This window comes from Serinus canaria, chromosome 17 (assembly GCF_022539315.1).
Source record: "Serinus canaria isolate serCan28SL12 chromosome 17, serCan2020, whole genome shotgun sequence".
NCBI classification, from domain to species: Eukaryota; Metazoa; Chordata; class Aves; order Passeriformes; family Fringillidae; genus Serinus; species Serinus canaria.
The window spans coordinates 4,184,398-4,327,312 of record NC_066330.1 but is presented as its reverse complement, the minus strand read 5'-3'; the positions used below and the strand labels follow the sequence as shown (position 1 = coordinate 4,327,312).

General features: G+C 43.4%; 1 protein-coding gene across 1 annotated transcript; it reads right to left on the bottom strand.

Annotated features, from left to right (window-relative positions):
- Nucleotides 1–33,978: 33,978 nt before the first annotated feature.
- MED27 (mediator complex subunit 27) lies at nt 33,979–118,059 on the bottom strand. Its single transcript, XM_009093404.4, has 8 exons — nt 117,832–118,059; nt 115,253–115,397; nt 85,538–85,668; nt 61,578–61,671; nt 51,409–51,516; nt 44,007–44,048; nt 36,856–36,933; nt 33,979–34,426 (listed from the first exon to the last, which is right to left on the bottom strand). Exons 1-8 carry the CDS (start codon nt 118,035–118,037, stop codon nt 34,292–34,294), a joined length of 939 nt encoding a protein of 312 aa, XP_009091652.1. The 5' UTR covers nt 118,038–118,059; the 3' UTR covers nt 33,979–34,291.
- Between the last annotated feature and the right edge of the window lie 24,856 nt (nt 118,060–142,915).

Sequence of the window (142,915 nt, the reverse complement as noted above, 5' to 3'; positions counted from 1 at the left end):
GGTGGGCATCGGGATCCTGGGATGGGCATTGGGATCCTGGGATAGAATCTCGGGATGGGCATCGGGATCCTGGGATAGAATCCCGGGGTGGGCATCGGGATCCTGGGACGAGCATCAGGATCGAGGGGTGGACATCGGGATCCTGGGATGAGGATCAGAATTCTGGGATGGGCATCAGCATCTCAGAATGGGACCAGAATACCGGGATTGGCATCAGAATCCCGGGATGGACATCAGGATCCAAGGATGAGGATCAGAATCGAGGGATAGGATTGGAATCCCGGGATGGGATTGGAATCCCAGGATGGGCATCAGGATCCAGGGACGTGTCTGGCTGGGAGTGACTGCAGCGGGTCCAACCTCCTGCTCGAGGAGGGTCCTGTCAGCACACGGCACAGGGCTGTGACCAGACGGGTCTGGGATATCTCTGGTGAGGGACACTCCAGAGCCTTTCTTGTCTCTGTTCCAGTGTGTGGGCATTGCATGGGAAGGAAGTCCTTCCTTGTGTCCAGGTGGAACCTGTGTGCATCAGTTTCTGCCTGTTTCCTTGTGTCCGAGTGGTTGGCACCACCAGGAAGAGCCTGGCTGTATCTTCTTGGCATCTCCTTTTAAATACTTACACACATTAATGTGGTCTCTTCTCGAAGCTGAACAGCCCCAACTCACTCAGACTTTTCCTAGGAACCCAGGTGGTTTGGAGCCCAAAATGCAATCCTTGGGATGCACGGCTGGAAGGAGCAGGGACCCCCATCCTGAGCTGTCCAGGAATGTCCTGCTGATGCTCCTGACCCTTCAGCATCTCCTCAGGCCTCACAGGTTCTGCCTTTTTTCAAATTCACTGCCATGGCAGAACCTTTCTTTTGGAGCAGTCAGCAGCAAAATTAAAATTAATCAATTACAATTTACTCTCTACAATTGCCCAAAGAAGGTTGTGGCAAGGTGAGGGTCAGCCTCTTCTTCCAGCAACAGAACAAGGGGAAACAGCTTGAAGTTATGCCAGAAGGTTCAGATTATTGGATATTTCCTTGGATATTAGGAAAAATTTCTTCATTGGAAAGAGTGGTTAAGCATTGGAACTGCCCAGGGCAGTGGTGGTGTCATTGTCCCTGGAAGTGTTCAAAAAAAGAATAGAAATGGTTTAGTGGGCATGGTAGTACTCACTAGAATGTTGGACTTGATGATACTGGAGGTTTTTTCCAACCTTAATGATTCTGAAATCCTATGAAAAGGGAGCAAAGGTGGGATTTGTGCAAAGCTGACTGCAACAGGCCATCAGTGCTACTGCCTGGGAGCATCCTCCCAGCATCCACAGACACCCCAAACCCAGGCTCAGGGCAGGCAAACGTGAGCCCAGGTTGCCCAGCAGGGCTGCTGGAAGCCCCAGAGCAGCCCCAGCCAGCTCTGTGATCCTGCTCCTGCTCCCTGTCACCCCCTGCTCCGTGTCTGCCACCCCAGCCTGCACTCTGGCTTCAGTCTGAGCCCAGAGCAGTGGCAGCTCCCTGGGGACAAGTGACTTCACTCCACAGGGAGGTGACAGCAGAGCCTGGGGAGAGAGCTCCGGGCAATAATAAAACAATCACGGTCCTGTTTGAAAATGAACTCATTTCTACAACTTAATTAGGGACAAACATCTCAACAATGACTTACAGGTAGCCCTGTGCTAGGGGCCAATAAATCTGAAGCCTGGTGAGTTGTCAGAGGCTGTTTACTTCCCTTATCAAATAAATCATTCACGAGGCTGCTATTTCTGTAAGCTTTCCACACAACTTTGAAAGTGACTTCATGAGCCTGTTTAAAGATCTCACACACCCAGGGCTAGGCAGAAGGTATAGCAGGAAATGTCTAAGAGGCAGAGCATGCATTTTTCTCTCATTAATTTCTTTTCGTTGAGAGGCTTGTGGAGAGCTCCTGAGTGCATTTGCTTAATAAATCCAATCAAAAAGAGAAAGATTTCGGTGGAGGTTTTCCTCTGGCTCACACAGATGTAAATGGTGGCTGTTGCAGCCACGCTGAGCCATGCTGACTCACTGGTATTAGCGAGCAGTAGTAACAGGGAGCTGCAGAGGGTGATGCTAATGAGAGCAGACCCGACTGGGAGTACACACAGGAAGCAGACAGATGAAGTAACAAGCTGCTATTCTTACACCCTCCCGTTTTCAGGCTTGGGCAAGGGAGAAGGAGCTTGTGTGCAATAATGTGAGATATGAACAGAACAGCTACTAAATTGGAAGGTCTTTTCATAGTCTCTGATATAAAAAGCCCCGTTGTGCCCATGATGTGTCGCCTTCCGGGGGATGCTGGAGTTTCTCTTGTGGTTTCTGCATTAAGATGTAACTCACAACGCTGGGAAAACCTGATGCTTCTAAATATCCCCTGGAGTCAGCTGGGGAAAACCAGCTCAGAGCTGAGCGTGTTGAGGGCAGAGCTGTGGCTGGAGAGCAGGAGGAGATGTGTGAAGAGAGATGTCACTTTTCAGGCTGTTACAGAGCAGTGTGAGACCCACAGGGATGGCTCTGGCAGCACATTTGGGTACAGGGAAAGGGATGGCAGGAGTGGTTACCTTCAAGAGGGAGCAATGCTGGAACACCCCACAAAGAGCCAAATTTTCAGGTGCTGATGCTACATCAGGAAGAAGAAATGAAGAATACGTTGGCTACCTGCTTTGTTATCAGAGGAGAGCACAGTGCTAAAGTTCACCTTACAGCCAGAGACGAGCCAGATGTGGGGGCAACATCTGGAGCCTCCTTCCCCAAATATTTCTTCGCTGGGAGAAGCTCCCTGGCAGCAAAACCTGCAGATGGTGGAAGCTCTCTCTGGAGGCAGCCCCAGACGGGCTGGCAGCACCTAGGGAAAGGCACAGCCACAAACTGCAGCCCCACAAGGTCATTTCCTGCCCTGAGTCACTGAGCTGTTCAACTGACCCACTGAACGGGGGAAATTGTGCAAGAAGAAATGCCAGGGAGGCTGGAGATGCACAGTTAAAGAGCGCTCCTGCCCTCTAGTGAGGGCTCAGCCCAAATCCCGGCTGGTCCCATCCCAGCCCTGCTCTCCTGTTCCCCTCCAGTTTGTGGCATCAGGGCTCAGGTCCTGCTGGGTCTGTCCCTGCAGAAACCCCAGGGGGCAGCGGCCATTCACCCCAAAATAACCTGCCAGAGTGGGCTTTAGTAGCATGAAATAACTGGGAAATTATTTAAAGGGAAAATAAAAAATTATTATTATTATTATTATTATTATTATTATTATTATTATTATTATTATTATTATTATTATTATTATTATTATTATTATTATTATTAATTATTATTACTATATTACTATTATACTATTACTAATATTACTATTATTACTATTGCAACTATTAGGATTATTAGTATTGTTTTTGTTGTTATTATTATTGTTATTATTATTGTTATTATTGTTATATTAAAGGAAATTATTTAGGGAAATGCAGTTTAGCCAAATGCCCTCTTGCACAATGCCTTCTGCACCAGCTCTGGCCTTGATAACATCGCTGCTCAGGATAGTTGCAGTTTGATTAAGACTCCAAAAGCTCACTGAGAAACCTCATCCAGTGTGACAAACACTCATCCCAAGTGACAAACACACCACAGCGACCCGATGGGCCCCACCCCTGCTCGGCCAGAGGGGTGGGAAGTTTTGCCACTGGGAAATGGTGAAAAAAAAAATTATTGGAAGCAACTAAAGCTGAAGGGCAAGATTATAATCTCCTATTAATGGCTGCTACTCCTCTGAGGTACTCAGGGGTGGGAAAAATAGGAGTGGGATGCCAGTATGTGGTGGAGGAGAGGAATTATTTGGGGAAGGAGAAGCACAGTCATGGGGGGGACACTGTGGGTGAGAGACTCAGAGGAGTGATCTGCTCTGACTGTGCTCCTCTCCTGAGGAAACTCTGGGTGGGAGATCAGAAAGGAACAGAGCTCTGTCTCAGTCCCCTGGAATATACACCTGATGCAATCTGCATCAAAGTTCATATAAGAAAAAGAAAAAAAAAAAGGCAAATGGGAGAGACTGGCTTTGGGCAAATCCCTGCTTTCACCTCCTGGAGGAAGGGTCAGTGTTCAGGTTTTTTTGGGCACAGCAGCTGATGGTACCTGGCTGGTGCTTCCAGCTGTGTGCCAGACCCTGGTGCTCTGAGTGCTGGGGTGAGAGACAAATTACTATTATTATTATTATTATTATTATTATTATTATTATTATTATTATTATTATTATTATTAATAATAATAATAATAATAATAATAATAATAATAATAATAATAATTTATTATCATTGTTGTTGCTATTGCTATTATTATTGTTGTTTTGTTGTTATCGTCGTTATTTTAATTTTACTGTTTTTATTTTTATTATGAGAGCTGCTGGTCCAGGCTCCCCTGAGCATCCCCCGTGGGCTGCTCCCCCCGAGGGCTCTCACCCCGCGGGCAGTTTACCCTGGTTCTCCCATTCCGACTGTCAGCATGGTCAGGACTCGCTTTCTCGCATCTTTTTCCTTGCAAAAAGGCGAGATTTGGGTGCGGGCTCTAGAGGGCAGCATCTGCCGGCACATGGGGCTGGGGGCTCCCCCCGCCCGCGCCCCGCGCAGCCCCGGCCGGAGAAGGCTCGGGCGAGGAAGAGGAGGGAGCCCGGCAGTGAGGGTCCCTTGGGGCTCGCTGTGCTCTGCCTGCAGGCGGGACCAGGAGCGATGGAATCGCGGAATGGGCAGGGCTGGAAGGGAACCTTAAAGGGCGTTTAGTTGCAATACCCCTGAAAGGAGCAGGGGACACCTCCCACTGTCCCAGGGTGTTCCAACCCTGTCCAGCCTGGCCTTGGGCACTGCCAGGGATCCAGGGGCAGCCACAGCTGCTCTGGGTACCTGTGCCAGGGCCTGCCCACCCTCGTTGGAAAGAATTCCTTCCTTACATGTAATTTAATTGTCCTTCTTTCAGTTTAAAGCCATTACCCCTTGTCCTATTGCAACATCCCAAGCTTGGAACACCTTGGTCCCTTCCCTGCTTGGTGACTGACCTTTGGTTTGTTGTTTTGTTTTGTTTTGTGCCCCCAGACGAATCTCCAGTCCAAGACCAACAAATCCATTGGATGTCTGGGGTGGGTCACTCAATGTTTCAGGGCTCCCCACCTGTAAAACACCAACAGCCAGGTGGGCACAGACTCAGGGCACTGGCACTGGGGGATCAATCAAAAAATAAATAAATTGCACTTACACATATATCTGTTAAAGTGGCAGCTTAAAGCTTTTTGTGTGTTCTTCTTAGTCTTTGTGAAAAGAAGTAAATAATAAAAAAAAAAATTGGCCTCATGCTGCCACAGGAGGATGAGGTGGATCTGAGGAGGGACGCTGAGAAGAACCCCAGGCCCTGGGATTATTAAAAAGAAAAACAGAGAGAGAGATTAAACAGCTTATGACAAACCCTTTGTACATTTAAAGTAATTAGGAAGGTGAGGGTGGAGGGAGAAAAGGCTGTGAAGGTTCTTTCTCTGGTTTAATCTTTTCCCTCTACTGGGGACTGTATTTCAGAGTGGAAACAGAAGCCTGTGAATCACCAGCCCAAGACTCACTGGCTAACGAGGTGTCTGGCACTCCCAGGTGTTTCTGTCAGCACTTCTCAGTGGTCAGACGTCTGGCTGTCCTTTCAGCCCCACACCTGGAGGTTCACATCGATGGCTCACCCTCCTGGGGTTATTGGCATCGTGGCAGATAATTGAATAAAGATCTTTGCTGTGCATGGCTGGAGCTCAGCTGCTGACTTTGCTGACCACATCATGGCCCATCTGTGCTGTCCCTGAAGAGTAAAAGCAGCTCTGAGCAGGGTCTCTGAAGCCTGGCCTGACCCTTCTGGCTCTGGAGTTTGTGTTGCTGAGGGCAGAACTGGAGGGAAGAGCCTGCTCCTTCCAGAGGAAGGGAACAGGTTATCTGGGGCAGTGAGGGTGTCTGCCCAGAGACACAGATGGTCCCAAGCCCTTTGGATGGCTTGGACATCCCCTGGTGCCACACTGCATCACAGACCTTTGGGCACTGAGCAGAAGGACAAACTTGTCACTTTGTCATCTCGTGGCACGGGCTGCTGGACACACCAGGACTGTGGGAAATGTACTTTAAATGTACTTTAGACTCTGCCTGCTGCAATCCTTCCTTCATCTGAACCATCATTACTGGTCACTGCTGAAGATGGAGCACAAGGAGATGGACACATTTCTGTGGAAAAGCAGAAGGTGCTCCTGCTGCTCCTGCTGCCAGCAAAGGCTGGAGGAGCTCCTCATCCAGAGCTGCTCCATTGCAATGCAGTTCCCATCCACCTCTGGATGAGGGAGACAACTCACCATAAAGCCAAGGGGTGTTCAGGAAGGACAGGATGGAGGGGCCCAATTTAGAGCACCAGAAGCAAGCCCAGCACATCCACAAGCCCTCTTTAAAACCTTGCTTTTCTTCCAGGTCATTTTCCATGGACAAGTGACCCTTCCTGCCTCACACCACAGAGCAAGCAGATGCTGAAGGTGAACCAAGTCACTCCCTGCAGGAAAGAGTGAAAGGAAAATGAATCAGAAAAGGAAATCAAAATCAATATTACAAAGTCAAATAATAAAAATTGTGTTATGGAAACAAAGGTCACCCAGGGAAAAATGTAATTGGACGTGACAGCCTAGATTTCCCCAATCCCAGGTGGGGAGACCTTGTGCCCAAGCCAAAGTGTCACCTGGCCATGCTGCTGGAGCTCCACACGGTCTGCACAGCTGTCAGCAGCTGCAGGGAGGATGGAGGAGAGAAACCAGGGGGAGCTGCAGGCAGCCTGGTCTGAAATAGCAGAGGTCCTGCAGGGCAGGAATGAGCTGTGCTGGCAAATCCACCTGGGGAGCCCAGCAGGGAATAAAGGAGCCTGTGGCAGGTCAGGAGGGAGATGTGCTGGACCCTGAGGGCTGAGGAGATTCAGCCTGACTCTGCACAGAGGGGCACCAGCACAGGGATGTGCACAGAGGAATGGGTTTGCTTTCAGTGCAAAAAGGTAACTTGGGCAAGGCCAGCCTCTGTGTGCCTCAGTTTCCCCTTTTGTGAAATGGCTCTTTCACCTCTGCAATTAGACAGGAGAGGCACAGACACCTCTGGACCTCATTAATGAGCACAGGTAGGAACATGAGCCAGAGATTTCTCCCCCAGCCCCTCCAAGGTCTCTCTCCTGCAGGGTGACAAGCTGCAATGCCTCATGCAAATCTTCATTTTGGCCCTCCTGGTCCTGAAGGAGGGGCTGACCGACCCCCACGTGTCTCCCATGAAGCTGCACAAGCCCTGATCCATTTCAGAGAGCACTGGAAATGTGGGGCACGTCCCTCTGATAAGGATGCAAACTTCAAACCTTTATTCCTCAGCCCACAGCACTTCTCTTCATCCTCAGGCTGGTGCTGATGGGTTGTTTGGCAGGTTTTTTATTCCTTCCTTCATTTTATTTTATTTTTAAACTTAACCTCCTGATTCCTCCCGGGAATTTATGTTGGATTCTTTTCATTATTACTTCTTTCTTTCTTTTTCATTTTTTTTTTGTTTTGTTTTGCACAAAGTCAGCAGCAGGGAGATAAACTTCCCACCAAGTCTGTTTGCCAACAAAGCTTTCTTTAGCACAGCAGACAATAGGAGAGCAAAACAAATGCTCTGGCTGGACATGACATTTCCAGCACCATGGTGACCACGGTGGCTGCTCTCTGTCCCCCCACAGCTGGCCCAAGGGTGACCTTCAGCTCCATGAAATGCTGATTTCCTTGTCAGCTGAGAGCCTGCCTACCTGGGCTGGGGGTGTCCCACTGCAGGAGCTGCAGCTTCTCAATTCTTTGGCAGCCCCAGCTCAGCAATCTCCTCTCCAACTGCTCTCAGCAGCTTTGTTCCCTTGTTCTGGCCTTCAGAGCTTCCCTGCAGGCTCTGCTATTTGGGGATGGTTCCTGCATGCTCAGGGGGCAGCTGGAGTTAACCAAGGAATAAGAAGAGAGTGAAAACGTCATTCAGCCTTCAGTACAATTAGCATGGGACCAAATCTTGTGTTCTCCCCAGCTTAAAGGTGCTCAGCTTCTGATAAAATTGACACTGCTGTGGCCAGGATGGCAGAAAACCCAGCTTGCAGCACATTTCAGATGGACATCAAGACTCATTTCCTTCTGGCTGAAACTGGAGTGAGATAACCCCTCAGCAGGCTGGAAAAGCAGTAAAAGCCAAACTTGAAGGAAACCCAAGGGATAAAATCAGGGAATCAGCCTGTTTGCCTTCCAATAACAAAAAAATAAACAACCCCCCCCCCAAAAAAAAAAACCCCAAAAACCCCAAAAAACTGATTTAACTAATAATACTATTAAACTAATAAGTATCCAGGTGAGCTGGATGAGTGGGGAGAATCCTTTGGCAAAGGGGATTTCTCCCCCCAAGAGCAGGACACAAAGAGAAGGCAATGGGGAGCCCTGCCTGCCAGCCCTTGGCCACAAATAATTCTGTATAACTTGGGCCACCTCTCCAGGTAAACAGGAGCCTGTGCAGTGCCTGCATCAGCCCCTGGTGGGTTTGCATCTGCAAAGGAGCTGCTGGAGGGGCCCAATTTAGAGCACCAGAAGCAAGCCCAGCTCATACCCAAGCCCTCTTTAAAACCTTGCTTTTCTTCCAGGTCATTTTCCATGGACAAGTGACCCTTCCCAAAGTTTGGACAGAGCAGGGAGAGGCAGCAGAGCTGCTGTGACTTTATAAACTTCACCTTCAGCAGAGTCTGCTCATCACCCCATCAGCCCTGCCAGCACAGAGCAGAAATGGAAAAGGTCCAAAGAATTGCAACAAATAGTATCAATAATCCATGAGAAGAGATTAAAAAGACTTGAGGCTATTTAGTTTTAGAAGAAGAGGGGATGGGATAGAGGTGAAGACAAGGGAGGCAGAGGCATACAAAGCACTGACTGAGGTAGGGGAGGTGGCTGGGAGCACAAACTGGCCCCTGCAGCACCAAAACAGGAGATTTTCAATGCAGTCAGAGCAGGGTACCTTCCAAACCAAGAGCAGGCAGAGCTGCAGGGTGCCCTGCCATGAAGATCCACAGGAATGTGGAGCTCAGCAGGATCTCACAAACTGGAATAACAGTGGTGTTGGCCAGGATTAAATTTAATAAGCTACAAACTGTCTTGCCCAGGATTTTGTACCTCTGGGGTCTCTGGCATGGACTCTGCTGAAGACAGGACAGTGGGGTGGGGATCCAAACCCCTGGGGGTCATTCCTGTACCTTCCATGTTAAATAGCCCAAGGACAGGCCTGGAGCTACAGGAGCTGCATCTCAGCATCTGCCTGGAACAGATCCCATAACCATCCTGGAGGGATTGGGCTGTGAGATGAGAGAAACCCTTTAGAGGACCTATAAAAACAGCAACAGTGAATAATTACTGTCACCTACAAGGTGTCCTTCATCTTGGAGCTCAGAGTGAGAGCCTGTGCCTGGGGAAACTGAGGCAGGATGACACAGGTGGGAGCCCAGAGCTCCTGCCCACAGTGCAGCAGCAGCTCTCCCTCCCAGAGCTGCACACCTCCTTGGCAGCAGGGGCACAGCAGAGGAAGAAAGCAGGTTGTAAATTCAGGGTGGGTGCTCAAGGAGGGTCAGGGGGATGGAGGGAAGGATCTGGGGGGCTCCTGCAGCATCAGCTGGGTTGGTTTGTCCCCCTGCCCTGCAGCTGGCAGCATCCCCAGGGTGGGTGGCACAGGGGGGTCTGCAGCCAGCACAGCCCAGCTGTGCCCTGTGTGGCACTGCTGGGATGGTGGCACCAGCAGGAGGAGGGACAGGTCACCTCTGGCAGCTGAGATCAGCTGCTCCTCATGGCTGATTTGGAGGTTTTTGCTGGTTTGCTGTAGGAGGCCAAAGCAGAGGAGCTGTCAGCAGGCCAGTGACATTTATTAAGTATTAATCCCTGCAGTGTGTCACTCGCCAGCCTGTTTGATAGTGCCTCTGTGCTGGCTACCATGGTTTCTCACCTCTCTGCTGCTCAGGACAGGGTTTGCTATGCTTCAGGGACTTGCTGGCTATTTTTCCCCCCCGTCACTTTTTCCACCTTCTCTTCCTCCTGTCCCACAGCTGCTCTCTCCTCCTGGATTTACCACAGGTTTGCTTTGATCATCTTCTCCTTCCCTCTTACCCCAAGCCCCCAGCATCTCCCCAGCCACAATCCCCAGTGCTCTCTGCCAGTTCATCCCTATTTCATCTCTAAATGAGGCTTAAAAGATTCTTTACAGGGGAAGAAACAAATATTCCTCCTCCCTCTTCACCCTGTGGATTCCCTGCCAGCCCAGCCCAGCCCGGAGGCTCCCGGCCATGCCGGGGCTCAGGGAGCATCACCACGGTGACACCACTTCTGTTCCTCAGCCGCCCTCGGGGAACAGAAAATGAGCAACTGTAGCTTTAAAACAAAGATTAGATGCAATTTTTTCCCCCCCTCTCTCCCTGCCTTTCTCTCTCCTTTTTTAAAGGGAACTTGTCAAGGTTTCCATCAATAATAGATAATGGTGCATCACTCTGGCAGGTTACACCCTCCGGCTGTTTTGATATTTTCCAGAGAATTTGTCAGCAATCTTACAGCAAAGGAGGGCTGGGGGAAGGGTGCTGGGGGGGGAGAGGCCTCATTAATTTTTTGTCATTTGCATTCCTGCTGCTAAATAATGTATTGATTGCTCTTTCTCTCTTCCTCTTTAATTCTCTCCCTTCTGCAGTGTCTCGCAGCCCGTGGCCCTCACTCGGTGACAGATGAGTTTGTCACAGGCACCAGACAGCTCCTGCTCCCCAGCACTGGGCTGGGAGAGCTCAATGTGACCCAGCCCCAGGCCTGGTGACACCAGCTCCTGGCAGGGGGACACCGAGGTCTCTCCCAGAGCAGATGCTGAGACACCCCAGGCTGTGCCTTGGTGATCCACTCCACACCCAGCTCCTGCAGCCCAGCAGGGCAAGGACAGCAGCACAGGGGTCCTGGCACATGGGGTGTCACCAGAGGAGGGGGGCAGCCATGCCCAGCCAGGGAAAGCAGCCCTGGAGCCCTCTGCCAGCCCAGGGGAGCTCTGGGCATCCTCAGGAAGGAGCCCCTGGAAAAGCCAACACGGGCAGCTCTTACCTTGGGACAGCAGGAAAATGGAAATTTTGGTCTTCTAACTTCAGGAATCTTCTCCCTTCCACAGACCTGAGCCCTGGCAGACACAGCCAAGGTCCATTGAGTTGGCAGCTGAGCTAAACAAGAACTTGCACATGATTTGGGCCTTGCTCAGCTTAACGTGGCTTGGCTTCTCTTTTAATTAATAAATACTTAATTGCATAGTTAATATTTTAATATTTCCTTTTAAAAAATCTGATTTAATGGAGTTCCTGCCAGCTATTTGTTTTGTATTACTTTTATGTTTATTTTCCCTCTTTCATTTCTCATTTCCCCCTCCAACCCACTGCTCTAATCCCTGAAGCTCCCAGCTGATCTTTGCTACTGGAAATTAGGAGGAAATTTGCTAGAAATTGCTACTGGAAATTTCCAGGCTTTCAGCTGAAATGCAATCTGGCCCTTGGTGCTGGCATCCACCAGCCCGAGGTGTTAATGTGGATTATTAGCACTGGATACCTCTGCCAATGTCCCAGCCCCTGGGGAGGGGAGGTGGGACAATGGGATTGTTAAAAATTGGTTAGAAACTGTACCGGGAGTGTGATCCCGTTTTTAACAGGGTGACCCCAAGATGGGGAGAACCCCGAGGCTGTGTTTGCCTCTCAAATCTTACCTGGCTGCACAGCCTGTGCCAGGAGCAGCTCACCTGCACCCAGGCCAGCATGGGAAGGGCTCCAGCTGTGGGGATGTGACCTGCAGCAGTGACAGCTCCTCTCTTCCTCTCCTCAGCCCTGGGCTCCTTGCTGCAGCTCCTCTGGCTCCAGGGTACTGCACACGGTGGGGGGATGCACTCAGAGAGTCACTGAATGAAAGCAGTGACTTCATCCTGCATCCCCTTCCCTTCCCTTCCCTTCCCTTCCCTTCCCTTCCCTTCCCTTCCCTTCCCTTCCCTTCCCTTCCCTTCCCTTCCCTTCCCTTCCCTTCCCTTCCCTTCCCTTCCCTTCCCTTCCCTTCCCTTCCCTTCCCTTCCCTTCCCTCCCATCCCAGGCAGCCCTCAGCTCACAAACAGCACACCTGATCCCCCAAGCACAGCTCCAGAACCACATTTCCCCAGCCCAGGTGAGCTGAGCCCAGGTGAGCTGAGCCCAGGTGAGCTGAGCCTCACCTGGGCTGGGACATCTCCCCCAGCCTCTCTGGGAGCCGGTGCTGAGGACAGTGGGTGTTCCCACAGCCATCCCCACGGGCAGCCTGCTGGGATAATAAAACAAATAAACAGAAGAGTTACAGCCAAGGCACTGGGGGCACCATAAAACAGGCGAAAAGCAAATACAGCCCCGTTAATCCATCCTAAAAGAACAGCTCCTCACGGTCCTGAATGCAGCACAAAGGAACGGGAGATGGGCAGGGCCACAGCTCAGCCGGGGCTCTGTGGGATGGGAAGCAGGGCTGGAAACAAAGCCCAGCCTGCTGGGCACTGGCTGAATCCGGGCTCCAGGAACTCCAGCCTCCCTGCCCAGTTGTGTTTAACACCAGTGACCCCAGTCCAGGACGGGAAGAGAGGTGTGCTGGTGAGAGATGTGCTCCTGCTGCTGGGGAAGCTGGAGGTGACAGGGAGTCGGTGGCAGGAAAGGAGGGGATGAAACAAATCTGGGTGGAAACTGAACGGGACTCTTTAGTGCTCCATCTTCCCACTAATGAGGGTTCTGCATGTGAGGGCAGGAGAAAAAAAAGCCACCAGGCACTAATAAAGCCCTGTGACTTTGCTGACTGCAGGCACTGGTGCTAATGAAGTCACCAGAGAGATGGGATTCCTCTGGCAGCTCTGACATTGCTCTGTAGAACTGTTATTTTAATTCAGTCTGAGGAAACAACAAATAAAAAATAGAAAAAAATAAAAGCCACAGACTGGTGTGGCATGCCCAGGCAGCAGCTGATGCCTCTGGTTTGCTCAGCAGCTGAGGAGGCTGGGTGGGAGGAGGGTGGGAACAGGGGTGTTAGGGACCCTTCGAGGGGGGGGATGCTCTGCTCTCCTCAGAGCTGGGCTGTGAGCTCCTCCTGATGATCCAGGTCTGTGCCAGGAGCCCTGGGGCACACAGGCAGTGTGAGATCAGATCCTGCAGAGGAAGGCAGGACAGAGAGATGGACACTTCCCACACTGGATTTCCAATCATTCCTTAAGTGCCACATTCACCCTCCAGAGCCATCCTTGGAGCAAACACCCAGCAAGGGCCAGTCCATAGCCCTGGAGGTGGAAGATTTCCTGGAGGCAATGGCTTTATACATACAGACACATATTTAAATATTTTTTCTTACATATTAATATATTAACATGTTTATATCTAACATATCAATATATTAAATAAAATCCCTAAATGTTCCCCCCATATACATGTGTGTGTACATACATACAAAAGCTCAGTCTGGCACTGACAGGCTTTAGCAGAGGCTGATTTTGGAAGCCTCACAATGTCCCCTGAAATCCCCACTTCATCAATTTGAGCTCCATGGAAGTAAAGGAGGAGTTGTTTCACCCTCTGGAGCCGGCAGTGCCCGGTGTCCTCGTTGTCACCTCGTGGAGCAGGGAGGAGCAGACAGATCCCCCCCGGGGTTCTCCAATGCCTCTTTTTAATTAGAACCTCGTCTCTGAGTTTTACATGCCCTTCCACAGGGTTAGTTGCTCTCACCTGCTTAATCCTGGGAGATTATTTTCTGGTCTCTTTTAAGAAAATAACCCAACCACCCCAAACTCTTTGGTCTCTTTCAATTCTTTTCATTTCACCTCATTTAATTCCTTGCCAGCTTAATGACTTGGTAGTAATGAATAAGATGAAAATTAGGGCTTAATAAGTGTTAGGAAAAGACAGTTTTCTTGCTGATGAAGGGAGCCTGGTGGTGGGAAAGTGGAGCCTGGGGAGAGCACAGAGATAACCCCAAAGCTCCTCCCGACCTTCAGAGAGGTGATGCCAACTCCGGCTGCAGCTGGTGACAATGACAAGCTGCAGAGAGATCAGGGACGTGCCAGTCCCAGGAGAAGGATGCTGGAGGGAAGCAGGAGGGGATGGACATGAGGAGGGCACAGGGAGTGCTGCAGGGGAGGTGGCTGTGCCCAGCTCAGCATCCCAAACACCCCATTGCTCTGTGCAGAGCTCAGTGCCCGCAGTGCCCCCGTGTCTGGGGACCCCCTGCCCCACCCGGGGGTGGCTTTGGCCTGAGCAGCCCTGCAGCTGCTGCTGGGGTGGCACCCACTCGGTCTGGCAGGGAACTCAGAGCCCAGCACGGTAAATCAGTCCTGGGGTGACTGTGGGACCAACACTGCCCCAACCTCACCTGTCACATCACCTGTCACGAGTGCCTGCAGGGCCACATCCCCGTCTGCCCCCCTCTGTGCTGGTGCTGGGGTCACCGTGTGGCCACAGGTGACATCGGGCCGACAGAACCATCTCCCTGCTGCCACCGCTCCGTGTGCCAGGGCTCGTTGGTGGCACCGCCCCTGCTTTTGCTGACTCAGCAGGAGCGAGCATCCTGCTGACTCAGCAGCGCTGGCAGGAGCTGTGTGTCACACGGGCAGGGCCGGCGGCTCCCCGAGCACCGCTGGCACCGGGATGTGGGGCTGGGTCAGCCGGGATGGCACAGGGCACAGCCCACGGCTCAGAGCTCACGCTGCACCAGCTGACTCCGGACGTGTCTGCTAATTAATGGTAATATTGGAACTGACAGGTGGATCAGGGGAGAAAAGGTGCAGAATTAACTGACCTGCCAGCAGATGTGTCCAACAAGAGTCACCTCCCATAACACCAACCTGTCCCTGCCCATCTGCCCCAGCCAGGGCAAATGCTCCTGGTGAGCCCCACACTGGTCCTGTGACTTCCCAGGGCACCCTGAGAGCTGCCTTCACCTCTGGCACCCACCACGTTACTCCTCCATGGTTGCTTTAATTTTTTTAAGATTTTCTCAGCCTTCTGATATTTACATTTTTGTAATGAACTTTCTCACACGCTTTCTGTAAATAACTTATTGTTTACCATTCTTTTAAAGAAGAGGAGAAATTTGATAGACTGTCAGTTTGTCCAGTGTCATTGGAGAGGTGGCACTTTCACCCTCCAACCCACTGTCACTTTTAGAAAACTATAAATGTTAAAGTTAGAAAATAAAACTTTTCTTTTTTCTTCACTTTAAGAGCAGCAGTGTGTGCACTCGTGTTGTTTCGTGTCCTGCAGTGACATTCCATCACCTCTGAGGACCTCTGGCCATCCCCTGCTCCCAGCTCTCTTTGGTGGTGCCAGAGCTTTTCCCTCCCAGGGATTGCTTTGCTCCTCCTGCTCCCACCTGCTGTCACTTCAGAGTCAGGTTTGAAGTGGAATTTTGCTGTTTGGATCTTTATTTTATTTCCCTGTGAGTAACTGGGCATGCCAGAGGGGAAACACAGGATCCCAGCCCCAGTGAAAGCATCTCTGAGGATCCATGGAGGGCTCTGGGTGTCACCCAGCTAAATTCAGGGCAGGGCTGTTTTGGAGAGAGGGTTTTGCCCCATGCAAAAGCATAATGAACCCCTGTAATGAACCCAGTGAGTGGCAGTGCTGCAGCTCCTGCTGGGCTGAGGAACAGGGCCAGCCCTGGTGCCATCCTGGCTGAGCAGGGCTGTGCCAGGAGCTGAGCATCACCACGAGTCCAGGGAGGAGCTCTCTGGGTTTGGTGGGAGTGTTTCCCATAAAACCCACCCTCTGCAGGCCTGGGGTGGATGCACATCCCTACTCCCACATGGGACTGTCTGTGTGACATTAGGCACTGCAACTTGAGTTCCAACCTTCCCAGCAGCAGTGAGACACTGAAACCCAAGGAGGGTGCAGCCTTGGCAGAGCTGCCCTCCCCAGCACCTCCTCCTTTTCCAGGTGCACAGGTCACCAGGGCATTTTAATTCCCCTGTCCTAGTGCAAGGACTAGAGGTGGTTAAATGGCTTTCCCCATATCATCTGAACTGCTGAAATTCTTATTCCAGGGTGGGAAAAAACCTGAATGAGGAGCTCAGTGAGCTGGGGCAAACAACACCAGGCTCAGGAAATTCCCTCAGCTAAAAATAGTTGACACTAAAATCTATTAGAGGGCTCAAACATATTACAGGGGATCAAAAATCCTGTTCCTGCTCCCTCCTGTGCATTGCTTGTGGCTACTACAGCAGACAGGAGACCAAAACCCTACTAAAATCCCACTATTTTGTAGCAGACACCTCCAGCAAAACAGCTCTTGGATTCAAAAGGATGCTCCAGCCCCCAAACCTTCTTTGTAGTTTTTTGAATTATTGTTTTTATTATAAGTCTCCTCCAAGTCTGTTTCTGCTGTGGCAGACAGCATGAAAGAACCCCTCAATAATAAAACCAGATGCTGCTCCTGCACAGCCCAAGATCAGATGCACCTGCAGCAGGGATCGATTGCCTGATTAGGGGCATTGATTGCCCCAGCCTCATTAGCATATCGTTAGTACTGACCCCATGGCTGGCCCCACTCAAGCAGGCCACGACCTGGATGGATTAAAAAACACAGAGCACTGGGGAGGGATGGGAAATGAGCAAACAGGAGAGGGGGAGGCAGAGATCCTGGTCGATAACATCCACATCATTGCCCTGCTGAGGCCTCCAGTGCTCAACACCCCCTGGAGCATCCCAGGGGGATGCAGCTCCATGGAACAGGGCCCTGCCCAGTGGAGCATCCCCCTGGGGACCATGGAGGGTTGCTTCAGGAGCTCCAGCCCTTTTGAACGTTGACTAACAGGGTTTTTTTTAGTGCTGTGAGTCAGTAGCCCCAGATAGGATTTCCATCTGTGCCATGCCAGTCTGTGCTTTGGGCCTCCATCCAAATAAAGCTGAAGAACTGGTTGGGTTTGATTTGGTTTTATGGTTGGGGATTGATTATTTTTTTTCCTTATCAGTTTTGCACACAAAAGAAGGGGAGAGGAGCCTGGGCTGCTCCAGAGGCCCTGTCCAGCCTGAACTTCCCCTTGTGAGTGACTTTACCTGAGGTCAGGGGACAGGCTGGTATCCCACAGGGATGGAGAGCCCAATCCAGCTGTGCAGAGTGGCCTGGGTTTGTCCTGCACACCTGGGCTCTGTCCCAGCTCTGCTCAGCTTTTCACTGTTGGACCAAACTGATCAAGGGAGCAAGGAGGAGCCTCTGGCAGTGGGTGCAAGGAGCAGCTGCTCCCATTCAGCAGGGAGAGCTGCTGCCCACTGCCCCAAGGTGACATTCACCCCAAACCCAGCTCCAGTCCCATCCCTGGGAGCACCCAGGTCCCTTTCTCTGGACTGATTCACACAGGGGCTCCTGAGCATCCTCTGCTTCTGGGTAGAGAAGCAATTCCCAGGCCCAGGGAGGGCAGCAGCACTACAAATGCAGTCAGACAAGCAGCAGCAGCCCATGGTTGGGCTGTGAGCTAATGAGATCCTGGCTCCAGGCAGGAGCACACTGGGCACTTGTCCAAAGCCCTGAGCCGTGCAGGAGTCAGAGCCAGCAGCCAGGACAGGAGCCCCAGAGAGGTCATGGCCAGGCATGCAAGTGCAGTTTGGCTGCTCCCAAACATCCTTTGAGCATCCAGAATCAGATCTACCCTTTTTTGCTTATTTTTTTAAATTTTAATTACCTGATGCAACAGCTGCAGGATGCTGGAGGACCACAGGTGCAGCACAGGTGACCTTACACAGCTCAGGTGACATTCAGGCATGGACACCCTGTGCCCATCTCTGCTGACCACATCAGAAACATCACATGGCATGGCCTGGACACCCCACAGGCCCCTGCCCTGGTGGGATGTGGGGATGCCACCTGCAGCACCATTCCTGCCCACCTGCAGGGTGGTCCCTGTCTGATTGACAGCTGTGCTGGGCATGTTGTTGAACTTTATAAGGCATTTTTAAAGTAAATGGTGCTAACAGCAAATAAATTCCGGTTTCCCAAATAATCAGCGCAGATTTGGCTAAAATAAAGGGATTTCCTTCCTTCCACCCTGGCGTCTGGGGCAGTGGAGAGCTCCAGGAGCGCAGCGCTATTCCCGCACGGGATAAGTCCCGCCTGCTGAAGCTGTCCATCAGCTCTCATTACGCTTCATTTTCTCTGTCGGGTGAATTATTGCCGGAGACTCGGAGCCGGCAGCCCTTTGCCAGCTCCTGGAACACAGCGAATTAATTAGCAGCGATGTGCTAACTACCGCCAATCTCATCACCCTAATTGCACCGCGAGCATCTGATCTCCTATCGACGAAGGGGCTTTCCCTCCCACACCAGGCCTCCTTTCCCACTTTTCCCCTACTCCTTTCCCATTTTTTGGTGCCATTTCTGAAGAGGAACAACTTGTCCGAGGAGGAGCCGGTGCCCGGGGATGGCAGCGGGATGGATGCGGCAGCCGGAGAGAGGAGCACATCCAGGGCTGTGGGCATCCTGCAGCATCCCTCAGCCCCTGCAGGAGCCCTGGAGATGTGGGACAGAGCCTGCTCCCCGCTGCGTTTTGGCTGCTGAGGCTCTCTGAGCCATCCCAGTCACAGCCAGCTTCGGGGTGATGCTGCCCTCCCTCAAGGACCCAGCTCCAAGGTGCTCCCTTCCCCACTCTGCACTGGGACAGAGCTGCTCTTCAGCAGGAACCACGTTTCAAGCAGTGTTTCCCAACCAAAAAAAAAAAAAAAACCCTCCCGAGCTTTCCCTGTGTTTTTCCAACTGCGAGAAATGTGAGTGTCCCACTCCCCCTCTTCCACTCAGTGCTGGGCTGCGCCACCCCCAGATGGAAAATGAGAAAAACCCTGTGAGCAGGACCCACCTGAGGGACAGTGACCCTCCCCAGCCCAGCTCTTCACAGGATGATTACACATTATGCCATGAATAAGTGATGTCTCACTGCAGATTTCCACCTGTTCCCAGCGTCTCCCTGTGACCCCTGTGGCTTTCAGGGAGGGAGCTGGAAACACAAACCAATTTTGCAGGCAGCAGAGATGTTTGAAGCCTCCTTCATCCCACATTTCAAGTGTTTATCTCCTCTGCTTGGCACAGCTGTGCCTCCTCGGGTGGGAATGGGCAGATCAAGCTCTTGGGGTCAAGTTTTTGCTGCTGCAGGTCCACAGCCTGGTCCAAAGGAAAAGGTGGTGTGAGCATCATTAAGCCACCAAAAAGAAACAAAACCCAGTAAAAACTGTGCTGGCAGCTGGATCCCAGAGACTGATTAATTAATTGGCTGATTAACCATCTATGTGTCCAACCCAAGGGGCTCCTCTGCTGCTTTTCTCAGCAGTGGAGGGAACCTGGGTCTGCAGGAAGCTGCTGGGGTGGCAGAGGTGCTCACTGAGGTGCAGAGGACAAGGAGAAGAGCCCCTGTGTGCCTGGCATGGTGGAGATAACTTACTGTGGCTGAAGTATCTTCCTCCTCCTCTCTGTAACCAGCCAAAAATTAAAAAACAAATATTGCTTTACTGTTCCCAAATGCCTCCACCCACCCAGCAAAAGGCAGGGATAGAAAAACCCTTCAGGAAAAAAAACAACAAACCTCAAACCAAATCCCCCCAAGCTTCCTCTTTCCTTCCCTTGTCAAAATAAGCAAATGAAAAAAAAAATATGGAGAATTTTTTGCCACCAAACCTAATGCTTCACGCTGTGTAGGTGTTCTCCTTCTTTATGAAATTAGTGTTGGCCAAATTTAGTTATTTTCACATCATTTCAAAACAAAGAGTCCAGATACTCCATCTTTTAAGGATTATGAAGAAACATTTTGACACAAAACCCAACCCCCCCATTCGTCAAGTCCTCATCTAATTCAGCACAAGCTCATGAATAATTTTTATCAGCCTGAAGCTGCTCATGGCTGATGAGACTGAGCCCAAAGTGCCCATCAGGGTGGGATCCTCTCCCCAGCAGTGAGTTGCCCACCAGCTCCTGGGAGCCCAGCACCTGCTGGGATTGGTGACCCCAAAGTCCCTGAAATTTCCTCCCAGGTCCAATATTTGCTACAGCAAACAAATGAGATCCTGGAGGAGTCAGGAGATGGGGTGAGAACCCTCCCACACACCTTCCTCCCCTCCTTGGGGCAGGGCCACCTCCTCACCAACTTTCTGCACCACTTCTGCTGCTCGGGCCAACAGGAGCTGTTTGGAGGGGAAAAGAAAAGCCCATAAAAGAAAAGCCCATAAAAGAAAAGCCCATGCTGGAGTCACAGCCATAAACCTGGGCCTGTGGGACCACCGAGGTGGCCTGTCCCAGGGCAGGGTGAGGGTCTGTCCCTGTGCCCTGGAGAACACCTTGGCAGTGCAGAGCAGGAGGGACACGTGTCCAGTCTCAGTTTTTCTCCCCCCCAGGGGCTGCAGAAGCCCCCCAGCAGCTCATCTGCAAACCCTGCCCCCCAGGAAGGCATTCTGGGCTCAGACAGCAGCTCTTGGGCTGGTTTGGGGGGCAGGAAGGCAAAGAGCTCCTGCTGCTCCTCCCTTCTCCCTCCGTGCCAGGCTGATGGCAGCAGCAGTGCCTGCTGCTCTCAGGGGCTCCCAGGCAGCTTCACAGAGCTCTCAGCACTGCAGGGGCTGCCTCTTGTTCTTCTTTTCCTAAATAAACTTCTCTACAGCCAAGGTTTTTCCACACTGACTTGTGCTGGCATTAGCAGATCCCCCCAGATGTGGCTGCAGCTGCCTCCCTGCACTGCTGCCTCTGCTGGGAACGCAGCTATAAAACTTCTGGCTGACTTGCAAGAGAATATTTGTATCATTAATTTTGCCTCGTGAAATCTTTTGAACCCCATTCTCCCTTCCTGGGATCTCTTGGAGCCAGCCCGTGGGTGGAATCAGGGGGTTAAGCTGGAAATTCTCCTCCCAACATTCACATCTTTGCACAGTTGGTTTTAAGCTGATGGCAGAGGTTTAGGAGGGTTCTCAGCTAACAAATGCTACCAGATAACCTGGGAAACATTAAATACCATTGAACCACCTGTCTGTTGTCACAGAGGTTTCACCCAGGCCTGGGGGCAGTTTGGGCAGATGCTGTTTTGCCAACCAGCTTTTCTAGCCCTGTGCCCAAACAGCCCCAGAGAAAGTCCCTCAGCCCCTCTCCCCCCTCCAGGCTCTGCTCCCACTCCCATTTCCCCAGGGGACCCCTGATAGAGAGACAGGAACCAAGGCATCACCCAGCCCCCTGAACTCCAGGGCTGGGAGGAGCACAGCTCCAGAGGGGATCTGAGGTGCACCTGTGAGCAGGGAACACCCTGGGGCAGCATCTCCCTGCAGATCCACCCAGTGCCTTGGGCTGGTGGAGCCATCCCCTCACTCTGGGACCTGCCTCTGCCACAGCTGCCTGCTGAGAGCCTGAGAGCCTTATTTTCTTCCCCCCACACCAGCCTCCTGTGTGGGGGAAGAAAATAATGAACCAAAAAAATTAAAAAAAAAAATAAAGGAGGAAAAGAGAAAGGAGATTAAAAATTATAAACGGCAACAGAAAACAACAACAACAAAAATATACAGCTTTCTCCTCAAACTGTGCTTTTAGTCCCAACAGCGTCTGCTGTGCAGAGCTCACGTCTCAGAATTCACAGCTGCTCAAAAAAACCCCAAAAAGCTCATGAATTATTTATCCCCGCTCAGATCAATCCTTCAGCAGGCTGTCAGTGAGGAATCAAAGCCCAACAAGGCAGGCAGGTGAGGAAGCAGCTCCCAAATTCCCTGAGTGACCAGCAGGTCCCTCAGCTCTCCTGCTGCCCCCCACCTGCCCCATCCCTGTCCCCCCTGCTGCCCATCACACACAAATGACAAATCGAAATAATTTAAATCATAAACCGAACATTTAAATTTAAATGATAAACTGAAATGAAATTGATGGCAAAGGTTTATTCCAAGGAGCACAGGGAGGTTTCTCCCCCTCGCCCCCAGGTGCTGCCATTTCTCACAGCACAGCTCAAAGTGCTTCATCCCCAGCTCTGCCTCCCCCTCTGAAAATCCTGGGTCTCTCCCCCACAGCCTCTTTCCCCTTGTAAAACTGGCAGGGAAGTTAAAAAAGAGCATTTGCAGCAGCTGAGGGAAGGAACCATCCGTGTCCTTGTCCCCATCCCCACTGTCCTGTCTCTCCAGGGTCTGTCTGTCTGTCAGGAGCTGCACATGCAGAGGAGAGCAAAGGACAGGGACACAGGGGCTGGAAAAACTCTTGTTTGTCCACCCTGTCTGGTGTGGAGCAGCAAAGAAGGTGGGTTGGAAACAGAGGGAACATTTCAGCTCCTTTTCCTCTTTGCTCTTCAGGTGAAAAATCCGCCCTGCAAAGAGAGGTGGCAATGTCCCACCAATGTCCCCAGGGCTGCTCCAGGCTCTGAGCTGGGACTGGGGGTGTTGCCAGGCTCTTTCCCATCACACCAGTGAGAGCAGCAGGAATGACCCTGGAATGGGGCACTTAAAGGGTGACACTGGAATGGGGATCTGAAGGGTGACCCTGGAATGGGGAATCTGAAGGGTGACACTGGAATGGGGAATCTGAAGGGTGACCCTGGAATGGGGATCTGAAGGGTGACCCTGGAATGGGGAATCTGAAGGGTGACCCAGGAATGGGGAATCTGAAGGGTGACCCAGGAATGGGAATCTGAAGGGTGACCCAGGAATGGGGAATCTGAAGGGTGACACTGGAATGGGAATCTGAAGGGTGACCCAGGAATGGGGAATCTGAAGCGCTGCCCTTCCAGGCTGAGGATCTCTCCGTGGGCTCTCACTGAGTTTGGGCTCTGGTTTTCCCTCATCCCGAGTTTCCTGCTGTCCGCTCCGGTTCCTGTATCACTCCTGGAGCATCTCCTTTCCCTGGGTGAATGCAGCTCTGCTTAATTAGCGCCGGCTCCTCATTAACCCGCGGCTGCTCCGCTCCGGAGCTCCCTCCTGCTGCAGCTCCGCTCCCGCCCGGCGCAGCCCGGCTCGGGGCAGGGCAGGAACACACCCGGGACACCAAATCCCCATCCCTGCCCTGCCCGCAGAGCTTTGCTTCTGCTCAGGCAAAATGGGCACTGCCTGCCAAAAAACCAGGGCAGGGCTGGTGGGCACAGGGGGCTCAGCTCTGCTGCTCTCCCTGTCCCCATCCCACCCTCCCTGGTGCTCCGGGAGAGCCTCCAGCATCCTGAATTCCCGCAGCACCTCCCCTGGTGCACAGCCATTCATCAAGGCACACAAACAGCCCGGCCGCTAAAGGCCACGCCGTGACAAAATGCCAATAGCTGTATTTACATTCGATATGTGCCGCTAATCTCGCCTTCAGAAAGCTGAACCTGCCTGCTCCTTGCCGGGCATCACCTCTTTAATCAGTCTCTCGTTACTGATCACAGATTGATTTCAGTTCCAGTAGCCAATAGGTTTTCCTTTTAATTTTCAGCATCATGTTTAATTAAAGCAGGGTGGGTCCGACCCCATCAGATCATATCAAAGTCTGTCTAAGCCCCAGGTGAGTGAAAACACCAGCATAAATTATTGATCAATCTTTGTTCAGATTAATCTATCACTGCCTCTCCCGGGCAGTGCAGGATGGGGCTGGTGAGGGGTTTGTCTCATGGCAGCTCAGGACACTGTGCTGGCCCAGCCAGAGAGATCAAAACTTGCTCCTCAAAAGCATCACATCTCCCCACCCTTTCCTCCCAGAAAATCCCAGCCCAGAGGCACAGCAGGTGCTGGGAGATGCTGCTAAACTTCCAGAGCTCGTTATCCACTGGGAGGAGGATGCAAACCACAGCGAGAAGCCAAGATTAAAGAAATCCCCATTGCTGCACAAATACCAGTCTAAAAGCCCTGGAAGAACAAGTGTTTTTGCCAATGCTCAGGACAGGAAAACCTTTCTCCCCTGCCCTGCTGCAGAATTCCAAGTGATCCATGGAAGTGCAGCTGGTACCTGGAGGCAGCTCTGTGTCAGCATGCAGAAGAGATGAGGAGCACAGGAGGTGGCTGGGATGGGCACAGAAAACCAGGCAGACAAGGTGGGAGGTGCTGCTGCCCCTCAGCCCAAGCACTTCCCCCTGTGAGCTCTCCCAGCCCCAAGCCAGGAGGGATTTCTGCTCCTCTGGGGCTGGGTGAGGGCCTGAGCTCAGAAATGATCCAGAAATGCTGGAAACCAGCAGAGCCTTGGAGCACCAGCAGAGCCTTGGAGCACCTGAGAGGTCCTGCGGGGTTCAGGCAGAGCTGGCTGCTCCAGCACTGCAGCAGCCCCAGCCCGGAGAGCAAACACGCCTTTGGATGATGAATAAAGATGGAGAAGAGGCATTCCTGCTGCTCCCAAGGCTCTCCTGCCTGAATACTAATTGCTGGTCTGAGCTGAGACTGCTTAAAAGCATGTTTGGGGCCAGGGTCTGGAAGAGACTGCAGTGCATTTGCATCATTCCTGGGAAAAACAGGTGGTTTTGCTGGATTCAGAAAACTTCTGTTCCTGGAGTAAACTTTGGATGCTGCCAAAGCCCGAGAGGGGTGAAGGGCTGCATAGCAATAGCTGGAGAGTGGGGAAGCATTGCCAAGAGCATCAGCTCAGCTCGTGAGTCAGCAGCATTAGCTCTCACCTCAACAAGCAATCTGCAAATTGTGCAAATCTGCTTTTCACAGTTCACCTAACCTGCGAAATGGCCTCAGATTTACAGCCCCGGTGTTCACTTAAAAACAACTGAGTTAATGAAGAGCTGGGAGGGAGGGGGGGAATTGCACCAAGACAGAGCTTGGGTTTCACCTGGAGCCCTGGCTGGTGCCATCCCCCACAAGGGTTTCTGTCCCATCCCCACAAACACCTGGGGCTGGTTTGTCACAGCCACATTTCCTGAAAAATCCCTTTTTGCCAGGATTTCTTCTCCTGGGAAGCTGAGAAGCCTCAGAGAAAAATGAAAACAATAATGACCTGATTTGCTTCTCCTGTGTTTTGCTGCTTTGGAATGTGGTTTGGACATTCTTTATTATAATAAAATAATAAATTAGCCTTCTAAGAACATGGAGTCAGATTCAATCATTCCTCCCAACGACGGGGGACTCAGAAAATACCACACTGGTTCCTGAGCCAAGCATCCCCTTGGCTTCCCTCTTTTTCCACTTGCTGAGCTGCAGCCCCCATCTGAGGCTGAGCAGGGGGATTCTTTGATAAGGCAAAGATTTCCAATCCTTTTGGATTAAACCCCTCCCATCACCAGACGCAGGGCGGACACGGAGATCAGTCTGTGCAAGGAGAGGATGAAAGGGGCCGTGTTTGCCCTCCCTTTGTAAAGTGGTGAGATCAATACCCCCTTTCCACTGGGATAAAAGGGCCAGCTCAGCTGTGGGGAAATTGCTGGGGAAGGAGGAGGCAGGAGCAGAGTGGAAGGAGCCACCCCAGGGTTTACCTTTAAAGTATTTTTAGCACCGAGCTCAGAAGAAAAAGCTGCAGCTGAATAGTTCAGAGCAGGATGAGGGGAGGACGTGGAGGAGTTACCTTTGTGCTCAGCTCCTGGAGCAGAGGAGAGGGGGCAAGGTTGTGTCTGCTCCTTGCACTGAGCTTCTGGAACACGTGTGACAGGAGGGTGGTGCCTTTGAAGCCTCTCTCTGGGCCTCATCCCTTGGATTTTAGATCCCTGAAAGAAAATCCATCAGTTCTTCGTGCAGGGCTGGGTGTGAGAAGGTACCTGCTAGTCCCATGTGTGTGAAATCCTGGGGTTCAGTAACCCTTGGGTGATGCTCTGGATAATTTCCAGCATTTTGTGGAGCTGTGCCACTGTTTGGCTCCTTCAACCCCATCCTGGCCCTGAGGCTGAGCCACCCTGGGCAAAACTTTGCCCACACTCTGCTGCCAACCTGTGCTGATGGGAACAGTCACTCAGCTTTTCCCACAGAAACTGGGACTGTCAATCCCACTCCAGCCCTAATTTCAGATGGTGTTTGCTCTCCTTCCAGATAATGCCATCCTAATGTTCTCCAAGGGGCTGCTGGTAATCTTGTGCTGCAGATGGATGGGTCATCATGGATGGGGGCAGAGGGGGCTCTGCAGCACAGATTGATCAAGCCTGTCACAAAAAGTGATGAGATTTCTGTCCACATCACACCCCACCCATGGATATTCCTATAGGCAAACCCCAGCACCCCCACAGGAGCTGTGTGTCACAGCCTGGAGGCATTTCAGGGGAAATCTGTGAGCAGATCCTGGTGGGAGAAACAGCTTCCTACAAAGAGTGGCTGGAGAAGAGGATGGGCCTGAGAGCAGAGCTCCTCCAGCCTGCACTGGGGGCTTAGCACAGAGCATCTCCTCTTGTTCTGCAGCATCACCCCGTGAGGTTTAACAGCTGCTGCATCCCCCTTGCATTGCTGCACCCTGGGGCCTGCCCAAGATCCATGGAAGCCAGTGGAAACTTCCATTGGCATCAATCAATCCATGATTAAACAGAGGCTGTATAGCCTGTGATACCTGAGGGATGAAAGATATAAATGTAACTCCTTTTCAAAATTTACATTTTAAAGAAATGCTGTTTTCCATGATCAGTAAAAACCCAGCACTGCTTGTTGTGGTGAAACTCAGGAGTTGTTCTCCTGATTTCAGGAGACACTGAGCACAGGGGGAAAGCTGCTGAAATCTGAGTACAAACCTGGAGGACAGAGAGGAGCACAAGTGCCAAAAGCACCTCAGAGCTCAGGCTGAAGGATGCTTCAAGCCAGGAGACTCTCCAGCCCCAGTGGCCTTGGAGTGCAATAAAGAAACACAAGGAACTCTTATTTTTGCAGCTTCCTGGAAATAGCAGGGGAAGAGGACAAAATGCCAGGGATCCCAGAGTTATTTCTTTGAAACAGGAGCATTAAAAGGACCAGTTTTATCTAAAGTGATAAAACAACAGAACTCAACTGGCATCCAAGAAGACCAAAAGCACATTGCTCAGTGCTAGGAGCCTTACAGGAGAAAAGTTCTGCTTGGCAGCACCAATTCAAAGTGCAGCTTAAAAACCAGGGACTTCAAGGTGGGTTTTTTGTTTCTGTTCTGTTTCATTTCTAAGAAATTTAATTACTTTGTCTTTTGAATGCTCTTCAAAAGCTTTGCATTCTCTATCCAGCAATTCTCACACCGTGCCCATGCAGAGCCCTGGTGGCACCAGACTTGGGAAAAAGAAAGTAAATCCACTTTTAATCTCAAGGGCTGAAGGTGTTAGGTTTTGTTTATCTCACCACTATTTAATGTTGAATATTTGCAGCCCTTCTGATAACCAGGGTGAGGGTGTATTGATTTCTCCACCTCGTGCTATAAGGTGGCTTGTATTAAAAAAGAGATAACTCAGCTCTTTTCTAGTTCAGAGCCTGCCCATGTTGGACTGTTTTCTGAGCAGCACTCTTTCTCCCCCAAGAAAATCCTTAAAAATATTCACAGATGAAAACTAAATACCAGCCTTTCTACTGAGTTTTGTAGCAGTCCATGAACAGTAAAACAATCAAAAGGATTTTTAACAGAAGCAAATAAACCAGTTTAACTGATTAAACAGGAAACTGAGGTGCCAGATGTGGGATGATACCTAAAGATTTGTGAGGAAATGCATGGTTTTAAAGCTTCTTGAAGAAGTTTGGGAATTTCTGCCTTGCAGAGGGCAGCAGCCCCGGCACACCTGCAAAAACTCTCTGGGGTCCAGCAGTGCAGGTATTGGAGAGCTCACCTGTATTTTCCCAGCACAATCAACACGGTTGTCAGGTGAGTTTGGCAGGACTTCCTTCCTGATCCCCCACTGCTGCTTTAAGGCTGGAAGAATGTCCTGTCACAGCAATTTAAATGTTTCCCAGCCCGGCCTTTCCACTCTCCTGCCTCAGCAATTTGCAGTTTTAATTTCACGGATGTTTGTAATTACAGCGAGGGGCTCAGTGAAAACAAAAAGCAAACCAGGAGAGCTTGGCAGCTTTGCTTCTTGGCTTGTTTTGTTGAATACTCTGGGATTAATTTCCTCATGTTTTTCTGGAGGAGAAAAGTACTTAATACAATGAATCTAATTTGGCTATAACCTTCCAGGGCCTCAGACCCAGGTGGCACCCGGGCTGAGGCCAGGAGCACATCCTGCAGCAGCATCAGTTCCTTCATCCCCAGATCCAGGGGAGAAAAAACACCCAAAAGCTCAGGGAACCACAGGGGCCCTGAGCAGAGCAGACCTTGATGTGAAGGAGCAGCACAGTTTCTCTCCCTCCCCTTAGCTGGGAGCACAACTCTGTCAGAAACCCGAGGTTTGGGAAGCTCAGGATGAAGGGGTTTGGAAGCATTTCATCAGAGTCACCTCCTAGCTCAGGAAGAATTCATCACCAGAGCAGGATTTATAGGAGAGCTGGGTAAAACCTCTGAGAAAGAAAACAAAATTTAATTAAGCCTCCTGTTAAGGTCATGGTTTAGCAATTTTTGCTCCAATTCAGCATCTCGGGACATCACCCGGCTGTGCCTGCCCTGCCCGGGCGGGATGCTCCGTCCCCGGCACCGCCTTTATCCCCTGCCAGCTCCCATTCTCCTCTGACATTTCCCTTCCCCTCAGGTCCCCCAGCAGGTTCCAGCCTCGCCAGCTCCAGGAACCGACGGCTGGCAGAGTTTTTCATCCAGCAGAAAATGAGCAGTGCCCACGGGTCACCTCTGCTGGGGCTGCTCTCTGGATTGCTCCCAACCCAGGGGAGCCCAGAGCCCATTGTCACCCCCGAGCCCCGGCTGGTGACACTGTAAAAAAGCACTCCTTTCATTGCAGCATTCAAAAGAGGGATTGTTAACAGTAAAGAAAGAAAAAGGGCTAAAAATACCATAAAAAACCCAAAATGCAGGGAGGAATTGCAGATGGTGAGGGACAAGGGCACGGTGGCACTGCCTGGGCACAGGCTGCTGCTCCCCTCCATCAGCTTCATTTTTATACCAAGGCTACACCGAAATTTCCTGCTAATTCTTCACCTGCAGGTGCCAAAGGAGCAGCTTGTTGTGCAACTCAGTAGCTGAGACGTTGGTAGCACGGGTTAATTGCAATTGGGTACATAAACCCCAGCCTGCTTTCCTGTCCCTTAGAATCACGTTCTCCACGCAAATATTTGTCCTCATGAATTCGAAATGATCTCACCATTAATATTTTTCACATATTTGTTGTTTTCTGGCAATACTCCTCAGCTGATTTGCAGGACTGTTGGGGATGTTGAAGACCAGAGTGGGGCACCTTTAAACCCAAAATGCTCAGTCTCAGCACCTGAATAACAAAACTTCTCTGTCCTTGATCCTGGTCCTCTGGTTTTCAGAGCAACTTTTTAATCAGCACAATCCTGGCTATTACAAGGACTCCCATTTTAAATTAGCCTCCTTATTAAGATAAAACAGTAAATAAAATGAGAAATGCTCAGCTGTCCCTGGGTTCTCCCAACTCAAAAGACAATAAAAGCCCATTCACATTCCTATGCCATTCTTCATTTTTTTTTTTAATCCCCCTTTCATTTTTATGACACAAACCCAGCAATCAGGTATTAGTGCTGCAGCTGAACTTTACAGAGGATAAAATGCCAGCTGATAAAAAATCCTGGTTGCTGCAGGGACCCACCCCTGCCCTTCCAGAGGGTCACTCCTCTCCTTGTGTTAACAAGGAGCAAGTCTGGAGACGTCTCTTGTTTTGATCATTTGCTTTTAAAAGGGAAGAAGAAAGACAACCTCACAATTTCCAACAAGTTCATGACACACACATGTCTTTATAGGAACTAATTATCTGATATTGCAGTCACTGTCCCTCAGAGGAAGAGAGGAGACACAAAGCAACCAATTCCCTCCTTACCCCGCTGCTTCCAACCAGGGATTACCCATGGGAAAAACAGTTGCTGTCTGATGTGAACAAACCCAGCTGAAGCCCCCCCTTCCTGTGCTCACCTGCAGCAAATCTCTTCTCCTGAAGGACACCAGGAGAGTTTGGAGCAGAAGCTCTGACTCCCAGTGCAGCGTGTGATGATCCAGGGCATAGGAGACCTTGGCTCAGGCTGTGGGATTCAGTGACAGCTCCTGCTCAGGGCTGGGGGAGGAGGGCCAGGAAGGGCCTGAAGGGCCAAACTCTCTGAGGGAACCTGAGTTCAGTCAGCTTGAGGCTGATCTGCCCCTCCTGCATGGATGTGAACTGAACCCATGCAGGGATCCGTGCTGGGGTCACACCAGCTGGGGTCAGGGTGGCAGGAGGAACTTCTGAGGTTTCCCTGCAGTTTTGGGTGACAGCTGGAAGGGGACCCTGAGCCTCCTGCCAGACCTCCTCCCTGCCAGCCTCTGCCACCTCCAGGGCTCAGCTGGGGTGTCCTGGCACAGAGCAAGGAGCGATGGATTCCCAGGGAGATGCTGATGGGGAGTCCAGGCACAGGGCTGGGAAGGGGCCCAGTCCTGCACTGCCCTCGTGCAAACCCTCCACAACAGGGGACTTTTGGAAGGTTTTGCCAGATCTTTAGAACTCACAGCTCTGGAGACACCAGAACAAGCTGTGGAGACACTCAGGATGGGGATCCTGCCACACACCAGAACCCCCAGTCCTGCTCACCCCAGCCAGGGCTGCAGCAACACAGCACAACACTGAGCCCAGAGGCTGCCACTGAGAGACAAATATCCTCCTATTTAAGCTGCATTTCTACCTTGAAAAGCAATTTGCAACCCACAGAGCGATTCTGACAAGCCTCCCTGAAACCACGTTCTGAGTTTGCATGAAGGACCTGCCAGCCCTGGGATTCATCATCATCAGGGCTTCAAAGTGCTACAAGGCAACCCAGCTCTCACATTTGCAGAATCCCAGCAGCTTTCGGAGCGTGGGGTGGGTGAAACCTGGGAGCCTTCAAGGGCTTTAGCCAAGGATGTCACCTTGGGGTTGGAGAAGCTGCAGGAGCCCTGCCAGGTACCCAGAGCCCAAGAGCTGTTGGGGTGGCCAGGGCTGCTGCACTGCTGGGATGGGATTCCACTTCTCTCAAAATTAAAAGCTGTTGGAGAGGCCAAAGAGAAAAGGGAAATCTTTCCCACGTGTTCTTCAAGCCCTTCTCCAAAAGGTTTAGCCTTGAAATGGGACCACACCAACAGCACTCACTCTCTTACTGCATTCCTGGGTAAATTCTTCCCTGTGGATTCTCTGGCTGCTGCACAGCACCAATTAACCCAGGGCCTAATTCAAAAAAATGTATTGGTTTGTGGGCAGACGTTAAAAACTTTGGGAAAAGGCAACAAATATACAAGGGAGGAAAGAGAACTAAAAGGCTTTGGTTAGAAAATTAAAGTTGTTTGCCATGGCTTGATGGCTTAATCAGTCGATCAATATTTTTCACAGGGCAGGCAGGGAGGGAGCCATGAGCTGTGATGAAAAATGCATGAGGGGACAAGGGAGACCTGGGAGTAGAAAATTAAAAAGTCAGCCTGTTACATTTGTCCAATATTGGCAGAGAAATTAAAGCGGTTTGGGGAGGGGTGCGGGGAGGGAAAGGGGAGCGGCTGCGAATCTGCTGCGGGTTCCCTTCACCAGAGAAAGCTGGACATTAATTAAGTTGCTTTCTTAGCAAAAAGATGGATTTTGTAACCTTTAGCACTGGCCAGCACCACCAGCACAGCGGGAGGGGTTTGCACAGGGAAAATAGAAAGGATTTGTGGCCAGAGGAGCAGGCTGTGCTCAGGGAGGGTGACTCTGACAGTGCCCAGGGCGAGGGGCTGCCCTGCAGCAGGAGGGGAGCTGGATGGATCCTGCACAGGAACAGCCACACTGGGATGATTCAGCTCTGTCACAGCCAGAGCCACCACAGCAGCTCTTGTTTCTGTGTGTGCATCACTTTCCTTTTCTCTGCTCAGTTTGGCCACTCCTGGTTCTGCTGGCTGTGCAGAAATGAGGAAAAGGACAAGGGCAGGCCTGGAAGAGGCTCTGGAAGAGGTGAGAGCCAACCACTCCTTATGGATCACGGTCCTTGGTGTTTGCCTTGGAGATTGGGACTGCTTTAATACCTGCAACAAACTCCAGAGGTAAAGTCATTAATTCCTCAACTAAACTGCTTTTGGCCACCCCTCCTTTCTAAGGGGACAAAAACAATTGTAATGCCCAGTATCCAAAGCTGAGAAAAACCCCAGAAATTCTGTCACTGAGAATGGCTCTGTGCTTTGGAGTGACCTCCCAGTTCCCAGCCCTCACACTCAGAGCAGCCTCTGCTTTCCTTGGGAATCCTCATCCCAGGAATATCCAGGCCCTGCCACCAGGCTCTGGACTGCCAGGACAACGAGCAGGGACAGGCACAGACTGAACCCAAACTGCTGGCACTCCTAGCTGAGTGTCACTCCCCCAAATGAAAACATTCCAACCTGCTGCCCTTCAGGGCTTGCAGGGACAGAACTCCACGATCTGATCCCTCTGCTGCAGTTCAGGGGGAAGGGACCTGACAAAGGGCTTTGTGTTGCACTTCAGTTAAACAAATTACTTTTGTACTGAGGTACTTACAGTGAATTGTGTGATTCTCCATCAGACTCCCCAAGCTACAGGTTTAAAATTTCAGGCTCAATTAACAGACTTGGACAACGCTGTTTTCTGCAGCTAATTATCTCCAAATGCCAAGACATGATACTTTTGTGAACCTCAGGATTTGCTTTCTACACCATTATTTAAGCATAAACAGAAGGGAGCAGCCAGCAGTGCCTAAAGCAGGTTGGATATCATATTATGACCTTTATAGTAACAAAAAAAAATGCTTATGCTATCAGAAAGCCAGGCCTTCTAATTAGCACAGGAACAGGATGGAGAGTGGGGGATGATTATTTCCAAGGCCCAGGCTCATCCAAGATGCAAACATTGTTCTGTCTTGGCTGATCTTTGGACTGAGAAGGCTGCTTGGGTCAAATAACAGCACCAAAAGTTTTCATTAGGTAATCCAACTGCAGCTGGGTTTGAAATGGCCATTATCCCACTGCTATGGTTAATTCTTCTGTTTGGTGACTGGGAATGTTGTTATTAATAATAATATGGAAAAAAAAATTAGATCTCATCATTAACATCCTCAAACACACACTCTCATCCTTCACACACAATGTTGTCATAAACATGTCATCCACAGTCATAAACATGAATTTTCTTTCAATTTTTCTCTCCTTCATTCCAGCCAATCCTGCAACAGAGGCTTATCCAAAGGCAGAAGGAACCTCAGGAATTACTCTGCAGCACTGTCAATTTATTTGACACTTAATGGAGTGACAAGGGTCCTCCAGAGCTCCCCTTCCCAGCTCCCAAATCAGCTGATTACTGAAGCCTTTGTGGTCTGTAGCAGCAAAAGGTGAGAATGAGAGTGGAATTAATCAAATTGGCTGTCAGGGGGGACACAGGAGGTGTGAAGTCAGCAAAATAGCAGAGGAGAGACTTCACCCACGCCAGCCCAGGGCTGGGACAGGAGCAGGGACCTTTCCCTGTGTCTGGGGAAAGGAAAACCAGCCAAGGCTCAGAGGATGGAACTCTCCCATCCCTTCCAAGCTCAGGGATTGCTGGGAGGAATGCTGCTCTTCTGCAGCATGTTCCATGAACATTTTAAATCATTTAGGAAATGCTGGATATCTGTGCTGCAGAAACTGCTTTAGGGCTGAATTATTTCAGTTGTAGAACACGACTGTCACTGCTCATCACACGTTTTCTAACCACTTAATACATGCAGATTTTGTTAACATTTCTCATTACAATTTCAGTAAAGGGAAACATCTGTTTCCCCCCCGCCTCAGAAAGTTACACTGCATCTTCCAAGCTGCCACATGTCTTTGAAATTCCATGTTTAATCAATGCCATAATCTGCTCTTCCACAAAAATACCCCAGCACTCAGATAAGCAGCCTTGCAACAATTCCCCCCCAACATTTCAGCACGTTTAAATGTTTCCAGTTTTCCTAAAGAAAAGAGCAGCACTGAAAAATCCACACCAAACCCAAAGGTTTTGCTGAACAAACACAGAACCAAACAGCACAAGTTTTGAGAATACAAAATTTATTTCAAGCTTATAAAAGTCCTCAGCATTGCAAATTCTGTCACAAAACTCAAACTGTACAATGGATATTTTCATTAAAGTTTGGAGTACTGATAATTGCTGCCAGACCTTCCCAGCAGATCATTTCAGATCACACACACAGCTTCTCCTCCAAGATGGATCAGTCTCACATGTGCCTCGCAGACGGCTGCTCCAGAGCCAAATGTTTCAGTGCAACCTCACTGCTCAGCCCAGGGAGGTTCAGAGTGGAGCCCCAGTGCTGTCCCAGAGCCCCAGTGCTGACTGCTCTGGGCTCCTACTGCCTGCAGGTGTCGTGGAAAGCCTCGAGGGTTCGGAAGTCCCTCCACGTGGGTGGCAGGCCATCCTGCAGGAACTTCCCACAGCGCTGGCACGGAGCCTGGAACAGCTTTATGTAACTCCTTAACCAGGTCTGAAAGGAAAAGGGAGAGAAGTTAAAGAAAACTGGATGTGGATGTTCCCCTTTGTCATTATTCTTGTCAAACAGAAGCAGCAAGGACAGAGGATGTGCTGTGGCCAGGCCCCAGTGAGGTGCAGGGTGATTCTATCAACACAAGCACACTGAAGATTACAAGGTCACTGTAGAGCTGAATTCCCACTTCATTAATCATTTCTTTTTTAGTTACTTAAGCAAATTCATTAATAGAAACTCCTGCCCTGTGAGCAGGAGGCATTTGCAGCTCCAGAACTGTGAGGGGAGGCAAGTGTTGCAATGCCTCACATTTCTACTGGGATATAATTGTTCCTCCTGGTGGTGCCTTCTCCAGCTGAGTATTGGTTTGTCTCTTGCCATGACCATCCATCACCCCCTGCTGCACTCCCACTGCAGGCTGGGCTCTCCAGAGCTGAAGACAGAAGGACTCCCACATCCAGCTAATGAACTTCCTCTCTAATGTGATTTCAGGATCAATACTTGCTGGTCATAAAAATACTGAGCCATTTTAAACCTGATTCCACTGATGACTACATATCTATAAAATAAATAAAAGGCCAGTAGTGCTGAACAACACAGGGTAAGTTCAGATGTTCCTTCACAAAGTTGCTGCCTCTGAAATGGGTTGTTCTCATCATCACATGCAGCAATGAGCATTGCATAACCCAATTCCCCACTCAAGGCAAGGAGATACACAACTAAAAAAGCCCCAGACCAGCAGATTTATACTGTGAAGGATGCACATGAATCTTGTCATTTAAAGTCCTATTGAATGACATCGATAAGAGAAAATTGTTCTCTAAAGAAGAGGTCAGCTGAGTTTATTGAAACAAATCCTTCCATCTTCATCAGAGTTTTCTCTATAGCAACCAAACCTTGGGCTGTCAATAACTCTCCTCCAGAAGAACAAGATCTTGTCTGGGTTGAGCAGTAAATATGGGCACAAGGGCAGCACAACTCTACAAGTAAATTGCTGTTACTTACTTCAGCTGGGATGGGCTTTGCTTGCACATGGAGAAATTGAATTTTCTGAGCCATAATACAAAAATAGGTAAATGAAGTTAAATTGTGCATTTGAGACGTGTTGACAGAAAAGAAAGGAATGGGTTCTTCATTCCCATCAGAAAATTTGGGCTCCAGAAGATCCTGTCATGAGGATTGCACAAGTGACAGCTGAAAGGCCCAACATATTGACTCTTGTGCAGGTTTTGCTTTGTTGGAAGCTTTGGTGTTTTCCCTGATCAATACAGCAGGGCCTTGGCTCACACAAACCACTTGTTCTACTCAACATTCATTTTCAGGACCATGCTGAACATGGATCTGACCAGTAATGGTTGCTCTCACCTTTCAAAACCTATTATTTTAAGATGCACCTTGCAAATCTCTCACCTTAGTGGCCTTTTTATTAAATAACCAATCCAGCACAGCAGGGAGGAGAGCCTGACTGCTCTGAAATTACACACTGGAAATTAAGGATGTAAAAGAACTGGTGCTAAATACTCCTAAAGACATTGAATGGCAAAATGAGGTTTATGTTTCCCAAAGTCTCAGCTGCATTGCTCCAGGTGAAGGGGCAAATTAAGGAAGGAAGTGGAGGAAAAAGCCTGAATTGTAAAGAAAATCTCTCCCCAGATCCTCCTCTGACTGTAGCAGAGGGAACAGCAAGAGCCTCCACTGCCAAAATTCATCTTGGTAGAAGGAATTCTGAATCTTAATTCCTTGCATTCACCCTCTGATTAACATGGCTGCTTCTTATGCAAGTTTATTTCACAAATAGGATTCTAAATACAAAAAGAACTAAAGGGGATAAACTTAAATCTGTACATCAAGGTAGAATTGGATCAGATTAATTTGATTCAGCAAGAGAAGATCTGAATACTCCAGTATTTCCTTCTTCTCCAAACACCTGCTGCTGAGCTGGGTGAGTACACACAGCTCCACAGGAACAGAGTCTGGATACAAAATGGAACCTTCTGTAAATAATGCCCATCATTCCCATCCTGGGCAAGCTCCTCAGCTGGATTACCAGCACTGGGAATTCCAATTTCCTCCTACCAGGGAACTGCCAGTGGAGCAGATTTTGTACATCCAGAACTTGCACAGTAGGAACTGTCCAAGGGCTGGGCCCAAGGACAGAGTTTGGCTGAGGGAGTTTTTCCTCCTGTTCTGACAGATGAGCCAGACCTTTGCAGACAGGAATCACCAGGCCAATACTGAGACCTGGACAGAAGAGCCATTCCCAGCTCAGTTTTCCAACACCAATTCCCCCAGGGAAATGGGGATGGGCTCTTCATCCCTGTCCAGGTAGGAGACACAAAGAATCCCAGTCTCTGGGGAAATTCCAAGTGCATCAGAACTGCCTGATGTCACAAACTAGGCTGGAAAATGGTGTTTTCCAACAGACTTACCATGAAAGACCTGACCACCACATCTGGCATCTGGGGCAGCTGGTAGTGCAGCAGGGCAGTGGTTGCATGATCTGTCACCTGCATCAGACCAAAGGAGAAAGAAAATTCCTTTATTCACTCTCCATTTCACACAAAGCAGTGTTAGCCTGCAGGAAAATGATGAATTCCACAGGGAGGGAGCAAACCAGGGAGTACAAGGATTACTCAGTTTCATTTCCTCTGACATCAGGAATCAATTAATATGATTATGGTTTATAAATACTTGCATTACTAAAAGATTTCTGATAAAAAGCTTTTTAATTTCCCAGACAGACCCACAGCAAGATCACACATCTGGGAATTGCACATGGGCACAACACATATAAAATGTGTATTTATAATAACAAGAACAATTAAAGAAAAATCAGGAAAACTAACCAATGCTGACAGATTTTTTTTTTACTAGCTACCATTTTTTAAATTATTCTGGAAGGGGCAGTTTCTGACAGTTATGATACAATTTTTTAGCAGTATTCAGCCTGTCAGCTGTTATCAGCACAGTCAACAGCTTACTGCTTCCTAGAAATTCCATGCTGAATGCAAGAAATTATTGGAAAAACTCTTTATGCTGGACAATAAAGAATTCAAAACAACATCACAACCACAAGAGCTTTTTCACAAATTTCAACTTATGAATCTCAATGGTCCTCATCAGTAATGTCAAAGCTTCCAACAAAATACATGACTTTATAGAGGGTGATTAAATTGTATTTTCTAGTTCTGGCATGGGGGAATGGAGCTCTTCTCAGGGCCAGTCTATAGACTATAGCAAAGTTTGAATAAGAGGAAGTGAGAACTGAAATTCCCACTGCTATTCCCAGTGGCTCCCCATTTGCAGTTAAGTCCAATTCAGCAATGGGAGCTGGAGCACTCCAAGTTTCACTGGAGACAAGAGAGGCTCGTGCTTGAAGCTATTCAGGGAGGTGGTTTTGCCAAAGATATATTCCTGAATAAATCCATGTATAGCCAGGCTCTCATTCACACCATACAAACTTCCTCCACAGAGCTCTCCATCACATCAGCCTGTCTGGATCCAGTTCTGAGCTTTCCTGCTATTTCAGACCCAGGATCTGCTCCCCATCCTTCTCACACACCCAGCTCCCTCAGCGTGAGCAGGGACTCACATGTGATTCTGACATTTGCAAGGCAAAACTTTCAGGACTTTGCACATTCTGGTGAGTTTGCAGAAATATTCCCAAAAAGGACCTTGGCCCATTTTAGCCATTTCCGTGTTACCATGTAAAAATAAATATGAGAAATAATGTGATGAACTGTGCATTAATAGCACAGCAGAACCCAAACCAGCCACTGCTTTTAAACACATCTCATGCAGTGCTCAGAAGCCCCACCCCAATCTGAATTTTTTTTTTTTTGAGATGGTGCTTTTAGAGGATAGTAGCAGACATGTCAAAGAATAGGAAGTTCTGAAGATATTTATGAGCAGCCGTTCTCCTTCTGCTGTATTTCTACTTCTAACAAACTGTGGTTTGGTTTTTTTTTTTTTTTCCCCTCCTGAACAACAAAGTTGTTTTCTCTTGGCACTGAAGAAAGTTCCTTAAAAAATACTGCTATTAACAAATTTAAATTGACTGGCCACTTTGGCAAAGTTGCCCATATGCTGTTGCTATTGTAATGTAAAGATAATGAGATTCCTTGGGGAGATGAAAGCCATCCCAGCATTGCTGGAACACTAATAATGCCTTCTGCACGAAAAGAAGGCAATTTCTACCCTAAGCAAGAGCTGATAGCTAAAAAAGATCAAAGTGGGTGTCAGACTTGAGGAAGAAAAGTAAAGGAATGACTCCCCACCCCTTCCCACCCCAGCAAAGAACATGATGTCAAACAGGAAAGAGCTGGGCTATGGATAAACTGTTCAGGGCATGGGAGTGAGGGAGAATTGAACCCCCCCAAGATAACAGAAAATGAGAGAAAATACAAACTGATCAAGATTAAAAAAGAAGAGGAAAAAGGAAAAAAAAAGAGGAGGGGGGAAAGAAAAAAAAATCCCAAAAGATCAATACTCAGCTTTCCTAATGGCAATACAATTTCACACCAAAGCAAAGCAAAACAAACTGTGGATGTGCCAGCTCACTTAAGGGACACACTTTTTCTTCCAGCCAAACTGGAATCAGAACCTAATTTATTCTGGGTGTAGGATGATATTTTGTACATCTCAGGGTTTTATTTTATTAACTCCACTTTTATCGTTGTGCTTTACCTGCTGCTATCTAAGTTATCAGTCACTTTCTAATTTCTCTACTTTTTTTTTTTTTTATAGGGAAACATATTCAGGGTAGCACACATTGATTGGGATAGCTCTGCCCTGGACCTTGAAATGGATTTTCAAGAGATCTTGCAGAAGAGCTCAATATTTCACAATTCATCTATTGAAAAGCACTTGTGTTTCTTGTCTAAAAAAAAGGAAAAACAAGGCAATCTCCTGCAGCAAAATTCTGCTGAATAACATAGCCATTGTTTAACTAAACACTTGGAGACTGAGGAAAAGAGACTTCAGTGACATGGAAAAAACAGATTTGGCAAAAAGTCTCAATTTTTCACAGGAAGAGTTGTAGTTGGAAAAGTAGTGAGTTTTCTGCAGGTGACACATCCAAAAATGGCTTTATTGGGCTTTGATGACACTGGTATACAGCATTCCCAAAGCTGGAAAATCCATTAAAAAAATTAAATTATACAATTTACAGGAGGAGAAGGCTGAGCAAGTGCTTCCTGTAACTGGGAAAAGCAGCACAAAAGCAAAGACCTAAGGCACAGCTTTGCTCCACCTCAGACCACGTGAATGCAGCTACACCTGGCCTAACAAAAACCATCACATGACTGAATTTAAAAGCTCTCCCTCTCCCCATGTATTCCATCTCACTGCCAGCAAATATCCTTCTCAAAAGTGAGTGCAGAACTTCCTTTAAGAGCCACAACTTTCCTTGCCACTTACTGGTTTATCCCCTCAAGCATGGCACTGACAACTCCATCTAATCTAAAGGGATTCTTTAAATCCCCTGAAAGGTTTTTCATTTTTTTTTCCCAAACCCTTGTAAGTTCATGGCCTTAACAGCAGCCTGTAGCAATGAGCTGTGAAGGCTGATCACAGCACTGAGGGAAAGAAAAAAAAAGGAAATTATTTTATTAGTGTTTAGATCTTTTACAGCGTGGAAAACTGCACAAATGCCTTTGTTCATTTCCAAGGATTCCCATTACTCAATCTTCTCTCCAGGAACACATCTGGGTCTCTCTGGAGGGAATGTGGAGCACAGAACGTGGTGCCTGAGAGGTGTTGGGAAGGATGATGGATGGAACTGAGGAACTCACACAAATCTCTCCACACCCTTCCCCACTCCTAGTTCAGGAAAACCACACTCCTCTGAAACACAGGATTTATCAGTTGTTTTCAGAGCTTGCAGTGTTTACTCATTATTTTGCTTGTTCTGCTTATTTGAACTGGGTGCCAGAGGTTTTATTTCACTCAAGGAGGTCTTTGAGGAGAGCCAGGGGCTGGTCCTGCCCAGGAGCAGCCGTGCAGGTGACCCTGGAGCAGCCCAGCTCCTCTCCTTGAGCAGCAGCAGAGCCCACGCTTTGTCTCATGCATGCATTCATCCTGCATGTGATCTCACTCTGAGATTATTGACAAGAATACATCTTCATACATTACAATACTTATGTGCCCTTGTGCTGGTGAAAATGCCAGCACTTTGGGATCACAGGGCTCACAAACAGCTTCTCCAAGTTCCAGTGAAAATCTGCTTTGGGGAGAAGCAGATCAAGCAAAAACACAACCAGTTTGTGGCATTGCTAGAACTGGTGAGGCTGTTTAGGTGAAAATAAGGATGGGACTCTGAGATCAGAATGAAATATATGCATTTAAAGCTTTTGTATATGATTTAAAAATCCAGGCTCCTCATAGTACCCAGCAGCACCAGCTATGCTGCTCTTAACTGAGCAGCTGTTTGACACCATCTCCCAGTTTGATCCCCTCACAGCAGCTCCAGAATTCTGTTCTTCCCTCTTTTTTTGAATGCAAAGTTATGAACACTGCACCATTCTTTACAATTAGAATTTTGAACCCTCTGCACAATGACTGGAATTATGCAGCTTTCATGTATACCAGGATTTAAGCCTCAAAATCTTTCCTTATTTCCTGTTTTATTCCTCCTCTTGCTTCAGTGGATCAAGAGGCACGAGGTGTTAAAATTAGGAGGTTTAAGATGGAAACATTTGCTGCTCCTGTGGAGTTTAAATGTCACACCAACATGGAAGCCTGAAAAACCTTTTCTTTGCTCCTTGTGCTTCTGCCCTTTCAGCATTCCCCTCTCTTATTTCCCAGCTCCATTCTCTGGATCTAACCCTGCTGGTGCATTCAGTGCCTGTAAGATTTGCTCACCCCAGGAGCAGATTCAGGAAGCCTCCAGGGAACTGGGAAAATGAGTGTACACTGGAACAGAAATGGCCCTCCAGGAGCTGGCCCCCATCAAATCACACCCACCCAGGGTCTCCTGCCTAATAAGAAGGAGAGAGAAAAGCCTTGCTGACACAGCCAATGCTTGCAAACAAACAGTCAGGACAAATTTAGCTTGGTTTGACAGGGTTGGATTGAAGATCAGAGGTCTCTGGTCCTACAAAGTCGTGCTGCAACCCTGTGAGGATCTGACAGGACTGCAGCTCCCCCAGGCAGGGATCTGGGGAGCTCCAGATGTTTTATTTGTATTATCATTGAAGACAGGTTTTGGGAACTTGGTTGGGGTTTTAAAGTGGAAGAGCCCTGTCCTTCTGTACATTTAAAGGCAGCAGAAAGGGCTGCCCAGCCTCCTCCATGGGGGCAGCAGTTACTCATCCCTATTTTTCCTTCTTCCACATTGCCATACTGGTGACTGCCATGAGAAACACATTTCAAGAACATTCAGATGTGCTCTGACACATTTACTCATGATTTTTAAGTGGCATGAAAACATTTGTTCAGAAAATCCTGCAGTACAGATCCTACCCTGCTAACAGAGTGTAATAGTTTCTCTAACACTATTTTATCTATCTCCTTCATTTTGCTACTCCTCAATCACTTCTCCTGGGTATTACCAACAGACACAAGTGCAGCTTTAGAGAATAAAGAGGAAATCAAACCAAGCACTGCACCACAGAGAATTTACTATGCTGCACCACAGCACTTTCTGTCACCTGTTTGAAAACCTGACGTGGGTCTCAGCCTTAACTTCTTCAACTATCAGCTCAATCTACACCACCTATTGATCAGAAGCTGCCATCACCTTCCATTTTTATCACATTTCTCAGGCAAGAACCTGAGAGCTCTATGCAACCAATTCAGTGAGAGCTCCTGTGAAGTCAGCAAATATTACCCCAGCCTAAGGGATGAGAAACTCAGCCAAAGAGAGGTGAAGCTGTCCAAGGTAACACAGTGACAGAGCCAGCAACAAAATCTATAAAACTACTATAAAAACCCACCACAGACAGATGTTCAGCTGTTACAGAACACCCTTTCCCTGAAGTCTTTCTGGGTTGGTTTTTATTTTTTTGGTAAATATGAATAATTTGTTACTTATCAAGAGAAAACTGGACAACAGGAACTAAGGAAGAGAACAAAGATTCTCACTTATCCATACTGCAGCCACAGAGGCAGCAGGAAGAGGGATATTTTATGTTTTCTCACTGATCTCTTCCAGCTTCTGCTCTGAAAGCATCACCTGGACATGAAGGGAAATTTATTCCACTTATTTATGCACCCTGAGTCCTTAACGTGGACATCTAAGCAAAGTGGACATTTACTGAACTCTGTCATCTTGCTGTAGACAATTATATCATCAAAACCTGATTATTTATTATCATTTAACACAAATTTCAGCAATATGACTTTGTCCTTTCAAGTTATTCTGAACAAAAACATCCAGGAGGACAATTTTGTGCCCAAACGAGTGTACAACCAAACACACACACTGGGAAAGAGATGATGCAGGTCATTCCAGAACCTTACATTTATTCCACTGCAAAAAAATCCCTTTAAAGCAGCCTGATAAACAAATGCTGTTTTACTTCCTGCTCTATTACCCTACTTGATAATAGAAAGAATATTTCAACCACTAATCTCTGGGGTAAAGAATCAACTGCAGCAAAAATTGGCTTTAATGCCAGGCAGAGAAGGGAGAGCAAGCAAGCTCCCCAAAAGCTGTCCTTTGATCTGCAGCAGGGTAACATCCCAGGTCAACATCCTCCCCTCCTGACTGCCTCTGAAATCTTGGAAGGGAGCTGCACAAGCACAGCCAAGATGCCAGAGTTTTGACCCCTGTTTTTAAGCCCTTTCGAGTCCCTGACCCCCATTTGCTTCACAAACTCCAAAGGAGGATGAAAGGAGCCAGAGCAGCAGCTGGAGGCTCCAGCTCCTTGAACTGGGGCTTGAGGGGAGGGAAACTGGAATTTAAACTTGGATCAATCTGAACTGACAGCATTCTGACAAGAGGCCTTCAAAGAGAAATCTTCACTTCCTTGAAAATAGCAAGATATAGATCTTTCTAAAATACACTTTAACCTTCTTAGCAGTTTTATTTTTATTGCTGCCATTCTCTCATCGGGCTTCTCTTACTTTATGGCACAACATTCATTCCAGTAAATCCCTCCTCTGGCTTACACCATCATGAGAAGAAGGGCAGGCAAAAATAATGCCATGGAAAATATTTCCAAACTCATTTTGGAAAGGGGGTTCCACTGATTTATTAAACTCAAGCTCTCAGGAATGTGAGGGAACCAAGCCCAATGAAAACAACAAAGCAAAATCCAAATGAACCTGTAACAGTCCTTTCTCCCCTAAAAGATTTAAACTGATTTCTCATGAAATTTTAAGACTAGTGTAGTATAATCTCTGATTTCCTATTCCAAACCATGGACTGGAACTGTGATGGGAAATAAATCCAAATTAAATAACACTAGAAGTGATCTTCTTTTCTACTCACAGTTTTCCATCATTACAGATTATTGTTTGCTATTTGCAAGTTGTGATGACAAAGAATAAATTCTGAATTATTTAGCATAAGGCCCCAGGTATTTAAAATCAATTCCACATATGTGTCTTAGGTAGAGAGAAATGATGTGAGACTTACCTTCTGAAAAACTTGATAGTTGGATTTAGACCATATGTCAAGCTACAGTAGGAAAAAAAGGAAAAAAGTTATATATTACTACAGATAAAGCAGCAGCTTTGGAGAGAAAATGGATCTACAAAGATGCATCTCTGAGTTCACTCCTTTGACCCCTTGCCCTCACCTGTTGCAATCCAAGAAAGAGAATTAATAACATGAGATTTCCTTTGTATTGCAATGAAGAATGAACATAGTTCAGCAGAGTTTCAAAAATAAAATTATACATACGAGACCTGTTGAATTAATGAGTTCTCTTTAAAAAAGCAAAATCTTCATTTGTATGGGGTTGTGGCTGATCTATGCAAATATTCATCAGCTTGAGTGTGTTTCTAAAATGAGGGCATTTTTATTAAGTTTATGCTTGTCTTGTGTTGAATAAATGATTCGGTTACAAATGACACAAAGAGCGTTTAGCTGAATTAAGCCAAAGCTTTGGGTCTGCTGGGGCTAAATAAAACATCCCTCAGGAAACTGCATTTACATTTGCAGACAAAAATCACACTAAGAGAGATTTAAGGTTGGAGATAACTGCACGCATCCATGACTGAAACGTGTACTCAGCCACACACAAACTAAAAGAACAAAATTGAAATGGAAGGTTTCTTAGCCCAGTGGCTCTGGTGTTTAACAATTCCTACTGACACCTCAGTGCTCTCCTAGCCAGCCCTGTGGAACATCTCAGACTCTGTCAAGGAAAAGCAGCAGGGAAAAACAAGAGGAGCTTCCATCAATCCCAGACTTGCAAATCACTTTTTTCCAACAGATCCCAGTGTACTCAACAATTCTGTATGCACAGAACTTGTCACAGGAAAGGTGTTTGATCAAGCATTAATCTCAGGAATCTTAGTCTAGACAGAAGAACTTCTGAGTGAATTTATGAAGCAGGGGTAGCTCCTCTAGAGCCTGACAGCAGGGTTGGACACACGTGTTCTCACAAGGGGGGTTCTCTCTCTCCCTGGTACAACTGATGATTTCAGTTCTGCCTTAGGTGCCCATACATTCCAACTGACAGCACAACTCTCCAAAGGCACAAAAAGAGTCTGAAATGAAGGAAGTCATGTGAAGTGAGTGAAACACATTAGAGGGAGGTGAGGGAAGCGACGGGGAAGGATGCTGACTCCAAGTGATTAATTCACCATGCTAAAAATGGTCAGAATGCTAAAAGCTCTCACTCTTTTAGGAGCAGCAGTGTGAAGTGGCCCATGTCCAAATCCTGCCCAGCAGTGACTCCTGAGTCCCCAGTGCTCAGAGGGGACAGGATGTGATGCTAAAGCTTCAGAAGCTGCTCCAGGATCAATTTTTCACGGCTCAGCACTGCTGACCTTGCCCTGAGACAAAAGGCAGCTGATGTCCCAATGCCTTCTCCAGGCTGGATGGAGACAGGAGTACCCTGAGGCACCTCCCTGCAAACCTGGCAACATTTCCTGGCTCTTGGGGTGAGATCAAGAACCTCTGTGAACACCAGCACTCAGGAAGCAGCCCAGACCTTGACCCAGGCTTGATTTATTATCCCACCTCTGCCTGCTGGGAAGGCAGCACTGCACTTCCAGATTAGAAAGACCTATATTTGAAAATAAAAAATTAATGTATATTTAAAAAAAACACCCCTGTTTTAATGTAATTTACAGCTTTTCTTTGACTGCAGAGTTGCTGTAATTGGAATGTATAGATGGTTTGCTAATCTCCAGTGATCAAACCAAGTATGTGATCCTCTCTAGTTAGGCTCAAAAAAAAAGTCCACTTCAGATGCTGCTTTAAGATGAGCCCAACAGGTTCTGAATGTTCATTAGTTGGCATGGAGATGGGAAAGCTGAAAAAGTAATGAATGCCTGTCTTACAGACGTGATGTTATCCATGTTAAAAAAGGAAGAAAGAAAAAAGAAAGAAAGAAAAAGCCACTAGCCCCTGCTCCATGCACACATCCTAAATGAGTGCCCACCTTTCCCTCCTGAAATTGAGGATTAAGGCAGAGGCAGATTAAAGAATGCATCGTTATAGGTCTATTATTCTTCAACTTTTCACTTTCAATCAAGACACACATTTGTAACTAAAAAACTGCTGAAAGCACAATTTCAGGGCATCCTCTGCATGTGAATTAAACAGGGGCTTTCTCTCCCCAGTGCCCCTCTCCCCAGCCAGCCCCAGCAGCTGGAACAAGAGGCCGTTTGCTGAAGGTCGCGGAGCGATTTCAAAGGCGATAACAAACCAGAATGTTCCCTGCATCCCATATCAAACAGGTCCGGTGCCAACACTTATTAGAGAAATCAGATTCAACCCCCCCTTCACCCAAACACACACACAGCCAGCTTTGAAGTGGTGAGAATGCAGGGATCAGAAATTACCCCAGAGACAGCTCTGCCTGTCTTTGAAGCTTTCCTTTGATACTACTATTTCTTCTCCTCTCTTACGCTAGGAGGCTAAAAGCTGCCTTTTCTTATTGATATGGGGTAATTAATGAAGCCAGAGCATTAACATAACCCAAGTTCCTCAACATGAGAATTCAACAGAGACACTTATGTTTCTTTAGTTAAGTCGAAGGGATGGAAAAGAGGAATTTGGCCAGTGCCCACATGCCCTGTCAAGGTGGTTCTTGGTCTCTGCATCCCAAGAAAAGCACGGTGTTATCATGCCAAAAAAATCCCCATATGATTTTTTTGTTGGCATACTGATGACTCAGCTGCCCTGTGAAGATGAGCTGCAAAGCTTCATTTAGTCAGGAATCAGGAAAACACTAGTAATTAATTACCATCCATGGTTAAATTTCAATGCACAACAAGCATGTCACAGTCTGAAATTAGGGGTGGCACTGTGCCACCACTAAAATCATGAGGGTAATTAAAATGCATCAGTCTGTGGTGGACATGAAGGGTTAGGATGGTGAGCAACAGCAACCGTGAGCGGGTCCAGCACCCACGACATGTCAGAGCCTGCCAGATCTCACTTATTGTTTTTGCAAAGTGGCACCAAAAATGTCCAAGTTATGCAGCTGGCAGCTTGGCAAAGACATCCTGCAGGGTCTGTGAATAATTCACGAGAGAGGTACACGAGGCACTTAAGAGATGCAATGATTCTGTCTGTATAAGCAAAGCTTGAAAATAAACCCCCAGAATGGCTGCTCTTGTTTTACTCACTGCAAGCTTAAAACTTCTGCTCTTTCACCTTAATTTTGAAAGTATTTAAATGTGTAAGAGGGAGAACCCCATTTAGGGAGACTTCAGCAGAGACCACGTGGGGCTCTCATGTAAGCACCTGTCAACCTGCACAGCTCAATGTGTGAGCACACAGCAAGATAAAGCAACCTGGAAAATGCAATGTCAGCTTTCCTGGGTTACTGCTGGTGTGTCACTGAGCAGCTCCACAACCAGGAGAAAAACCCAGATTTGGGGTTGTTTTGCCAGACTTGTTTGACTGAAGGACCAGAGGAGTCTCAACAGCTCTGCTGTTTGCACTTGTCTCTTCCTTTTATCTTCCCAGCAATGCAGAATTTGCTGAAAACCAGTGTATTTTCAGTAACAAATGATGACTGCTCTGATCAGAGGGGAAATATTTGGCCTTTTTGTGCACAGCCCATTTCTCATTTAGTGTCTGTGTGACCAGTCTCCCAGTGATGACCAGCTCTCCTTTTCTAAATACCACAGAATACATCTGGTTGCCCCAAACCCCTCTCTACTTGTAAGAAGTCTTCTTCCACTGAATTTCACTTTTTGTACTTAAAGGCCTTTCCAATGTGTGCAGTTTGGAGGGTGATTCAACAGACCCTCTCATCCAGTTATTTAAGTGCAAAGAAGATTTATCCAGTGTCCCTTCTTCAGCTTGCCTTACAGAAAAGAGGCACTTCAGCATTGCCATATTGCATGTTAGCACCTAATTCCTCATCTCCCTGTTGTTTACAAATATTAAATGTTTCCTAGGAATACATAAGCTAAGTCCCAAATCAACAATGACTGTGTAAACTGCTCCCTGGAAAAATTATCACCGCCTACTGTGTTCCTGAGGGTTCTCCATATTTCTGTTATTTAATAAGGATGATACTCACTGATCTTTTTCTTACTTTTTTTGTGTGTTTCTCCTTAATGCTGGTGCATTTTTCATGCTATCAGGCTAGCAACTGAGAAGGCAGAATGGTGTAGAAGCCTGACTGAAGTACCTTCCCAACAGCATCTGTTGTGACAGGGAAGGAACTGCAATGGACTCTGTTCCTAACTGACTGCAATCACTCATTCCCAGCAGGCACAATAAGGAAAGCAAATCACTGTGAGAGCACAATCTTAATTCTTATTCTCCAATTACCAGAGTAGTTAATTAGTGACAAAAAAAAAAGGAGCTCACTGTTTGTCAATATGTGCTCCAGTTGGCAAAACTAGCAAACTACGCATTTATTTAATCTTCCAAGCCAAATCTGCTCATGATTTAAGTGGCCCCAACTCCAGTTCTACTTCAGTCAAATAAAATGTTCCTATTTATACCTAAAACAGAGACCTTTGGGTTTGCAAAATCTCTGGGATGCCCACTGGAATAGCAAAGTGCCACGTAAAGGTCACAGGTTGGTGCAGCCTTGCAGGAGCAGTCACACAGCCCAGGGTTGGACACAAAGCTAAATGAGCAGAGAACAGACTCCCCTGCAGACTGGCTTAAAGCAAGAAATAAGCCAGGTGTTAACAGCAATGCTCTGGAGGAACAGAACTGCTCCCCACTGACAGCAGGCAAAGGTTAGTGCCCCGTGCCCAGAGCTGGCCTTGGCAAGTCCTGCTGTCCCCTGGCAGCAAACGATGGCAGAGGAACAATGTGCAGCTCCCAGGAGAGTTCACCTTGAGCTGAACAGAATCCCAGTGCCAGATGCTGAGTTTCAGAAAGGAACTCCTTACTTAGCTTTTCAGCATATATAGCATTATTGTATTTCAAGGGAGCTTCAGAGGAAACTGGATTCATCAGAGAGAACGAGCACACCCAAATGAAGTGTGACATGGGAATCCATCACACACTGTCAGTGCTCTCTCAGCAGACCATCATTTCACTTCCATGCAGAACTTGGGGTGAAGAGGGGCTGGTGCTGGAGCTCTGTATTTATATGCAAATATACAGGGACTAGAGAGCAGCTGCTTCTGTGGCAAACTGGTATTTAAACCTGCCTAACTGAAAAAGGCAAATTAAAATGAAGCAATTTTTATTTTACTACTAATCCTCCGTCCTTTGAGGAAGAATGTCTCACCTGGGAAATGGAGCTGCACTATTTCCTTCAGCAGCTCAGCTCCTGGCCTTTCCCAGAGAACAGAGGTTCAGACTCAGAGCTGCTGAACTCTGGGTCAGCACACAACGTGCTTCTGTGTGCTGAAACACAGTTATCACTTCTGAAAGGAAAGGAAATCTCACCTCATTATAACATGGCCTATGGGTGCCAAATATTCATCTTGATATAATGAACTTCTTATTTTAATAGGCTTCATAAGCAGAAGAGAAAGCTCCAGAGAGACAGTGTGAAACATGGAGGTATTTAGTGCTGTCACTGGAATGAAGAGTCCTGGTGGATGTCTCAGGAACAGAGACCATTCCAGCCTGGAAAGAGACCTGAGCTGAGCTAAGGCCATCAGGTCCTGTTAACATCTCCTGATGTGCTGAGGAGAGCCATATGGAGAGTGTGCAGGCACAGGGTTCAAGCAGGGTGAGCTGTTCACAAAATAAATCACTTGTGGAAACAGGTAACACTTGCTGTAGTAGCTGCTGTTCAAGATGTGCTGCTGCTGGCAAGCAAATTCTTGAGGAGCACCTACCAATGATCCTCTCTGTTGTGTTTATCAAGCCAAAAAAACAGCCCAAGATTTCTCAATGGCTCTTAAAAGAGTGAAAGCTGAACCTTGGGCTGTTGATGTGCTGGTACACTGCAAAAATGTTTTCTCAGCAGACACGAGGAACACAGCAACTGGGGTCTAAGGTGATAAATCAGAAATTCAAGCAAAGGCTTCAGAGCTTAGAAAGAACTCAGAGATTTGGGGATGCAAAACCCAAGCAAAACAAGACAGATTTAAACTGGAACATTCTTCAGACATTCCGAGTCTTGTGCCAGTTTTGCATTTCCAGTGTGCCTGCAGTGGGATCCCAGTTTTCTGCCATGAAAACAGATGGAAATGAAGTGCAGTGCTGCTGGAGAGGCTGTGACCTATTGTATTTGCAGAGCCCCTCGTGGCAGGAATGATGAATCTCACTCCATGTTCTCAGAAGGCTGATTTATTATTTTATGATACTGTATTATATTAAAGAATGCTATACTAAACTATACTAAAGAATACAGAAAGGATACTTACACAATGCTAAAAAGATAATAATAAAAATTATTGGGACTCTCTCCTGAGTCCCAATACAGCTTGGCACTGATTTGCCAAAGAGAGAAAACAACCCACAGCAGAAACCAACAAAACAATCTCCAAACACATGGAGAAAACATGGTAAACAATCCTGTGGTAAACAATCTCCAAACACATTCCACATGTGAACACAACACAGGAGAAGCAAAATGAGATAAGAATTTGTTGTCCTTTTTCTCTGAGGCTTCTCAGCTTCCCAGGAGAAAAATCCTGGGCAAAGGTGTGTGGAAAGATGAAATAGGAAAGCCTTATAAATATGATTGCCTGGCAAAAGATTTTGAGAATATGGAAACTATAAGTGAGATTGAAATGAAAGCAGCTTTGAGATACCTTAGTTACTGAACAACTGGAAAACAATGGTGTGGCTGGCTGAAGGTAATGATCAAACAACACCCTCTGCTTGCAGGCAGCTCCAAGGGTCAGAGCAGACCATACTAGCTTGGCAGAAGGGCCCAAAGAGGAGTTTTTAGGGTTTAAAATGTAATACAATATGATAATGTAATGATTCTAATAGGGTGTATGTAAATGCTGTAGGATTTGTATCTTGTACTAGATTGGTTAGTGGGAATTAGAATATTCAGCACAGAAGAAGATTTATGGTATTATAACAGGAACCTCGCTCTCTTATCCTCTTTTACTCTTTACCTCTTCTACTCTCTCATTCTTTTTACCAGGCTCTTGCCTTCTCTCTCTTTACCCCTCTCTTTACTGCTCCACCTGTGGCTGGCAGCACCCAGGGTCTTTGCAATAACCCCAAGTTCCACAACCTGGCTGCAGAGATCTCTTGTCTCCATCTGTCCCAACCATCCTACCCCCGAGGCTCCTACAGAGGGGATTTTTCAGAGGATGTGAGTGCCCCAGTGCCCCCCTTGTGAGTGCCCCAGTGTCCCCCTTGTGAGTGCCCCAGTGCCCCACCTTGTGAGTGCCCAGTGCCCACCTTGTGAGTGCCCAGTGCCCCCCTTGTGAGTGCCCCAGTGCCCCCCCTGTGAGTGCCCCATGCCCACCTTGCCATCCTCAGTGTAGACGTTCTCGCTGTAGCCCTTGACGATGGTGCGGTCGATGAAGAGGCTCCTCATCACCACGATCACCTTCAGCACCTTCCCCAAGGTCACCTGGGAGGAGCAGGACAGGGACACAAACGAGCTGAGGGTGAGCTGATGGTGTCTGAATTCATAAAACCATCGAGTTAACAGCTTAAGTTGATGCAATTTCAGTTTTCAATATTTTATAGAGGGACCAAAATAAAAGATCTAAAAGCAGTGTGTGTTATGGGGAGGAGAGATGCTATAAAGTGCAGAACAAACAAACATTCATTTGCAACTGAAAATGTATGAGTTCACAGAATTCCCTTGTGCAGACATGACACTGCCAAGCAATTTTTTCCATTTTATTAACATCACAACTCAATAACTTGTCAAAAACAATGGGCAAATGTGATTATTTTCGATGAATTTGATATTCTCCAATATAAGTCCACTTAGAGAAAAACAATTTGAGAGAAGAATCGGACTCTCCTAATGCTGGCTTGTAAAAGCATACCATGAGTTTAATGGAAAACATTTTCTGTCCAATAAAAATGTAAAATTATTTCAAAGGAAACTACAGCTTAAAGTAAAAATGTTACATTTTCAAAGGTTTCATTTCCTTCTGTGAAAGTGTTAAAGTGCAAAGAATAAAACTAGTATAATGGAAAATATAGAGGGTCAGTCAGAGTATAACAACAGAAACAAGCCTAAATTATATTATTGACAAAAATGCAATAATGAAGGCATTTTAATCTAAAAATCAATTTACATTTCAAAGATGAAGTTGTACTTCAATACAGTTAAGATGTGTGTCTAACAAGGATCTTGTCTTTGTATTTTGTTATGCAGAGATTATTAGAGAGTTTTTCCTCACCCACAAAAGCATAAAACCAAGATAAAAAAGAAACAATTAGTTCATTTTAATATTTCCCAACTAGCAGCAGCTCATTTTCTGCCAGTGTTCCAACATTTCATCCTGTATGGATTAACACCCACTAAAACAAATGTGTTTTTACTGCTGACCTCAGCAGACAAATCCACACCTAAAGAAACCAGTCAATATGCACCTTTATTGATCTGTTGGATGTTATTCCTTTGTAACTTCTGTTAATGACTGCTGCCCATCACCTTGTTCCAACACCAGCAGCCTCAGCCTGAGCTGATTTAATCAAACCCTGGCCAGAACTGATGCCAAGAACAGGGAGAACTCCAGCAGGGAAGAGTCTGAACAACAGGGCAGGACAAATTCACAGCAAGAGAAAAGCCAGAGGAACGGGAAGGGGAGACAATGACAGCCATCAAGCAGACAGGCTGCCAGGCATAATGCTGCAAGAACATAAAAAGTGGGTCAGAAGAATGGGTAATTTGTGAAGAATAAAATGTGAAAGGCTGAAGGACAGGAAATTGTATCAGGGCCTGAGCCATGCAGACACCAGGAACCATGAACATGAATGGAAACACCAGGTTGTGCTATCAGGTGCTGTGAGTTTTGGTTTATCTTGCCAGGGTACTCTTAAACAAGGTCTGGTTGGTCCTCATAAACAAAAAACTGGCAGAGTTATTTCAGCACCTGGCACTGTATTAATTAAGTTAGAAATGCAGAGTCATTACCAGAGGTGCCCAAGCTATGATGCTGATCCCCCACTGGAATCACAGAGTTTTGTCATTGTTGCTAAGTGGAGGAAATGAATGAACTTTGAGAAAAGTTGCCAGCACATAAGGAGTTAACAGTCTTCAATTTATTTTTCTGCATTATTAAAACTGACACTTCAGTGGGATATTGGTCTGCTGAGAGAACAGACTCTTATTTATAACTTCACACTAGGCATCAACCATACACAACAAAATTAAAAGGAGGAAAAGAAGAAATTTTAAAGAAAAAGAAATCTTTATGGAAGAAGGAGAAGGCTGTCCTACAAACACCCAGACCCAGCTTTCTGTGTAATATTTCCTATCCCCACTGCCTTCACACACTTGAGCTGCTGCTCCCTTCTTTCCTCTTCCCATTGTGCATTCACAGCACCTCCCATTGCTGCCAGGTAGAAATAAATCTGAGGTTGAGCTGAAGCCTGTGTGGGATGTTCCTGAAAATCCTCAGAGTGAACAGTGGAACATAATACAGTGAAAAATCCTGTGTGTGGCACTCCAGCTTGCTGGAATGAACTCACTGCTGGCCTCAAACCTCCTCCCCACATGATTCACCTGCACAGATGCTCCTGCATTAGCTCCCTGCCCTTCTGCAGGTGATCTGACTTCACACCCACTTCCAGAATCCACCACAGCACTGCAATGTCACATCCTGCACAATGTCCAGGACAGGAGCTTGATCAGCCACTTGCCTGACCATAGAAATTCAGAATTCCTGTCTCCCACATGTGTAAGGAGCTGTGGAGACCCAGCTCTAGCTGGGTACCTCAGTGAGCTCCCTGAGAAAGGTCCTACAGCTGCACTCCCCCTTTACAGGGGCACCCAGGCACCCTGGAAATCCAAACTTTGCCTGGCTTGGTGCTTGGTTGCCTGAATGAACTCTTACAGTGCTCTGGTGCTGAAATAAAAAACCTCCCTCTTTTGTACCACTCTTGTTTTGACAAGAGATTGCTGCAGATTTCACTCTGGCTGGGAGAGAGATCGAGACATTGAGATGATTTCTGTAGCACTGTATCATTAGTTAAGTCTGACAGAAGCAGGGATTTTGTAAAAAGAGCAGCTCAGAGAAATTACAGTTCATGGTTTTGAGAGCACTGAAAGAATGAGGGTAGTAGTACAAAGAATGAACAACAGCCTGTCACCAGACTGGAGGATGCTGTGAGACGTGGAAGCCACAGCTCTGCTCCACAGCTCCTTTCAGGGTGAAGCACATTCCATATTGAACACACAGCAAATGCAACAGCTTTTATTTTTTCCTCCACTAATCAAGATTCATAACTATTTCCAGGGCTTAATGTTTTTGTTCAACTCTGCTGTATTTTACAAATGGTTTTTAGCAGACCATTTTATTCCAATCCCTGCTCAACCTGGCTGCTTGGAGGCCATGCTCAGAACAGATCTTGGTATGGAACACAATTTACACTCCCAGTCATGCAGCTGTGTCCCTACAGATCACCTGAAAGGAGGTAATAAAACACTAATGCCTTTGGTAAAGCAGTAATTTGATAGTTCTACTCCAAGCTCCAAAAGTGCAGATCTCTCCTGGAAATCCAGACTCACCCAGATGGTCCCTATTTAATGGGCACTGAAATGTCCCTGCATTTCCACAGGTACCAGTGAGAGAAATTTCCTTCCTTGTTCAGAAAAGATACCTTTCAATTGTGACAAAATGGCAACAATTTCCTTTCTAAGCCAAGTTTTCCTATTAAATTTCAACTTCTCCTGTCGATATCCTGTTAAGACAGCACTTGGCTTTTTAATATTTTGCCTGAAGGATATATGCCAACTCGTCCTTGATGTAGAAAATTTTAATTCAAATCAATACATGTACAAGGTCACTTTAAAATTCAATTAATATGAATGAAAAAATATGCCCCACAGTTCTGTCAGCTGAAAATGGAACAGCTGCAAGTTAAATACTTCTGTAGCTTCTGTTTTGGGCTGTGTAATAACAACATACTTCTAACTTCCTTTTAACTAAATTCAGACAGTTAAGTTATTCATAAATCCCCTGCTTCCTAAAATGGCAAGCCCAAGAAGAAGGTAGGACAGGCAGCTGATTGAAATCTGCAATATTATGCAGCTTTTCTGACAAAGACATATAAAATAAAAATCTTCTTGAAATATCCCAGTTTTAAAAATATTTTGTCTATCACCAAGATAAATCTCAAGGAGCATCTGACAGACACAGTATGCCAAGAAAGGGAGAGGGGGAAACAGAATAATCAGGGAGAATGACTTCGATAATTTCTTGTAAGACTGCTAAAAAAGTTCCCATTTAACACCAATTATAATTATAAAAGAAGAAAGTACCTTTCCAAGTAAGTCAAAATCAGGGTCCACATGAGTTTACAAAATGAAAAGGATCAGAATTAATTTACCATGCCAGAACTCTGCCTGGAGGAATCAGTTTGAATTCCCCCCCTTTAATTCTGCCTCCTCACTGAAAGTAGTATCAAGTGAAAAGCCCTTTTATCAACCATTTAAACAACACATTAACAAATGTTTTTTCTTAAAATTTATTTAAGTTTGGTATCAGGAAAATGTATGCTGACAACACTGAGCTCCCATACTTTGTGAAATGAAAAATTCCCAAAGCTGCAGATTTCCCCCCAGCATTCCAGGGAATTTGCTGCTGATTTGAGCTGCAGATGCTCTGCAATGCAGAGCTAAAAGAAAGAAAACATTCTTTTCAGTTAACATGGGCACCTCCCCACTTCTATAAAAAGGAGCACAAGTGTGTGTGTGGTTTTTATTCACCTCAGAAATCAGGCAACATCCAACCAGAGATGTAACCAAGCTACAGATTTCCAGCAAAAGGCCAGACACCTGCTCCTTGCCATGGAACCAGCCATAAGCTCAGCCTCCCACTCACAGATCCTTCTTACTAATCAGTACAATGCATGGAAATTGTATTTATATATGCTGGGAAAAAAAGGTTTTGCATTAAAAATAAAGTTTAAAAAAAAACCCCAACACACAGACTTTCAACTAGATATTTTTTTCCTCTCATTTTTTATTTTATGTCTCATCTGCTGCTGGTATGGCTGCTTTTCCCCTCACATGCTCATTATTCTTTAATGATGCCTATTTGTAAATAGCAAGATAAGATGCAATTAAGCCATTAGAGTCTAAATAAACAAACATACTAATTAGGTTCTTTACAAGGATTTCTTTTTTTATGCAAGGGCTGGAATTTACCTTTCATTAGTCTAACCTAATTGCAATAGTGCCTGATAAAAAGTCAACATAAATGAAGGACTTTAAATGCTTCCACCATATGAAGGATGAGCTGGCTCTTCTCCCTCACTAACATTCCCAGTTCTCTTAATAAGGCAAAAAATCTGGCACAGGAATTTTGTTCAAAGGTTCAAGGACAGATTTTGCCAGTGGCCATTCACACTGAGGGAACACTCACACCAGTCCAGCATTGCCACAGAGGATGAAATGGATTTTGTCTCTTTTTTTACTTTCTCAATTAAAGCACACCAGGAATTTTACAAGGATGAAAATGATGTGTGATTTGCCACAATATAAATCTATGGGAGTATCAGCACACACCTGAGAGCTTTGGGCACCTCAGCAAAGCTGAGGACATTTCTCACAAGTCTTTATCTACTTTTTTTCTATTTTTGTTCCCTTTTCCCAATGGAAATGACTCTTCCTCATCTTCCTCACTCTTCATTAGACAAGCAGAGCACACTTTTCAATTTACTTGCCAACCCTTGCTCATGCACTTTCAATTCAAGACATTCTTCCCCTGCCCACGTCACCTCAAACACTGACTTAATGCCCCTGAAATGCTGATTTTAATGCTTTTGAAATGCTGCTTCTCCATCTTAAGGCACAAACTTTGAAGCCATGGCAGTCACTGTGAGCTCAGGAGTGACTCCTTCAACACCAAAACCAAGCTGCTGCCTCCAAGGCATTAAATCCCTACATGAATATTCATCCTACAGCCCTAAAAATCAGGAGCCCAAGCCACCAAAGGTGACCAGCAGAGCTCCATCCCTCCCATGACCTGCCTGCTTTTATCCCTGAGCACTGCTCTCCTGATAAACCACCCAACAGGGAAGAAGGAAGGAAGGTTTACACTGCAAAGCACTTGGGAAATACGAAATTGTTTTGGAAATAACAGCACTGAATTGTTTCCAATCAATACAATATCAATACTGATTTTAAATCACTTTGCAAATTCCTCCCAGTGCTCCAACATCAGGGTCTCATGCACAGAAATCACTCTGGTGCCTTTCTTAATGGGCAAATAATAAATTTCAGCATCCATTTTCCCAACAAAAATAAGAATGGTTTTATGTAAAACACTAACAAACAACAATGAGACACAAGGAATTATTCAGTTTCAGAGAACAGATGTCTGGCCTGTTTGCAATTAATACAACCCACTGCCACACAACCAGCCTGCTGCAAGTGCTGGGAACAAGATCTGAAAGTTCAAATGCAAATGTGTCTGCTTTTAAGGAGAATGAATTAAACTCTATAAAAACCTGCTTCATATTTTTATATGACAGATCTATTAAAAGTCTAGGCAGCAATATAAATCTATAAAAAAATAATTTAAAAGCAAAAATTTGTAAGGTAACCTGGAAAGAAAAAAAATCATGATTTTTGACCTGAGTTTGGGAGAAACAATTCAGTTTTTTGGGTTGGAAGTTACTTACACATATCATTATGCATTAGAAACACAAATTACAGAAAACAGTTCCATTATCTGCAAAAAATATTTACCAGTGCTTGTAATTTCTGTAGTAGTTCTTTACAAATATTGAGGATAAAAAGAATTTAAAGACAAAATAGTTCCCAGATGTAGATAAGAAAATAAGCTTCTTCTCCAGGCAGGACTGGCTGGGTACATGGTGCTAAGGAACTCAGATTTCTCAGCTGGAAAAGCAGAGCTGAAGTTTACTGCCTTCTAAAATCTTTCAGTTATTAATGAATACATTGTACACAGGATTTGTTTTACACAAAAATATTCTGAATTTTGATAGTGGAAACAAGGTATGTGAAACAATCACAAAATTATTTGATTATTACAGCAGGGAAAATAATAGATCTAGGAATATGACTAATCATTCAAGACAAAAAAATCTAGGTATTTTCATTAATGAAAAATTAGTTAGTGTTTTCTTAATACACAAGATAAGGTTTATCTATTTACAATTCCTGGCATTTGACCAACAAAATCTCACAAAAAACCTTAAGGAATCCACATTTCCCTGTGCTGCTGCTGGAAATTAATTTTGCATTACACAGTTATTAGAGCTGATATAATTCTATGTTTAGTCTATTTTCTACATTGTGCTATTAAAAGATTAATTGGAAAATCACCGGTGAAGACTGGGATTAAACAGCACCTTGAAATGCCACAATAAAATCAGCTTTTAAAATCAGCTGAGGATCTCACACAGCTCTGAAAGGTTTCAATTATTTATGTGTTTGGCCTGTGTAGCATAAATCCAGACTAATGAGGTGCAATTGCTGTGGATAAATCTGAAGCATAAAAAACCTTCTCATTGTCTGGAGGCAGCAGTTCATTCTTCTCCCAGGAGTTTGCAGCTTCTGGTCAGGGAGAGCCCAGCTGAGCACCAGGGTTATTTGCCAGCAGAGCTTGATCAACAGGCTCACACAGCTCCTAATTATTACAGAATTCCAGAATTGTTGGGGTTGGAAGGGACTTCTGGAGATCATCTCATCCAAGGCTGGGTCAGCTGGAGCAGGTGACACAGGAACACACCCAGGAGGGTTTGGAATGTCTCAAAGAGGGAGATTCCATGTCCTCCCTGGGCTCCTCTTCCAGAGCTCTGCCAGCCTCCATGGAAAGAAGTTTATCCCAGAATATTCTGAGTTGGAAGGGACAATGATGATGATGACAATGATGATTCACAAGGATCAATGTGAATGGCCCAGAAGGAGATCAAACCCACAAACCTGGCATCACTGGCACCATGCCCTGACCAAGGGAGCTCATCTCAGGGCTCCTCCTCAGGCTGAAGTGAAACTTTTTGTGGTTTCTTTTAGTTTATGGCTGTAACTCCTTCTCCTGTCACTGGGCACCACTCAGGAGAGTCTGGTACTGACTTGACACCTCCTGGAGATACTGACAGGGATTCTGAGATCCCCTCTCAGCCCTCCCTTCTCCAGACTGACCTGGCCCAGCTCTGCAGTGTCTCCTTATCAGAGAGCTGCTCCAACCCCAAATCCTCTGGGTGCCCCCACAGGACCCTCTCCAGCAGCTCCTTGTTCTTCTTGAAGAGAAAGAAACCTTCTTGAAACTCAGCTGAATCTTGGTGGTGCAAGTCCCAACTCTAGAGCTAAGGACATCAAGATTTCCATGTGCACGTGAAGTTGTAGAGTCTGGGGCTGAAGTTTTCTCTCTTGGGTCTTTTTCCTAAAGATAACTTGTTTGGCCAAGGTTTCTTGAGTTTCAAAGAGTCTCCCAGACCTCCCTTCCCCTTCTTCCCCATCTCCCTCCAATCATTTACAGGTTTTTAAGATATGTATAGTGCTTACCAGTGCCTCTGAAGATGAATGCATGGCTTTTCTCTGGTAGATGGAGAAATTGTATTTAAAGATGCTGTAAAAACCAGACCTTTGCATCAAGGACCTTCCTAAGACACCAGGTGTGCTAGGAACACTCCAAGGATGAGCATGGTTGAGATTATCCAGTTAGTTAATTAACTCTGGGCAAACAGTTTGGCTGTGAAATATTTGGATAAAATGAGCATTATCTGGAGCCTTTGGCACTGAGGCAAACCACACTGCTGCAGGGGAGCAGCTCCAGCTGTAGCCTGGCCTAAGTTCAGAGTGAGAAATCACAAGTGCTGAAGAAACCTCCCTCCTTCTGGGGGAGGTGCTCTTCACACTGCCCATCCCTCAGCACCTTCTTCACTGAAGGATCTGTGGCTGCAAACAGCAAAAGCTTTTGTAGCAGTCAGGGCCAGATGGAAAGTGCCATATTGGCAACATCAACTGAGACAGATGGGGTAGAGGGAAAACCTGGCTAAAAGCAAAAAATGATAAACCCATCACACAATCACACACAAAAATACTTTAAAAACAATCTTTTTGATCTCTGATCCAAGGAAAATATGCACACCACTGGTTCAACACGGGGCTGGGATCTTGTAGGAACAAAAATGTCCTTGATTTAGAAAGCAACTGCCACATGGAACTCACTCTGTTACTGCTGCTGGTGAAATGCATTTCCTCTAGTTACCACCCAACCTTGTTCCTTGGCAGTCACATCCAAGATAATTTACCTTATTTCCTAATTGTGTCTGAGTCTTGAAAAACATCATCTATTTCCTGACCACTTCAAAAAGCCACCAAAAGTGGAAGGAACTTCAGTATGCAAAGAAGGGCTCCAGGAAAATGGAAAGCATTTCAAAGTAAGGAACAAAACCAAATATTTTTTAACAGCAAAATAGATAAAACACAAAGTCAGCTTAAGAGGAAATGCAGAAACTTCTAAGACTTAAAACTTCTTAAGACTGCACTGATGAATTCCATTCTTCTCTGGAATATATTTTTCCACTTGGTGAATCCAACAATTGCAGATTAAATGTTTTAATGCCAGCTGTTTATTTTAACCTCTGACTCAGTTAATCTCTTGTGAATTTGTGGCTGTTCAAAGAAAGTTAATAATGAGATGTTAGACAGTTGATTAATTAAAAAGAAATACAATTAAAATAATTTAAAATAATCACAGCAATAGTTGCTATAGGGAAATTTCCATGAGAAATGTGAGATGGAAAAAACTGAACTGGCCTCAGTTCCTTATCTGTGCATGTGGTGTATTTCTAGTTTTATTTAAAATTTGGCAAAATATGTGACTTCTGCCTTTCCCTAGAAGGAAATCAGCAGCCAGCTGCCACACCATGGACTCCTCTTCCACTCAAAGTCTTAGAGCTTTGAAGACTTCTTTTGCTGTAAGCACAACAGCTGCCTGTAAAAATGGATGTGAACAATAGGTTCCCCTGCAATGCAATCTTGCTTGGTCAGGCAGAAATAAGTCGAATGCATTGGACTTGTTTATCTCCAATCCAGCCTTTACTGCTCATTTACTTCAGAGGCAAATTCTCAACTGCATCATCTAACAGAAATTGAGTGACCCAAGAGCAATGTGAACAAATTTAAATCATATTGGTTTCCTTCTTCTTTTCTTCTTGACAACATTCTCTTCCTTCTTAATTATCATGATTAGGATTCACTCATTGCCAAGTCTGCCAAAAACCACAGTGAGTATTCGAATTTTCTGCTCATATTTCTACAATCACATTTAACAATAAAGCAACAGATCTTCTGTTTAAAGTGGAAATTGTTTTTATCACTGATGTGCCTAAGAGCAGGAAAGATGCTGCATTGCTGTGGCAAATGAAGAATGATGTTTCTGGGGAAAAAAAACCCTTTAATTCCCTGCATTTTTGGGACAGCAATTCAACCTGTGAAGTAAATCAACTCAAGGGATGGAAATTTCAGCTTACCAGAAGCATTGCAGAGGTTCCATTTGGCCGGGAGAGCTGGATGGACATTTCAGGGAACATCCTGTCAATCCGACTGATCACATCATCAACGTACCTACAGCCAAAGCACACAGCACCATCAGCACTGGGCTCTCACACACTCAAACTGTGCTTTAAAAAACCACTCATCCTGTTTAGGAATTAGCCTTTTAAAAATGATCCTTTTTAACCCTGTTTATGGGACTTTCCTGAATCAATTGATCTCTGATACCTGTGTATTTTAAAACCACATGCAAGCAATAACTCAAAAAGTTGTTGAGAAGAGGAAACAAACCAAAGCCCTCTGCAAGTTGTTTTGAAAATCAATTACCCTGCCCTTAAAAACATGCACTCTTAAATTTCAGTCCAAATCTGTCAGCTTCAAACTCCTGCCATGGTATTTCTATACTTTCTCCTCAGGAGGGTTGAAGGACACATGATTAAAATTACTCTTCCAGTGCAGGAATTCACAGGCTGTCATGTCCTTACTCTCTCTTTGATAAACTTAACAGATAAAGGTTTTATCAAAGTCTTTGGATAATTCTTAGGGATGTTTTTTTTTCCCCCTGAATCTTTCCAATTTATTTCATGCACTGGTGACTCTGAAATTGGCTGGTAAATTCCAGATGTTTCTTTGGAGCAATCAAACACAAAGGTAAAACAACCTCCTTTCTGCTGGGTGTAATCCCTGTTTCTGCAGGCCAAGGTGAGCTGGCACACAGTTGTTCTGCTCCCTGGGACCAAATTAAGAACTGACCTCCATTAACACTGAGAAGAGCCTGACAGAGACCTTGTTTCCCAGGACACATCACCCCAAGCCATGGACATGCCACTTCAGCCACACCTCTGGACACATTAAAATCCAAATATTTGCTTTTGCAGAGTTCCCAGGACAGTCTGTATCACCTGTGCACAGATCTGTCCCCATTTACAAACTCTGCAACTTGAGCAGATTCATGAATGAATTTGTAAATAAAACTGTTCTCATGCTAATCCACATATGTGCTCTGAAAAAAGAGACTTGGAAAATTGGTTGTCTGATTTAAATTAACAGTAAAACTCAAAAAAAAAAACCTCAAAAAAAAAAAAAAAGAAAAAAAGAAAGAAAAAAAAGCTAATTATTTCCCTTTAATCTGCTTAAACAAAGGAAAAAAAATGTTGAATTCTTGCTCTTCAAAGTAATTAATTTCTAATGTTAGTGCTAAAACCTCCTGATCAACAATGAGGTGCTATGCTCCAATTGCTACTTTGCAAAGGATTAAAACAATCAGAAAAAAATAAAATCAAATCAGGAAAGCTACACCTTCTTAGCTGGTAAAGTCAGCTTTTAAAAGTGACCAAAGAATGAAATGAGTTATGACAATTTTGCACAAAAACCTTAATCCACACTTGTCATTGTGCAGAAGAAAGTTCCCCCATTCACTGCAATGACTCATGAACACTTGCTGCTGCTAAGAAAAGCCAAAACCATCCAAAAGCCAAGAACTTCCTCAGCACTGGGAAAGAGGAGGCACATCAGACACTGCTCCAGGAGGAATCAACCACCCATGGACGGCACAAACCCAGCTCATTTCAAACACTGCTGAATCCCAGGCTGATTTCATCCAGCAGGAGAGTTTATACTGCTTCATAAATGCCTTTACTCCAGGCTCTGCAAATAATGAATCTCTTGCCTTTGGGGGACCAGGGATGACTGGCTGTGGTGCAGGCAAGGAGAGATTCTGGGGTTCTGAACACGTCGTGATGCAGATTTATGCATGGCTTAAGTTTTGCAATTTGCCAAGTTTTAGGTGAGAAGTTAAAACAAACAAAATAAGAAGTTATAGAAAACAAGACACTGGCATAGTCAATGCAATTAAGGAAGGAAAATTCAAGGAATTTTTAATCATGTGAACAACAGTTGGACGTGGGCACTTAATCTGCTTACGTCCTTCTGAAAATCCCAGTGGACATGTACACTCATCCTTTGAAAATGGGATCCAGGCTGGCTGCAGCTAATCAATTCTTCAAAGTCTTTCTTAGATAAGATTATTTTTAAATGTAAAACTTCTCTTGACCACGAAGCTTAAAATCTGACTCAAAGCCAACTGTCACCTTGTACCATGTGAGCAGTGTAAGGCAGAGCAGGGAATTCACAGGGTTGTGGAATCTTCCCTTTAAATGAAATCACACAGCAAAGCAGAAATCTCCTAATTTCCTTCTGAAAGCACTGAAAGGTGAGTTACTGAGACTTTTTGGGCTTGGATGCCTGGTAATTTTGCACCACTTTTCAGAGTTCAGTTGACAAAAGAAAGAAAACCACGTGCTGTAGGAAATGTGATGTTTTACTGTGGCAGCTTTGTCAGGACCATCACACAGGGAGTCTTTTCCTTCTCTTCTCCATCAATGGATATCAGAGAAGATCCCAGATCAACAGGAGAAAATGCACTGATGTGTGCAGCATTGTTTTGTGCCCCCAAGGCTTTTTTCAAGTAGCCATCAGGCCTTCCTGAGCACTCATCAGAACAAAGATTCTTCCAAAATTACATATATAATTACTCAATTAGCCTGAGTGTATTGTGCATTGGCTCAAATACAAAATGACAAACAACCTTATCTAAGGCAAAATTCTGTAGATTTGCCTTTCTGAGAGGACATCTGGTAAAACATCTTGTGAAGGGATGGACATGAGGAATCAGGTGCAGTGAACTACTGTGAAAGTGTAACTGGTGAAAATTCAGAGAAAACTGAGGACCTCATGTTAAAGAAGAGATAAAGTTCCCTCCTGAGGCTGTTTGGAAAGAGGGTCAGAGAAAAAGCTGCTGTCTGGAACTTATTTTGTAGAACTGAAATACATACATTTACTGCCAAAATAAGCACTTACAAAATTTACACATCTCTGTCCAGTTTTAGCTCAAAAATACGATAGCTCCTATTTATGTTACAGAACCTCTTGCCCAGTCTCTGAGAACCAAAGCACTTGAGGATGGAGAAAAGTCTAATTTTACTTTGCCAAAAAGCACTTCTGACGTCCTCTGCACATCTCAGTTTTCTCCTACATACAAAAGATGATGGTTGGAAGGAGCATTTACAAACCCAGAAGAAATAACGCAAAGTGGGGAAAAGCAAATGGCAATAGATTTGTTCAGACATTTGGCTTATTTTAATCTTAAAAAAAGAGAAATTAATGGAATTCTCAGAATTAAATACAAGCTGAAATTTCATGTCCTAGACCAGGCATTGTTCCACCTACAAAGGGCTGAAGAGAGTGTCTAGACAAATTCCCTATTGCTGCTTCTCCAGGATGCAAAGGTTGTTCAGAAAGGTCTGAAGCCAGACTGCAAAGGATTGTACCCAACAATCCCCATTTTACAGCACAGAATTTTAACTCTTAATAGACAGAATTTCATATTATGAACTATCCTAGGTCTCAAAAACATTTAACAACTTCTCATTGCAACATCCTGAGTTAGTCCCATTCTATTTAAAAAGATTTAAGTAACTTCATCAACACCTGCACCCTAATCCAGATCCCTGAACATCCTATTCAGAAAAGAACAACAGATTCAACCAACAGGTCTTCACCTCATCAAGTACTAAAACAATTTCCCCAATGTAATTTTACTGGTCTGGGAAGAAATTTTTAAGACATCTTCAACAGCAGGTTTGTACCAACTTCCCCCTCTCGTTTTTTCTTCTTCTTTCCTTCGTGACACAAGTTCATGATTTTTCAGGAGGTATTAAAATTGTATTTTAGATACAAAATCTTTACATTAAAAAATGCTAATACTGTCATTCAGGGGTTTGCATCTGAATGTGCAGAGCCAGCCAGTCCATCAGATGCTCTCAAAGGCTGTCAACACTATAAATCAGTATTTTTATTTTATTTTTTCCACAAACATGACAGATTATTACTACAAAAGTCAAAACAAATCTACTTCATGAACATCAGCAATGACTAAAATTAATTCAAAATATTACACTTCAAATGAAGCCTTGTTATGAACATGCAGGAAAAAAACTAGAATAAAGTAATAGAGATACTAGTTGAAAAATCTTTCTGCTGTTTTGCTAGTAAATGCACATATAAAATCCTTTAGTCCCTATTAGAGAAACAATGTCTGGTACATGCAGAAGACACCTTTGAAGCCATTTAGAAAATACTGTTTGGAAAGGCCTAATTATCTATGCAAAACACTAACTGAGAAGTTTCATGCTAAAACATCAGGTTGACAATGTAGAAGTAATTCAGGAACCATTTCTGTAGATAAATGGTCTTGTACCATCTCTTTGATTCACATAAAGGCCCCCCAAAAGACAGCAATATAGGAAAGGCATTCATTATAAATGCCTTTCAATTCCACACTGGACAGATGGCTTCGCTCTCTAATGTGACCTCTCTTTTTAATTTTTTTATTTTTACTGGATTAGATCCAGCAATCCAGTGTTAGTGTGATGTTTAACAGCTTAGACAAGACTTAAATAGCATTTTTCCCACACAGTGTTTCACTTGCATGCTGTTCTTTTTTCCACACAATACAGCAATTTAAAAATTAGAAATGTAGGTATTAATAATAATTTTCTTTTGAAAAAAAGGAAATTTTGCTAAGTTATCTTGGGAAGATGGAGATGAATAGAAAAGGTATAAAAATACACATTTGTAACATTAAAGAAGTTATTCTTTCCTATACACTTAGCAGAAAACACCACACATAAGACAAAAATAAACTCTACAATTCTGTCAAATCTGGATTCATGATATTTTGGAGAGCAACAGGGGAAACTCTCCACACATCCTCTCACTAGCACAGTATTTACTTGCTCACAGATTTTTTTTTTTTTTTTTTTTTTGGCTTTCAGTTAATATTTTCAACCCAGTTAATAATTTCTTTTCACATGTGTGATATTTCAGAAGCATGAGCTGGCCCTGCTGCACATGTTGGGTTGGTTGATGGAGGCATTGGGGGACAGCATTTGCCTGCACTTATTCCAAGACCTACAGAACAGCTATTTCTGGCAGGACCAAGACTCAATATCCAACTTAAACATTTTAGCAGCAGCAGAATTTAAAATATTATAGACTTTCAAAGAGATTTGATAGTTTTCAGCCAGCCTGATTGGAGAAATAGTATATTTTAACACATACAGGGTAATCACAGCTGTAGTGTGATTTATTCATCATGGAATTTAAGTTTTAATTTGATTCAGCTACCTGCTAGGCAAGTCTCTGCAGGTAGCAAATTCAAGTTGATAGAAAGCTTTTCAGAAGCATCAATTAACAACAGTTATTAAAACAGTGACCTCTGCCAGCTCTGGTGAGATGACACTTCCTGCTTGGATGGGCAATGAAGAGCGTGAAAAGAAATCCAACACCACTCACGCTGAGAGAGCAACTTCACATCTCAAGACTCAATCAGACAGCTGGCACCATCCCTGACATCTGTACAACAATCCTGCAAGTCTCTGCCTCCTCTCCCAGATTCTACAGGTTCTGTTGGGTTTTTTTTTAATGATTGTTAACACAGGCTCTTGCTTTTCACTTCTGCAGAACCTCTATAAGATGCTCATGGCTCCCGTGCTAAATTCTCTTGTTTTGAGCAACTTCTCCTCCAGCTATGGTTTCCCTGCCAGGCTGTTTTCTCATACAGTTGTTAACACCATCCACTTGTCCTTTCTGAACAAACTGCTTCAGCAGTTTCCTCTCTCTTCTCACCCAATTTCCAGATTTCTCATGGTGGAAGATTCCAGCCAGGAACTGTTGGCTCATGTTTCCCTTCCCTTCTCATCTGCACACTGTCTTGGTCTCTGCTACTCCTGCAATGCCTCTGCTCCTGCTGTAAAATCTTTATTCACTACACATCAGAAAGGAAAAATGTTCTTTCAAATAACTAACTGACTTCTCACTACCAGGAGGTGAGGTGAGGGCAGAAGGAGCAAATCTGAGTTGTGCACATTTCTTCAGTCTTGGGGCTAAACCACAGAATGAGCAGGAGGGAGACTCAGTACTGGAGAGTATGAATCCACAGGTGGGGGAAGAAGTCAGGATGTGTGGGCTGCAAGAATTGATTTGCTAAGAGACCCTGAACAAAGGTCCTATGGACCAAATATGCTAAAATTTTTGCCCAACTCCACTCCACCTTCAGAGAGTGGAAGCACTGAGAGATCCAAACCTGAGAGAAGGCAGACTTCCACTGATTCTTAAAAATCCTCCTGTTTTCAACTTTGCTATGGATGTTATTTTGGTCACAGAGGAATTATGCTTTATTACTGAGTGGATGTAAAAGATTAAGTTAAGTGCTTAAATAGTCTAGCAGTGTTTACATATAAACACAGGGTGGTCTGCTGCAAAAGCATATGCACACAGAGCTGTATCAAACACTCACCATCTGCACTTCTCACTCACAAAAGGCCAAACCTGGTACAGCACTTAAGGACACATGTGGAATCATTTGGACAGTTCTCCAGAAGCCAAGACAGAGTGTTTAAGGGTTGGATTTACAAAGACATTTAGAAACCTAAGGCTGTGATTCAACAATTTTCAGGCTGCAGCAGCAATAGTGACATAAGGCACTGACACATCCCCTCCTGCACAGCATTCAGCCCCCTCAGCTGTGCTGTGCTGGAGGAGCTGGAGCTCACAACTGAGCTGGCTTGAAAAAAAAAAGAAGTATTGGTTTAAATCTAAACCAGTTTCATGATCCAACTCTCTGTGTGGCTCCCAGTACAATTCCTGGCACTACACATCACAGGCCAGGACTGCTGCACACTGGGGTCAGTCTATTACAACAATAAAATATTGGTTTATGGTAAGATGTTGTTATTTAAGAGGCATTGTTTATACAGCAAACACAATTCAGAATTCTTCAGTGCCACCGTGAGTCCACTGCTAAGTGATGTGGTGCAGACCTGCCTGGAATGTCCTCAAAGGTCTGAGCTGCCAGTGATGGCACAAATGAACACAGGCTCTCCTGCTGAAAGCCTCTGGAATGCAAACCTGCTGCTGAATCCAACAGTCTCTGGGCATCTGCACATTTACATTAAATATGAACAAACAGCTCTGTAACACACTCTGAAAACACACGTTGTCAGTGCACACTTTGCTTTTTAATACAGAGCAAAAAGGCATCTCTTCACAATGCTGAATTCCAGTGCACCACCTTAAAAAGCATAACTTTAATAAGGAAAACTTTAAGTTACAAATAGAAACCTTGCAGTCCAATTCCCAGGGCTATTTTATTATAGTATTGAAATAGCTTTCTTTGTACTTATGTGGAATGCTCTTCAAAATGTCTTTAATTCACAGCAGTAATCATGAGAGGAATATGGATATTAGAATGTGTGAAAACTGGTTAACAAAACAAGCATGCATCTACTTTACAGTCATCACCAGGATCCTGCCTGAGCCTGCACTGGTCTGTGTTTATGAAAAAGAAAAGCATTAACTCCTTTATACACACCTTGAGAGGAAAACCAGCCCTCCCATAACCATTCAGCATCAGTGGTAAAATAATTTCAGAACCAAAATCCCACAGCACAAAGGCATTGTTTATATTTCCACTTCATGAAACATGACGTTGCACCACAACAATAATAATATTGTTATTATTAACAATAAATGCTAAAAGGAGTAATTTTCAGAGGCCTGGGTAAGAATCAGAATTATTACATTAGTGTTTATCTACAAAGATGGTTCTTGAATTATTCCTAACTTTTCAAGCAATTTATGCTCCACCCATCAGCCTGAATTTTCACCTGCACACACATTTCCATACAGCAGAGCTGGGACAGAATTCCTCAGGAGAAACTCAAGCCAGAGTCCTTTAAAAAGGAAAACCAACATGTGCACACACACAGAGCTGTGCCCATGGTGTTCCCAAGGTGGGTGATGCCCCCACCCTCCCGGGGCTCACCTGGGGTTGCAGGGTCAGGGCTGGAGGTGAATCCCCCTCTCTGCACTCCCAGTCCTGCAGGGAGGGACAGGGGGTTCAGCTGCTGCTGATCCCAGGAAACAGCAGACCCTGCTTTGACAAGGGCCTCAAAGGAAGGCACAGAGTTCAGTCCTGCCTCGAGGAAATGTGAGGGGCTGGGATGGTTTCCTGGCCAGCCAGATTCCCAAGGGAAGTGAGTGGGGCTCTTTCCCATATCTGGGAAAGGCCCCACTGTGTGCCCTGACCCCCTGATGGGACCCTGACACCATGCACCACTCCCCACTGTCACTGAACCTGAGTTCAGCCTTCTCAAGCTAGAATTCATTATTTTACAACATGTTATTTTCAGCTCTGCTATTGAAGATTTACTGCAACAGCAAAGCCTTCTCACTCTCTTTCTTTGTGCTTTATTTCTCCCTCAACAGAGCAGAAATTACAGTACTTACCTCCTTTTATGAACAGCAACAGATGATGCATGATACCTATTATTTATTCTACACTTATGGGAAGCAGAGAGATTTTACCTTTGGGTGATGAACAGGAAACACAGGATGCTGTGCCCAGTCAGACTTTTTCACACACTGAGCTTGACCAGGCACTGTTGGCAGGAAGAGATCTTAGTGATCCCCTCTCTTAGGCACATCAACTCCCTGAACTTAGTGAAGGCATCACAAATTCCAGAGGCTGGGAGGAAGGAAGATTAGGGATCTACCCCTTTGGAGAATAGCTAATATATCAAAGCAGGAGGGCAGAGAAGACCATTTCATACACAGGAATAAAAATACATAGAGTTAGCATGTGAGCACTCAAATTTCAGGCCTCATCAATAGAGTTCAAACAGCCACTCCAAAAAAATCATCCACTTCAAGGTCTAGAGTTTTTGTTAAAATTATAAATTGTGGTAGAAACAGGCAAGTCTTAATATCACTAGTTCTAAGGGTACTTAAGATACTTGATATCAGCCTTTGAAGAGCCTTAAGATCAATTTGTTCTGTAATTAAGAGGGAAGCAAAGGTGAAGAAAAAAGCAGAAGAGATGAGATATAAATGTTGCACAGCCCACTGCAATTTATTACACAAGCTTTTACCCATTTCAACTTTTGTGATCACTTAGTTTTCTTGAGGGAATTTCATAATTAGTCCTGGTTTTGAGCTCTTCAGAATGATGATCTGACCAAGTACTTCGATCTGCCTGTGATACTACAGAGATAAAAATCTATCTTACAACTCAGAGGTTTATCAAAAGACTCCTTCAAGGTCATCTTCACACTTCAGTAGAAAAACTGGAGATAACAAGAACAATTAGGCATTTATAAACTCAAGACTCTCCCAGTACAAACATTTAGGAGAGAGAAGCCCTTCAAAACACTATTTTATAAAAAATATGCTTTCATCACTTCTTCCTCCAGCATGACAAGCTGTTCCTTAGGTTGAGATTTTTTATAGGGCTTATGGAAATTAATTGCGTGGCTTCTGCTGAAAGTCAGCGTGGGGGAGGAGGGCCAATTCCCTCGAGGAAACTCTCTGGGAAAAACTCTCCTTGAACAGGAAAGTTGGTTAAAGGAAAGGGCTCCTCATGGCTGTAACTCCTGGGCTTGGTGAGCACGGGGCAGACATGGCAGCAAAGTGACAGCAGGAATTCACTGCTCCTTTCTGGCCATTTCCCCTCTCCTGCAATCACATTCCCTCTCATTTGTTATTTCCACTCACACAAGGATCATGTGCAGCCCCAGCAGAGATCACACAGGTTTTAAGTTCACTGTGGCTTTTGAAATGTTGGAGCCTCTGAGCTGGAGTTTAAAGTCTTTCATGGGGCTGGGAGCTGGACTAAAGCCAAGTACCAGAGTAAGAAATACAGAAATTCAGAAGTGTATCCTGTAGCTGCACTGCTTGACATCACCTGCAGAGCTTCCCTAAAAAATAAAACCTAAGCTAGCATTAATGCCAAATATATCTAAAGTAGAATAAAGCCCTGCAAAATTACCATGTCTGGTGCAATCTGGGAGAAAAGCTCAGCCTACTAAAAAATAATATGATTCTGTTTATGTAGGCAGACTAAGAGAGGAAAGTGCCCAAGTGAAATCCAAGGAATGAAGATCTCCCAAGGTAAGCACAAATATTATCATTAACACTGCCTAACTTAGCTCCAAATGCATTTCCCAATCCTCTTCATGAATACTGAGCTCAAAACTTGTGAAGAGCAAATTCCTTTAAGGCATGTCAAGTTGGTTATTCAAAGTGAAGAAATTCCAAGTTGTCAGATAATTTCTAACAGTAAATAGATACAGATTAAAAAAAAAGGGTAGTCTATGCATCCACAGTCCTTTATTTAAAAACAAAGAAAAACTAAATCCTGTCTACTGTAATGTGACTGGTACAAAATAACCCACCTGTCCCAGGGTCTGCACTTGGCCAAAAGCCAGGGTTTGTACTCTGCCAAACATCTCCAAAGCTGCTAGAGAAGGGCCAATAAAACATTTCTTGCAGACCCTGCAGACAACACGAGCCTGCTGAACCCTTTCTGATCAGCAGCCCCAGTGTCTGGCCTGTCTGTCAATGCCAGTGGCTCTCAGCAGGGAGTGGTTTATTATTCTAATAAGATGCTCCAATGAAGAGAGGGTCAACTCTGAATCACTGCCATGAGAAGATTTAATTAGATTTTTACACTGACTAAAGACATTCCCTGCACACACACAAAATTTAAATATGGATATAAATGAAACTGTCTTTTAAAGCAAGGTTACTTTTGTTTTATTTATGTTTTAAATTCCCTGTTTCTGTTTTTCCTTTCCTTGAGATAGCTGTTAGCATTACACAGTTATAATGTCCAAGCTTAAAGGTTTCTTGTGAAAGAGTTCAATAATTTTCTGATTAAAAACTCTCTGGGCAAACCTGAAGTATTCCACCCAACATAGAGCTCTATAATTTCCTAGGAAAAGGTCTGAAAACCCATACCCAATTAAAAAATAGAAAAAACCCAACAAAACAACTCAAATTTCTTCATCAGGAAATAAAACCTGCAGAACACATTGATATTGAATACATGCTCATTATATACCAATGCATTATTGTTATTAATATGCTGGTTTAATTAAAAATATACTGGATAAAGAAGAGAAAGAGGCTCAGCTGTGCCTGATCCACACAGCTGCAAACTACCTGTATGAGCAGACAGAATGTTCATTAAGGGTAACCTCACATCAAAGATTTTTCTAAAAGCCACCAGAGGAACGTTGAAGTCAAGCACAAGGGCCAGAGCTATTAGGGCTCCTTCAGTCATTAGGAAACCATTATCTCCAATTCCTGCTGCTACCAGGATACAGGTTCACCCAGTAACATGACAGCAAATTATATGATTAATTAGCTCCCACATAGCTACTGTGAGTCAACCAGTTGAAACTGATGGCCTACAGAAAGAGATAAAATATTTCCCAATGGTGGGTACTGGCTGCACAGACCTTCCTGCAGTTACACTCCCAACATCAGTGAGTTTGCAGATGTTTTAAGGGAGCTCCCCAGCCATGCCCACTTTGTATTCACTACTCAGTGCACAACATGCATTTCTGTATTTGATTTTTCTTCCACTATTTAATTATTTTTACTTTTTTGCCTAATTGCCATCATCAAGTTTCCTGTAGATTCAAAACATGAACTACACTGGCATTTGTCTAATGGCACCCATTCTTAAGAGCACTTCATAGGCATTTTTAAAAAGAAGACAAAATATTTGGCTCCTTTGGCAATTTGGCAAAAGAAACAATGAGACAAACACTGCACAACAACTCTGAAAAGGATGATGGGAAAGCTGGAAGAGAATGTTCAAGTGAGAACAAAACAAATGAAATTACATCCACCACTGAGAACTCCTCTGCTCTGACTGGTGTCCTGCACCCCATCCCACCAGCTGAGTCAAGTGGTGAGAAGTCAGCAACAGCAAAAATAAAAACCAAACAGGGGAAACAAAACAAATCTTTCATTTTGTTCTTTTCAAGGGTTTAAAAAAACCCCAAAGGACATGTGTGTACAAACATTACCCAGCATTACAGCAGTTAGTGCTCCCTGACACCTGGAGAGGCTCTGCTCACTCAGAGCTGAACTTTCCTCGGTACATCCTCTCCTTCACACTCAGGAGACAGGAATGAACTATTTATTTAGGATCTGAAAACACCAGGAGTCAACAGTGGAGAGACCTTATGTGAGAAAAAACAACTTCATCCTTGAAACTCTCCAAAACAAACCAGAGCAGGTTAAGAGATAAAGAAATATTTGAAACAACCTGAAAATCTAAGGGCCATCCAATAACCAGGTTCTCTGTGTACTTTCTTCCCACCAGCATTTTAAGATATCTTGAGATTTTCAGCAGAAAAGACTTTGAAAGACTTGCAAAATGCAGAGCTCTGAGCTCCAGTATTTATTTGACTGACACTTTAAAAAAACAATTAATGCAAAAGCAAAAAACTGTACACTGGAATTAAGAGTTTTTTGGTGGAGGGTGATGCCCAAGGCACCAAAAATTAACTGGCTTTAATATATACCAGCACAGAAAGAGATGATTCAATCATGGCACTGTTGAGAGATGCAAAAGAGCAGGACAGAAAGAAGGATATTACAACACTCAGGCTTCAATATCAGAATCTTTATCCCTATTGATGACTTAATAAAAAACTGAGGGAAGACAGCAATTGTAGAACAACAAAAAGAAATTAGCAGCAGCAGATAATATTTTAGTTGTACTGGCAAAAATTATAATTGATTTTCTGTCTGTGGTGTTAAAGTTGCTATCTTTGCTCTGAAAATAAATTTTAATTTTAAAAGCATAATCACATGTTAAAATAGCTCCACCTGGCATTTTCTATCCACAAGCTCATTTTACAAGAGGGATACAAGAGCCACCATTGCTCTGTCATGTCAAGGAATCCATTTCCCTTCCCCAGGAATACCTAAGATTAGAAAGCCTTACATTTGCTGATCATCTGCTATGCTGTAAAATCAGCTTGTTGAAGAAGGAACCTTTTGTTCAAATGAAGAGCAACTTTCAAACTAGAAAAGATCGTGGAAGCATCAACACAGAAACTCTTTTTAAGCCAAATTTCAGATTTAAAAAAAAATCATGCAACTATTACTTTAAATGCCAAGCACTCCTCCTTGTAGCACTCCTTGCAATTAACTCAGCTTCTCACTGTGGGATTTTTAAGCAGGCTACTATAATCTATATTATTATTTAATGTAGTTTCTTCAAAAATATGTTTTCTCCTTCCATCAGCCACTGCCCTCAAACTGTCCTTCTCAAGGGTTCACAAGAAGTGGGCTCAGCTCTTTTCAAGACCTGTCTACATGGCACACACAAATCTGTCATGAGCAAAGGCATCATCTTTGCTGAGCAACTGTCAAAATGCAAAAGCCAAAATGAAAGAAGGTTCTGCATGTAAAACAGGGAAGGAGAAAAGCTGGGTTTGGCTTCAGGGGAGCTCAGCTTTACAGGGCTTTATTTTGGACACAGATATTACATTCTGACTAAAAACACATCAAAACTGTAGGGTATTTTTTTGCCACTCCTAGAGCACATTTGATTTTAATAGCAAACACTGAATACAACAATCAGCAAAAGAGTTCAACAATTTGAGGCCACAGAAGTTTAGGCAGCTTGACACAGACTGACAGGCTCCAGCCAGGCTTGTGTGGAATTATTTCATGTGCTGGCACTTTGCCTTCCATCACTGAAATGAGCACCTAAAGGCAAGAACACAAAGGATACAGGATCATACATCACCACTCATTTATCACTAAAAATGCTGGCAGTGAATATTGAGAGCTTCCTATCAGGCCTTGCAAGGAGGAATTATCTGGTCATTCCTTCATTCCTCACAATGTGTCATTCCCAGAGTCTGGATTTTAAAAAATATTACCCGCTCTTGAACAAGCAAAAAGAAAAGGCAGAAGTCCAGACTCTCTCCCTGGATGAAGACATCTGCTTTGTGGTTAATGCTTTCTTGCTCCATTCACTCCCAGCATTCCTGCACAGCTTCCAGATGATAAAATTCTCACCATTCCCATGGGGAAATTGAGGCACAGAACTCAACAAAACAGTAATTTGCTCTGCAAGAACTTGTTTAGGAGTCTCTGTATCCTAAAGTGCTTTCAAACACACATGGCACAGAATGAAAAGGCTGAACACATTCCACAATCACATTTTGTGAGGGAGGGAGTCAAAGCATTACAGGTAACAGTGGAGCATAATGATCATACACAGAATACAATTTTGATTTCATTTCATTCCAGGTAAGCTCAGCAAACATTAAATAAGTGATTCACTACTTTACCACCAACTCTGTGCCAAACTTTCTTTCCCAAAACTGAGTTTCAAAAAACAATCCTGAGCAACACTACAGCATAAATTTAATTTCAATGCAAAACCTGCTGCATGGAGGTGCTTTTGGTTGCTAAAATTAGAGGGCTTACTACAGGATTCCCCTGGCCATGACTCACAGACAATAAAGACACAGTGTGCAGCCACAGAAAAATGCCAACCCAAGTCTCCAATATTAACAAGGTCTTCCCTGTGCAGTTTTCCTCCCTGTGTTACCTATGCAAAGGTAAGAATCAGGAAATACACAAATAATGAGGTGAATGTATGTCAATTAGCAATGTGCACCACACTATTAATACACTTATTTTCACAATAACATGCACAAGCTGCTGAGTAACATCAGGGAAATTGAAAGGATGGTGTTACTCCTGTGTAGGTAAAACCTACACAGCACAGAGCAAGTGCCTTCCAAAATGAACCCATCAAAAATGGAAATAACAGTAAAGGAGCATCTCTAAAGAGATGAAAACTGAGTCACTTTACCCAGTGAAACTTCTAATGGTTCCATTTTATTTATTTTTTCCCACTGTGTGTTGGGAAAATGGGACTAGAAAAGAAGTGTACCAAAAGACTTCATTTTAAGTGGAGATTATATTTAGAGGAGAAAACCATGAAGTCATCAGCTGGAATTTGCTACCCCAAGCTTTTTTCATTTAACTCATCCATAGGATTCCTTGTAAACACATGAATACTCAGAGAATGCCCTAAAGTGAAATTAAAAAGTAATAACAGTTATTTTTAACAGCAGGTAAAGAAAGCAGAGCAAAGCAGTTCTCCTCTGTGTTAGAAAGGACAGCCAGGCATCCTCTCAGACCCTGCACGTGGTCAGGAGCATGGTCCCAGGGATGGGAACAACTCCCTGAGCTCCCAGGACACCTCCATGCAGTTCATCACTTGGGAAAACCTCCCCCTTGGTAGAGTTACTGCTGAAACGACTTTAATTGTCTTTATTTCCAGGTAAGGTTTGCATTTTTGAAGTTTTTTACTGTGATACACACCTAGAGCTCCCTTCTCCTCAAGGGTACAGGGGTCCCACTTGAAAGCACTTTTATCCCTGTGCCACTGTAGCTGTTTTCCTCAGATAGATAAAGGTTATTTTGTAGAGATGCAGAAATAAAGTTATTAATTAATACATTCACAATGGGCTTGTACCACCCTACACAGTGCAATTATACAATAAAGCTGGCCTGGCTAAGCCACCAAAATATAAAGATCTTTTCATTCCACCTTATTCCAGCTCTGCTCCTCCTCTCTGACAAGGGAATATACAACCAATGCAGATGGAAACACTTGCTGTAATACATTTTTGAATTTGGCAAGAGGCAGTTTTAATTTATTCTTTTCAGACTGACTGTCTGCTGCAGTAAAGCAGCCTGGAATCCCCATCCCCCAAACAGCAAAGCTAAAAAAAAAAGGAATGGGGGGATGGGGGGGGGATTGTTAAATCAGTCTTATTAGGAAATCACAGCTTTAGCAAAAGCTTTGATATCATTATTAGGTTCATACAAATCTCCTCTCTTATCTAGTTTGTTCTTCATTGTCTTAATTAGTTCACACGTAGTTTGTGTTCTTTTTCACTTTTTTTGACACAGAAACAAGCAGTTAAACTAGTATTTGCAGTCTTTAATTACACATTAAAATCTTCATCCTTGACTTTCTTTTTTACTGAAAGTACAGGGATTCCCTACAGTGCAATATTAATGTTCTGCTCTAAATGCTGTGAGGGCTTCTTCTAATGGTTGGGACTGTGGAACAACTTTTAATTAATTGCCACCTTTTAATGGCACAGTTCTCCCACAAACATTACCTTTAAGGCAAACATACATCAAAGAGTCAGAAATTTGCTCTTTTACAACAGAGCTGAGGTCCCCAGTAACTCTAAACTCACTAAGGGTCTTCTGCTCTGGATCTGTGCATGTTTTGGAAACAGCAGATCAACACTACAACACGGCCCAGAGTCTCCAAGAAGATTCATCTTTTTCACTTCCCAAACACAGAGTTCCAGTTAATCTTCCCCAAAGTAGATGGCAACGATTTCAAATGGCTGTGCTCTGTCACAGGGGGCTCCACATCACACACCAATCCTGTGGGGGGGATTATTTGTGCAATATGACAACAGAACATCAACAGCCACCAGCCCCAGGTGCTTTTTGGCTCTTGTCTCCATGACAGGCACGTGCACAGAGCTCATCACATCAGTCCATAGTGGCTCACAACACACTTGCAGAGAAAGCTCCATACACAGTAAAGAAAATGTGAAATCTTAATGGCATTCACTCTCTTTCCACAGTACTTGGTTATAAGAGCTGTTGAAATGTGAATAAGTAGAATAGATTTTTCCTCCATGTTAAAATACACTGTGAAGTTTTATCTCCTAACCAATGTTTCCTGCCCAGAGCAGCTGTGGCTGCCCCTGGATCTCTGGAAGTGCCCCAGGCCAGGCTGGTCAGGGCTTGGAGCAGCCTGGGACAGTGCAAGGTGTCCCTGCCCCTGGCAGGGGGTGGGATGGGATCAGCTTTAAGGTCCCTTCCCCCCCAAACAATTCTTTAAAGCATATTTCAGTAATTTACTATGGCTAAAGCAGCATCCAAGATCCTTTTGTATTGTATGGATAGAAATCATCCTCCAGTTAATGAATATCACAAGGAACATTTAGTTTCAGTCTAAGCATTTCCTTTGGACAATCTATGTTGATCAATGCCTGCTGGTTTTTTGTAATTACTTCTTAAGAAAATATGCAGCTGTATAGTACTTAATGGAATTAAATTAAATTCAGCATATAACTGCAGCCAAAAAAAAAAAAGCACCGATTTGGCATAACAAAACAAAGAAGATTACAGCAGAAACCCCTGCTGTCAGATATATCAACATATTAGAAGATTAAATCAAGATTAAAATGTTTAAAAGACTTGTGCTTCTAAAGATGCACAGAGCAGCAAAGCTCATGTTCTGCATCTTTGGTATCTACACAGGTTACAAAGCATCTGTAAAGTCCCAAAGTCGACATGATACATAACCCAAGTGAAAAGCACTGGAAAAAACCAGAGAAGTCAGACAATTTAGGAACATGTATTTCAAAATTTACCTGTTACACTGAAATAAAATTCCAGCTGGATTATCCCCATCTCTCTTTTTTGGAGCAGAGTTTGGTAAGGTACCTTTGGCTACAAGTTGTGAGATGACCACTGTTATATCCCTGCCCTGTTACTGGATTTGATCTCACTGGAGTTGCCTAATGAAGCCCTCCATGAATTCAAACTCTTCTGTGGAGTTTTCCCTTTCCAGCTCCATTATACTGAGGGCTCAACAGTAAATACCACTTAACTGAGACAGACTGCCATTACATTTAACAGCAGACCCTTTCCTCCTCATCACATTAAAACAAAACACATCCAAAGCAGCAGGACAAAACAACAGCTCACAGAGCTCTGGAACATCTGTCCCTGCTGCTGACATGGGCAACTGGGAAGGAAAATTATCTGTATTTAAAAGGTTAGAATCCAAATGACAAGGGCTGGGTAACTCACTTGTGTACACCTGAAATCCAGAAAGGACAATGCAACGCCCACCCAAGGGCTGTTCCCTGGAAAACTGAGCTCAAGACAGGCTAAGGATGTGCCATCACCTTGGAACTGTCCCTGATCATTTGTTACACAGCTGGGTTCAGTCAAGGGAGATGCTTCCCCAGCTTTGGGATCCCAAAACGTGGCTCCACAACCCCTGAACACGCTGAAATCAGGGTGGCTGTTGGGGCAAATGGCAACACACTGCAACTCCCACTGCAACAGATTCACAGAGGAGTCTGCAGCAGGAGTTCAACAATGACTCCAAATAAAAAGAAAACAGCACAATGATGTGATCCAAACTGTGCACAAGACATCAAACACTAAAATTAATGTTCCATCGACATGGTACACGGCTGCAAAGTAATTAAACTTATTCTTGTCAATATTATTGTCTTACAATATAAAGAACTCATTTTTAATATTTTTTCTTTCATATAAAAGGGGATTAATTTATGGAGCAAAAGGGTCACGTGTTTCAGCAACATGTTCTTTTACAGTTCCTGTTGCACTGTCTGGCTAAAAGAATTCTGTGAGAAACTTAAACATGAACAGGGATATGAAATGAGCTCCCAGTCTTGAAAGTTATTGGAAACTGATCTCTTCCTTATTAATACAATTCCCCATCATGTACAAAAAGATATCTCCATGTTCCAGAATGCAAACAGAGTTTTAATCTTTAATTATATTCTCAACCTCAGCTCTTCTGGAGAGAAATACAGATGTGGGTCTGAGGATTATTGCTTTATTACATTATCATCTCCGTGGTATTTAATGAATATTGATACTTAATGCAGCTTTGCCAGTATAGGCAAAGAAGAATTTCAGAACTGCACAAAACTTCTGATGACTTTTCTCAAAAAATACAGCCACACCCTTCACTCTTCTACTCTTGAACACTCCAGGAGGAGGCCCAAAGCTTGGAGTCCTGACACTGAATTACTGCAATAACAACACTGGCTGTTAAATAACCCCACCCCTACACCTGGTGTCACACTGAACTGAATCAGATTCATCACAGAATTTGGGTTGGAAAAGACTAACACAGCATAACTTAAACAAGTTCTCTTAAAAATTACAAAACTTATGAACCTTAATTGGCTTAATTATGTTTTACCATTACCTTTAGAAAAACCTGCCTTCTTCTTACATACTGAAAATCCCTGAACTTAGGAAGCAATTAGATAGTGTTTATTAAACAAAATGCTGGAAAAATGCTTTCCTCCAAAAAACTCTTGGCAAAGGACTCAGGATTTTTTCCCTAATGCAAAAATAATAAATTATACAAGCTAAGTTCCAAAGAATTTATTCTGGCACATCTGATGACTGGGTGTATAGTTTTATACATATACATATACATCATATATGTAAAGCTGTTAAAATCAGTAACTTTTTAATTAAATATTAAATCCTTCCTTAAAAGTCAATTTGAGCGTCCTGAAGAAAGCTCTTGACCAAAGCCAATGGAATCTGACAGCACTAATTCTATGACAGAACCACTGAACAGATAAGACATTAATGCTGTGACAAAACAACACTTTAAGTATGCTGGTATTAAATTAAGCTCCAATAAACACAGAGTTTGGGATATTTGTGCAGTTCTGTTCCAAATCCAGATGAACAAATACCTGCTGAGCCAGGAAATTAACTTTTTAGGGAATCTTCTCACAATGCAGCATCTTTAGCTAATGCAGTTTCAAAGGATGCAGAAAATATGAACATATTCTTTTGAATATATCCTTCTTCTCTAGAAGAATCATCCAGATGAATCCTGAGGTGTAGAAAGCAGATCAGAGACCTCCTCCATCTCACCCAGAACAAAGAGTAGAAACAGAGTGGCCATCCAGAGTCTCTACATCCTCAAGTCCTTGTTATCTCCTAAAAGAAAAGTTATCTCCACAGATTGTTTTTTTTGCTCATTCATCTAGAACAGTATCATGGGCTGCACTGTCTTTTCCTTTATTTAAAAAAAAAAAGTAATTTTGCTGCTGTGCTCCTAGCAATAGACTACAAATTTACAGAGATTTTTACTCAATCTATTACAGTATTTTCATTGTCAAGTCAGGGCATACATCAGACCACAGAGATTTACAAGACAAGTTGAAGAGCCTTAAAAAAAAGAAACTGGACTCTCTTTTACTCAAACCTCTCTGTTCATTGAGCCTGAAGTTGTCAAACAAGTGCAAGACTTCCACTTGTTTATTGTTTATAGTGTGCTTATTTCTTCAAAACCACAAAGTGACAACAAATGACCCTAAAAGGCACCATAAAGGGCAAGAGTCTCAGTACCTTTTGTGGTGATCAAGTTCTTGTTCTGGCAATTTTCTTCCAGACAGGGAAGACAGATGATCATTCTGGGAGCACTGAGAAAATCCCACACAACACAGCTATCAAAATCACAGCCTCTCCAACTGAGACCCCTAAAAATTCCCATTAAAACTGAGTGACTCTTGTGTGTGTCACTGAACTCCACTGCCAGAATACAGACAGCATCCTGGGTTTCCTCTTTTCCTCCTTCCCCAGCTCCCAGTGGCTCACTGCTGTTGTTTTCCAGCTGGACAGTGACAGACCAGATTCCCTGGGATCCCAGCAGGGTGGTCCAGCAGCAGGAATTACCCTGTGGACTCCCTGCTCTCAACACTCCCAGAGAATTCTGCTGCCTCAGGGTATCAGAGACAACTTCCTAACTGCAAATTTTGACATGTGGTGCCATGCAAAACAACACCAAATTATTTAACTGCATCAATTCCTGCATTTCAAAAGGAAAAGAAAAGCGATGCCATCATTCCCTACTGTCTTTATTTATTGATTCCCAAGCAGGAGCAGCCACCCTGGTTTTCAGCAGGGCTGCACACAGACACTTCCCAAGGCACTCAGAGAAGCTGACAGCTCTCAGCACTTGAGCAAACACTGCCTTGAGATTCCTGAACAGAAGGAAGGAAGCTGCAGCCAGATGAGAGGCATGTGAGGGAACGCATCCATTAGCACGTACAGGGAGATGTCTTGTTAATAGAAGACAGAAGGAGGGACAAAGCAGGCAGAGGAAGCAGCCAGCAGTTAGTCATTTTCTCACACAGATCATTTGGCTGGGAATGAGACACACATCAATCCAGGCTTCCTTTCTGCGCTTTCAGAGCCAGGGAAAACCAATACTGAAAAGCAAAGCCCAATGCCAAAAGGGCTCTCTTCAAAACTGCTCAGCACCCTTACAACTCCTCAAATAAACAGGGAGAAAATGCAGATTTTCCTCATAGCAGTTGCATAGGGCAGAGATCTTCCATTTTCAAAACCACCTTTTGGATTCAAAATGCTGCTCTGTCTCAGCTATTTACCAGTGAAGAATTAGAGGCTCTCACCTCCAAACCACAGCACGTGATAAGACAGCCTAAGGTTGGGGAAGAAAAGGGGTGAGGACCTGCCAAGAATCACTTTTGCCATCACCAAAACCTTTTCTCCAGCTCCTTCTGCGAGCATAAAATAGGAAGAGATGGCTGAGCCTCCAAGACAGGCTTGGGTTTGCTTTGCTTGATTGGTTTCTTGAAAAAAAAAAAAAAGGCATTTTGGAGAGGAAAGAAGAAAAGCAGAGCAGGGATAGAGACTGAAAGCTCAAGTGAACAGTGAATTGAACAAAACTCGATTGTTCTGCTTTTTATGAGAAGAAATACCATTTGGGAAGTTTTAGTTTGTGGAATAAAACCCAGGTCTCACCCCAGCAGCACAGATCAAAGACCTGGATGAAGAAGAAAATTGCTCAGCTTGCACCACTGCCATGGAGAATGTGAAGTGCAAAAGTTACTCATGCAGTTTCTTCAAGGAACAGGACCATAAATAAACAGAGAGTAACCTGCCCTCTAATGCTACTTGTAACTCAAATACAGACATGGTTACTAGTAAACTAGCCATGTGCAAAATCTGCATAAGAATAAATTAGTTTTAGGAGATTCTTTGCCCAAATCATCACCTCTGATAGCTCCTGAGCAAGTGTTTCCTGCATTCCTTTGCTGGCAGGGAGGATTTACTGCAGTGTTGATATTCACTCCAACCTGCTCTCCTGAAATGACATTTTGGCATACAGCTGGTTTCAACTACTTCTGTTTAAGAAAAGCTCAAGATAATATAGCTGCTCTGAACAACATTTAATAAACACTTGACTCATTGTTACTCAGCCCAATGACTTGTCACTGAACTTAATTTTAATAGCATACATCAAAGCAAAAATAGACCAATAAATAGTTATCCCTTTCTTGATGAATTAATAAAGCTTAAAAAAAAATCCTTGAATTGCCATGGGAATATTAGGATGCAGGATGCCCTTTCAAGGAGATCTGTAGTTTTGCACCTGGATGTTTTCTTCTTTTGCATTTTATAAAGAATGAAGGGAAAAAACTGCATGATTCATCACTATTTGCATGAAACTACAGCAAAATCAAGATATTAAAATCCATTTGTCACACCTTTTCTTTTTCCCTAAATACTTTTCATAAGCCTATTTCAATAAGTCTTTCCATAATCTGCTTCTGCCCTGTGCTGGAAACAAGATACTGAGCCCAACAGGTATTTGATTTGCTTTAATATCACTATTATTCTCTTAAGACACACTGAGATAGCACAGAAGAACAAATATGGAAAGGTCAAAGAGGAGCCAGAGAGGAGGCAACCAGTGACAGATAAAGGGCCAGCTCAGCAGAAACACATTTTCCCTGTGAATAATGCTGGAAGTGGTAATAAGATACTGAAACATAATTCAACTACTGCTTAAAGTTTAGCTACCACACTAAAATTTTAGCCTATCTGCAGATCCTAGGTAAATGCACCACTGAAGGAAAATCATCTACAGATAACAAGACATATAATACTTTTAAATATGTATATTATGTATCTCACATTAAGATGTATACAGCTGCAGCTGTTAAGGAACAGATTTTTCTATGCAAAAGTACAAGTTAGCTCTTTATACATATTTCTAGTAACTAGAGATGCCATGATTAAGAAATAAAAGAAAAAACACAAAAATACTTTAAGACCCCTGGAAAAACTGTGTTAATTGATATACCAGTACACCAGTTTCTAGACTTCCTGGAGAAGAAAATCCATTTGAAGTTCCAGATACCCCAACAAAGAAGGAAAACCAACCAGCCAGTTTGTCACAAGATACCCCTGTTCCATCCCACACATCAGAGAAACAACATCTGGTTTTCAAACTACTGCTGGAGCCCCCTTCAAACCATTCTCCTTTGGCTGATATACTGGTAAACAATAGAGCATTTTATGGATTCTTGAATTACCAGCACTTTAAAGTTAATATACAAGGGGAAAGCTCTGTTGACTCTGATTTTTTTAACATTTCCTGCAAGAAAAAAACCCTCTAAACGTTGACCTGTGAAATCTGGTGACAACTGGGACTTTTATTATTACAGCTACAAGGTTTTTGGTAGCACAGTGTTTATACATCAGTGACTCTTGTTTTGTGAAGAAAAGCAGGCAGTTTCCACAAACTACAAGGATGCTCAGCACAATGAACAATTGCTTAGCACTTCATTTTCTACATAATAATCATTTTCTTACATGTAACTAAATATATTTCAGGTGGTTTATTAATTTATAAGCTTCCTTGTGCACATCTCTGTGTTTCTGGCATCACTACACACAGGCTGCTCAAAGTGTTGATACTCTCTGTCCTCAAACAGTTTCTAAGTGTCCTCATAATTGCTTGTCACCTGTAAAAGAGGTTTAGATCCGATGCAAAATTAACATATGGTGAACAGATGGACTCAGAACAGACGTTTGCCGAGAAAGTATTCACACCAAAGACTTTTTGGCTTCATTCTTTCAGGACCTTCAGAAAAGTCCTGCTTGAAGCTCCAAGTCATAACAATCAGGTGAGCATCATTCCTCAATGACAAGCTCGTGTTGCAAAAAGTTTTTTAATGACCTGCTACAAAGAGAAGGCGTACGGAACAAAACCGCAAGCACGAGCTCGCTTATTATGATGACTGAAATGATTATTAGGGTGATTGAAAATTACACCAAAAAAACAGTAAGTTAGTAAGAAATATTCCACCCCCCCCCCCATCATGGAAACTCTTCCAAATATTCCATTACTTACTGAGGAGGCAGGACAAGAGTTGTTGGCTGGGCTTTTGGTCTGCGCTTTGCAGAGACTCCCATCTGGTTGGCCGAACGTTTCAGAGACTGCTGATTCAAAAGGCCAGATGCCAGCCCAGCATGGTACTGCAACTGGATCAGAAAAAACATATATATATTAAAATACACACCACTGCAGTACTCTGTCTGTGTCAGACCTCTGCTACCTGTGGCACCTGATTCAAATTACAGCCAGTCAGGAAGTTGGTGTGTGGTATTTCAGATATATTGCTTGGTGGAAGACAATAGGGACAAAAGCACATGGAAAAAATCAGAAATAGGTATGAGGAGCAAGTTATGTATTAGGGCAAGTAAGATGGTGAATCAAGGACTTCCTCTCAAGTCTACCTCTCTTGAAACTTGGGCTTGCTTTTAAAAATTGAAACTGTTTCTCCTCTCTAGGGAGTAAACATTCTCACTTTAGGAAGAAGATAAGAGGAAGACAGATGCAACCCTTTCACAATATAAACCAGCTTTTTAGAAATAACACTCATCTTTTTCTTCTTAAACATAAAACCACAAAACATTTGCAAAGGAGTTTCTATCACTGTAAAGAAAAACCTTGTTTTTAAAATACCTGCCTGCACATCTCCATAGCACTGCAGAACAATTCACATTCAGCAGCTTTCTCCTCAAAACTTCTCTTTTCCTTTGCCAATAAAAGACAAATTTTTGAAGGACACAACATGAATCTGCAGGATTTTGAGTGCACTCCCACAGCTCTCAGATTTAAGAACAGCTACAGGGCTCTGCCTGTCCTGCAACCACCTCCAAGTGCAACAGGTTCTCCTCTGAGCACTTTCAATTGCATTCTGAGTTCCCCATTTTTGAACTGGAAGGGGGAAGAAGATTCATTGTCAGACAAATGTGATTTCCTGCATCAGTCCAGTACCTGGATCTATGTGTTCAATACATTGGCTGAAGATTTGTTCTGAAAGAGATGAATTGTGGTCTGCACATAAAAAATGGGTTATGGTCAGGAAAGTATGATTTTAAAATGTTCACAAAATGAAATGGTCTTATACCAAGCTGTTCTACAGGGGCTGAGTGAGAAAGAGGGATGAAAAGCTTGGAATGATGTACCCCAAACCACCTGTGAACAGGAGGGGAGCAATCCCCTGAGCCAGCTGGACTCAGATGTCACTGCTCAGCACATCCAGAAGGATTTTTAACAGGCTCCTGGCTCCCTTGGCTGCTCCTTGTGCCACGTGAGCTCAGCTGTGGCACAACACGAAGACACATCACATTCCTAATGGGAAGGGAGCTGTGCTCTGCCAGGGAAGGGGGGGATTTTATTGCCCCAGCCAATGGATTCTGCTCAAATTTGTTTTTCTCCGACAGTTTTCTGAAATGAAAAAAAATCAATGAGAGCGATGGAGGGTCCCTGTTTGAAAGGCCATGTTTCAGTGTCAGGGGCTTAGTTTTCAATCTTCACTACCTGAATGTGCAGGGAGTGCAATATGCAGGGAATTAAAGGCAAAGACAGCTCTGGCAGAAGAGCCCATTGACTCCAGGAATATGCTTTTCCTTTTCCTTCCTGCATCTTTTTGTGCTGGTGACACCATCCACTGATGTGCCCTGTGCAGGTATTTCAGGTAAACAAAGTTATTTGGACACTTGCCCAGAGATGGAGGTAATCACTGGTACTAACTGAGGTTATGTACCAGTTATGAAATGTTTTTAAGAGGTTACACTGGTAACCTCTTAAAAACATTTCATAACCTCCCAGATAGTGACATTTAGTGGTCAGGCATTAAAAAAAACCCCAAAAAGCTACTAAACGAATAAAAAAGAAACAGATTCTAAACCCAAATTTTGTCCTTCAAGGCTGAATCCCAAGTGATTAAGTTATTTTTATTAATTATAAGTATTTCTTCCTAATCTACCTTTGCTCTTAGGAATGCAGGTCCAACTGTCAAAACCTGTAAGGGCCATTAAATATTTACCAAACCATCTTTATAATGGGAGAAAAGGTCAAAGTTAATAAAACTGACAGGCAGCTTCTGTCCAACTTGATTTATACATTATTAAAACATCACACACTGTACTGCACAGAGTGCTCTCCTTTTTGGGGACAGGGGGTGTTCACTGAAGGGACCAGGAAATTGTTTCTTAATCATTTTTCTGAGGAGCAGAAGCAAGACTGAAAACAGTGCCAAAGCAGGACCACAGGTATCAGAACTATGGCCAGGAGATTCATGGTCTGATGGATAATACAGTGGCCATTCAGTTTCCTTTTCTTCTTACAAAACCAACACCTTTGTCTGCCTCAACCATGAGAGAAATGTCAGCTAAGAACACACCAACCCCCCCACCAAATTTTGCTTACTAACAAGAGAAGGCCATTTCCAAACACATTCTCTCCACTTGAGGGAGAAGTGCTGAAATGCACTGTCAGAGGATGCTGTGGCTGCTAAAAGGCTCAGGCAGGGAGGCTGAGGGGAGCTCAAGGGACACAAATCCTGTTTGGGGCTAATGAGCACACAGAAGCTCAAGGAGTCCTGAATCCAGGGAGTGCTGGTGGCTGTAAGAACATTGGGGAGAAGCTTGTGGGCACATGGAGACAGGAGGTGACAGAGCCTTGGGTTGCACCAGCAGAGCTGTTGTGTTCCAGCACCTCTGGGGGGGGGTCTGAGACCCCACGGCCAAAAATCACAGAATCACTGACGGGCAAACCTGCCCTGCCCAGGGCATTCTCAAGAACATTCCCAACAACCTCCCCTCTGCTCCTGGCACCTGTGCCCAGCTACACCAGCACAGTGGGGAATACTCACTGAAATGAGCCCTGCTGCAGCACCAGGCAGTTCTGCAAATCATTCCCCCATCAGCTGCAAAGGAATTCCCCAGCACTGCTGACAGCACCCACGTTTTCCAGCTTTGGGGAATTCCACCTGGCTTGTGTGAGGCTAAGCTTCCCCTAATGAAATATCCTTCTGTATAATATCAATAAGATTGATCCATTTTCCCCAATACATGCAGATGAAACAGAAAATCTATTTCAGAAAACCAAGAAATCAAAACCAGCAACAACAAAAATCAATTTACAACATTTAGCAGCCAGGATAAACCCCAGTGCCAACTTGTACAGGTTTATGATGAATCTCATGATAGCTGATATTTTTCTTAAAACTGCAGTTCCAAGTAGATGTGTGAATGCTACTTAGGAATGCAAGAAAGGTACTGAAAGTAACACTTCAATACATACAAAAGCTTTACATGAAGCTAAATAAAAACAGAACTTGGATTACTTTTCAAGATTAATTCTTTTTCTACATTAATGGCAACGTGGCTAGATTTTCTAGCACAAAATGCTATCACTAATATTTCACATTTTCAGAGCTCCTGAGTATATGAAAATTATATTCCTATATTAACAGCTCTTAATCTTCCTCACTAAGTGAAAAGCATCAACACTGAAAACACTTGGGAGTCACTTTTCTCACAGCTGTAATTGTAAGGAGGGCAATTTCTTCATCTGCATAAGAGGTCTCTGGCTTTTACAGGAACTATTTAAACAAAAAAACAAGTGTATTAAAGAATTACAGATCTGATTTAGCACTGAAAGGATTAATAGTTTTAAAGAACTTAATCACATAATATCTTTTTCTTACTCTATCCCACTGGCCCTTCTAACCAGAAATAAGGTAACACATCTCCTAAAACAATGAAAATAACCAAAAAGAACTTCCTCACCCTCCCCCCCAAAAAATCCTGTCTTGTTCAGATGATCCTTAAGATGTGGAGCAGACAGAAAACTTCTGTTCCAGCCAGACCCTTGCAGAAAAGGCCCCTTTGTTCAGCTGAGAAGCACTGACCATACTGGGACAGGTTTCCATCTTAGCCTGTAGGGTTACTCTGCAGTGAATGTTATGAAAGCACCAACATGGGCACAGTGCTCATTTAAAACCTTGAAAACTAAAGCTTCATCATTAGAATCAAGCTGGGTCTAGAGGTCTTTAGTTTACATAATTCATGGGCTGGAGATTTTGCATGTGCTGACTGCTGCCCAAACAAGTGAGTACACTGCACTTACTGACAAGGCCATCCAAACTTGCAAGAATTGGTTGAAAGAAGGTAAGGATCAGGGAAAAAAAAGAAAAAAGCAATCAATTGGAGCATTAGCAACTGATCACATCAGCTACAGCTGCACACTGCATTTGCATTTTGCCATTAATTAAAGCTTTCTAAGCACCAACACTTTAAAAAGTGAAATCAGAAGAATAATTTTCTTTGTAATCACATCACCCTGTTACTTATTATTCCATTTCTATATAAATCCTTAGTGATCATATATATAAACAGAAAAATGTATTTTTATATCCAGGTAATGTAAAGTTTATTTCCATTCCTCCAAGGAATGCCTTTGAGAGAGGTGGCTGACAGATACTCACCCACTGTGGCATTTTCTGAGTTCACTGTAATCCTGGTGATGCACATTTGCCTCCTTTAGGATGCACAGTGCTCTGCCCCTCATCATTAAACAACTTCTCCCTTGCAGATGAAAAGGGATTTGTTTATTATGATAAAACTCTACTTGCTCTTTTGAAAGAGCAACCAGCAAGCAAGCAGGACACTCCCACAGTTTCATCTCTACAGACTAAAGTAGGCAAGAGAGAAATTATACTACCTTAATTGATATTTTTAAGCTTTTTTCAGATAATGAGGCCTGTTTGGAAATTCTCTTTTTCTCTGAACAATGTTTGATCATTTTAGGACAGCTGAATTCTTGACTTGACCAAAACAGCATCAATAAGCCAAAAGGAGAGTCTCCAATTTCTTTACTCATTGGTTTTCCTCTTGTTGAGCTGGCTTGCAGGCTTTTCAATTAATAGAAAAACTGGACACTGTGTTTTTGCTCTATTTTACTATTTAATTAGGACACTTTATTCTATTTTTTAAAAAGCATTTATGCCCCCTTTCCAGTTTACAACAATATTTAAGCAAGAAACATCTATCCATGAGAGGAACAAAGGCTGCTCCCATTGCCCCTTTTGCCAAACACCCTGATCTGACTAAAACGTGACAATACTGAGCTCACACTTCTCTTAGTGTCCCCTCTCATGCCTGGGCTGTGAGATGCCAGGTCAATAAACTGGGATATGGAGCAGGCTGGGAACATCAGCCCTGCACAGGGCTTCTCCCTTAGGGCTCTCTCCTCCCTCCCTCCCTGACCTAGGGAGCTCAAAACCAAGCTGAGACATTTTTATTTATTTCTATCTATAATGACACAATAGTAGGAAATGCATTGATACACATCCCAGTTTCTTTTAATGCCTTGTCTTTATACAGGTTTTATTCCATTGTCTCTGCATTCCTATTTTTGCTGAGAGTGCTGTTCTAATTAGTGTCAGATTTCAGCCCTAAAGTGTGTTCTTCCTACTTTTCTTTTGAAAACACAGAAGTTCTGCTGATGAATGACTGCTGATGAATGCTCCCTCACTCCAATACTGCTTGCAAGTCTTTGGCTTTTAACCATGCAGAGATAGCAAATCTCATGGCACTTTCTTCAAGGAATTGGTCAAAACTTCAGCATCTGCATCCTTGCTGCCAATAAAATGACCTGCATTGTTCAAAGTCTTTGCAAAAGCCACTCCTCCTCCACCTTTTAAAAAAATGTTCTGGAATCCATTTAATAGCTACAGAAGTGACATATTCTTGCTTTTTGGATAATGTCAATGCAAAGGGACACTACACAGCCACCAGGCTGGATTTTAAAGGGATCTGGTGTTTGAAATGGATTAAGAGGCAGAGTAATCACAATCTGGGGTTACAAGCTACTTTATGTACTCTTTAGAAGAACAATTGTATTTTATGCTTTAAATGTTTATACCTCCAGGTATTCTGAAGGGTTTGAACATACATATTTACTGAAAGATAACTAAATGAACTGGCATTTATTTCCCTGTATATGCAGCTACAGCATAAACATTTAACAGAATTACAAAAAGCAAAAAAGAGTCGAATTATTACATTGTGTTCTGCATCTAAATGACAAAATAAACACAGGTGCAGTAACAAGCAGCAGCAGCAGGTTATTTTCAAGTAACCCTGAGCTGAAGGCAGGTGGTGGGGACAAAGATTGTGCAGAATAGGCAAATGGTCTTAGTGTCACTCTGTGAGATGTATTCACAATTGTGTGTTCCTTTAATGGACTTCATTAAAGTCTAAAGACCCAAGAAGTGCACATGATCAATAGCTGACAGAAAATCCTAATTCCTTTTTGACAGAAGCATTATCTTTGTATAGGACAAACAATCTGCAACAGGGGCAAGTCATCATTAAACTCCAGGATAAGGACACAATTAGAACCTTCCCCCAGAGCTCTGTGCTCCCTTAAACAGCCACCAGAACTCTGCAGACACTGCTCTCCTGCTAAAACTAGTATTTTCTAAAGCCCCAGACTAAATCTTTGGTGTCAGAGGCTCAGGTGGCAGCTGTGTCAGAATGAAGGATGGCCTGCTGCCTCTGTGACAGGGGGTGCTCAGGTGCTTAGACAAGAAATGGGAAGATAAAGCTCAAATGGCAGAATAAAGGGCTGCAATCAGGTTCAGAAACACTCCCCAAACTGTCCAGCACCATGCCATGATTTGCAGCTCTGAGGGGGGCCTTTACTACAGCAAACAGAGTGCTTTACAGACAAATCAAGAAATGAATACTCCTCAATAAAATTCTTACGTGGTGCAGCTTATGTAAATCCAACCAGTAGAGTGCACAACCAGAGAAAGGGGAGACAGGCAGTCAAAGCAGAGATGAGGGAAATCCATTAGTGGGTAAGCAGTGGAACAGTAATAACAACACCCAGTACTTGTGCTGCTGATTTATTCTTTCCCTAACTCATTAAATTTAATTATTTTAACTTCTGTTGAATGCCTTTCCTTAGCTTTGGTGACTTGCACAATAATTAAAATGCACAATATCTTCAGACTAGGCAGAGACCCACACTAATGTCTGACAACAGCCCAGCTGAGGGTTTTCCTGCCAGCACAGGGAAACCTGCCTTTCCTCAGTCTCCTGTGGCTCTCCTGAAGGGGAAACTGGAAGATCACAACTCCACAGTCCATCCCAATGCCCTGCCAAGCTACACCACTCTCTTCTGCTCCAGGTGACCACTCCACTGTACCAGCACAGCAGAAGGGCTGAAGGAATATTGTTTAAACTGAGCAGAAGTTGCCAAATTTGGAGCTAATTCTTCCTTAAATGGTTACTTTTGCTAATATCTTTCTTTACATCCAGCAGGCATCCTGAAGCAAGGCTGCAGGGGATGCTGATTTCCAGCCTGCCAGTGACAAGCAATTAAAGCTTGAGGCTGGAGAATTCTGGAACAGAATGCATGAGGCCTATTCCCCTATTCCTACAACAGCTGCAGAATATTCATGTCCAGATTAATTTATCCATCTTTTCTAGACACTATGAAGTAACCCACAGAAAATATTCATCCAAAAATAAGAGCAAATCCTAAATTTAAGGTCACTCTTATCACTAATTAGAGTAACTCATCTTTGCCATGTAACACCAGATTCTTTTACAGACACAAACCCTGGAATCACCACAGGTGTCTGGAAATTCTGAAAAATCAGATTAAAAGGTATTTCAAGTTAGACATTCAAAAAATAAGTAGACATTTATAAAAGTCTTAGGCAAATTACCTCTTCAGACATCAAAGAATTAAGTTATGAATGTTTTTGGGAATGCAAAAAGAATCTATCAGGTTTGATTGATAAAAGTGTAGCTTTTAACTAAGACTGAAAAAATGGAAGACTGGCAACATTCTTTTCCAGAATAATATGCTTCCTCTGCTTTTTTCCAGCATAGTGCACATAAATCAAAGAAATGTTAAAGAGGCCCATACATCACAAGTTGGCATTTCTAAACTATTTACAAAATCTGTTATAGTCAAGAGGATGGAAAACATACAAGTGTGACCAGCAAAGTTCCTGAAAGAAAAAAGGTAGTTCTACCATCCCAGCAGGGTAAAGGTTGGAAACTCTTGACAGTAGACTTTAAAACCATTAAACCAAGACAACCCTGATAATGCAGGGTTGCAAAAAACAAACAGGATGGTGTGATCAGCCAAATCTGGTGACAACTAGCATTGAGTGCCATGTCCAGGGATGGTGACTTCACCTTCCTATCAGCCCTTTCCAATGTCTGAGCAGCCTTTCTGAGGAGAAATCCTTCCTCATGTCCAACCTGAACATCCCTGGCAAATGCTCTAAGGAGGTTTGAAGTACAAAAGCAGGGCTGACCTCACTGCAGGCAGCCAGCCCCAGAAAGAGCAGGAGCTCCAGTGCTGAGCTGTGTATCCATCACATCTTCTCATCCCCACATCTATGCACACAACAGATTTCAACAGATTAGGTTTTCCTCAACAACTTTTACAGATGAGAATCTCATCTTCTCTTCTGAAAGGAAAGAAGTGGATTATGGAAAGTTTATGTGTCCATCTGTTGGAGATGTCACACTCTGACTAGAGAGTGCAAAAAGCACAGAGATGTTTTACAACCAAATCCCAAACTTACAGTAGTCTGTACGAGTGAAGAGCCATATGCTTTGCAAAAAAACACTTCTTTTGCTACACATTTTTTTGCCACAGCACAAAGAGTAACAGTTCGAAAGCTGCTGTAATCTTTATTTCTGAAAATAGATCACATGTTCTTACTCTCATCTGCCACACTTGGGTGAGTTACTGATAGGAAACCAGAAAAACAAGGAAATACTACTCTGGGAAATGCAAATTAAAGACACTCTGCACTGCAAGGAGATACTTGCAGCTACAGAAAGGGGCAGCTCAGAGAGCCCAGGACTGGGATGATGCACAACAGAAGGTTTGGTGCCATGACACATGAAATGCTTTTACAGTTTTCTCTGTTGGAGACTTGCAGTGGGAGCATTTGAGAATAAGCTGGGGGACCTCAGAAATAACTTAAAGAGTAAAACAAATGGAATACACTTCATCCTATTTTCATGGGAGCTTATAATGATATTATAATTAACTCAATTACACCACAAGATTAATAGCCTTTAAAACGCTCCCAGTCATTCATTACAGGCCTAATTAAAACTCTCTTTTGGTGCTGAGCCAGCAAGAAATATGAAATTACTTACTAGCAACCACATAGAAGTATACAAGGTATTACCTCTACTGTGCTGGTGTTTCCATGGTCACAATTCAATGAGAAGTTTGGGCTTGGCTTGTTTGGGTTTTTTTTAATACCAAAAACAAAAAAGACAAAAGTACAAGATCCACTTCAGAGGCTCCAACACCTGCAGCAGCATATCAGCTCACTACAGCTAACCAGCTTATTTCTAGTTTTGCTGCAAGAGTTAAGGGCTTCTACAATAGCAGATGCCTTTCCTCCCACACATCAATTAATTTGCAAATGCGCTCAGGTTGTAGAAATAATGAAGTGCTGAATGCTTCTCTATTGACAAGTTTTGCTGTCAGGAGGTGGATGCTGTGGGCGAGGTGCTAAAATCCTCTGCTTCTCTCTGCATGCCAAAGGAAAGACACCACACGAAACTTGGACATGAAACTTGCTCACAGCTAACAGGGCACATCAATTACTGTATTTACTCCTCTCTTGTTGGAACCAAAAGGAAGATATCCTCTCCAAAAGCTGTTTATTGTATTTATTTAGGTATTTATAACACACCGTTTTACAGAGAGGTGGGAGGTTTTGTGCTGACCCAAGAAACATGGTGTATTTGAGGAGAAAAGCAGTATTTTTCATGTATTTTTAGGTATGCTAAAAAAGTTACATTAAAATTGAGGTTACAAATGAAGAATTCTGTAACGAGGAAATGCTTCATAATGCCTGTGCAATCTAAATCAGTCTGCCTGTGCTAAGGATTCAGACTTTCATTATGTGCTTCCTTCCAGACCTCAAATTACCACAGCCTGCAGATCTCATGGATGAAGAGGCAGTTACTCAGCACCATTTTCATGCACAGAATGTTATTTGCAGGATCTCACACAATGCCCACACTTCTCCTCTCAGATGCCTTCCACCATATTTTCCTGCTTTATCCTGCTTCTTTACAAATACTGTTAAATTTACCTTCACAATTCTTATTCCACTCATGCTGGGTGTGGATCTGAGGAATCTCAGATTTTTAACAACACTAAATGTTTTTACTACATACTTACTATATTTGTAGTAGAGTTTCCATAGATAATGACTGCAGTCAGGTGCTGAGCAAGTCTTTGAAGCAGCCAGAGGAGGCTTTTAGCCAGGTCGTGGCAAGGTTGGAATCTCTATCCCCACTTTTATCACTAGAAATAAAGGATTAGTCTGGAGCAGTCCATTGTAACATTCTGTCTGGACCAGCCACTAATTGGAAATAAAGCACATCCTGCCAGATATTCTCAGCAATCAAGTTAAAAAAATTGTAAGTTACTGAACTTTCAGGTAGGTCCCAGACTATTCCTCTCCAATTCTTCCCATGTTTAATTACCACATACCATGCTTAATTTTAAACCATCCACCTCAGCAGCAGTCCAAATTTGTTCAACTTTTATTTTCAATTACTGATTTTTTTTTTGTTTGCTTGTTTGCTATAATAAAGAACCCTCTTACCCACTTTCCCTCCCAGTAGACGTTGGTAAAAAGCAGGTGATCCATCCATTATCTTTTCTTTCATGAGTGAAATAAATTGACTTGTTTGATCATACAGAAGGAGCACAGGAACCCAAATTCTTCTGGCTCAATTCTCAACTAGAAAACCCCATATTAATGAGCACCAGACAAATGGTAACTAGGTAGTTTTACAATTAAAATGATGCTTAAAATAATTTTCAAGTGTTAATAACTGAAAATGCTATTAGTAAAGGTACTAACAGGTAAGGAAATTTGCTGTTAAAAATAGATGAATTTCTGCTTTTTAAAATATGCAATTTTCAGGCTGACCTTGTTCCTTTTAAATTTTTATAGCATCTTCAGTTCCAGTTTGAGATTTTTATATGGGGTAGGCAAACCTTCTTATGTTCTGTATTAAATGCAAGACACCTCCTTGGCATGATCTGCAATATTAATAATATAACAGTACCAATTTCAGGAGCAGCACTGTAGCATCAACACATGCATATCTACATGAATCAAAATTTAACCATGTACATCATGGAAATCTTTAATAGATCACAAGAAAAAAGTAGTTCTAAGACAGCTCAAAGACAATTTGAGGTTTCCTCTTTTGCCATACAAACACATGACCTTGTCATGCCTCACAAGGTAACACCAAGGTAGCTGATGCAAGAAAACATATGCTTCTTTTTACTGGGCTCAAAATAGGAACAGAGGGGAAGGAGAATCATACTCAGGGCCAAACCCAGGTTTCTGAAGACCAGACTTTCAGCTGTCACTGTACTGAGCAAAAAATGTCCCCACCCACACGAGCCCTACAGGATTCCTAACACTGACTGCCACTACAGAATTGGGAAAATACTTTCTGGAAATTACAACCATTAGGGATTCATTACTTAGCCAGGAATTTGCACTGGTGTTATCACAGGGTTTTAAGACTTGGAGACTGAGCCATTTTTATGTTGCTGTGGGACCCAGTTAAAGCTACAGGAAAAAAGAAATTATTATTTTTCATGGATTTCAAAGGAGACCAACATATATTTCATTTTCCATGCACTGACTGTCTTGCAGGCACTCTTCAACAATCCAATTACTACTTAGATGTTGGCCATCTAGCCCACAGACATTTCAGATCCTCATTTAAACCTGGACATCCCTTATTTCTGTATCTTGATAATCACTATGAAAATCCTACCAGATCAAAGCCCAGCAGTTTATCAGTACCTCAGTTGAAGGCACTAAGTAAACACACATTCCTCTCACTGCTCTGTGGACTTCATTACTAATGAAGTAAAAATTGCAGACATCAATCTATTGCTTCAGATGGCAATCATCAGAAAAATAAACAGGAATGTGGCTGCTCACAGTGGCTCATCTGGCACATTCACTGGAAGGTAAATTAAAAGCACTAATGACCAGAGCACAACAAGCAAGGGAATAACATTGGATTTGAATAGAAAATGCCCCTACAATGCTTCATTCAACCAAGGCTGAGTTTTCTCCCTCAGTCTTAACATAAACAACTATCAGTAATAGTTTTAATTACTTTACCCATCTCTGCTGAAGACCATACTGCCTACAAGCCCCTACAGAAGAAATGAACACTACTGGCATTATTTCTGAATGTTCCCCAGTACAAGAAAAAAATGAAAGGCAGGAAAATTAAAAAAAAAAAATCATCACAATATTCCTTTATCTCTTAAAAGAACCAGTGAGGCTCTGAGGGGGTTCTCCTTCCCTGCACCTGCATCAGCCAGTTCACAGCTGTTATCACACCCATCCCTGAACTGGGTAATTCCAAAAAGTCCAGCTGGCTCTTGGAAACAGCACTGACCTCCCTTTAGTTTGGGTAGTACCAAAATCTCAGCACCACCCTGCACTGGTCTCAAACTCATCCTACTGACTGCTTCCCATAAAAACCTCAATACATGCCATATATAGGGTCTGCCACTTTCCAAAGCTTGCCAGTCCTGAACAGCCACAGAATACCTTATATTCTCTCTTATTCTTCTTTTCCTCATTTCAAAACCCAAAGTAACTCCTTCTCCAACAGTTCTGAGCTGGCCAGAAGCAAACTCCCTACGGAGCTGAGGACAGCACGGTGCCTGTAACTGCAATACTGTGGGTGCAGAACACTGGAGAACCACTGCAAGTGGAAATGTAAAAATGCATCATACATGTAAGAAAAAGGTAAACAAAACCCAAACCTGTATCTTTTGGTCATGAAAACAGACAAGGAAATTGTACTACAAAAACCCGATGCAACTTACATTAGAGTTGGAATTTTCCATTGCAAATACAATTTTGAAGTAGACATGAGCTGATAAATTCAGCATTAAGTTTTCTAAAAGTATTCTCAACTCTTCAGCAGTGCATGTACTTACACAACCAAAAAGGATCTTTCTGTATGAGCTCATAGCACCAGCAATATGACAAACTGGTGTGCATTTAAGGAAACTGGGGCGGTGGGGGAGCCAGACACTGCTTCTCACAAATTATGATTTTTGAACTTGCTTCCATCGCTTCTCCAGCTACAAAATCTTTTTTAATGAGGACATTACCTACCTACCTAACTCACAAAGTTTATTTTATCAAGACAGTAATTCAGCAACATGAACAACTGACAATTCACTCAACTATAGTTTTTGCCTGAGGCTTTCACAAAAACATAAAAGAGCAAGAAAAACTTAAAAATGGTGCTGGAGAGCTGAAGCCTTGCTGGCGGCACGCTGAACAAACAGGAACAATTGAAAGCTGAGGAGCAGTCAGTAATTTATACTACTGAGCCCAATGCCTGGACAGTAAGGAAAACAGATGGCTCTGCAATATGGAGATGGCTCCATGAAAAGCAGTCAGCACAGGGATGCTACAACAACTCAGCAGCAATACTTGGCCTGGCTGTAACAACCACAGCAAATCAAATTCCATCATTTCACAGGATAAAACAAAAGAAAAGTAAACGAGAGTAAAAGAAAACAGAAGTTCTTATTACAGCTGGCCTATATTCCATGATAAAGCGTGGGCTCCTTCAGAGTTTCTCCAAGAGTCCTGCACAGACTGTGCAAATAAATGAGCTCCATCCTCCCGGCAGGAGCAGCGCTCCTCTTCCTGTCCCGGCCCCCTCCCAGGAATTCTGCATCACACCCAACGTCTCTGAACGTCAGCTATTTAGTTCTACTTTTAGCTCTGCTTTAAATAAAAGTGTGTGGAGTGCAAGCTGCATAATGAAGGCTCAAAACCATGGAGATGGCACAGTCTGCACCGGGCAGCATTACCAAGCTGAGGGGGTTTTAGGGTTTGCTTTTCTTTCTGGCAGATTTATTTACATGGAACAAAACCAAAATTTGCCAAAGGAAGTTTCCAACTCCGTGCTGGAGGAGACAAGAAGCTGGTTCCAAATGGAAATGGCCCTGTTTGAGCCTTGAGGACAAACCCAGAGGCAATGGTAGGGAACACATCAACAAACACATCAACACAGGAAGAGAGGGCGAAGGAGTTCTTGACAAATGCGTAAGGACCTCAGACTAATTTTTTTAAAGTATTGCATTTCAAGGCCATCGTGACTAAGCAATATACCAGTTATGCAAGGACTTAAAATAAGCTAAAAATCTAGCACAAAACTTTTCAGAAAGGCCAAAACATTATAAACTCTTTGACCGTAAGAACCTCTTAAAATAAATATATACTCACTATGGAACCAGAGCACAGGTGAAAGCCTCAATTTAAAGCCAAACATAAGATCCTTCTTCCTCTGCAAGTTTCCTGTGATAAATCAGGTTGTTTAAAGGGCAAGCTCAGTAGCTGGATTTAGCAGAGAAAATATCATCTTGCCTTGCACACCGTGACAGGTGATGCTATTCAGCTACAGATTATGCTGACATATTCCTGTTTCACCTATAGGATTGTTTTAATTTAAAAAAAAAAATCCACTAAAACGAGTATTTTACTGTAGAATATTGTCTATTATTTTTCTTAAATCAAAACTCACTGACACAGTTGCTGATGTTGGTAAAAGGCCTCTGCACACAGTTTTACAAATGGTTTAGAATTCAGCATGAGCACACAACTGCCTGAACTTGGGGTAGGCTTGTAAACTCAAAAGCCCAAGTTTATCATCACTCTCTGGGAGAAACCAAATATTATTGTTCTTTAAATAATAATCAAATAGAAAATCAAAGCAAGTTCTTTTTAAGGAAGATGCTTTCAGATACATTTCTCTTTTTCCAGACTTAAGCCTGAGTCATTGTACAAGAATTAGAACAGAACCTGCAGTGTACAGTCCCAGCATCCTCCTGCCATGACTGTGGCCATTGACAGTGCACTTCTCAGGAAAGCAAATATTAAAATTGATTGAACACCGTTGCTCAAGTACTCTTGATAATAAAGGGATTATTCTTCTCCTTTTCTAATGGGTATTTTATTCTGGCAACTAATGGATTGTATATTAAACTGTTCCAATTGCAAGCAGCATCTGCTGCTACAATTACCAAACTGAAGAAAGAAGGGATCTAAAGCTCTGTGATTTGAAGGAAAAACAAGAAGAGAGAAAGGCATAAAGTTTACATGACACTAACAATCCCACTGACAGGTTTTTCTGACTTTGCAAACTTCCTTTCACACAGAAGCATTCTTCTATAACCTGACAATTCCCTGTAGCCTGAAAACCTCACGAACATGTCACAGATTTTTGTTTTCAACCTCTCTGAAGTTCCTGCAAAAATCTTTCTAACCTACTGGTCAGGATGACATCCAACTGCAGACATGAAATTAATAACTGCATCTGCAGTACCCTTCTTGAACTACTTCTGCCCTTTACAAGATTCATTGTTTCCCTAAGTACCCTTTTAATGAAGACAAACAAACACCAACAGAGGTTACAAAAAAATAAATAGATTTAAGCAACTTGCAAGAAAAGAAAAAGCAAATCATTCAGTCAAGGCATGTTTGACTTTATCAGCCACTGAGAAAACCACAAAGGACGTGCTGCTGCCCCAGTTTGATCATCCAAGTCTCTGAAAACTTTCCCTGGACCATTATTTATTCAGGAAAAAACCCCTTTCCATCTTTACCAGAAGAGTGGTGAACATGAGACATTAGTTTTCCAGACTTCACAGTGGCTGACAAAGCAAAACACAGACTGAATTTAGGCAGCCAGCAGAGCAAGAATCTCTGAAAAAGGGCACCTTAAATAAATGCACAATAAATGTCTCCTCAGCCCACTCAAGCAGAGCCTTCAGCCACTGCTCTGTGTCCATGTCTGCTTTAAAAGCAGGTCATGGATGCTTAGAGAAAAGCCACAGACCCTGATTTCCATCCATCTGGGAATTACTACATTTTGCAAGTTAGCACATATGAAAATGCACTAAGGACAGTACTCTCTGAGTTCATTTAGGCTCACAGAGTTCTACTACAAATAACTCTGTAAAACAGTTAACATGATCTACAACAGATTTTTTAAAGGAATGTGACTCTTGAAGAGAATCAATTTCCCTGTTCTGTTAACACAACAAAACCCTTTCCATAGCCTGACCACCAGCAAATATGCATTTACTAGCCACAAAAAAAAAAAAAAAAAAAAAAAAACCAACAAAAAACCCATAAAGTTACTTTGAAATTTGTTTGAAGATTAGCTAAAAGTGTCTGCAGTGCTTCACTCTCCGATTCAGCTCCCATGCCAATAAAGTCTATTCCATTTTAAACTTCTTCTCTTTTATTCCATGGAAGAGCCACACAAGTTTATCAGTACAGGAAAAGAGCAAAACTTCATTAATAAGTCCTATCAAATTGATATAGCAAGAATATGGTACATGAGGGAACAAACCAGAACACGTTACTGTTAAAGTTTATCAACCTAAATTAAACTTCTTTTCCCCCCATCAACCCCTTTTTCATTTCAAGACTCTTTCTCTTTGCAAGGAAATTTTATCTGAGCAGGTGAATATTCCATGTCCCTGCTGCTTTTAATTCATGCAACCTTCTATGGCACCACAGTTGCTTCATTTGGGCTCTTGCAAAAAATTAAGAGGAAATTTATTCACCTGTGTGTGCAGATATTGTTACCTATCACATGGAAATACCACTTTGAATCACCATATTTACAAAACAGAATATTCCACAGCTGCCTGGTCTCTATGGACATCTGTACAACACAAAGTGCAGCATAAAACAGGAGCAATGAGAAGTTCTTTTGAAGGTCCCACACATGAAAGGGGATTTGCTGACTCTCTGCACCTGCGCTGCTCTTTGAAGGGACAGAATCATCCCTGGGATGCATCAGCTCAAGCAGTTGCATGGATTATCTAACAAGACAGCCAAACTGCAGCTCTCCTCACAGCTTTTCTTTGGAAGAGAGATTTGTTCCTTCCAAATCCATCAGGAACAGTGAACTCCTCTCTGCTTCAGCTCTTCCAGAGGGGAAGTATTGGCTTGGAGGAAATAACAACTAAGTAGCTCCCTCATCGACAGCAGAAAGCGAGCGCATTGACTTGTGCCCTTTCTGTATTGATGCCCTGGCTGAGTAAATGAAGATGTACAGGGGAAAAGCAAAGAGCACCACAAGCAGGTATGTGACCCAGAAAAGCACAGTAGCAATTTTATATCTTCTTCAATCTTCCTGAAATGTGATTACAGTTGACCTTTAAATCTAGTAGATCAACCAATCGATTCTGCTGGAACAACCCTGTGTGTGATCTAAGAGCATGCCCATGCTTAAAAAACTTCCTGTGCCTCCCTGGCATAGTCATTTTATTTTGTCGTAAAAGTTACCAAGATTTGTCTGAATTGATTTTACTTGCAAGAAAAACACACCATCAAAACTGCAGCATCAGCAGACTCTAAAGGTCTTAGATTCTTGCAGGATGAATGCAATATCAATACAATTAGGATGTATCCATATGAGGTACACCAGAGGGATGGAAAGAAGATGTTTTTAATCTCACTTAATCCTAATGCAGCCCCAAGTCTGCTTTTTTAGACTGTGGGAAAAAAATAAATACAAGGGAAACTACAAACACTCCAAAGTATTTGCCAGGCAAAACATTGAATTTGGAACAGAAAACAGATTTAACAGCTCTTTAGGAAGTAAACCTTTAAAGCTTTCCTGTTGTGTTGGAGGAGAGTTTTATTTCAGCTGATAAATTGTCCTTTAAAAAAAAAAACAACCCAAAAGAGACTTCAGGATGGTGTTTGTCCACAGTGGGCTTGGTGGAATAAGATGCTCATGTGCAGCATCTCCCTCAGATTTCTCTGAGCACTCACTCTATAGCACAATCCTTATTTTATAGTTAGATGTTTTACAGATGGAAAAAGACATTCACAACAAAGACACTTGTGAAAACTCATCCAGCAAGTTAAGGCCAGAGGAAAGAGGAGGATGGATCTCTCCAGTCCCATGACAAACTTGGCAACGCTGCTGCTCCCAAAATCTTCACCCTCCCCATCAGAAGTGTTCTGGGAAGTGCACATCACACACTCGTGTTCACAGAGTCAACTACACAGCAAGTTCTGTTAAGCTGAAAGTTATTAACTTCACTCCACATTACATGCAGGGTGTCCAAAAGAACCAGAACATTGGAAATCAAAGGTTAACTGGTGCTTTATCAGGCACAAGAGAGCTTACAGACTTGATCAGCTCTGTGATCTATGATATTTCTGATATTTCTACAAACAGCTTTGGAAGAAGCATCAAATAATGCAGCCAAAAAAAAAAAAAAAAAAAAAAAAAAAAAGGGGAAAAAAAAAAGATGGCACTGAGCAAACTGAAAATACTACACTGAAAATTCTGAAAATACAAGATTTGACTCCAGAGTAAAACTGAAGCAGACGGCAAAGCAGAGAACTTGTTAAGTCTGAGTGCAGAGACAACTGCAGAGAAGACTCTAAATAGAACCCAACTGAAAGCAGATGGGTAGGGCAGGGAACATTAGAATAAAAATCTAACTAATGGTAAAACACACAGGGATGTTTTTTCTCAAAAGAGAAACATATATCCACCCTCACTGAGGGATAACCTCGGAGGGAGGAGGAAGCCATTATCTTTTTAACTGCAGCTTATTTGATACAAAAGTGGCATATTCTCTGAATGAGGAATTCTTTTTCCACAAGAAAAGCCATCATCTGAAATGAGACAGAGCCCAGTAACACTGCAGTAGTTGAGAATGTCATGATTTCCATCAAAAAACTGTTTTGCAGAGATCAGGAACAGCTGTTTCAAACTGAATTAGACTAAAACTGGAAACAAGCTGTCAAACCCCAAAAAATATATTTTATACATAAAAGAATGTATTTGATTCAGCTGTTTTATCATGGTGGTCAGCCAAAAGAGAAATAAAGTAACATTCTGAGATCCAGACGTTGTCGCAAAGACTCTCTCATTTTAACACTCTTTATGTAGATTTATTCCTTTGAGCATTTGGAATAGGAAAAATGTCAAACAGCTCATATCACAGATTCTTGAATATTTTCAAACCATGGGCAGCTTAAAACAGTTTAAAGACACCTGAGGACTCTTGCTGCTCCAGTCCACATTCTCTGCATCTTCCATAGCAGTAACAGGCTGGTGCAATAATGAAAATATACTGACATGAAAAGATTAAAATAATTCACTTTAACCCACCACTTGTGGGTAATAGCACATGCATCCAGCTCCTTTTTGTGCATACTTGCAGATCCTGGGAGGCTTTTAGTGGGTATTTTCAATATTGATTTCCCTAGGAATTGCAGTTTCATGTAATGAGAAGTAATTACATCTATTTTAGAATATACTGTAAAATGTCACATCAAGATACAATTCCTTTGTGTCTAATGGCCCATACAGTACACAGAGCACCTTGAGTACTCTGCCACTACCAGTTACAGGAGCTTAGAGAATCCAGGTACAACAACCAAATTAATCAAGACTCTGCTGGTTTTGACTAGAACTATTTGTTGCAAAGCACAACCCTGAACATCAAAGACCTCTGTGATTTTATTATGTGCTGTAAGATGTAGCCATTATACTCTGCTTGCCAACCAATTCTGAGGCAATCTTGAAAATACCCTCAGCATTTCAACACGGTCATTACTTCTCATAATGATGATTCATGCTAATTCCATCTAATAAAGATATTAGTTATTACTGTCAGTTTGTCAGCAGATGGGCTCTTGAAGAAGAGGTATCTGAGAACAAGGAAATTCATGAACATATAAAAAAATGTACACCCCGAGAAATGCATTTTTAACTCTCTAGAAGACCAGGCAATCATGCAACAGCAGCCATGTGCCATTTCTCCTCTCAGATTACTCATCCAGTCCAGATTTAGGCATTTTAACTCGAGGGTTTAAGTTTTCAGCACCCTCAGTGCAGCTCCAAAGCATGACTGAATGCTTTACACTAAGCCAAGAACTTCACAAAAGAGCACAACAAGGTAACTGCTGCTCAGGATACAGAAACTTTTGATCTTTCTTTGAAAAGATCAAAAATGTGAAAGACTAGCACCTGGTAGAATCAATCAGCTTTCATTAAGTCTTCTTTTATTAATTCAGAGGACATCTTTTTCTATATACACTGTAACTGAACAAGTGTCAGTGGTTAAAAGATTTATTCATGTTTTTTGTTTCTTCTGCAAGAATCATTACATTCAGGCACTTTAAAATTAGATTAAATGAACTGCTATAAATGCTTGGGCTAATCTTGTATTAGCAAAGGACATGATAACATGTACTGATAAGTGCCTTTATTTCCAGAACTTCAGGATTTGACAGCTCTAGTAGATTTAAATGCTAGCTCATACCAAGAAAATACAGCAGCAGCAAAGGGGGCTGGGAGTGAAGCAGCTCTGAGTGTAATGATCATATTCTGGTCTCTTCTCTATTTTCCTATCAACCTCCAAACCAGGCCAACCACGGCACCACTGAGATTCCAGGAGAGCCAAGACAAGGTTCTGGAACTGCTCAAGAAGTCTGACAGCAGACACAGTTACACAGCCTGCAGCTCTTATCCAGTTGTGGTCCTGATGTCTGTCATGGTCTGTCATTTCTTATCCACATTCTCCAGCTGCCACACAGGCACAAACCACCACCCTTTGTCCAGGCCAGGATTACTCTTCCCTCCCAGGAATACAAAAACCAGCTTTCATTGACCCCAAGAGATTTAGAGGGTCACCACAGACCCTCTGCTTTACACACCTCCAACATCAGCAGCTCAGTATCAGCTCCTGCTGAACCAAAAACTGCTGGCACCTTTTTGCCAAATTCCCATTTTCACAAAGCAGCAAGCAGTGGTCAGAAATGCAGTTTTGATTACATGCTTACACAGTTCCTTACACAGACTAGTCTAGTCTCAATTTTATTAGCTGTTAAACCATCTCCATGTTTTGTTACCCAATTATCAACAGCATGAGATTAAGATACAATGGGGAAGAACTGAGCATTGTTTATGTGCAATTCAAACAAACAAATCCACTGTGAACTGTCTGGGGGGGCAACTTCAGTAACTTCAAAAGAGAACTCAAAGAAGAACACAGATGAGTACATTTCTGCATTAAAAAACCCAAAACACAGGCACAATTAAAGACCTGACAACAACAAAAGTAGAGAGCAACAGGGTGACATCATTAAATTTTCTATTTTATTTGATTTCCTCTAGAAGCTACAAAAAATCTTTTCCATATGAAGAATACTGGTGGGGTTTTTATCACCTGCATCAGTTATTTTATATTAGTGTTCATATTCCTTGAATGCCCTTCATATGAAGGTCAGAGAATGCTTTACAAACATCTTTTATTTGCCTCAAAGAAAGCAAGAAAGGACATGGAGTCTCTGAAAACATTCTTTGTGTTTTCATGGTGCCACCCTCCACAAGATGGTCAGGCTTGTTCACCAGCAGTGAGTCAGAACCATGGAGGGCTGAGGCAGAAGAGAACTGGAAATTCAAAGGAATGCTGGGTCTGAGGCTTTCTCTCAAAGCTCCTCTTGTTCTGCAGTCCTGCATATTCATCAATTAATCCCCAGACAACATGGATTTCCAGTTATACTTTGTTTTATTCCTCAGATTCTGCAAGTAAAGCCTCTTCTGCTGCTCTGATGGCTGCACTGTGAGATACCCAGGCCACATTTCTGTGCCTGCCTTAGCTGCATTCAAACTCAATACAAAGCAAGGCAGTTTTAATTGGATTTGATGACCACATTATACAACTTAGAAAGGGAAAGTGATCACTGCCTTATAAATTACACATTTGAGCCATCCAGCATGAAACGTATGAGGAGTTCTTGCAGAGGGAAAGAAGGAGTTAGAGGAGGAAGAACTAGGAGTGGGCAGAAGTGTTTTGGTTAAAACAGAGTCACATCAATCATTTCCATCCTGAAATAGGCTAACAGCTAGGACATTAATACTTATCAAAGAAACAGGGGAAAAAACCCACTCATTAGCAAATAAAGGTGTTGCAAAGCATTAAATAATTCCCACCAGCTGACAAGGGGGCTGTGATTTATAATAGTGTGTTATTGATAGATCACCTCCCATAATTAGGAAAAGTGAGACTGGTACTGCTTACAGCATTATTTTGATCAGAGCCTTGAAAAATACTGTTGAATAATAATAAACAGTAGGCATAACAATAAAAAAACACCATAACATTGCTCTCAGGCTGCTTCAGATTTTTTTTGTTTCAGATTTGAAACAAAATATTTAAAAAAAAATCAGCAAGAAAGGCAATTCTGTTGGACACATAACCTTATTTCACAACAGCATCCTGGTGTGAATTATTATTATGATAACTCTGGGAGGATCACAGATATAAAACATTCAAACTATGCAGCAAAAATAAGTCAGAACCAAAGGCTAATTATTTCTCATTTTTTTAAGCAACAAGTTACTTCTCATAACTTTTCTCTTCCTGAAGAAACAGAATAACTTCAGTCTACTAAAATGTCAAATAAATTCAACTAACTTCCCTAGTAGCACAAGTCAGCATATGCAGGAAATTCTCATCTGCCATGATAACTTTCCATATAGCAAGGAAAAAAAACACATTGGCAATTTTAATTTCCTTTCAGTCACATTATCAGGTGTCAAAACCACTTTTATACCTAACAATAAAATAGTTACAATAGCCCTGGCTTGAACTTTTGTCAGAAAGCAACATAAAAATGAAAGGCAAAGAAACAGAGAGCCCAAGAGCTGAAGATTCCAGGAACTCACAGCTGAGGAAGGAAGATACATTTCCAAAGAGGAGACATAACTGATGTTATCCATCTCTAATGCCCCAGACACTGCTTGAGGCAGGATCTCCAGGGAAAACAAGCCCTGTCTAACAAGCACTAGCTGGTGATTCTGCCTTTACTGTTGCTATTATTGTAAGCTTCCCTGTTTTCCTCACGGTTTTCTCCATTTTCTCCTCTCACTATATTCACTTTCTTTTTCTAAACTATCAATGCAGAGCTCAAAGACCCTCAGAAAAATTTCACGTCCCACTTTTTCCTCCTCCAGTAAAGCACACGTGGACTACTGAAATTACATTTTGGTACAAGCACTTCCATCCTCATCACAGCTTTCCCAGTGCTTCTTCTCCTCATCACTGTAATATCAAGGAAAATTTCCACACTACCTGAACTTGCCATCCCTGGTCACTAAAACCAACCCTGCAATAAGAAAAGGCAGTATTCTCCAAGCAGTCAACTGAGCAGTAATTAATAACTGCAGCAGTTGGAAGCACAGAGGTAACCACCTGTTTCCCAGTCATACTAAGACAAAAAAAAAGAAAAAACCAGAACATTAATGTAATTCTGAACCAGATATTTGCCCAAAACCACACAGAATTAAAAGCCCATAAAGGACATTTTTCTAGACTGCCAGGCAAACAACATTAGTCACTGGCTGTAAAATACTTGGCACCTCCAAAACATTTCTGTCCAAAGAACCCAATGCACTTGAGACACATTTAGACTAGAAACTCTCCCAAGAAGTAGGTTAAGTGATATTATCCTCTTTTATCTGCACCAAAAATGAGGCACAATAAAAATTTGTGTGTCCTGTTCAAGGTTACAACAATTAGTGAGTAAAGCAGGAATAGAATCCAAGTGGCCCAGCTCCTATTTTGTGTTCAGTGTTCAAAACCCACCAGTCTGTGCCACTCATTTCTCCAGTGACAGGAATATCAATTCCTGTGCCTGATCTGCAAAGGAAAGGAGCCCACAGCTGTGTTCCCAAAGCAGCTCCCCCCGGGAAGCTCTGATTCTGCTCTTCCAAATCAGACTCCACCAGAATCTGAGGATCAACACATAACAGCATGACACAGTATTATAATGCTGCATTTTTGTAGGGAAAAAAGTCCTGAAAGGACATTTTGGCCACCTGCCTAAAATTCCCAAGAAGTACCAACACAATAATCCAGTTACATTGTCCGTGGTACTGTAAAACTACAATGAAGTCACAATGAGCACGCCCAAAATTCAAAATTAATGTTCCTTGGAATGAACACATCCTTTTACAATCAAGATGAAGTGATTTTTTTTTCCTGTTCTGCAGTGCTTCTCTACTATCATGGTTAACATTTAATGTCATTTATTGTCATTAAACTCAGTATTTGTGTCTAATCAATACTAAGCTACCAAGTGCAGCTGTAACAAGTCTGGTCTTTCTCTACATGCTCTATTGATTGCCTTTTTTTTGAGCCCTACAATAAACACAATTGATACAAATAATTTATCAGGGAACATATCAAAATAATTTAATAAACAAAACCTATCTATACCTTTTCTCTTCAGTCATGTGACAGAAAATCATTTTAACTCATTAATGGTAATCTTAACAGTTCGATTCTAAATTTATGTAAAAACAAGAGGAAGCTATAAAGCAACAAATTTAAATCCAAATATTTTTAGCCTATTTCCACATGCAGATCAACAGTAATTTTTTTTCATTCTGTAATTCCCAGCAAATTACTTTCAAATAAATTTATGACAACTACTGTCCAGCTTTGTTCACTTGTAAAGTTTATCCAAGTTGCCAGAATAATCTTTTCACAGATGAGTAAATTAAATAATTTTATATAAATCTGACTTTCTAAAATGTTACAAAGTCAGAAAAGTTGATTTTTTGCTTCCTGCTTGAAGCAGTAGAAAACAGCCTTCTCAAACACGTGGTTATCACGTTTTGGAAGCAGCATCTCATGAAGATAAAACAATACCACCACCCCTCACACACCCCCACACGTGGGTTCAGCAAGAATTGGAACTGGAGTAAAGCACATGGATAAAAGCAACTCTGAAAACAGCAGGGGATACAACACTGCACTTCAGTGAAGTTAAAAATCAAGGAAAAAATTTGAAATAACATCACCTGTTCAAGACTACAATTGCACTCAATTTCCCCACTTTACTGCTGCTAATAAAATAATTTGAAGGTCTGAACACAAACCCTTCCCTGCAAAGGAAGGGGGAGAAGGAAAGATGACTTGCAGAAGACTATTTTTACTTGAGCAAGTGAACTCAGCTGATGCTGCTGTCACTCAGCAATGCAGGGGAGACTGAGTTTGCTGCTCTCCAGCAAAACACAGCCTTCCTTCAGTGGCTGAAAGTAATCCTGGTTTGGGAGTTGATCCATTCTGCATACACCCTTCACCTAAACAACAAACAAGCAAAAAACCTCTACAGTGGTTAAAGCTCAAGTGTGGGGCATGAAGTACTTAACAGCATCCCAGCAAGAAAGGGGAAACCTGCCCCAAAAAGCATTTTCCTTGCTCAGTGGACATAAAATACACTATTTTCTGTTCCAGTGGAAACCCCTTACCAGGCACTGCCTCGGGCACCCACAGGGCAAGGGCACGGAACACTTCACCAAGGACAAAGGATGAGCAAGTGCACACTGCAGGCCATAAATAACCTCAGTGAAGCTGCAGATGGATAACCCCAAAGTTTATACCACTCAAAGTATGAGCTGACACTCCTGGGTTCCAAAAACCTGCTCTGACCACCAGCACTACTGTAGCTGGATCAAGTGATCACACCACCAAAAGCTTCACTGAACATTTCATCTGTGGGGAAGTATGATATTGGATTAATCACAGCAACAACAAGTATTTTCTCAAAATCTCTTTGTTACCCAGTATTGAGAACAAATATTGAGAACCAGGCAGTTACTTAGTAAGGAAGCTGATATTCTTGAGTTGGTGGTCTCATCTCCTGCAAGAAACAAGCAGCACTGGGAACAGGGAAGGGTGGCACAAGGTCCCTGCTCTTGCTGAAGTGCATGAGAAGAGAGCTCTGGCAGTACCACAAATCTGAGGTCACATCTCTTAAAAAAAACCAAAACCAACAAAACTTAATCAGTATTTCAGTCCAGAAAGTGGCTTTCAAAACTTCCTTTAATCTAAGCTTAGCTGATGCCTTCTGCTCCGTGGTGATTCCCCTTGAATCCCAAGACAGTGCAGGAAGCAGGCAGCTGGTAATGAGGGGAAAGGCAGAGCCCCTGCAGACCCAGTCCTGACTGCTCCAGGCAGCATCAGGCCACACACACCCTGACCAGGAGCCCTCCTGGCTGCTGCTGTCAGCTCAGATTGCACCTGCTCAGACACAGCAGTATATTACAAAATAAAAAAAAAAAAAAAATCAACTGCCAAGATGTACATAACTACTAAACCCAGAATTCAAGTGCAATGACTCAACAGAGACAGTCCATGAGAAAAACAACTACTGCTATCTACACACATCCCATCTTACCCATAATAATCTCTCTGCATTAACCTTGCAGAATGATAACTCATTTTTACCTTATCTAATATTATATCTTCAGTATTACATTAGAAGGTACATATGGATCCTTCTGGGAAACAGCACTTCAATTGTAATAGAGATAACTTATTTTCTTAAATAAAATTGAAGAGGAGGGGAAAAGAAATTAATCAACTAGACCTACATACTGTTCCATGGCTACTCCATGTCTCCACAGGCAGCAAAGTAATTAACTTCCATGATTTCTACTGATACATAAAACAGGTTAAAGCAAAGAAGAAAAACCACTTAGCTAAACTTAAACTTCCTGCGTTTTTCAGTTATGGCTTGGTGAGAGCTGTAAAACACCTGAAAAAGGAAAGTTCCTTTACAGCTGCGTGTGTATGCAATTAATGCATTTGACAAGCTGTTGTGTTCCCAAACAGCTGCTTCCATTACACAGACAACTTTACCATCTGCAAAACTATTGGATAAACTACAGTAAGTAAATATCAGGAGAGCAGGTGCTCATAAATAACAAACGCTGCCAAGATAACACACTTCTGTAAGGGAAGTTTTCATTCTTCCCACTGGATTTCTTCTTACTCCTGAAGCAGGTAAACTCACAATTAGAAATGGAGGAACCAGTGCTGTGACTCACAGGAGCAGTAAAAAAAGGTTCAGGGCAAGTAGCTGTGAACTCACAATTAAATGCAACTCATCTCTACTGCCCCCAGCCAAAGGGGTCAGTCAATTTGTACCTGAAAGTGAGTCCTTTCCAAATACATAACCAAGCACAGCTACAAGTATCAATCCTGGTAAACAAACCAAACCAGCAGCAGCTTAATCTCATCTCCTGGGTCAACACCCATATCCTAAACACAGCATTTTCCATTTATGTCTGTGACTATGATCTTCACTCCATTTCACATCCAGCACTGCTACTTAAACCAAAAATTTGTCCATGCATCCAGGACCAGAAAAAAATCAGGCATTTGCTGGACCACACATTAAAACAAAGCTGCAAATAGAAAGAACCAGCTGTTCTAACATTCAGTACCTCATGAACCACAGGACAGTGCTTTGATATACTGAATACTTGTTTGCTTCTCATAGGTAGCCCAGTTATTACCAACCTTACTGATTATTGTCCTCAAAGTGACTTTTAACAGTCTCCTCATGTCTTAAAAATAAGCAGAATGCATTGAGACATGCAGCACAGTCTGTGCACTCATTTTCCTTGTATTTTGTGAATGTTCTTTTGGAATGGCACCACAGCCCCAGAAGTCTCCTCCCCTGGCAGCCATGGGGCTGTTCATGCCATCAGTAATGCATGAACAATCAAAGGCAGAGGAAAATGCCCTTATCTCAGCTCATCAAAAATACAAGCAGGCAAGCCACAAAGGGGTCACAAATTAAAAATTAAATGCAGGCAGATCTAAAGTGTATTGACAGACCATCACTTCGAAACCATCCCTGAGAAGCAGCTGGAAACAGGAGACACATCATAAGAATCGAAGGCAGCCAGAAGTAATGAAATAACTCCCATTCCAGAAGTGTATTTAGCAATGAAGAATTAAGCAGGAAGAGAAGGATCTGTGGTGGTAAAGCCAGCAGCTCACACCCTCACACAGGCAACACATTTCCTGCAACTTAGCCAGTGTTTTTCCTTTTCCTCTGTTGTCTCTGACTTCTGTTTCACAGCTAAAATAAAAGGTACTGCTCTTCTCCTGCAACATTTCGTTGTGAATATGACTGCACAGGATACTAAAACTTCCAGCTTTCTGAAATCAGAATCCAGGATTACAAAAAATTGCTCTTCAAAGCTCCCTAACACTCTAAGTTAATAAAAAACTACATTAGAACAGCTCTGTAAAGCTATTTCATTACTGCTTGAGTTTACTCTGATAATGACCTAAAGAAGTAATTAAATCCCTGAAGACTTAACTGCCTTACAAGTTTATAAGTTTTCCACTTTTACTTTTGCTGAAAGTAACAAATTAATTATTTTTCCTTCAGTGCCAATAATCTGCTGCTAACAGCAAGGGACACAAGCAAACATTAAATATTTTCTCAATTATTAAATCTCCACTTAAAAATCTTTCCTGTCCCCCCATTTTCCAATCATACCAAATTTCTCTCCATGCCAAATTCTGCTGATTTTAAAAAACATTAACACATATTTGTATTCTGACCCATTACTGTACAAATACTGTGGTATTCATACAAACATTATTGCAGAACCCTATCTTAAATCTCAATATTAGAATGGTTGGCTCAATGCATAACAAGAATTTGCCTACAAAGTATTTGTGCACTCTCAAAGTCTTCCTGGCTCACGTATGATAATAAATAATTTAAAGTGGAACTGTTTCTTTTAATGCTCTAAATATTTTCAGATTTATTATTCCTGCTTACTCCTGCATAAGGGTATTAAAAGCTACAACTCTGGACACACTTACTACTAATAATTATTGTAACAGAAATTAATCCATCTTTTATATTTCTTAAGAGCTTACAGTATTTCAAACATAACTTTAGGAAAGCTTTTAAATACTTACTCATCTTCATACTTCTATAAAAAGAAATAGGCATGCTCAAAAAAATCAGGATGGGAACAGGCAACCTGAAATATAACAGTGCTCAGAGGCCAGCAATAATTGCAATGCCATGTTTACTTACTTTAGAAAATTAGGTGAGGAAAGGAGTATTTCTGACCCACAAGCAGATTGGTTCAGAGTACAAAAGGAAACACACCTATCTAAATCCTACACATATTCAGCACACAGGTTTATGAAACTGAATTATGCTGTTGAGAAAGAGGTTTCTTTCAGCAAAAACAATTAATTTTTTAAATGTAAAAGACTACATCAATATAATTTGCCTTTTTCTTTTACACTATTTAAAATTCAATGCCATATATATGATATGAAAACAGGAGGGATACCAAAGCTGCTGAATACAAAGCTGCTTTTGAGACCATGGGCACAAAATGGTAGGGAAAAAGCTTCAAGATTTCTGATGATGACAACTTCCCTAGAGGACACTTTCCTAGAAATAGTCTGGAGGTGACATAAGCTGTTGATTCTCTGTTCTAATATCCCACTGCAGTGTTTGCTGCCAGATGCAAGGACACAACATACTTTTAATTTCTATCTGCATAAGATGCTAAATGTGGAAATGCTTGGGAGTTAATACCCCCTTTGAGATCAAGGGCATGCCTTGGTATCACAGAAAAGTCTCCTCTTTATTAAAACAACATTTTATCCTTGAAAGTACATTTAGGTATGCATTATGCTCCTCAATTCCAAAAAAAGTCAGCCCTTTTGGCAGCCCCAAACACTCAGAAGTCAGCTGTATGGCCAGTGGATGGGAATGCACAAGTAAATCACAGGGATGTGCTTTGTTACCTTGTTTGACCATTTGTAGGCCTGGAGGAGCTGGCTGTAGAGGGGGGTTTTGTCCTGCACAGGGTCAAGGCTCAGGAGCCCACTGTTGTGCAGGGGGTGGTTCTCTGAGGGCTTCCCAACGAGGTTGCTCAGACGCTCCAGCTCCCTGGGAGGAAGCAGAAGGGCATTTTTTAGAGCTGTGAATCACAGATGTGCAATCCTCCAGGGACAGCAGCACGCACCAATTCTATTTTAGTAGCTAAATGAGTTTTAAATATGTCCCAAATTTGATTTAAAACATAATCCCTCTTATTACCCAAACAATTTGAAGCAGTCTGTTGGTTGTTAAGCTCACTTATTCTTTGGAGAGAAAGCACAAGTCAAGAGTCTTTGAAAACCACCTGGAAAGAGTCAGACTATGGCAGGTCCTGTTCACAGCCCAGGGCACCTCCTCAGAAACCACAAAATTCTGATTTCAGCACTGCCTGCAATACTAGAAGTAATTCTTTTTACCCACCATGCAAGCAGATGCTTCATCATTTCATTAGAGAACTCCAAATTAACATTGTCCTCATATAAATATATACAAGAACTGGCATTAGTTCTAAGCTTGGAGACAATCCTGCAAAGGTTGTGATTACTCTAATCAAGTATCTGCCTTCCAAGTTCTCAGGATCTTCTGATTTCCATGAGCAATTTGTATATCTGTAGTGTAAAATACTCAAATGAAGCATAATAAGCACCATTTTCCCATGAAAAAATCCCTCACTGTGAAATGATCTATCATTGCTTCATATCTCATTTGTCAAACACAACATTTAATCATAACAAAAGTTAAGCAATTTTTCAAACTTGCATTAATCAACTGTAGAAGAAAGGCTGGCCACTTTGCAGAGATATAAAAAGCAGTTTTCCAAGTGACATGACTAATCAAGTGCTTTTCCTTCTGACTGCCCAGTGCTACACCCAAGTCTGAACTTCAGAACTACACTAAATTAAATGCAGCACTTAAAAGGCAGCTTATGAAAACATCTGTAAAGAGAAATCCAAAATATCTCCATTTACATTTAAGAAAGGTTACAAAAATAAACTCCCAACAATCAGACAGTTAAAAGACTTCCAGACTTCACAAAATTCTCCTTTATTAATCATCATTCCTTGAAGTTTTCGTGGCCTACATTCTTTCCAATCCTCTGGTGCTGTGAACACTTGCAAATCTGCTTAATACTCCTTGACAGAATACAACAAAACAACAAGTGTGACTAGGCATAATAACTGAGGATTTGCTACACAGAGATACCAGTCAATATTTTCACTCCATAGAAGTCCACTGGTAATATTAACTTCAGCACACCTTGGAGAATTCCCTTGCTCCTTGAATAGGCCAGTTCATGGAATACCCCGGGTTGGAATGGACCCACAAGGATCCAAGTCCAGCTCCTGAGTTGTTATTTATTATTGTCTGGGAATGAGATTTTGGGGTTATACCTCATTCCTCTTTAGGAGGCCACAGAGGCAAGAAGGAGAACTAAAGGAACAGCTCAGCCTCCATGGAGCAAACTGTGAGGCCTCCTCAGCTTGAAAACTAAAAACCAAAGGGATAAAACACCTACCCCTAGAGCTGGGTACAGCATCATTCATGAGAAGGGTTATCCACCACCCTTCCAAACAGAAGAGAAGTGGGTAACAAATTACCATGATCACAGCTAAAAATCATCAAGGCCTTTTAATTGATGAGAAAGAAAATCTTGCACACAAGACACTGAAGCAGAAGATATCCTGGGAAGGGGTGGTTAAACACCTGGGGACACCTCCTTGGACAGTGCTGGTGGCTCCCAGGAGGATACAGCCAAACCCAGCAACCCAGTGGTGGGACCAACACGGACAATCATTGAGTCAGCGGGGTTGGAAAACACTGTATGATCGTTAATTCCAACCACAAACCTCACACTGCCAAGTCCACCACTAAACCTGGTCCCTAAGTGTACACAAAGTACTCAGTTCCTGTGGCTGTGTTTTCAGCTTAAATACACAAAATTGCTGAATGAAACAGTGCGCCCACATCTCTCTTCTGCCCATAACTTTCCTCCATGTCTTCAGCCTCAGCAGTTTGTCTCTACTTACACAAACACACCTGCTGGTACTAAGCAACTACACTTACCTGGGATAACTTTCCAGCCTGATAAGTTTTGGTAATGAAACGGTCATTCTTGAACCCCTTGGATGCTACTGCACCTAGAAAGTGTCTTAATTTTTAATAAAAAACTTCAAATATAGAGATGAATCTCCCTGCAGCTGAATACCTTCACTTTGTCAATGCCATCCTACCGACAGGTCCTTCGTGAAAACAAAACAACAACAAAAACCAGGTGAATATTATGAGTATATTCAACCCTTTGGAGACTCTGGAGCAGAACACCACGAAGGGGTTAACGCGTACGGTGCTGGGGGGGAGAAACAAAACGAAGCATTTTCGTATTTATTTGCCTAAAACTTTGCCCTGGAGTGAAAACGGCCCCGCCGGGCGCTGAGAGGAGCCAGGACAGCCCGGGACCCCCTCCCTGCCCACCGGGGGCTGCCCCGCCGGGGCCGCTGCTCACCCCAGGTCGCGGCTGACGGAGTGCAGGCTCTCCTGGAAGGCGGCCACGAAGCCTTTCTCGCGGCCCTCCAGGGTCTCCTTGTTGCGCATCCCATCCTTGAGGCAGTCGAAGACCCTGGTGACGCTGGAGCGCAGCGCCTGGATGGCGGCGATGGCCTGGGAAAACGCCTCCAGGTTCACGCCGGGGCTCAGTGCCCCGTCCGCCATCTTGGCCGGCGTCGCCGGCCCCGCCGCCGCTACCGCGGTGCACGCTGGGAAATGTAGTCCCGGAGTGTGTGGGGTGTTGGTTGCCGCGAAGCGATTTTTAAATAACTTTTATCTTCTTTTCCTGCGCCAATCAATCACGGCGTCGGCAAGGCTGGAAGAGACCTGTGAAATCATGGGATTAGCTGGATAGAGCATGGTGCTAATAACACCAAGGTTATGGGTTCGTGTGTAGGTCATTTACTTGAGAGTTGGACTCGATCCTTGAGTGTCCCTGTCAGTTTGGAATATTCTGTGAATCTGTAAATCATCAGTTCTAACCATCCACCCAGTACTACTACCATAACCCCTAAACCACATCACCCAGTACCATGTCCAGATGCCTGGAATCACAAAATTACAGAATCAGGGAATCACAGAATACCCTGAGCTGGAAGGGCCCCAAGGACGATCCAGTCCAGCCCCTGGCCCTGCACGGACACTCCAACAATCCCACCATGTCCTCCAAACACTCCTGGAGCTCCAGCAGCCCTGGGGCCGTGCCCATTCCCTGGGGAGCCGGGGCAGTGACAGCACCCTCTGGGGAAGAACCTTTTCCTAAATCCAATCTAAACCTCCCCTGACACAGCTCCAGATCCTTCAGGGTCTGTTACTGGTCACCAGAGAGAAGCAATCAGTGGCTGCACCTCCATTTCCCCTCTTGTGGAAGCTGCAGACCACAATGAGGTATTTGTAGGGTTTATTCCCTCCCTTGGATGTTCTGTGGATCTGTAGGGTGTTTCCCAGGCACAGAAACAGAAATAAAACCATTTGGAATGGGAAGCATTGGCCCCAGTCCTGCTGCAATAACTGCACTGAGCGTGATGCAGGCAAGAGCATTTCCATCCTTCTGATGCTCCTGGGGAGAGGGGAGATGTGCAGGTCCCACGTTATTGTTCCTCTCTTTGTGATGGAGCCACCTGGTGCTGTGAAAGGGGGTGAAATGAGATGACCACTAAGGCCCCTTCTAACCCAAACCAGCCTGTGATTCCGTGTTTCTATATTTCAGTTGTGATTGCTGCTGAAACAAGGCCCTCGTTACCCAACCTTTGCAAATCACTGCAAAGTTCAGGAGTGCTTTCACAGCACTGAACTGGTTTGATTTTGTGGGAGCTGCTTGTGTTTCCCATGCCACTGCCAGCTCTTTTCACCCTCAGAATGCAGCTAAATTAAATAGAGCTAAAGTAGATGAAGCACTGCACAGGCTGATAGTCGCTCCACACAGGGTAAACAGCAGCACAGGGATAGGTCCTCTGTTTTCTCAGCTTCTAAAGTAAATAACAACCCCTTTCATAAAGGTATTAATCAAATTCAGTAAGCAAAATACACACAGATTCTTTGGCCATGGGTGATCTTTCTTTTTCTGTATGTAAAATGGAAATGAATACAAGGAACAGCCGAGGTGTCAGTGGCCAAGTGAAGCGAAGCTTCGTCCTCCACTCAGTGACACTTTTCTGTCTGTCAAGTGATGGATTCTGAAAATTGTATCCAATCAATTAAATGCTCTCAGAACACAGTGTGAGGTATTGGAAAGTGAAACCCTATTACTTAGCATGAAGAATGAGAAAATGAGAGGGCTGCGGTTCCTTTTGAGCTTAGGGATGCTGTTCTGTCTGAGCACTGGGGTAAAGCAAACCTTGAAGAAATATAGACTGAAGCAATGGAGCTCAGCCTACACAGCCAGGGAAATACATAGCAGTGGGCTTCAAAGAATCAGCAATGGACCAAGCACACTTAGTAAGGTAAATAGGAACAAGGCAGGAATAGTTCTTTGTGTTAAAAAATACAAATTCAAAAGAAAAGCAGCCAGAGGCAGAAAGGACGGGACTATCTCAGCCAGACCAGCAACCTAAACTCTTTATGGATCTGTAATGCTAGTTATTTTAAACATAAAATTCCTTTCTTTGGACTAAAAGAGATTGCTCAAGAAAGTATTTTGTTATAAGGGAATACTTGCAGGCTGAGAGATCATTCCTGCATGGCATTATTTTTTTTTCTTCTCAATACAAAGTTCAGACTCTCGTTGTACATTACAGATGTCTGTAACTTATTTTATGTGTTATGCCTTGGAAATGGATGATTCTTTTCCATTTGATAGTTACTGTTTTAAAGCATAAATTCTTACATGTCAATACTGCACTTATTTTAATTATCTCCAAGAGCCCTGTCATTGTGGTGCCCAAATGCAAGGAGTTCTGATTTCCCATGCTACCTGGAACAGCAAAAAAGGTGTGACAGTTGTTTTACTATTTTTAAACAAACGACAAAACAGTGGCCTAAAAACAAACCCATAAATATATAAGGAATCATTTGGAACTTGCCCCTATAGAACAAAGTGCACCACATAGCTTTGCCTTAGAAACTCAAAGGAGGGCATTCACAATTTTTTGCTCCAGGGATCTGCTTTTTCTTGCATAAATGAGGAGCCAAGTCCTCCTGAACAGACAACAGGCAATTCAGAGCACTCAGAGCTCCACTGGCTCCGTGGGGAGTTAAGGCAGGCGCTGCTTCAACACCTACAGATAATGGCTGAAGAGGAGAGCAGGAGCTCCTTTTCCTCTCGTTATTCCTCCTCCTGTTTTGCCACATCTAGAAGGAAAAGGCTGCATCATTTTGTGTGCTCATTTGTAGGGCATTGCCCTGCCGATGTTGCTCGTTTCTTTTAAGCAAAATTCCTTAACTGGCAGCTTGCCCAAACCAAGGCAGTATGTTCATTTCATCTTCATTATAGGTGCATTGTAAGGGGGCATTATGGAGAGAAAATATGTGGAACCAGGATCTCTCCAAGGTACCAATAAAAATCTTCTTGCCTTAAAATCATTAATAAAACATAAAAGCAAGAATCCAGCTGATGTTCGGAACATCCAAAAATCTTATTATCTGACAGCTGTTGAGTAGGCTCCTGCAAAATTATCTGGGTGGCTCGATATGGGCAGGTTTCACCTGAGTAAGTAGCAGAACTGGTGTCTTTTATCCTCTCCACCAGAAGTTCAAGGACCTGGTGATCTCCCACCAAAAAAAAAAAATCACATTTGAAGCATAGGGGGTAAATCCACATGGCACAACTCAGTGTCTTGTGGAGAGGTGCTCCCTTAGTGCAGCATCCTGCCCACACTAATTAACCCAGTGTCTCAGCCTGATTAATTAGCTGAGGCAGACCCCTGTGCTAACAGTGATGCTCCAGCCAGCTCAGTTCTCCCCATCAGTGCTGCTCCATGCCGAGCAGAGACACTACAAGATGGGAGAGGGAAAGCTGCTCTGAGCTTTCCCTCTCCCATCTGATGCCAGTTCTGGATCTGTTCTGTGGCTAAAGAGAGAATTTCATTTTGGGTGCTGTCAGTCTCGGATCATACATAAGCTCTGAACTCACTTGGAGAGAAGGGAGGGGTAAAAAGTAACAATCCAACCTGGCATCACATGCAGCAAGAGAAGTTCAGCTCCCTTCTCAAGAAGAAGCTTGGCTGGGGGAGTCTGTAATTAAGATGAACATTTCACAGCAAAGCATGTTACTCAAATTGCAGCTTCTAAGAACCACGTGGGCTGTAATTAATCAGCAACATCAAAGCAAAGAGATGACTTCAGAATCCTTGCAGAGGTACTGTAAACAATTTGTCAGGGAAGAAAGTGTCCAATTAGAAATGCATTCTCATTTAAGAGAAATTAATTTTGTTGTCAGGAGAGACAATTAATGGCCACTATTGGGTTTCAAAGCAAGTGCAGATAATCTCTCACAAAACGTCCGAAAGGGGCTCAATATTTGAAATAACTTATAACATAAGAAATTATCTTTATCTTCCTGTGACAGAGATAAATGCTGATATTTATTCTATGGCAAGCTGGACTGATATTCATCACCAAAACCTCTTCATTTCTTTATACTTCATTGCTACATTCTTGACAGCACTTCAGATAAATATAATAAACGGATTTTGTTGTTGTTGTTGTTCAAATAATTGTGATGCTCAATAATGCAATTGGCAAGATGTTCTTGCTATTTTTACATTCCTATTAATTTCTTTCAGGTTTTCAGTCTTCAGTTAGCCACAGAGTTTACTACACGATGCATTATTGAAACAGAAGAGAAGCTGAGGGGTTATCGACTCATATTTGAGGCTTCTGCCAAGAGAAGGGAATGAGTCCTTCCTCCCTTTAGAGAAGGCTGGGATGGAAAGACATTTTCAGATGTGGAGGAGACTTGCTCTTCAGTGCTATTTCTTTCCTATTGTTCCCTGAATCAGAATCCCCCACTATATCCAACAATAGTGAGCAAAAATCTTATCTGAACACTCCTGCCAGAAGAAACAGTGAAATAATGAACCGAGCTGACAATGATGTAGCTATCATCAGATTTCCTGTGGGATGAATAGAGTTAGCTTCCTATTGTTTCATGCTCTCAGGGACCAGGCTCACTTTCAAAAGGATCCTCTCCCACATCATGCTGGATGGAAAACACACCTGGAGGCCTCCCTGTCCCCTTAGGGGATCTCTGTAACTTAGGAACTACAATTTTTGGGTGGGTATTCAGTAATCCAGAGTGTTTTCTTTCAGTTTATGGTTTTAAAGTGTCCCCATGATACACAGAGAATCCAGATTCATCTGCAAAACCACCAAGGGCTAGTTGGATTTTGACTCTTCCATTCCCTCTTGCCTGATGAAACTGGTACTCTTGACATCAGTTTTAAGAAAATGGAAAGAGATCTGCTGTTGTGTTGTGCTGCTTCTGGAACTTGGTTCCTTGGCAGCACCCAATTTACATGAGAAGTGTAAAGCAAAATACAAAAAGTAAACCATACCCATGGTGTTATTTTATGCATGAGGAATTCTGTCCCAAAATATGTCAAATTTTACTTGCAAAAAAAAAAAAAAAGGTTGCTGTTTTATTCTGTATGTGTGCAATCTGCAGACAACTCAGTTACTTCTTTTCTTTAAACATTCAGTGATCAAATGGGGAATCTGCTGTAAAACCGAATGGGAAGAAAGTACCATTATTTAAAGGCTACAGAACTGCTTAAAATTAGAGCTGTGAAGGCACCAAAAAATACCAGAAATCACAGATGGTTTGCAGATAAATTCACATTGCATTTAGTCCACTCAACATCTAAAAAAACCCCCTATGCTTTTGCCTTGCTTTTCAGTCTATCTGTTGATGCCTTCTCAAAACGTACTTTCTTTAAATTGGGCTTTGAGTCGTGTTCTGTTGCCCTACACATCCAGATCCCAGTCATTTTGAAAAATCTGCACAAATCTATGTATTTTTAAATGATGCCGTTAAAATTTAATCTATTCTGCATATTTGCAAAATCACAACTATCCTGAGCAGGTTAAATAAGACATTAGCAGGGATGAAATAATAGCAAGAACAGACAAGTAGCTCTGCAATATGCAAGTGGCTGAGACAGAATGACCCAGTTGTTTCTTCTTGTCTATACTGATGATTCTGCAGTATTAGAGTCAGTTAAACATTGTTTTCCCCACTCAAAGACTGCAGGATCAGGCTTTTACATAATTCTGGGATATTTGTGTATTCTGTAAGTTAACTAGTTAAAGCCTATTTGTTTTGGGTTTTTTTTAATGCCTAGGCCATATTTTCAAGTGCTCTCTCTTGTCCCCTGGGCTTTCCCTCTGATACTGGCTTGCTTAGGGGAAAATTCCACTTCCATTATCATGAAAGATCAGGATTTGGCACAATCATTCCAGCCTCAGTGCCTAGCAGCAGTCAGCAGAATTTGTTGAATACATAATGCTCCATTCTCCTCCTTACCAGGTTCTTGCGGAGGGATTTTGCAGCAGGCAAGGGGAAGCTCAGAACATGATGGCTGTTCAATACCTGCTTGAGACATCCAGGAGCTCTTGCTCTTCATTACCCAGGCACAGGGAAGTTTTCGGTGGCACTGTACCCACTGTTAAGAGAGTAAATATGATGAAGTTCATGGTACAGTATATGGAATTTCTTCTTGCCAGGAGCAAACTCTCACCTGCAGCTTGGAATAGCCAAGGCTGCTTTTCCCCCCAGCTTGTTAAAAAGCCTGACACAGTAAAAATCCCTGAGACAAGTTCAGAGAGTTCTCAAGTCCCTGATTAGTAAATATTATTTGTGCAAAATAGAATCTCAGGACAATAAGGCCTGACATGAACCAGAATCAAGCATGTGTTTGGCAGTCCTCAGCTTTATTCCTTCTAAATACAAATGCAGCATGCCAAGCAGCAATCCTCTAACTCCTGAGCTTAGCTTTCCCCATTCCACCAGCCACTTGCCAACAGTCATTTGCTCCAGTACTTCTCACAAAGGCCAAGCTACTTCTCATAACTCTCCATCCTAATTAAGCTACTTGCTGGCTTTTTATAAGCACCTCTCCATACACCAATCAATCTCAGCAGGATTTTTAACAGATGAAACTTGGCTGATTTCCCCTTAAAGCACCAACCATCCTGAAACAATAAGGTCGGGTTTTTTATCTTTACTGCTTTTCTTGCAGGCCCTTTTTTTTTTTTCTACCTGTCAAAAGAGGAGGCCAACAACAAAAATAAATATAGTCAAGTAGGCTTGAGGCTGAATGAGAGCATGGAAACCTGCTGTTTTCCAGATGAGTCAAGCAGTTCTAGCAACTGCACAGACCAATATTTACTTCAAGCTATTCCACGCTCACTATTGTTCATCAACCCATCAAAGAGGACAGACAGCCAAACTTTTAAACAGATATCCAGACAAAACAGGCAGAATAAGGCAAAGTTCTGGGATATTCAGAACTTTAACGTTTTAGAAATTCAGTACTTCATCTTGACCTTTACTCAGGAAAGCAGCTTGAACTAAACTTGGAGAACATACAAAGGGAGTTTTCAATCAATAAGACCTTCTACTGCACTGCTGCCTGCTTCACATCTCTACCCTGGAATTTGCAGGGCATCTAAACAGAGCTCAGTTCATAGAGTCTACAACTAAGAGAGCATTGCCTCTGGAGGGGGTTTTGGGTGGAACACACATATCCAAAAAGTGCTCAGAGCATCCCCGAGTCACTGCAGCACTCAACATGCTACCAGAACCCAGCTGACACTGCTCAAATTGCCACTGGAGTGGATTTACCCAGAAGCTTCTAACCCCTCAGACTCTGTTGTAGGAAACCAATTTGATGTCAAAGGCAGCAGAGTGTTCCTTGCTCTCTCATAATGAAAGGGACATCAACACTTGGAGATAGTGGAGGCACCAGATGATGTGGAACCAAACTGGCTTCAAACACAAACCCAGCTTCTTTTTGTCAGGACAGAACTGGGGCAGATGCCCTCACAGTGGGGCCATAGAGCTTCCAGCACCCCCAGGCAGGGTCAGTCCTTTTGGGTCTTGCCCCATGGAGAGCAGCAAACCCAAAAGCCACAGCAGGACTGTGCACTGTCATTTCCTGCTCACTGCCACACCTGTGCCAGCTGACAGTGTCCACAGGGTTGGGATGTGTGGCGTGGGCAGCAGACACAGAAAGGATTGGATTGTTTCCAAAGGCCATTATCTGAAAAAGACTTTGCTTTATGCTTGGGCCAATATGGTAAACTGCATCTAGTTAGCTCAGGGAAAGGTCAGACATATTTTAAAGCTAAGAAAGGCCATCTCTGGCAGGTGTATCCAATTCAGAGAGATATATTATCCCCAAAGGAACATGGGAAAAAAAAATCCTTATTTATTTTATTTCTGCATATTCCACTTAGAGTTACCCTGGTGCATTGATGATATGGAATTGAGCAATGTTTCCAAGCAGAATCCAGCCAGTCTTTCCTAAAATGAGACATAGTTTGTCTAAACAGACAATCACTTCCTGGAATTTGCAGATCTAATTCTGTACTTCGGTATTTAAGGCCTCCAAAAATAGTGACATCCATCTTCCCTCTTATAAAAATAAGAAAAAAGAAGAAAAAAAGAAAGATTTTCCTTCTATCTGGAGATTATTTAGTGCTCTGTTATTGACACTGCTTCTATTGAAAGATTTAAAGATAAAAATGCAGTGTATTCAAGTAGTGATCATTTTTCATCGTCACTTAGTGACAGAACAGCCTGTAGTCAATTCCAACAGATTTATCTTTTCTGCTATTGATCCTGTGTGGGGCTGAGCTGTGCACAGGAACTTGGCTGTGGCGCTTCAGAACTGCAGCAAGAAATGCAAAAGGAGTGGACAAGAGAGATGCCAAGCAGTCTTATTTTCATTCTCAGGGTGTCTAATTATTTCCCTCCAAGTGGTGAGACAGGCTGCTAGAAAATAACTTGTGTGTAGACCCATGGCACTTCCTGATGGACAAAGAGAACAGCTCACAAATGCTATTTCCCCATGCAGCTCAGTCTTACAAAGTGTTCCAGAGCTGGGTTCAAGATGCAAATCAAAACTTCAGGTACCAGAGGGACAGATGTTTTGTGAAAAGTAGGAACTGCCAGTTAGGTCCCTAAAGCAAACCTCCCATGACCTCCTGAGGTGAAGATGTTCTCTTGTGCTCTCATGAGGATGCCCATCACATCATGGAAAGAGTCTTTCTGCTTCCTGAAGCCCAAAGAGAATTGAAAGTATTATCCTGAGACTTTGGAGCACTCCAGCCTCCAAAGTTCCATGACCAATTTTTATACTTAAAACACAGAGATTAATTCTGGTCATCTTCTGAGTACAGAGTGAAGCTGAAGGGAAAAAAAAAAAAACCAAAAACATTTAGATTCAAGGTAGAACCTGCATCTTCTCAAACAGTTCAATACTGGATCCCAGACTACCTACTATTTTAAACAGAGCCAGACTTCTATATATGCTCTTCTTCACTTAAGCCAAATACATCAGTAAATGCTGATACAGAGGCTGTGAATTTGATGGCTGAATAATTTTTTAATCCTTCAGAGACCAAGAAAGCTTTCTCCAGAAGCTGTCATGCACCTCCTGATGGATCACTGCTCACAAACCATAAAGGCACTTACTGTTGGGAGCAGGCAGAACCAGATCTCCAGCTTCCTACAGCAGCTGCTCTGTTATGAGCTAAAAGGTGCTTTTGGGCTTGCTTCCCTCCAGGTACTGGCTGAAATGTGACCCAGACACCTTTAAAGTTCCTATACATCAGGTCTAAGTTTTAATATAAGCTGGGAAAGAGGCACACAAAGAACTGGAGTGAATGAACAGACATTGGTGCCTCTGTGCTATTTGCAGCTTTCTCATCCTGCTGATGCCATTTATCCACAATTCCCACCGTGACTTTGGGTCTGATTTTTAGGTTTTTCCCACATGGGTTAGGAGATGGAGACACAAGCACAAGCTTGAACACAGAGAGCTGTTCTAGTCCTTGTAGCTGGGGACACCCAGCAGATTGATTCAGACAACAGCAAAACCCCCAAACATTGCAACTGCAGGAGCCACATCAAGGTGAAGATCACAGACCCTATTCTGGAGGCAGTGACTCAACCAAAGCCAAGCAAACTATACAAATAAAACACATAAACAAAGTCACCTCATGTATGAGCTTGACAGTGTTCTAGCTCTTCTCTCCTTCCTTGTTCATCATGAGCTTCTGAGGTCCCTTTTCTAACCACTTTTGTGGAAAACATTCTTCTGCAGAGACCTCTGCACTCCTCTGCAGCCTGGCTGCCTTGTCATTTCCTGATCCAAACCCTTTTGATTAATCATCTCTGAACAGGTTTATCAGTCTGTTCTGCAGCCTGCACACAGGAACATACATGTTCAGCAGATATTTCCTCTGTAACTTTCTCTGCTACACTATTTTGGAGAGCTGTTCCAAGCTGTGCCAGCTAACTCTTGCTATTTGCAGACATGGGAGATGGGACTCTAAGCCATGAGCTTTTGCCAAGGTAGCTATATGGGTATACTAGCAAAAGGATATTTCTCCTACTGTAGAGCTCATTCCTGCTCTTCAAATAAACTGTACTAGTAAAAAGACTTCCACTGCCTCAGCAGCAGGGTTTTGTTGATAGATAATTTCATCTCTTTCATTGCAACCCAATGTAACAGTGATAATGCAGCTTTTGACCAGAGTAAGTTGTTTTCTCCTTAGTATTCACAGCTGCCAGAGAAGGAATATGATCAGTGTCTTAAAGAATAACAAGTGGCTTAATTTTGTCCCCCAAAATAATCTGCACCTTAGATCCATTCTCAATTCTTTCTCTTGCAAGGCTTTCCTGCTCAGAGAACAATGTTAAACAAATTAACAAATTACTCTCTCTGCAAGAGCCAGGTCATATTTCATCATTAGAGAAGGAGTCTGATTTTGGTTGGGTGAAAATAAATCCACGGTAACACCATTTGCTATCATTCATGTCTCAACATTTCCCCTCAAAATAGTTTCATTTTGTTATATTTAATGCTTCAGCATTACATCTTAAAATAATGCCAATAATTACAAATCTCACTGTTTTATTTTAGGCACTGTTCTCCTGAAGTGACAGAAGCACACAGATTGAAAATGTTGCTGAAAGATTGCTGGTAGAGAGGAAAAACACATCCAAGCTTTGCCTAAGTGGTAAAAAGGGAAGAGATGCTCTTTGGACAGAGTAGAAGGAGATAAAAAAGTTGGTGATATTCGTCATTTGCTTAAAGGCTGAAGAGGATTTTGGGACAGCAAACGGAAGCACTGCAGTGTCGTGGGTTCGTGGTGCAATATTTTGGTCCTTGTGGGATGTTACACTGCAATATTGAAATGAAGGATCATCCTCTGAAGTCTGCAATCTGGTGCCCCTCTCTGGCTGTCATACCCAATTCTAGGCACAAGAAACCCAATAAGGGATATTGATCAAACTGCCTGATGTGTCAGTTAAATATAGCCCTTCATATGTAAAAAAAAACTATGCAGAGCAAAAAAGAAAAATTCAAAAGCCTCCTTCAAGTTATTAAAGCTCTTTCTGTTGCTATACAATGAGAATCTTTGTATAAGTTTTATGAGCTCTATCACTGATCTATTCATTTTCTAATGCCTGAAAAATTACAGATCTTGTGCCTATTGAATGAGAAAGCAAATCCCTTTACAAGCCTATTAGGAAAACAATATTTACAACAAAGCACCAAGGAAAATTCTCCCATTAAATTTTACAGCAATTTCCTTGGAAGAGTCCTTTCCACAGAGAACAGCTGGACTTAATTGCAGATGAGCTGACTGAAGGAAGTACATCTGATTGCAGATGTAATAAAATTCATGCTTGACACCTTAATTTTTTTAAAAATATATTGGCCACCATCAAATCACTGCATTTGCTGGTTTGCAGGCTGAATCTATCAAAGTTTTGGCAGGAGAATAGACAGGGAACGGAAAAGCTTGTGGAGGCCTTCAAAGCTTGGTGCTTAAGACACAGCTTTTTAATGCTATTGATTCCTAACAATCAATATTTTTTTTTCAATAAGAAGGTCTCATATTACCCCTTTTCCCAACCACCCTTCACAATGAACTTTGTTAGGATGAAAAAGCACTTAATGGCTTTCTTTGGAGATTTTTTTTTTCCCATGTTCATTGCAGTCTCTTCTCCCTTACAAAGTTCACCTTGCTCAGCCCTTCTGGTTGGTGCTACATGGTTGTGGAGTGGTTGACCAGATGTTTTCCAGCATAACAACCTGGCATGAGGTTAAGCTTTGACCCAGAAGAGCTAATTTCTTTCAAATAAAAGACATTGCAACCACATCCACCTCTAGCCTTTAAGTTTATTTGCTTAAAATCTCCCATAAAATCAAAGAGCTTGCTCCTCTTCCTCATCCCTGTTGAAATTCTGTGGATAATTTAATTCTCAATGAGTTTCACAAACAAGGTTTTTAAGTAACTTTTTACCATTAAACTTGAACCAAAGCAGTTATTTCTGTTAGGAGTTTTTTACAGTGACTTTTCAAGAAGTGGGGTTGGTCATCTTCTGTTGTGCATCACGAGGGTGTGGAAATTGCTTAGAGAGAGACCAGGGGGAGTAGGAGCTGTGCTTGCTGCCACTGGAGATTGCCCAGGAACTGAGTTGCAGTGCTGACTAATTGCAGGCAAATTGCTTCTGCTGGAATATATTGAGTGAACAGCAGCAGCAGTGCTTGCCTGGAAAGCAGAAAGTTTAACAAGGATGGAATAAACACTAAATGCTGCCTGAATCCTCCTGCAGTGGGGTTTCATAACCCCTTCCCTCTTCAGTCTGTGACATGGGAGTGTGGGATCCCCCTCCCATTTGCCCAGCTGTTCCCTTTTCTGCTGAAGAAAATATTGGGATACTCCTCCAATTCTTTCCTGTCTCCTGACCTAACAGGATTATTCCTGGACAGAAACACACATTTCTGTGAAAGGAAAGTAGTTCTATTTCATCCCTGTGTTGTGAGCTGAAGCTGATAATCAGGATTCATTACAAACAGAGGCTGCTTCTCATGCCTGGGGGTTTTTGTTTGCAGAGTAACACTGTGTGGGCATCCCAGCACTTCAAAACCAACCTGCTGCTCCTCAGGTACCTAGCATGCCACTAATAACAGCTTCATGAATGTTGCAGAATCTATAATAAGAAACGTAATTTTTTTTTAAAGGTGTAGCATTCACTGCTTGTTTCTGTAAGTAGCTGTTTAACCAGGCCTGCCAAACATTGCAGATGTACACACAACTGCATTTTAATCAACCACAAAAACACTCTGTAGCATCAGTAGTTAGGCAGCTATGCCCACAAGAGCACAGGTAAGTGGGCTGGTAAATATTTAATAAACTATTGTTGTATGGGATAGTAAACATTAATATTTAGTATAATATTTACTTACATTTATATCCCATGTTTAGAATAATATTATGTTTAAGGAAAAGTATACATTCAGATGTTTGGTCTGGTAATACTACTAATAGACACTGCTTAGATAAGTTATTTAAACACTATCATGATGCAGGCAAGAAAAGGAAAGGATTAGTTTATAAGATATAGAAAAAAGCACACAGCTATATACATGCTTAATTTCTTTTGTGGAGTAATTGCACCGTGAGAAACGAATGCAATGTACACATCAGAATCTCTTTGCAAGGTGGTAGATGTTGGGTTTTTAGCATCAGATTCATCACCTGGCAGGGAATGACCTTAGGGGGCTGCATTACAAAATGCTGGACTGGCACGAGGGCAGTTTTCCAATGAACACAGCATGAAGTGCAAATATCACTCCCCCAAGGCACAGCCCCGAGCACAGACAGACCTCATGCCTTTCTTAGAGAGTACAATGGAAGGGTTGGTGATTCTTTAGGGAAAAGCAGGATCCAATCATGCCAAAGAAAAAAAATTCCTTACCAAAAGCCCTGGAAATGCACCAGCTCCCTGCCAGGACTGCAACTCATCCTCCATCAGGCTGGCTTTTGCCTCCATCCTGAAATAGAGGTGGCATCCAGCTTCACACATTAATATTTACTGCAGCTTGCAGTGCAGCAATAGTCCTACATCAGAGCTGACTCTATTACAGCAAAGACCTGCATTATAGCAAGAGGTGGCCCTTTACAGGGATTTGGGTTTTCTGCCTGATAACACATTTTGGACTACAGAGTCTCTGTGTACATTGAAACATTTCCTGTTACAGCCACCTTGCATTATGATGACAGCCTTTCTCTTCAGCTAGGGGCCTTCTGAAAGAGTTCCTTAAGGTCTTTTTTTATTTATGAACTAAATGAGACTGCTTGTAAAATGCATATCTGTATGTGGATGTGCAGGCTTGGGTACTGGTAAGTGCCATTTATATTGGACCCCTGACCAAAGCCACATCATCAGCTTGACCAGAATATTTTGTGCCAAAGTAGAGAAGTCATCTGAGGCCCAGTGAAGCAGTAACAAGCATTTAATCACTATTTCATGGGCTTACAGATGGCCCATGTTATTCAGGACTGGTCTCACAACCGTGACCTCAGCGAGATGTGGCGTGGCAATGGGGCTGCTCTTAGGGGATACAAGTTGTCTGTTGTACAAACAACATTGTCACTGCTGATATCTCTGCCAGAAGGACCTGTGTGCAGCACTGGGGTTTGTTGCTTCTTTCCTTAGCATGCACTGCCTTTTTAGCAATATGCCTGCTGAATATTAACCACCCTAACGATCCCAGCGCAGCTCCACAGCACTGCTGCTGCCTTTAGTTCTGGCTGAAGTGATTTTCTGCTTTTGTAGCAGTTTCAGTAGAGGGGCCAAGGACTGGCAGAACTACAGCAGCTGAGCAACCTTCCTCCTCTTCACAGGCAGCTCACAGCCAGGCACCAGTGCTGACGCACAGGGCAAAGAGATGCTCTGTCCTCTCGGGCTGTTTTGACAAGGGCATTTGGTGGTAGGACAAGGGAAAACGGCTTTAAACTGGAAGAGAGTAGGTTTATGTTAGATATTAGGAGAAAATTCTTCCCTGTGAGGGGAGTTAGGCCCTGGCACAGGTTGTGCAGAGGAGTTGTGGCTGCCCCAGCCCTGGAAGCATTCAAGGCCAGGTTGGAGCAGCCTGGTTGAGTGGAAGGTGTCCTTACCCATGGCAGGGGTTTGGCATGGGATGATCCTAAAGGTCCCTTCCAACCCAAATCACTCAGTGACTATGATTCCATGACTTACACACCCTCCTCTGGATGCCCATCCCTGCTCTCCCCTCTGTCTACCAGCCTGGCTGGGTTACAGGGGGTGAGGGCATCCAGGGGAACTGACCCAGCCAAGACCTCCCAAAACAGCATCTGCTCTCTCTCTGACCTGCCCCCAGCCTCTCTGCAGGCACACTTCATTTTTCATTGACTGCCTGGTAGCATTGTGCCTGACTTCATTGAGAGGCTTTTAAAATCTTCAGCTTTGCTATTAGTATTGATTAGCTTTGTCCTCTTAGCAGGCTATTCTTTTTTTTGTGTGTGTGTGTGTCTCCTGGCTTGTTGCATCATCAGGTTCTATATTGCTCTTTAGGGTCCTTCCCATGGATTTATAAGTGTGAATACAGCTGGGGACAGCTCTGGGAAGAGATGCTAATCTTCTGAACAAACCCCCCCAGGCCATCTTTCAGTGTTTAGGAGACAATTCACAACGAGAAAGAGGACAAACAATCTGGTCATTGCATCTAGGCAAAAAAAGAAAAAAACAAAAGAATAAAAAGAGAAAAGAGGGAGAGCAAGTTGCTCTTCCAAAGGGAGAGAATGAGTATTCAGTAACTTAGAGAGCCACTGCACCAACTTCATTCCTGCAGCCACGGGTTCTGAACTTGAAAATACAGGAGTAGTAATTAATAGTTTGCACTTACATAGCATTTTTGCACATTAACCTCTCCACCAAAATTTCACCTAAATCTAAATGCAGCAATTTCTGGAGTGGAAAATAGTGGGAGTTTAATAATGCATAGAAACACCATGCAAGAAATCAAGTCAGAAATACTATACAGATATAAAAATGCAGGGGCAACATTCATAGTGAGAGAACTCAGCTACTCAGGCTGAAATTGCTCTGCCCTGTTCAGCTAATAACCTGCCTCACAAAGTTGTTGCTGAATTGTTAAAATATTACTAGTAGGTGTTGCAAGTACTCTTCAGTTCCATATCTTATCTGACAGCCATCATCTCCCAGATGCTCACTGCAGACCATGAGCTCTCCAGCAACACCCACCTCATCTTCCTGCTGCCTGGAGAAGTCCTGTGACATCTGGATCTGGGGATGTTGCTCATGTACAGCGAGCTCAGCTCATGGAAGAGGGAGAAAATACTCCTTGGGGGGGGTGTTCACTCGTTAGCTGACCCCAGGTATTCCTTAATTGGACTCTGCTTCCCTCAAAATTCCCTCTTGAGGGTTGAGCTCTAATCAAATTAATTTGTCTCTTGGCCAGTGAGGAATAACAGTAAATCTGAAGTCCCTGAAGGCATGTGGAAATTGGCACACGTGAACTATATAATTTTTAAATATGAAGGAGAAAACGGATTTGCAAAGGAAGTTTTTTAGCTGGCAAAATAAGCTATAACAGAGAGCACAGCAAAAGGGAGAAAGTAGTCAGGAGAATAATGCAACACAGCTGGAACACAAGGTTTTGTCTGAGAAAAGCACTTTCTTGTATTTTACCAGAAAGGCATTTCACTCTGAAAATGAAATCCAGGCAGGATGTTACTGAAGGTCCACATCTTATTTTCAATAAATGATGAACCTTCATGTCCCATGAAATATGAAAGTATAAAGCTGCATTTCTATCATATTCAGCAAAGGTAGGGGTTTTTTGTTCCTTTTTGTTTAAATGAATGCATTATCAAAGGTGTAGTGCCCTTGAGAAGCTGAGACAGTTGCTTGTATTGCTGTGCAAGGAATTTGAGAGACTTGGTAAAGTTTTTATGAACAGTGATGCAGAGATGTGTAGTGTGTCTTTCAAGACCCCTGATCCATCCATCCAGAGCTGACACTTGAGCTGCAGAGAGACATCCTTGTCAAACCACTTACATATTGCATATACAATGAGATGGCCCTTCCTTTCTAGCACACCAGTTGCAGGAGGGAGAATTTAAAGCAGGAGAGCTCCAGAACTCTTATTTCAGATTCTTGTGGCACCAAGTGTGGAAATCACATTGGCAATAATGAAAGGTCAGTACCTGAATGCACACTTTGTGAGAGGGCTTGGAAATATTTTGATGAAAAAGAACCTGTTCTTCAGAAATTGTCAGTGTGCTACAAATCTGAGGGGCATGGAGGGCCAATGCTTGTTTGGGATGCAGATTATCCCTGTACATCCTTTGTTTTGTCCTGCAGTTAGGAATGACACTATGGAAAACAAACCCACCTGCCTGTACCAAAGACACTTACAATACAAAGGAGAGGGAAAACTATCTCAAATGGCTGGTTTCTGAAAGTCAGAAAAAAAATAAGGCTCAGTTCAGCCCTTAGATACACACCAATGGCCTTATCTTATGATTCCTCTGTACCTTTTAGACCTCTTACTTTCACCATGATTTTATTTTAATAACACTTTTCTACCTTCTCCCTCTCCTTTAGACACACTGGCTACTATTTCCTATAAAATATTCATTTTTAATTTGTGTGATACCCTCATATACAATTCAAAATCAGGAAGAATATTTATCTTCTCAAAAAGTAACAATGGTTGCTCTTAACCAGATTTTGGTCTCTGCAGTGCCATGAGGAAAAGGTGGCTTGAGTGACTCCAGTTGTAAGCCAGGAACTGAAACAACCAGAAGTTGTTTCAGTTCCTCTGGCTGTGTGTTTCCAAGGAAAGTGCAGGCACAGTCATGCTGGGTATTAAAGGAGATCCATTTTATGCCAGTTTTTGTCCGTGACAATCTCATCAGCAGCCATAAAAGATTATATGAAAAATCTGAAGATGGATGTTAACAATTCATTTCTTAAATTTCCATAGTTAATGTAAACTTAATAACTTCCACATCCTACCAGCTCGATTGTGCCTGCTGGAGTTCACTGCTTAAATAGTTCTCCCTGTAAGGAAAATGTACCAGGGGCATCATCTGGACCAGCTCTTTCACTGCCAGCAACTTGGATGATTTCTTAGAATAACCATCTAGGCAGGTTTTTTACAAATCACTGCAGGTTCAGCTCCTGTAAAAAGGGTTTTCTGAGGAAGAACCTGCAGGCACAGCATGTTTGGAGTTGAAGATTTCCCTCTGCCTCCATGGGAACGGTGCCTTTCCCAAGACACCTCTCAGAGCAGCAGAAATCCTGCACAGCATTAGGTCAGGCTTACCCAGGGAGGCTCCAAAGGCTGCTCCAGCAGCTGGAAATCTTTAGAGGTGCTTTATAAATATGCCCACTCTTACAGCAGGTGCCACATCCTGGTCCACCAAGGAATTTTCCTGCATCTGTTTCACAGAGAGATCTGTGCAAGGCTGAAGGTGACAGCTCTGAGGAGTCCTTGTGTTAAGTGACCTCAGCTGGCTGGGATGTGGTCCTGGCTAATGCCTAATGGGGTTCATATGACTCAGGTTTTTCTCCTTTGTCCTTCCTTCTCCTTGCCCAGCATTTTGCTAGTTAGTGGTTATGCAGCAACAGCTGCAAAGTACCCTTTCAAGGCAAATTATTATTAACATCTCTTTGCCAAATTGGCACAAACTATTGAAGAAGGAGCCACAGAGTGTGGTTTGCATTGGGAAGGACCTTAATGATCATCTGGTTCCAAACCCCCTGCCATGGGCTAGAACATATTCTTCCAAGCAGCCTGCTCACTGCATTTTTAACTCCACACGGTTTTTTTTTCTCCTAGAAGAGGAGAAAAGGCAGGACCTTGGCTGGCTGCAGCAGAGCCGGGCACAGCCCGGCCAGCCCCGCTCCGCTCTCCCGGCTCCGCTGCGAAAGCGCTGGAGGAAAACTGCGGGAAGTGAGCGATGCTGTGCGATGTGGCAGCTCCGGAGGTGCCAGGCGAAGCTAATGCTCCGGAGCGATACTAGAGGGCACTGTAAACCTGGCAGTTTTGGCTTCCGAATGGGACGAAGCAAAAATTGAAGTGTTTGCTATTTGCGGTCGTTAAAGCTCTCCTGGTATTTAGTGCAAAATTAGTGCTAACCCTCGGGTCCTGAGCGAATTAATTTGTGGAATTACACAGGAATTACTCCCTTGCAGTCCCGGATCCTTATTCATTGGCAGGCCCTGAATTGTGGCATCCACTGCTGGAGGGGCTCCTCTCCCAGTAAATGGGCAGGCTTGGAGGAAAGGGGAGCAAGGACCATTATGAGAACTCAGCAACTTATTTTTTAAAAGCTATCACTTAGCAGTAATATGTTCATTAATTGGCAGCCAGGCCACTGCCTGGCTTAATTTAAAACCTGATGGTTTCCTTTCATTGTGGTAGCAAAGGTTTCATCCTGCACCTTCCCTATATGCCAACATCATTTTTTTCCCTGTGCCTGATTAAGGATACACACCTACAAGAGAGAAGGAGAGTTCCTGCACCGTGATAAAACCAAATTGTTTTTAAAAGAGTCTTTTAAAACATATTTAAATATAGGAACATGCTATTCTAAATTAAACACTCCAATCAATGTGATCAATAGATTAATATGTTTCAGTACCTGTATCCTCAGACAGTCCTCATACACCCATCCCTGTAATTTATAATTCAGTGTTCATCTTAAATTAGTAAAATTTAAACTGAAACAACAACAGACTGACAAGCAAACAAGACTTCCTAATTTAAATGTAAAATGTTTACCCAGTGTGCAGAATCAAGCTCTCCGCCCTCACAATATCACCACCACACAAAATAAACACAGAGCCACAGGGGATAAGAGGAAAAGGCATCTTGAGAGGTCACCTAGTCCATCTCCTTCCCTCAGGGCAGGATCAACCCTGCCTAAATTGGTCTTGACAAGAGAGTTTCTCTAACCTGTTCAGCCCTGGAGGTTTTAAAGGAAACTCCACAGGCTCCTCAGATGGTCTGTTCTGGGTGTCAGCTATTCTTATGGATGGAACATTTTCCCCAAAGTCTAACCCAAATTACTTTTACTGCAGTCTAATCCCACTAATTCTGTCTGTGAGCAACAGTTCATTACTTTTGTAGCATCTTTTATATTTGGGGAGATTATTATTGTATCTTCATCAGCCCTAGGCAACGGACCATAGTTCTTTCCCTCTTGGGAGGTTTATTTTCTAGACTGTTCTTTTCATTTTCTGTATTTCCCTGGAAGTCTGATGACAAAACTGCTCCTCCTCAACACTCAGCAGAGATGGGAGCAATGTACCAACGCACCACACCACATCTCTTTATGTAAAGCAGTGTCAGCTTTGCTTTGCTCACACCAGGGCACCACTGTTGGCTCAGGGTTCATTTCTAACCCATGGTATTGTCCCTTCCTCGTAGAAATGCTGCCCATGCAGCCATTTCTGGACACACATCTCAATAGTTTAGTTTTCATATATTTATCTTTGCTCCTGTCCCTGTAGAACATCAATCTCTTCTTTCCAGCCTGTTTCTTCAGTTTGTTAAGATTTTTGAATCTTTCTCTTGCTCTCTGAGAGCACTTACAGCCCCTCTCAGCTTGGTGTTGTTAACAGCTTCAATCCATATTCCACTACCCAAGTCACTAATGAAAATATTGAGTAATGCCAGAGCTGCACAGACCCCTCCAGCACCGTATTCAAGCCATCCTTCCACTTGGACAGCAAACAGCAAACACAGTTTTCAGCGTGTTTCCCAGCTGGTTTGGCATCTTACAGCACTTCTCCCCATCCCTATTCCCCCACCTCACTCCTGGAACACCCCATGAGTGAGAATCAAAGGCCTGGCTGCAGTCAAGCTGCAGCTCCTCCCCTCTCAGAGACCTGCTGCCCTGCCACAGGAAAATTAGATTGGTTTGACATGATTTATCCTCGACAAAACCACAGCTTGTGGGGCTACTGCATCCCTCCTGCCAGTGCCATGCCTTGCCTTTGGATCTAGCAAGCAAAATTCTGTCCCCTTTGAAGTAAGGGACAAAACTGCACAACCCAGGGACTTTGCCATGTCCAGACTCCACCCAGCCCCCAGAAGCAGGGGAAGTACCATCACATTACTGCTCATTTTGGTAAGCAAGGGTTTATTTCCACTGAGAGCTGCAGAGGCAGAACATAATCAGGGATATCACAGCTGGGTTTGAGCTTTGAACCCCCCAAGTACAATCAGGTTGTGGACACACAGCCCCTCCCCACAACTCATTTCCTTGGGACAGTTCAATAGAGGTGGGAGCAGGTGTAATTTACACTCTGAAGGGAGCTACAAGGAGGTATAAATTACTCAAGCACCAGCTACCTAAGATTCACTTAAAATTCACTCTGAATTTGGCACCAGAAATGTAGGAGATAATCAAGTTTTCCTTTTTGAGATCTTGTGTATTTAAGACCTGCTGTGTTTAATTTTTGCAGTCACAACAATGCTCATTCATAAATATTTCCTAATGTTTGATCCTATTAGTATGTACAGTGCAGTGTTTGATTAATGGACTAGAACAATGCGATCAAATATATTTTGGGCTCCAGAATACCACTTTGTAATGCCTAATATTTGAGGAATTTTACAGATAAGCTTGTCTTCTGACTAGAAGCGATTGCACTTGAATTCTGAGAAACCCAGATAGAGATCTTGGATAAGATCTGAATTTCAAGCAAGTCCTAATTACAGAGCACACTGGACCAAAGCTGGAGGTCTGCACATTTCCAGCGTTGGATTCTTCACAGCTCAGATGCAAATGTTGTTTCTCAGCCCTTTCTCTCAGGAATTCATAACATATTCATCAACTTGTAGTACCTAAGAGCCCTGTCCAACTGTATTTGGAAGACCTTAATTTGACTCCAGTAGGAGTTTAACAATATTAATAACTAATATTAAACTGGATTCCTAGTGGGAATGCTGGGACAATACTCTTTGATCACTGCATTAATCTGGTGCAATTGTGTTTATATCAGCCTCCTTCATCCCATGTGAGCTCAGTGCCATCTTGGCATGAATATGAAATATGCAAATCTGGGGGATACACGTTAATAGTGGGTCCATCTGCTTGGATCTTTTATTAAAGGGAAGTGTGAATGCAGTTGCCATGCAATACACTCTTACACACAAAGACCACGAGTTACGAAAACAAGAGAAAACATCTCGTGCTTTGGCCTTATTGGTATTTCACATTTGTCATTTCTGTATCTGGCTTTCATTTGAATTTAGAAATTTTCTGCAAAACGAAATTTGAGTGAAAAAGCTCAGCAGTTAGGAATGACTGTGCGTATACATGCACGCACATCTCTTCCTCTCTAGTGACAGACAGGATATTACTTTTCCACTGCATATGAAATTAATACCAGAAGCACAAGAAAAAACATGTAAATGCCATCCCTTAAAGCCTGATCTAGATCTCACTTCCACTGCTTAAGACATATATAACATCGAGGAAAACTAGTTGTTGGAGTGAAGAAGAAGGTAATCCTGAGCTGGTTTGGGAGAGCCAAGCCCAAACATGAGCTCAGCCTTGGCTATGGAGTCATAGCCCAGTGCCTCCACAGGATGTGGATGAGCTGCTGTGTTCTGCTATCCCACTTTCTCTGTAATAAACAACTCCCTCAACTCCATCCAAAAGGGAAAAGCTTCTATGGCTCATTGTTCCTGTGCACTGCCATGACCTTAGCTTGTCTCCCTTGAGTGTGTGCTGTTCCATGCTAATGGTCTGGGGGGAATGTGCTGTGATTTATTCAACAGCTGGCAGGTCAGACCTCCGTGCCCCAGATATGCAAGTTCTGACTTGCATGTGGAGGGGAGAAGGTGCCCTGATGACACAAAGTCAAAGTATCCACCTTGCTGAGCATTCTTAATCCAGGAACGACCCTTCATCCACCACCCTGCAGAAATGGAGAGCTCCTGGCACCACAGTTGGTTCTGAGCCTCACACTCATCCCAGAAGGCTGGATTGAGCAATCATCTTATTCAAGGACACTGGGATCTGATGTACAAAAGGGCCCATTCTCCTCCTTGATTCACAGATATTTGAGTAGGCAGCAGAGTAAGCAAGAGGAGTTTTTTCCATATCTTCAATATGCAAATAGATGAGTGAGCTCAGCTCTCTATTCATTGCTTCCAACATACATGACACAGATGATGCTGTTCCCATTGTCACACTAAAACTGGGGGCTTGATGACAAGAAATTCACTGAGCTTCCATCTGCATAGAGCTGAGATGGTGGTTGGGTAGGGAAAGTCACTGCATTGGATTATGTCAGCTCTACTGTCTGCATCCACAGTTTGTTAGCTGTGCTTGGGATCTGAAAGCTAAGTTGAAATCACAATTATTCCTGCAGGATCAGCTCTTGGTGCCATCTGGGGTGGGCCTCATCTGTCACTACCCAGGACTGGCACCTTTTTCTCCAGTAGGGGCACAGGGACTGTGATCTGGGAGCCAAAACGATTGAGGGGAGTGTTCAACCAGCACATGACCCAAGAATAAAGTTAAGTGTTGAGATTTATTATGTGTGTATTTCTTAATAGCATCTTAGCATAACTGGGTCAGTTATCTGGGAATCAGCACATGTGTGCCTGGGAGGGGGACATGTGCACAGGTCTGCTGGTTCTGTGCTGCTCAACACATCACCTGCTTGGGAGAGAATGAATGTGTTTATCCCAGTGCTAAGGAAAGAAGGAAAAAAGAACAAGTCAACCTTCCACAGCCAGCTGATTATGCATTTTCCACATCAAATTGTCAGCATTTATTCAATTACTTTACTCATTACAAGTGTGTTCTTCAGCCACTAATCTAAAACCCCTCCCTGCTGCTGTCAGCTCCATTAGAAGTGACACGCTCCTTCCTCAGGTGAAAAAGCTTTTGTGGAAGGCATCTCCTCCCAGGACAGGGCTTGAGGCTGCTGGGGGAACACAGCCCTGCCCTGGGAAGGGAGCTCCTCTCCCTCTGCTGCCCTCCTTGAGCACGGGAATCCACCCAGGGACTGAGGTGAGTCCTCCAAGGGGTAGCAGGGGTTGTTTTTAAAGCCAGACACTCTCTCAGGCAGGAATTAGAGGAATTCACAGGGCTCAGCCAAGGATACAGAGGAGATCCCCAGAGCCAAAACTGTATATTCTCCAAACACTTCCACTTCAATAGTAAGTTAAAAGGAAAGTTCCCCTTCTGAGGGGTTGTTAATTATAGATCCCTCCTTTAAACAGTCCTCCTGTTTTTATCCATGCTTACACCCCCACAGCTGGTAAAGAGGAGGAAAACTCTACCTTCCCCAAAAAAATCAAATACATCCGAAATGCTTCCTGAGCTGATTCACTTGGCTGGGCTCCTATTTGATATATGAAACAAAAGACAAGGCAGCAGAAAGCAACATATTTTCCCTGTGTCAAGGTGAAGCATTTCCCATCACCCAGCCCATCTCTGCTGGGGTTAATGCACATCAATAATATTTAAATGATCAAAGTTTTTCAGCACAGACAGTGATGGGGTTTTTTTTCTGACTTGTCATGCTTGTTTTCCTTAAAGAGGCAATGACCTGCTGTAGTCAAGGCTTGCAGTTTGGCACGCAGGAGCCTTTTGAGAAGCGTTATCTCCCAAACAGAACAGCAGCCTCATGTTTCCCTGCACAACAACCTTTCTTAGCCTAAAATGCTTTGCATCCCATTTCCTTGATCTGGCTAAGTGCTTGCATGCTGAAAATCCCACCCTCCCTCCAGCTGTCCTTCTGGCAGGAAAGAGACAGCATCTTCTCTCTGGAGAGTACAGTCACTGCTCCTTTGGTTATCTAATCAGGGAGGGCAAAATTCACTCAGGGCCCTGTGAAAGCGCCTGAGCTGCAGAAAATGCATCCCGAGGTCTTGTGCGGGAGGGTGGGAGGAGGCAGCCGGGGAAGCCTCCCCTCCCAGAGCAGATGCTCTCTGCCATTTCCCCAGTAGCTTTCACAAAGGAAGAAAAATGTGCAGAGCACTCCAGGGACTGAAGCATCCGGCTCTTCCCTCTCCTGCTCCCCGGCTCTGTGTGTGCCCCGGAGCAGGGCAGGGTTTGCCCCGAGGCCAGGGCAGCCTGGGCAGCAGGGCAAGGAAATAAATGTCCCCCACCCACCCTCCCGGCCTGCGTGTGTCACAGCTCAGTTTCTCAGCCTTTGTGTGGGTTTTCCAGCATTTCTCCTAACTACAAAATATTCTGCCTCTCTGCCTTCTAAAACTCTGTGATTTTTGTCTTTGCACCAAGCACAAGGAGCTGGGAAGCACAAACCTTCCCATCCTGATCAAGCTGGGAGCTTTCTTCACATTCAGCTTGCTGACAACAAAAAGGCAGAACAAGGGTGGTGAGATGAGACAAATCCCCCCTGGAAATGTGAGGTTCAAGCAGCGTTTGCCTCCATCCTCTGTAACATCCCAAACAAAAGCACCTTTAAGTTACTTCCTCCCTTTTCCAAACTTCTCCCCAGAGGTCCTGATGGGCTGGAGAAAGCTCCCACTGGAACA

What these genes read in the sequence shown, in the direction of transcription:
- MED27 (XM_009093404.4), bottom strand. Translation starts at nt 118,037, where the DNA reads ATGGCGGACGGGGCACTGAGCCCCGGCGTGAACCTGGAGGCGTTTTCC. An exon ending in GAACCTCTGCAATGCTTCTG is followed by an intron (nt 51,517 to 61,577) that starts GTAAGCTGAAAT and finishes TGCTCCTCCCAG; the next exon opens with GTGACCTTGGGGAAGGTGCT. An exon ending in TCTACACTGAGGATGGCAAG is followed by an intron (nt 44,049 to 51,408) that starts GTGGGCATGGGG and finishes TTCCTACTGTAG; the next exon opens with CTTGACATATGGTCTAAATC.